The 121,896-nt window shown below is 38.9% G+C and overlaps 3 protein-coding genes across 6 annotated transcripts; 2 read left to right on the forward strand and 1 right to left on the reverse strand.

The window, feature by feature from the left end:
* Positions 1–13,899: 13,899 nt before the first annotated feature.
* On the forward strand, positions 13,900–21,084 carry LOC308498621 (uncharacterized protein C2orf72). 3 transcript variants are annotated; one of them, XM_081050952.1, is made up of 4 exons: positions 13,900–14,590; positions 17,190–17,303; positions 20,500–20,535; positions 20,684–21,084. In XM_081050952.1, the coding sequence occupies exons 1-3, from the start codon at positions 13,984–13,986 to the stop codon at positions 20,502–20,504; spliced, it is 726 nt and encodes a 241-aa protein (XP_080907078.1). In that variant the 5' UTR covers positions 13,900–13,983; the 3' UTR covers positions 20,505–20,535; positions 20,684–21,084. The 3 variants fall into 3 exon arrangements, with proteins under 3 accessions (XP_080907078.1, XP_080907076.1, XP_080907077.1); XM_081050950.1 differs by lacking the exon at positions 20,500–20,535; XM_081050951.1 differs by lacking the exons at positions 17,190–17,303; positions 20,500–20,535.
* A 6,239-nt stretch (positions 21,085–27,323) lies between these two features.
* Positions 27,324–119,446, forward strand: PSMD1 (proteasome 26S subunit, non-ATPase 1). Its single transcript, XM_081051253.1, has 25 exons — positions 27,324–27,493; positions 31,348–31,391; positions 32,046–32,119; positions 32,307–32,476; positions 35,501–35,706; positions 37,994–38,137; positions 40,077–40,303; positions 44,624–44,684; positions 45,710–45,838; positions 47,384–47,472; positions 47,945–48,023; positions 48,722–48,895; positions 50,634–50,745; positions 51,297–51,493; positions 52,462–52,557; positions 53,588–53,652; positions 91,579–91,693; positions 95,526–95,642; positions 102,275–102,377; positions 107,171–107,340; positions 109,930–110,022; positions 111,480–111,566; positions 112,087–112,233; positions 117,629–117,784; positions 119,229–119,446. The coding sequence occupies exons 1-24, from the start codon at positions 27,478–27,480 to the stop codon at positions 117,773–117,775; spliced, it is 2,862 nt and encodes a 953-aa protein (XP_080907379.1). The 5' UTR covers positions 27,324–27,477; the 3' UTR covers positions 117,776–117,784; positions 119,229–119,446.
* On the reverse strand, positions 60,136–77,048 carry HTR2B (5-hydroxytryptamine receptor 2B). 2 transcript variants are annotated; one of them, XM_081051255.1, is made up of 4 exons: positions 76,953–77,048; positions 75,364–75,423; positions 66,034–66,234; positions 60,136–62,398 (listed from the first exon to the last, which is right to left on the reverse strand). In XM_081051255.1, exons 2-4 carry the CDS (start codon positions 75,392–75,394, stop codon positions 61,506–61,508), a joined length of 1,125 nt encoding a protein of 374 aa, XP_080907381.1. In that variant the 5' UTR covers positions 75,395–75,423; positions 76,953–77,048; the 3' UTR covers positions 60,136–61,505. The 2 variants fall into 2 exon arrangements, with proteins under 2 accessions (XP_080907381.1, XP_080907380.1); XM_081051254.1 differs by lacking the exon at positions 76,953–77,048 and having other exon boundaries at positions 60,162–62,398; positions 75,364–75,724.
* Positions 119,447–121,896: the final 2,450 nt, after the last annotated feature.

Raw genomic sequence — 121,896 nt, forward strand, 5'->3', positions numbered from 1 at the left:
ATAACTTGATAAGAAACGGCCACACTGGTTTCCAAAGTGGCTGCACTCTCTGACCAACCTTCTTGCACTACAGTGAGAGAGTTCTGGTGGGCCACGTACTCTGACCGTTTCCAAAAGTAAATCAGAGCACATGTCTCCACTGCAAACCTCTTCGCCACACAATGGCCCAATGATTGAAAATGTGATTATGTTAGGGAAATGTGGTAAACTTTTAGGCGTGAAAGTGATATTGAGGTTAGGCATAAAAGCAGTCCTTATCATTCAGAGATACATACGGAAATACCTATGGATGAATCGATGTGATGACGGGGGGAGGGGGGGGAGGGGTTGGGATACAGGTGGGGCAACTTGGCCATGAGTTGGTCACTGTGGAAGCTGGTTGATTAATATGTTCTTCTCTCTACTTTTATATTGTCAAAGAACATCAGAGCCAGACAGGAGTGAAGCAGTGGAGGCAACTTTATTCAGGAACTGCTGCAATAGGGGAAGAGAGATCTCAGTATAGCACTGACCTCCATTCCAAATCCAAGGGCAAGCAGGGATTTATAGCCAAGGAGCAGGGTAGGGGCAGCGGATGGAAAATTACTAACAGGAAGCAGGGGGATAAAAGGGGATTCTGACTAAACCGACTCGATAGGACTCTTACCTAAGGCTGCAGGGTGAGAGGTGAGGAATTTAATCAGACATCAAGCATGGTCAGATACCAAGGATAGAAGATTCTGGCTAAACTGACCCAGAAGGATTCCCACTGAAACTGGACTAAACAGGCCAACGACAGAGACTAAAGTTGAGGCCCAGAGAAGCTTGACTAGAGTTAGGTCAAGGAGAGAATCTTTGTCATGGTGTTCTTAAAATTTGCCAGAAGAAAGAGTTTTTAAAAATCCTCCAGTGGCTTTCCATCTCAGAGCAAAAGCTGGGTCCTTGCAAGTCTCCCTTCCTCTCTAACTGCATTTCCTGTGATGCCGGCCTCCTGGACTCCAGCTACACAGACCTCCCTGCTGTTTCTCGCCAGTACCAGGTACACTCCCACACCAGGCCTCTGTGCTGGCTGTTCCCTGGCCTGGCACTCTCTTCCCCGGATAGCCCATGGCTACCTTCAGCTGAAGGAACTTGAGAAATGGCAGGTGCAGGAAGGAGTCTGTGACCTTCTCCTGAAGGAGGTCATAAGACCCTAATGTGAGAGGTGGCCCCCCCATACCCAGAGGAAGGAGCACCCTTATGTCCTATCACACTTTCCCACAACTTTCCAGTTGTCATCAAATGAGCATAAAAACACTCGGATTTAATACCTTCTTCAGATCTTCATTTCCATTTGAAGGTTCCTGTGTCACAAAAAGCTTATATTAAATAAGTTTGTATGCTTTTCTCTTACGAATCTTTCTTTTGTTATAGGGGCCCCAGCCGAGAATTTGGAAGGGTACGAGGAAAAGATGTTTTTCCTCCCCTACATTTGCTTTCATTTAACTCTTTGCTCAAATGTCCTTTTCTCAGTGAGGTCAACCCTGACAAACCCTCCCCTCCCCCACTCTTCTCTCCCCCATGGCCCTCGGAACCTTCTAATATGCTGTAAACTTTACTTATTGCTTATGGTGATTATTTATTGCCTGTCTCCCTCCTCTAGGCTGTAAGCTCTACTGGCCAGGGATGGCTTGATTGTGTTGTTCACTAAAATATCACCAGCTTCTAAAACAGTGCCTGGCAGATAGAAGGAGGTCAATAATCTTTTGTTTGGGCTGAAAGAAAGGAACAGAAGGAGAGAAGGAGTGAGGAAGGGAGGGAAGAAAAGACAGTGAGAGAGAGGGGGGGAGAAAGAGTGGGGTAGCGTGTAACATTTTTCAAGAGGAAGGAGGCCACATGTGGAGGCATTTTGTTCTACAATATTTTGTCCATTCTATTGCCTTGTTTGTTAGTTACTATCAGAAATAAATTCAAGGATAATTTCTTGGTCTAGTGTATAGGCTGTTCTTAGAATAAACTCACCTGAAATGATGTGCCATGCAGATCCGTGGCTTCCAGGGGACATCCTGAAGTCACACGTCTGGACCCCTCAGCCCTTTATTCCCAGGACCACATATAGGACCTGCAGCAAGAATTGGGACAGTGACCTCATAGCATCCAGGACTCCTCTGGTGGGGCTAAAGGGAGCATTAGCAATCCACACGGGTGAGGTCTCCTGACTGCTGTAGCCACCACAGGTCCCCACTGGAGCCAGTAGGGATGGAAAAGGAGCCTATCTGAGTGTGGGGCTGAATCCCATACAAACACCAAACAGCCAGGCTCTAGACCTCCCCAACACTGCCCATTGGGCTATGAAGGAGTTCAGATCAGACCTCCCCAAGCTGTGCCCCTTTGACATGTGAATTCTTCTGAGCTGAAGGCAACGAGACCCTATGGGACCATGAGAAACTTTTACCTCTTCCTTAAAGAATTTAACTTTGGGGCCTTGTCCATCATAATAGTTGTTACCAGAGATAACTCTTTATAACCTATCTATGGGATGGGACAGGGCAAACTTCTCATCACTAAAAGTCTGCAGTGACCCTCCTCCCCTCTGAAGCCCTAGGCATCTTGTCTCATCCTTAGCTCAGAATGTCGCATAGATCTCATTTCCCCTTTCTGTCTCTGAACCTCTCACATCTGTGGGGTTCCCATACATATGTATGTAACTAAATTTAGTCATTTTTCTCTGGTTACTTTATCTTGTGTCTATTTCTTAGACCAGCTGGAAGAACCTAAGAAGATGGAGGAAAGTTTCTTCCTCCCCCACAGCTACCCTGCCCCTCCCCACAAGGCAACAGGAGGCTGCAGAGCATGGAAGAGTGGCCCTTGGAATGGGGAATCAGGTTGCATGTTTACCTCATGCAAACCAGCTCCCTGGAAACCTGCAGGGGAGAGGTGACTCAACACACACCTCCCAGAATCCTCTCTGGCTCTTGGCAAACGAGTCTACCCCCACTTGCTCAGCTGTAGCGACCAGGGGAATGCAAAGTGCTTCCTTTCTCCTATGCCTCTTGTACTGTTCACAGGGAGCAGCAAACACAAAAAGACTTTATTCACAGCCTCCATCGCTTGGCCCGCTCTCGGAAGCTTTCTAAAAATGCAAATTCCTCAGAACTGGATTCTTTTCAGATGTTTTAAAAGTGCATATTCCCAATGAGCGCAGTTAAGCAGATCGAGACTTCCCTAGGCAGGAGGCTCCTTAAAAATAATGTTTACATTTAAAGGAAAAACTTCTGAACCAGGCCAGAAAGCAGAAAGTCCAGCTGTGATGTCAGGCAACACATGGTGGGAGCCCAGTTTCTCGGGCCTTACCTCATTGGGAGTGTGCCAGGTGAAGCCCCCATTTCTGCGGTCTGTGCCCCACCCGCACCTTGGCCTTGCCTCCTCCAGTCTTTCATTTCGACACTGCCCTGCCATGGTACCTACATTAGTCCTTGACAACCGGGGACTCAACAACAAGACAGAGCTGTGGTCCATCAGGAGCTCAAATCCCGGGACCTGAGTCAACTCTCCCCTCTCCAGGGGCCCTGGGACTCCCTGCTCCCTTCACGCCAAAGAACCAAGAGGTTCTGGTCTCAGGCCCTCCCCAGAGGAGCAGACCCCCACTGGGATGACTGTTGTGTCCATAAGCATTGGGCATTGTAATTCTTGTGTTTCTATGTCCCCACACTTCGGTACCCACATATCCCCCAGTGCCCACCTTGGCATTTCAAAGACTAGTTCCTTCCCCCCATACACCCTTACACACCCCTACACACCCCACCCCCTTCCCCATGTTTCTGCCTTAACCTCCAGCCATGTTTCCTGGGATGCACCTCCCTCCCCCAGAGGGTCTCCCTGGAGGAGGGGTTACCTTCTCTTACCTCAAGCATCAGATAAGATTCAAACTGAGATAACTGAAAAACGCAGGATTCCTTCTGTCCTCTCACTACCTTTGCCACCCCCAAGCAAGAGATTACTTGGTTAAAGTGGACATTTTTTTCCTGATTACATAGGATTTCATAACATATAATTGTTACCCGCTCTTTTCACTTCTCATGGAAATCTTTCCATGCAATACCTCATTGTTAACAGCTGCCTCACGACCAATCATCTGTTTCATAATCAATCAAATGAGACTCTGGGGGGCTCACCATAGTGCTGACTCACAAACTACTCAGTGAATACTGTCTATGATATTAGTCAGACTTATTTCCAGGGAAGGGGGAGCCTAGCTTCATCTGGCTTAGACAATAAGGAAAACAATGGCTCATGACCTACTTGTAGAGTCTACAGGTAAAGCAGGCTTTAGGGTGGGCTTACTCCAAAGATCTCATTTTTTTCTTTCTCCCCACTCTGCCTTCCATGAAGTCAGCTTCATACTGAGATTAATTCTCGTTGTTGTAAGAGGGCTGCCAGCAGTACCCAGGGCTATAAAGGGTGGCGTACTATGCCACCCCAAAATATGCCACTTTGGATTATTTTGATCTAAAAGCACTTGAACACAAAAAGATTACCCAGGTACAGCTGAAGTCATTGAACCAGCAGAAAGCTTGTGGGCGACTTGGGGTCAACGTTCTCTGTTGGTGCGTCTGAAGATGATTTAAGAGCATCTTGAAGTCGTAAGACCAGTGCACAGGTCTGTTATACGGGAGGTTGTGCACAGAAATGCTTTTTTTTTTTTTTTGCATCTATTGTGAGTACAAAAAAATCGAGTGAACACTACTTCCCCTACCTACTACATTCTATAATTACATTTCTGCAGATCATGGGTCACTTTTATTAAAAACATCATTACTATAGTTGGCAGCAATTTACATTTTATGAGAGATGCTTTTTATAATTGCATAAAAGCCCGCAACATTAGAGCACTAGTTAAAATAAAGTGTGGTTGGGCCGGCCTGGTGGCGCAGGCGGTTAGAGCTCCCTGCTCCTAACTCCGAAGGCTGCCGGTTCGATTCCCACATGGGCCAGTGGGCTCTCAACAAAAAATAAATAAAAAATAAAAAAAACAATAGTTTCTAAAAAAAATAAATAAATAAAAAAAAATAAAGTGTGGTTAAGCATATACATAATACTATTTGGTTTCTTGAAGTGACAATGTCCGTCTACAGGAGTTGACATGAAAGGATATCCAGAATATATGGTCCAGTGAGAAAAGCAGGTATCAGAACACAGAGTACTGTGTGATGTCATTTGTACAATTGTTTTGGACTGTGAGATCTATGGTAGGAACATAGAGGACGAACTGTGTCTAGTTTGTGTGGACAGAAGAATGTCCAAACCTGGAAAGATTTTTTATAAGATTGTATTCGAACCAAACAGGATTCGCCTGGAAGCAAGAGCTCAACAGACTGAGAAAAATACTTCACTGGAGTAACAGCTTGCAGCTTCTTTTATGCATTTGGAATTAAGGAGGGCATGTAAGGAAGATTACAGGGAGGTGGGAGAAAGCAAGGTGGGGGATAGATTACATGACAGTTAATAAGATTATGTGCTCTCTTGAGGGAGATTTCACTTGAAGGATCTAAAAAGAGGCATTTCAAAGGTGTGTTTACCTAGATGCACAGAAACAATGGACAGGCCTTGCTTAAGGCAAAGATAAGCCTTTTAACTAAAGAAGTTATATGCCTGGGACCTGACAACCCACAATGACCTGCCCACGTAGGAAAGTCTACCAGTGAGGTGACTTTCCAACAAACCCCTTTCTCGTCCACATTTGTAACACCACTAAACTCTAGGATATAAAACGGTGATTTACACATAGTAGACTCTCAATAAATATTTATTGAATAGGGGCTGGCCCGGTGGCTCAGGTGGTTGGAGCTCCGTGCTCCTAACTCTGAAGGCTGCCGGTTCGATTCCCATATGGGCCAGTGGGCTCTCAACCACAAGGTTGCCGGTTCGACTCCCGCAAGGGATGGTGGGCTGCGCCCCCTGCAACTAGCAACAGCTATTGGACCTGGAGCTGAGCTGTGCCCTCCACAACTAAGACTGAAAGGACAACAACTTGATTTGGAAAAAAGTTCTGGAAGTACACACTGTTCCCCAATAAAGTCCTGTTCCCCTTCCCCAATAAAATCTTTAAAAAAAAATTATTGAGTATATAACTAGCACTTTGTTCAACACCTGGAAATCTAACCCTCTAGTTGCTAATAATAAGAAGCCAGGCAATATTTTTTCTTTTTTATTATTTTGTTTTCTTTTTCTTCTACCAGAAACATGCTGAGAAGGGGATGGTGATGATCGCCTTCAGAATTGTACCATAATGAATACGTAAATTCTTCTGTGAGCAAACACTGAGTTTTCAGGCCCCGGTCAGTCGTATCTGCTGGTGGCCAGTGGAGACTTTACTGGACCTCACTGACTGCAGATTCGTCTTCTCAATCTTAGAGTACTTTATAATAAGTACTCTAAGACAGACTAGTGACTTTTTGATGTTGAGCTGTCCCAGATCCATGCCCAAAGAGAAAAAAAAGAAAGCTTAAAAATTTGAAATTCTTAGAATTCTTTGTAGAGCATTATAAAACTGCCTACAGACATGAGTCTCTGAATCCCCGTCCACTATCCAGAGAATAAAGATAAGTTTATAAATACCCTGTCAGGTATCAAGTAAACATCAGACTGTAGTAGAAAGAATTTTCATCTACTTGCATTCTTTCAAATATCATCTTCTTTCATCTGACAGCTCTGATGGCCATTCCAGAAAAAGAGTTCCAAAATTGCTTTGAGGAGTGGACTAGGCGCTGGTGTCGGTGCATAGCTTCCCAAGGGGAGCACTTTTAAGGTGACTGTAGTGATATTCAGTAATGAAGTATGTAGCACTTTTTCTAGGATGAGTTTGCCAACTTAATTGTCATAACTTGTATGCATATGTCAAATCATTATGTTGTAGACATGAAACTAATATAATGCTATATGTCAATTATGCATACCTCAATTGAAAGAAAATGAAAGGAAGGAAGGAAGGAAGGAAGGAAGGAAGGAAGGAAGGAAGGAAGGAAGGAAGGAAGGAAAGAAGAAAAGAAAGAAGGAAGGAACAAAGGAACGAAGGAAGGAAGGAAGGGGGAGGGGAGGGGAAGAACGGAAATACAACCACATAGATAAGCAAAAAAGTAAAGATATAAAAATCATCAACATTCTGGCTGTCCAGCATTTAAGGCAGGTGAAAGGCAAGGCTCGTACTTATTTCTCTCTGGAAGCCAAGAGGGAATCAAATATTCTTTCTTCCAGCTTTTTTATAATAAGTACTGCACATGGTCACATGACCTAAACTAAGCCAAGTAGGTGCTCCTGCCAAGGACTTTGAATGGTGAAGGGAGTGATGCAAAGGCCCTGTGGTCAACCTGAGAATATTCACAGTGGCTGCAGCACAGACAAGAGCCCAAGAGCATAATCCTGAGGGGCCGGCAGCAATGATGCCAGGGCCAATGTCCCAAGTAGACTGTTACTGGGGAGATACTGCCGTCAAAATGACCTCTCTGATTTCAACAGAAGATCCCAGAGGGGCAGGCTGACTTCTCTAATGTGTCCATTCACAGTCCCTTGAATTAACTCGAGACTGGGTCCCCTTAAGAAAAGACCGTGCAATAACATAAAGCATATATTCTACTATCTTATTCCTGCTTTTCCCGCAGAGGACCTGACCATGTATTACGGAAACTGTGCCTTGGGGAAAGGAATGAACCAGAATTTCCAGGAGATTTGGGACACTAGCTCTGAACTAACACTAATACCTGGGGGATGGGAACACCACCAGTTTGGGTGATAAATGGAGCTTTGATTGGAGTTCTGCTCATATTAGGACTAGCAGAATCCTGAACCCATTACTTCTCCAATGCCTGAGTGTAGAGTTGGAATAAATATACTAAACCTCAGCCAGAATTCCCACATTGGCTCTGTGACCCCAAAAGTAAGGGCTTTTATGGCAGGAAGGGCAAAGGGAAAGCCCCTGGGTCCCCGCCTCCCCAGCCAATAGCAAATCTAAAGGAGAATTGCACCTCAGGAGGGAACACAGCTGTTAGTATCACTTGAACAAGTTGAAGGCATGCATGGGGAGGGTGAGGGGGGGAATGATTCCTCTCACAACCCTAGGTAGCTCTCCCATCTGGCCAGTGCAGAAGGGTGAGGAGGGAGTGGACAGCAGAATGTTTCCTCCATTTTGCTTCTGAGTTCTGTGCTGGATGGACCTTGACACCCTGCCTGTCCTACAGGACATCATGCTGGTCTGTTGCCTTGATGATATTGTGCCTAGGCTTGGTGAGGTTCCTTGGATGCTCACGGGTCCACTGAGTTTTCCCAAGTATCAACAATTCATAGAAAAATATTGATTGTCTTGGCCTTTCTCTCATGATGACAAATGGCCGCCACAGCCCCAAATAGACGTTCACACAACTGTGTCCCAAGCAAGGCATAAGATGACGGGGCCAAAAGACTATTCTATTCACCTTCCATAGTCGAGAAAGAAACTCTTTCCCAGAAATCTTCCCAGGGCACCTCCTCTGGTGTTGGACTGGCTAGAATTGAGTCACGTGCCCACCCCAAGACCAATCAATCACGGTAAAGAGGAATAGGAGGGTCACAGGTGGCTTAGTCTATTTGTGGTTCAACCCCTGAGGTTGGGCCCATTACTTCTGTCATAAAATCAGGGCTCAGTGAGTGTGAGTAGCAGTGAGTAAGAAACCAGCAGCGTCTGCCACAGCTGGTACCCCTGTCCTGTCACTGTCTAATGTGGAAAACCAATTGAGGCCAAGTTGTCAATAAAGCCATGGAAACCAAACCTGCAAGAGAATGATGATATAGTAGAACTTGTAGACATGTGCTGCCCAGTGAGGCAGCTACTAGCAACATGAGGCCGTTTAAATTGAACTTAAAATTGATTAAATTTAAAAAAATGTTCCATACAGTTCCTTAGTTACACTAGCCACAGTTCAAGTGCTCAACAGCTATGTCGCTAGTAGCTACTGTACTGGACAGCACAGTACAAAACATTTCTATCACCACAGAAAGTTCTGTTGGTGAGCGCTGCTTCTCCAGCTGCCACTATTAGTGATAAGAGGCTGCTACTAAAGCTATGAGGTGAGGGTTTCGCTGTGCCCCCCCCCTCAGTGTCATGCCACCATCATGTGCCTTCATGCAGTGTAACCTGAGATTGACGAGCTGAACAGTGATCACAGAAGCCTCTGACCTGCCAGGGTCCATGGAATGCACAGATCTGGCCATGAAACTGGGCCCATTCAGACTGAATCCTTGATCCATTTTGATGGTCAGGAGAGGCACTGGCTGAGAGCTGGCCTGAGCCGGTAATGCTACAGAAGATTAATATTTAATATACCAGGCACCCTGTAAACTGTGATCGTGAAGTCACCCACTGCCCATATCCCTAAAACATGCACACTTCCTGTACCTCATCAACCAGGGTCGAAGGGGCTGCAGAAAGTGCACAGATGATACGTATAGGTTCGGGGGCAGGGAGGCCATGGTGAGAGCTGGCCCTCAGGTCCACACTAAGGACACAGCTGGCATTGTGTTTGATCATCTGTAAAGGGGTGCTTGCTCTGAGCCTTGGCTGAGGAATGGGGATGCTTCTGGTGATAACCGCCCTTTGATCCATTCTAACCTCGAGGGGCTTGACGGGTAAGAGTGCCTGGTTGGTTTATTCATGCCTGGGGAAGGTAAAGGCCCCATTCAGCTCTTTGACACCAGGGCCACTTCCTGGCCATGCTGGGCCGGCACCATTGTCCCATGAGGAAGGAGCTCGGGAGACTCATGGTCTGGCTCTAACTTGATCCGACCAGGAGGATTTTAAAGGACCAAGTTGAGCAGCTTTGAGATCACCACCATCTGTCCTTACAGCACAGGTCAGCTGCTGCTTTGCTCCTGCCAGAGACTCAGATGCTGCCAGATCCCCGTGAAGTCACCTTGAGGCCCTGGGTGGGTGACAGGTGTAGACACCCTCTCCAAGCTTGCTCGCTGAGGCTGAATTTTGCCAACATTGCCCAGAGCTAAAAATGCGCAAGTGCTGCTGCTGCTTAGGATGGTTTGTCACCTGCTCTGGGTTGCTAAGCAGAGCTGGCTGGTCCCCCACTTTACCCAGAGGCTCTTGCAGTTTTATTTCCCGGTCCTCTACTGTGTGCCCCTCAGGGGATAGGTGGAGAGGGGAGGAGTAGGATGGCTCAAGCATGATCTGAGCACAGGATTCTGCTGATGGAGGATTGCTCCTCTACCCCCTGACTCCCTCAGTCAGCATAAGTGTGCCCAGGGGGCACCCACCTCTCCTAACACGGCTGACCCATCCTGGGTACAGCAGGGGCTTAAGCCAGGGCCTGCGGCTCACAGCATTTCCTCCTGGCTTTCTTAGACCCGTAAAGCTCAGGTAAAACTGAACTGAGGTGCTCAGCCCCCATATGAACGCCAGCTGTCACGGAGATCTGCATTCCCAACTACCTTGATGGGAACCAGCCCTGGCCGGGTAGCTCATGAAAGGGAACAGACTATGCCACCCCAAAATGTGTCACTTTGGCATGTGGATGATTTTGAGCTGAAGGCCATCAAGACTCAGCAAAATCTATACCTCCCCCTTAACTGCCTAAGAAAATTTAGATAGGGGGAGTGTACCAGCAAGAGAGCTAATTTTCTTTTTGCATTTGAAAAAATTGCATGGCAGGGCAAACATCTGATTGCCAAACATCTGCTTTTCTCTTCTTCTTGTGATTAGCTCTCCTCCCCTGTGAAGCCCCAGGCCCCGACCCCTTTCCTTAGCTCAGGATGGCTTATAAGCCTCAATTGCCTGACTGCCTTTGAGCCTCATCTCTTTGTGGGGCTCCTGTACGTATGTAAATAAATTTGTTTTTCTCCTGTTAATCTGTTCTGTATTAATTGTTAGAACAGCCAAAGAAACTAGAAGGGAAGAAGGGGAAATTCTTCTGCCTCAACAAAGTGGAACTGAAGTGTTAGCACAGTGGGGCCCTGTTTGGTCATCCAGCAGCCAAGAAACAGCCCAGGGCTCCTGCACTGCACAGCTCACACCCCTTGTCAGACCCAGTCTTAGAACTTTCTGCCACACCTCCTCCCACTCCAGCTTCATTCCTCTGTGGGCCCTGGGGACTTCCTCAATTTCCTTCCCCTCCAGCGTCTTCCTCACATTTAAGATCTTTCTTCCTCTATCTGGCTCCCCAGAAAGCCCATAAAGTCTCCCCAAATCCCACACTCCTGGTAGCTCTCAAAACAATTGTCTTAGGGGAGAAGAGTGAATGTGGAGGGAGAAAACAGAGGAAGAAAAGAAGAGAATAAAGAGTGATGGAAAAGGAGAAAAGGCACAGGTGGGGACAGGGGAAGGGAAGGCAAAGAAAGGGGAGAGGAGGGGAACAGAGGAGAAGGGAAGAAGGAAAGGAGAATAGGATGAAAGAGAGGGAGAAAAGAGAAGAAAGGAGGTACCTGCAACCAGACCAAGATTATTCCTTCTTTTCCAAATCAGCACTTTTCTGTCCCTCTTCCTACCAAGTTCTGCTTGAAAGAACATGAAGAAGCAAATTATTTCAGAAATCCTAGTTTCACTTTATATCTCCATTGAAAACCAGGTAAGTAAGAAAAAGACTATTTGTTTTATGATATTTTCTAGGGCATGGACAGAGAGGAGGAAGAAATATTCTTGGCATACGGCCCTTTTTTTTTCTTTTAAAGGTCTTTGTAGTTTCCTGTTAATTTAATACCTGAACTTTTGCCATGTAAATAACACAGGTAAAGATAAACTTCACTGGCCCTGGACTCTGACCTTTGTTTAACACCCACCCCCTCTCTGATCCATGCTCCATCCCATCACTGGAAAGTTCAGAATTTTTACCTGGAAATTTAGAGTCAGAGAATAAAGAGGCAGAGCATGTTGGTTTTAGACGAGTCTTGTAAGAAAGCAAAAAATAGGAGCACATCTGAGAGTTCTTCCCTAGTCAGCGGTTATGTCTTCCTGTCTTCCTCAAAGAGGTGACTTCGGGGGGGTCAATTTCCTTTCCATTCACTCACCGGCTCTGCCACTGTCTCAGTTTATGGCCACCTAGGCTGTGCTTTGCTGGCACTGCACTGCACCATTTCCTTAGACAAGCATAACTTAAACAAGTGATTTAATCCTTACTCGCTATTGTTGAGCATGCCTGTTGTAAAATACTATAGTATATACTCTTCTTGTTGGAGTGCTTTCTCTAACAGCATTTGCAAAGAGGGTCTCTACGTGATAAATTTTCTGATCCTTTCATCAACTGATAATTTAGCCAGAAATCAAAACTTAGTTCAAAGTTCTTTCTCTCTGATACTTTAAAAATATTACTCAACTATCTTCTCAAAGCCAGTGTTGGTGTTAAGAAATCTCAAGCCAATCTGATTTTTGTTCCATCCTCAGCCGTCTGCTATCAGGGATGCCTGGAATACAGATGTAATACTCAATACGTACAGGTTGAGTGACTGAGTCACTGAGCTGGTGCTGGAACTCAACCCTGATTCCAGCCCAGGGCTCCCAGCTCCAAATCTTGGGCTTCTCCCACCCATGCCTCTGGATCTTCACCCTGGACAAAGACAGTCCACAGAGGCAAGAGGTCATAGTAACTGGAAACCCAACAAAGATATGGGGTCCTTCCCCCAAACATTGGCTGAACCAACTCCTGGATGATCAGACTTAGGACAAGGTTGCTATGCATCTTTGAATCCCCACGGTTTACACACAGGAGGTGCTCAAAAAGGTTTTGTTTTATTGAATGGACATACAGACTCTCCAGGAGGAGATGGCTCAGCATAATTACAGGGAGCAGGAAACAGGGTAACTAGAAGAACAGATTGCAGGGTAGGTGGCGGAGGAGAGAGCTGAGTATTAACATGTCCTCGACCCAGCGGGGCCTTTGGTTTCTACTGTGTAACAGAGAGGACGTACAGAGCCTTGCCTTGACCAGTGCTATCCAATGACATAACCACTAACCACATGCAGCTATTTACATTTAATTACAATTAAATAGTGTGAAAAATTCAAGTTCCTCAGTTGTACTAGCCAAGTGCTCAGTGATAGCCATGTGTGGCTAGTGGTTACTGAATTGGACAGTACAGGTAATATAAAACACTTCCGCCATCATGGAATGTTCTATTGGACAAACCTGACCTAGACCCTTAGAACTAAAGGAAACGCATTCCTGCTTCTGACCCCACCTACCGACAGCCTCCTGTCCCCCCACCCCACATAGATCAGTGCTCCACATTTGCGCCTCCCCCAGATGTTCTGCTCTATAGGGAGCAGTGCCATCTGCCTTCTTGATTTTCAGCTCCGCCCCAGTGTCAAGGGCAGTGCCCTGTAAGTAACAAGTATTTATTGAAATAAGGAGCCCTTACTTAGTTTTTGTTAAATGCTGAAGGCCCAAAAGTTAAGTGACAGAGATAACAGAAGAAACCACTGCCTCCCCTTTCTCGCCCCCTTACTCCTTTCTCTGCACCCCCTTCTCTGGTGCCCACCACCACTACTCCAAAGCAGCACAGTTAGGGGCAGGCCCTGACTCTACAAGTTCCTGTCCCCAAACCATGTGGACTCGTCAGACATAACTGCTCCAGGTTTCAAATCAATCTAACTTGTGAGGGTGTATTTGTTCACATAACAATTTTCTGTCTTCCTCCCCCTTAGGCTGCGCTGCACTTAGTAGGTGCTCAGTATTTACTGGGTGGGTGGACTGACGAATGAATGAATGAATGAATGCATGCATGAACGAGCGAGCACTCAGCTCCGTCTCCCCGAACCCCACCCCACCCGGGTCCGCCACAGAGACTGCGGGAGGCGCCACCCTTGGAGGGCTCAGGGAGAAAGCCCCTGCCCCCAGCCCAGCTCCTGGTTGGAGCGCGGAGAGCCCGGCCCGCGGGCCGGGGGTCGGGCCCCGCGCAGCCCTCGGGGGCGTGTCCTCCGGGCTCCGCGCGGCCGCCAGGAGAGGTCCGCAGCGGCGGCGAGGCTGCTGCGGTGGCGGAGGACTGGCGGCGGCCAGCATGGAGCGCGAGCTGGAGACGCTGGCGGCCCGGCCCGCGCGCCCAGCGGAGCCGCCCTTCCAGGCGCTCGTGGAGGCGGCGGGCGGGCGCGGGCAGGTGCTGCTGGTGGGCGAGCTGTGGGAGCGCGAGCAGAGCCGCGCGCAGCTGCGGGACTTCGCCCGGGCCGTGTTCCCGCCGGAGCCAGCCGCCGGAAAGCCGGGCGACGCGGCAGCCGAAGCCGACGGACCCGAGGCGCCCGGGGCGCAGTGGGCGCCCAGGACCGCAAGGGCCCGCGCCATCTACGCGCCGCTGGTCTTCGTGCTGTGCCGCGCCTTGTCACTGGCCTCCCGGGCGCCGCGGCGCCGCCTGCGGGAGATGCTGCGGGACGTGCGCGAGCGGCGGCCGCCTGGTGGGGCGCTGGTCGGGGTGCTGGTGGCGGAGGCCGGGCCCGAGGACGCGGTGGCGCCGGGATTGCGGCTCCTGGAGGCGCTGCTGCGCACCGTATTCGGCCGCCAGGCGGGGGGCCGTGTGCAGGCGGCCGCCTACTGCCCGGGCCACCCCGCCTCCAGCCTGGCTGTCCAGGCGGCCGCCTGCAGAGCCCTGCAAGCCGCCGGGCCCGCGCGACCAGGTGAGGGGGCGCAAGGGCCGGGAGGGCGCGGGCAGGAGGCGCCTGGGGGGGTGCCCCCAAGCTGGAACTCTTTAGGCCAGCCTCTCGCACGGTGCACCGAGGTAAACTGAGGCGCGGAAAAAGGAGGTGCCGAGCACTAGGCCTCCCACCTAGCGCGTAGCCGGCCTTGGGTAAGGGGTCGAGTCTATCCTGGCAGGATCCTGAATGCATGGGAAATACAGGAGGTTAGGAAAGCCGAGGGGACGAGCAGAAGGCAGAGGAGGCTGGTGGAGCGAGGGTTGGGCTGGGCTGGGCAAAAATCCGGGAGCTGGGGAGAGAGGGTCGAGGGGGAGGAGATAGGAAAGAGGTTGCGCAAGTTTCAAGGCAGGAGGAGGACGGAATTGGTACTGGGGGAGGGGATTGGCGGTGCCGGGAGCTCCCAGGACGCTCCGCAGCCGCGGACTGCACCGTGGAGGCTCAGTGTGGAAGCGCTGCGGGGTCCTAGGGAAAAGGCAAGGAATAGATGCCGGGACTTGGAGGTGTGGGGAAAGGGTGTGAGGGCCTGAGGGCCCAGACTTTTCTAGTCTCACCTTGGCTGTGCAGCCACTGCCGTGCCTCCCTCCCTTCCCTTCAAATTCTCCTGAAGCGTGGGGAGGGGAGTGAGGGTCTTTTTCTGCTGCCATCAGCAGAAGGGTCAGAAGCTCCTCCATCCTGGTACACCAGGTTTTACAGGAGGTTTCCAGTGTCCCAGAATTAAAATACAGACATTCAGTATGGCTGGATCTGGCAAAGCTGGGAGATGCAGGAGCGTTCTTTGCTCTGTCTGTCCTTCTCCTCCAGCACCTGCCCTTCTCCAAGCCCTCCAGCCTTCCCTCTAACCTCTGCCAACTTCTCGCTAAAGAGTTAATAGAGACAGGGCTGTGCTCTGCCTCCCTGGGCACTGGTATGTTAAGGAGCAAGAACAACCAGGAGATGCCAGATGTGCAGGGGTCCGTTTCCAGCAGGGAGACCTCTGGGTCACAAATGCCCCAGACCCACCGGCCAGCCGGCCTGCCTGCGCAAAGGCCATCCCTCAGCTGTATAGCTTGCCCTAACTGCTCTCACACCCACAACTCCTTTATGTTCAGTCTGTGAGGAAGCTGCCTAAACCTGAAACAACAAAACCATCATCCTGAAAGACAGGGCAAATCCCCTGAAGTGGGTTGTCATTCTGATTGTTGATGCCAGCCCCAGTGGCTGACCTAGCCCCATGGGGGGAAATTTTCGGCCCCCTAATGAGCTGGTGCCTAGAAAATTCTCTGAGCACTTAGTCTCTTAGTCCTCTCCCATTCCCAAGGAACAACTTTTAATCCCACAAAGCCAAGCTTGCTCCGGCCTCCTAAGCTTTTGTACACATTGCAGTTATCTCGCAATGAAAAGCCTTTCCTTTCATCCCTCCTCTTCACCTGACCAATCCCATCTCGTCATTCAGAACAGGATCTCCTCCTCCAGGAAGACTTCCTGGACCCTCCTTACTTGTTTGCATGTTTGAAAGTGAAATCCCAGAACCCGCTCTCCAATCTCTTACCACAGTTTTGTCACGTCCCCTTGTGAGTTTAATCACCACTGTATTCCCATTTCCCGACAACTGCCTGGCATGCAGAATCCTTGCCTCCTTTTCAACAATAACACTTAAGAATATTTTTACACTTTGCAAAGGAATCAATCTTTACTGCGTTAAATTCTTTTATACTTTTATAAAAACATACCGAATAACGTGAAACCTGTCATTAATGACTAAAGGTCATGAGTGTAATTTTAACGCATCGTCCACTCGTTTCTTCCAGGCTTTGCAGTGAGCTGCACCCTGCATGGGCATTGCTAAGGGTTTGCTGCCAATTGCGTCTGGCTTTCTCAAGTTTTCCAGTCTCTTTCCTCACTGTTTCCTGGCTATTCTTACACTTTTATTTCGATTGCCTGCCTCTTGGCATGCCCTTTTACCCAGTTTATTCCTAATCTCGCTGCCTTTGGGTTGAAAAACTAAGGATCCAGTCTTGTTAGAACTGGGTGCAAATTAAGAAGAAATAAGCCCCGAGTAAAGAATTAGGAAAAAGGCTTTTCTGTGTTTTGACTGCCTAGCGTCCTTTTTTAAAACTCTATGGCAGTTGCCTTACTCCAGATGGTTGGGGCTCTCAGATGACCTCCCGATAACTTAGGTGGTACTATATATAATAAGGAAACTAGAATCAACATGTAATTGTTTTGTGTGTGATTATCAAAAAAAGATTCAATCTGTTCCTATTAAGAAATAGTTTGAAATAAAAATTGGGGAAATTACTGCTCCTTTAGTATTTTCTTTGTTACTATGTGATTGTAATTCATTTCATGCCATTCTTGTCACTGTATTACTGTAGTTTCCCCACACCATAGGGTTTTTGTGAGGATGAAATGATACAATATATATAATCCTTTTTTTTTTAAGTACAAAAACCGTGGGGTCAGAATCTTTGTTTATTTTAATCAGACCGTTGAAACTGGGGCAGTTGACAGTTGAAGCTCTTTGGTTTGCTGAACAGAACATCTCTCAGTCAAGTCAAGCACCCTCTGACCTGCTGCCTCTGGGACTTTGTGTTCCTTCTAGCGGAAGGAGCCTGGGAGAGACAGGGCCTCCCCGCTCTGCTGGCGTGCTTTTCCTGGGGTCCTTGGAGCCGGGGGAAGGACTCGGATGCCACTTCCCCCAGTGGCCCAGCTCAGGGTGAGTGTGTCGCCTTCCTGGCCTTCTGGACCCTGAGGTCTGGGCGCTTGGGATTATGGGAGTGATCACATGCACACAGGGATCTTAGGGAGAGAGTGGACATGCATCCGTGCGGCACTTGCCGTGTGTGGATGTGGGGGTTAGCGAAGTGCTGTGTCCCCACCACCCGGTAGTGGTACACAGGCTGGGTCAGCAGGGCTCCAGCCTCAGGCGTCTCAGCCTCGTGAGGCCATGTGGCCAGGGTTGTATGCAGGTGGCGGCCACATGTGTGGTAGGGCCCGGGGAGCCAGATGCACAGTCTCACAGAACAAGTGACATTTGAGTGGGGGTCAGAGAATCTTCTTAGGCAGAAATGGGAAGATCTGAAGAGGGAGCACCATAAACAAAGGTGTGACAGCATGAGGTCATGCTCAGAGAAGGGACCCCTGTCAAGAGTGCCAGGCATGAGGTGCAGAAGGAGAGACTGGTGAGGACTGAGGCTGACGAGGAAAGTTGGGGCCACATCGGGGCCTAGCCCTGAGTCTCACAAGAATAGTGAGCCACTGGTGCTTTCTGAGCAAGGGTGTGGAGAGGAGGGGTGTGTTTAGAGACCATGCCTGGCCCGCAGGAGCAGGGAGCGACCAGAGGCAGAGCCCAGCCAGGAGGGAACTAACTGCGTAGTCCCAGGAGGGACGATAGACAGCCTGGACCCAAGGGGGCCAGTGTCAGAATGGAGCTCATCCATCCTGGAGCCATTTCTAGGGTAGAATCATCAGGCTGCTACATGGAGGTGAGGGAGAAGGTAAAGCGAAAGAACTTTGCAGGGTCAACAGGCCTACTCAATCAGGTAGGCGGAGTGTGCTGTGACTGAGAGAAAACGTCCGGTCATTCGCTACTTAACCTCGAGGAAACATGCTGAGAAATGCATCTTAGGTGATTCCGTTGTGGGAATATCACAGAATGCACTCGCACAAACCTAGATGGTACAGCCTACGACACACCTAGGCTCTGTGGGGTGGCCTACTCCTCCTGAGCTACAAGCCTGTACAGCCTCTTAACTGTACAAAACAACACAAGGTGAAAGCAAGCACAAGAGAAAATGGTGCAATTGAGAGATGCAGTCAATACGAGATGTATGAGGCTCCTGCCGGTGTAACACATCATAACTGTTTTACCGCAAACTTTTCTATTTTGTGAGTAGAAAGAGTCTAAAGTAACAATAAAAAGTATAGTATAGAATTATAAATACATAAGCCAGTAACATAGTCATTTCTTATCATTATCAAGTATTGTATACTGTACATACCTGTATGTGGTAGAATTTTACACAACTGACAGCACAGTAGGTCATTGTGGGGCATATGACTGTACTCAGGGGAGCGCGTTGTACCAGTTGACTGTACATGACCCACACCCCCAAAGTGTACTGAACAGTGAAGCTTTGTTACAGAAACAATGAGTAGTGCTTTAAAATGAAATTTTATTGTGTCCCTCAGAAAAAAAATCATTAATTGATTTATCAATCTTCTATTACTGAGCAGCAAATAACCACACATTTAGCAGCTTAAAACAACACCCATTTATTCTTTCACACTTTCCAAGGTCAGGAGTCTGGGCAGGGCTTAGCTGGGCCTTTTCTGTTCAGGGCCTCACAAAGCTGCCTCAAGGTGGGCCGGGCTGCATTCCTTTCTGGAGCCTGGTCCTCCTTCAAGTTCACGTGGTTGTTGGCAGAATTCATTTCTTTGCCACTGTAGTACTGAGGTCCCTGTGTTCTTGCTGGCTGTCAGCTACAAGAGGCCTAGCAGTTCTCTCACAGGCCCTCTCACAACACGGCAGCTGCTTCTTGGATCAGCAGGGGCTGTCCAGGCTCCTAGAATGTACCATAATCACCAGAGTGCCTCTCCATCACCTTTGTCATATACAGTGACCAAATCAAGGGAGTGAGTCTCCCACCATATTCCCAGATCCCAGCCACACTCCAAAGGAAGGGGAGTACACAGGATGAGTACACCAAGGGGTAGCATTCTTGGGGGCCATCTTAGAATTCTGGCTATCAGTTGAGAGCTCAAAAAATGCAAAAGAAGGAACACAAATGTTTAAAAAAATCATTCCCTTAATTCCATCACTCAAAGATAACTACCAGTCCATATTTTAAGGTAGACCATTCTGTCTGTCAGTCTATCTCTATCTCCTAGTACTATTTAAATTTTAATAAATTTACTTCTGTATAATATATAAATCATCTGCATCAGATATTTGAAATATTTAATCGCAAAAATGTTAACGTCAGCCTCTCTATCATCATTTTGAATGTATCTGGAAACTAAAGGAAAGAAAAAAATCGAAGGAATCAAACAATGTTACATAAATCTTCAATAACTATCCTCTGTAGCATATTTTGAATTGTTTAATCTCCTGTAGAAGTGAATGTACTAAAATGCAAATTGCATTAATAGACTATACATATGCATTTATAATATATATAATAATATGGAATTATGCATATATGCAGACATTTATACATACTGTTTCGGGATCTGCTTTCTTCATCAATAATATATTATGACTATGCAATATTCCATGGCAATAATTATATGTCAACATCTTTTCTTTTTTTTTTGAGGTAATTTTAGATTCACATGGAATTGTAAGAAATCATACAAAGAGATCCTGTGTACACTTCGCCCAATTTCCCCCAATGGTAACATCTTGCAAAACTGTAGGATAATATCACAACTGGGATATTGACACCGAAACAATCCACAGATCTTATTCAGATTTCCCCAGTTTTACTTGGACTTATTTGTGTGTGTGTGTGTGTGTGTGTGTGTGTGTGTGTGTGTGATTAGTTCTATGGAACTTTAGACATCATTTTTAATACCTGAATTCCATCATCTGGGTGAGCTACAGTTTATTCAACCAATCTCTTTCATTGGACCTTGAATCAATGGGGATGTAACTGATTTGTTGCAGGTAAAGAAACCATGACTCCAACTAGCACAAGAAGCAAGGGCATTCATTATCTCACCTAAAAGACAGTCTAGAGGTAGAGTCAGCTTCTGACTGACTCTGGTTGGTTCAGGGGCCCAGTGACCCCATCAAGGACCCAGATTTTTTTCCTTCTCTCTGCTGGGCCATCCTAAGTGTTGCTTCATCCTTAGGCTCGGAGCAAGGTGGCTGCAGCAGTTCCACTAATTATTCCTAATTATTTCCTTAGGATAAAATCCTAGAAGTGGAATTGCTGGGTCAAAGGGTATGTACATTTTTAAGGTTTTTGATACTCATTTTGCTGTATTTTTTAAGTAGATAGTCACTGGGGCCAATTTCCTCCCTTTCATTCTTAGCTTATCCACTCATAGACTTTATCTTCTGACTGAGTGATTCCATCTCTTGTGTTCCAGATAACTTCCAGGACCCTGAGGAGGAGGTGGCACTGACAGCCTTATTTCCCAACAGAGACTGTGAGGATCCTGGAAAAGCTTCGAGAGCCTGTGATGGAGTTGTTCACACTCCTGCTGAGCCCACTGGAGACTTGAGATGAAGTCTGGACCCCTGGGCTGCCCCAACTCCAACCTGCAGACTGGGGGGCTGGCTCCTTCTCATGGAGCCCAATGCCTCCAGGTAGACCTTGGGATGGCAGCAACTACGAAGGCCCCACCTGCTGGGGGCCTCACTGACAGTTACCAATAAGGCAGCAGGATTTACTAAGCTAAGCTGGGCCTAGGGAAACGTGTCATCAGGAACCTGGCCCCATCTTGCATCTGGTCACTCTCTGGTTACACTGAGTTTGTTTTTTCCTCTCTGTGCCTTGTTTTTTCTATGCCATTGAGACAGATGGCTGTCTACTTTGAGGCTCTGCGGTGCTGTGGCATGTTCGCATCCATCATTTTAAGTGCAGCTGGAAAGAACTCTGGACCAGAAGTCATCAGTTAAGGAGGGAGGGCCTTGGACCTGTCACTCAACCAGGGGCCAGGCTACCCCTCCAGGCAGCACTGGAACCGTGTGTGTGTGTGTGTGTGTGTGTGTGTGTGTGTGTGTGTGTGTGTGTGTTGGGAGGGTCACTGACTGTGGGGCGCCCCTGTCATTTAGTAGGCATCTCATATTGTGTAGGACAATCTCCAACAGCACAGAGATTGTTCCACTCAACATATCAATCACAGCACCTTTGAGAAACTCTGGATGAGCCAGTCTCTTCCCTGTCAAATTCTAGGGTGAATCCCCCAGAGCAGAGAGGGTTGGGCTTCCTGGGACCTTGGCTCCCAAGCCAGTCAGACTAAAGACTGCATTGCCACGTGGCGGGGCCTGTGGGGTCAGAGCCAAGATACTGCATTGCTGCAGGCCAAAGGCAGAAATAGCCATGCACATCTGTGAGAAAAAAGGGCCCTTTTTCTTCCTCATGTTGACATTGACTTTTAGTGCCAAGTCCTTTGAGAATAAAGATGCCAGGGACTGCTCACGGCACCAAACAGAAGGAAAGTTAGGGGTATAGATTAATACAAAGGCATAGGACTTGCTCTCAATCTCAGGTCCTAACCCAAGGTCAAAGTCGACCCAGCCGAAAGGTGCTGAGTTTCTGAATCCTTTTTTTCTATGTATGAGTCAGACAGGGTTGATGATGTTCCCTTAAAGGCCAGGAAGGCCATCTGTTCACTCAGAGAGGGAACTCTGCATTACCTCCTTTGTCTTCCTTGCCTGCCCCTGGAGAAATCCAGTCTTTGGAATGGCAAGGACAGCTCCTGATTTTCCCTGGTAAGAAGTACTATCTAAAGGGAAGTAGCTCAATTTATTCATTCATGCATGATTCACTCAGCAGACATGCAATTGTGCCTATTATTTACCTAGTGACCTGCCAAGTGCTGCATAACTTCCTTTAGTTATTTCAGCTCTCTCTCTGATGGTGCCAAAATATGGAATTGGAAAACTGTGGCTGAGGGGCTCTGGGATGTTAAGAGCAGCCTTCTCTGCTCTATGCCTCAAATTTATTCTCTGTAATAGGGAGCCTAACCCTATTAGTGTGAGGACAGGTAGATGGATATCTTATTTGGGGTGGGTTGGCAGCAGTTACTTTAATAATGCAAAGCTCTCTCACCAAGAGAAGGATCCAGCTGACTTCTACACAAGAATGAATTCAATGAATTACTGTTGATTTTGTTTTAGAATGGGGAATCTAAAACACACTGGTATCTTTGAAGCTGCTATATTTCCACATTTATCCATTAATTTCTTTGCAATGCTTTGGTCAGAATTTTTTTACTTGATGTGGGGAGGTAGCTAATTTTAAGTTAGGAAATTGTCTGAGGCCAAAGCTATTATACAAGGCAGCAGCCTCTGATGTGTTTAAAAACTTATGAGTTTATTGCCAATATTTGAAAGTTGGGAGACTGCACATAAAAAGCCAGTTTGGGGGGTGGAAGGTGAGGCATACCATCGTCTCCATTTTGCTATAATCCCACCCCCCAACACATGAGTCCCTCTCCCATCCACCCACCCCACCCCTCTACTGCACTTCACTCATATATGCTCCCTGCCTGGCCCTGGTCCTGGTGGGCATTTGAGTTTGCAAGCTTTTGATGTAAAGAGTGGGTTACACGTTTTTTCATTACCTTCAGTACTTCCTGTGAATAGTAGAAGACAGAGGTGTTTCTTTTATTGAGAGTTGGGTTCTGCCTCCCAATTGATAAAGATAGGGCTGAGATGCTTCTGGGCCCATCTTGGCTTTCTTGAGACATGGCTAAGCTAAGCGCCATCCATTAAGAACAATCTAGTTGCCCTTTTCTAACAGACAGAAGAGTTAGGTAGGTGCTAGAAGAGATGACCTTGGTGGTGAATCTCTTCTCCCAAGGTCTATTACAAGGCATGAAGGTTGGGATGGGCTTGCCTGAGTGGAGGCCTTGGATTAGGTCAGTGGTACCAGGAGCCTTTGGCAAGGAGCCTGCAGTCAGGGCACAGTCTGGGCTCTTGGGTACTAATCTGTCTAATATGGCAGTAGTTGTACTGCTTCTGAACTTGAATTGGTAATTCCTTTATCTAATAAAACCAAACAGTACCTCATTCTGTCTAGTCAAAACCAGAATGGTTCTTCCCCTTTATTTTCATAAGATGTCCCTTGCAGGAGCACTTGGGAACAGACCATCAGCAAATGGCAACCTCTGGAATAGTCTGGCCTGAAAGTCCCCCAGTTCTGCCCTGGGTGACCTCTCCACAGCCCTATTGGCTGCAGTTAGAAAGTAAATATTTTTAAAGCGATTTTTTGAAAGATGGCATTTATAAAGCTTGGTATTTAATGGTGTGTGTGAGTGTGTGTGTGTGTGTGTGTGTATGCACGCACACATGTTTAACGAGATAAAATGGCCTTAACTGAGTCTCAGAGAGCCCTTTAGAATATCTGTGTCACAGTTTCTTCTCAAAGTATTTGTCTCCAAGACTTACCACACGAGAAGAGTCCTTTGGTTGTCCAATCAAAAGCAAGCAAACCTGTAAAGGGGTGGAGGGCTGATGCGCCCCAAACCTTGACCTAAACAAGGCCTTACCCTAGACAGGGGAACCAGTCGATGATGGCCACAAGGAGCCCGAGATGACAGCCACATGACCCTGAAAGCAGTCTCCACCTCAAAACCGTGCGACAAGGCTGGTTCCCTGTGGCCAGGAGGCCTGCCCTTTGTCCTGTAGGGTAGTAAACACATCCAGCTTAGTGGAAGAAGCTGGTTGTTTTGTCCTGAAGGGCTGCATAAGCCCTTGTGACCTGGTTTTGTGTGTTAGTGAATCAAAGATTGAGACGGACATGGAGTTTGGCCTGGGCAACCTGCCACTTGTACTCATATAACCTTGGAGTTTAAGGGGAAATGGGGTACGAAGCAGGGTGGTACGAAGCAGGATCCTGCTGCATGAACCCCTCAGATGCCTTTGGCCCTTGAGCTGAGCCCTCTAGTTACATTAGGGCTGCCTAATTGGGAGCAGAGGTAAGCCTACCCCACGGGGCCATGCTGTGGGTCATGGGTACCAGAGTGTGGGAGAGCTCTGGTTCAAAGGTGGGCTGGGCATTGGGGCCACTCCCTGAGTATCCCATCCCCAGCTGGGGCTTCTGCTGCAAATGCAGACCCACGCCTGCCTGTCCCTTGACCTGAGATCCTCAGGTAGGAGTTCCAATTTTAAGCCTAAGTCAGGCTTGTTGCTGTCCTGCTCTGAACTTATTTGGAGTAATGAGGCGCTTGGCTTCGTTTTTGTGACCAAGCCCTCATTTTGAGTCCTGGTTGTAGAAATTGGGTCTCCATCTTGTCTCCCTGAGTGCCTTCTCTCGCTCACTGCTCATCGAGGTCTAATCAGAGCAGGTTGTTGCCTTGGATCAGCACCGTAAGCCCAGACTACTCTTACCCTGACCACCTACCATCCCAAGTATATTGCCTGCTCTAGAACTCCTGGCTGCCAGGGCAGCCACTCCCAGCCCCTTGATCCCTGACAGGAAAGGGTCTCACCTTCAGCGTCTACCACCTCGTCTGGTCTGGCCCGGCATGTGTCAGCACCAAAGAGCAGGCAAGCCTGAGAAGCAGGCCAAAAAGCCAGGCCTACATGGGAGGCCAGAGGGAATGAGACCTCGGGTGGGTCTAGACCAGCCCTGCCGAGGAGAAATCGAACACCAGGCACATCTGTAACTTGAGATTTTTCTGGTAGCCACATTGGAAGAACAAAAAGAAACAGGGGAAATTAATTTTAAAAATATATTTTATTTAGTCCAATATGTCCAAAATAGTATTTCAACTGCAAATATTAAAAGGTAATAAGACATTTTGCATCTTTGAAATCCTGTAAGAATTTTACAACCTGCAGCCCAATTCAGATACTAAATTTTTATCCAAAATAGTTGATCTGTATTTAGATTTTGTTAAATGTATAGTTGAAAAAAATAGATACACATCTTCAATTTGTTTCATATATGCTTAAAAGTTTTCCTATAACTGAATTGGGTATCAACCTTTAAATTTCAATGAAACAAAATTAAATTTAAAATCAGTTCCTGAGTTGCACCAGCCGCATTTCAAGTGCTTGGTAGCACCCGTGGCTAGTGGCTGGGATGGGACGGAGAGGGTTTGGAACACGGGAAATGGGCAGGAGACCTGTCCTGGGTGTTCACCGTGGCTCCTCCCACCCCTGGCCACTTGCCCAGAGCTGGCTGGTCATCCCAGACCCGCAGCAAAGGGACCACCGTGGTTGCCAGTACCAGCTCGTTCAGGGCAACCTTCCTTCTGGTTGCCCTCCTGGGCACCATCCTTAGAGGGAGGGTCGCGGATGGCTTCCCGGGCCCTTTTGCGCCTCAGTGCACCCAGGCCAGTTCCTTTCCTGGCCAGGCGTTTCCCTCCAACCAAATACCCACCCCCGGGACGCCCGTGTCACTGGATGCGTTTCACATTTCTGCTTCCATGAATAAATGTTTTTACTCCAAAAGCACGTGGCATGAATGATGTACGTGAAGCAACCACTAGCTTCCTGGCCAGTCCTGGTGACATAAGATCTGAGTTTACTGAGCACTGTTCTATGCCAGGCCCTTGATGAGAGAGCACGCCCCCTCACAGCAGCCTTGCCAGGTAGGTGGACCCGCCCCCTCTACGGCAGGGCTTCCGTGACCACAGCGCCACAGCGCTTCTAGGTGGCAGGAAAGAGAGATGATCTTGCGTCTCCTGGCTCCAATGCCTTGCTCTTTCCACCTCATCACGCTGCAGCTCAAAAAGCAATCAAGCCCGATTTTTGACAGTTGGGCCGAACCCACCTAAAACCCAGGGTTTAAATGGCAGGAGGCCAGGAGTTGGGGGCCGGGGTGGGTGGCCGCCCGGCGCACGCCGGTGCTGGAGCCCCGCCTTCTGCCGAGCGCTGGGACCACGAGAGGGCGCCGCGCGCTCCGGGAGACACCCGCTCCCCGCGAGTTGAGCACTGAGCGCTGTTCAAGGTGGGCACACCGGCGAAGAAAGCGCCGGTCACGGCTTCCTCCCTTCACGCTGAGAGGCCCCCGCCCTGCCCACACCCGTGTGAGCCCACAGCGGTCCCCGTTTGGGCTTTGAGACGTTTTGTGTCACTCCTGTCGTTGGAGGGAGACCGCTGTTTATGAACAGAGCACTCGGTGAGAATTGTTCCCGTGATGTTACTATGCCCTAAATGGTCCCTGAAAATACATGGAGCCCGTCTCAGAGTCTTGGAGAGGGCAGGGTACCAGAGACATAGTTATGAGACCTAGCCAAGAACCAACTGACCCTGTGTTCATCCATTTAGCCCACACACATTTATTGAGCACTTACTATGTGCCCGATACTGTGCTGGTTACTGTAGGGGACACAGATGAATAAGATGTGGCCGTGCCCTTGAGTCGTTCCTCGTTCACTTGGGAAATGGGCAAAGAGACGTGACTATAGCTGTCGTGGCTGGTGACCCTGTGGAACTGGCTTTCCCTTTCTGGGTCTCAGAGTCCATAATTTTCAGATTGTTCCCTGTAAGTAGGGCCATTTTAAAAGATCTTTAAGGGTCCCACGTATTAAAATATTCCCCATCCCACTTTAAATACAATTCATATATAACCTTAAGCATTTTGGTTTGCATTTGCTGGTTGACACAGTATCATGTTTTGTAGACAATTAAAGCTTTCTAAAATTTGCAAAAAAGGAGAACGGTATTTGCCCCATCCTCACCCTGCCTCCCAAAGGCTTGGCCGGGTGGGCGCTGCAGTGAGACCTCCCACGCAGCAGGTGGCGCTGCGGGCACCGCTCGTGCCTCCCTTCCACACACTGTAAGCAATGGCGGGTGATGGAGTGTGCGGAAGGGGGGTGGCGGGGGGGGGGTCCTCTCTCCAGGGGTGGCCATTCTGAAGCCTGACCCCAGGTGCAGAGGAGTGTTTCCACCCCGCGGGAGCTTTGACTTCGAAGAGGATCAGAGAAGACAATGGGGCTCTCTGCGCAGCCTTCCGCGAGGGACGGTGCGGCGCGGAAGACGCAGGCCGGGGGCGAAGGCGCGCCGGGCGGCAGGCGGGGCGGTGGGCAGCCCCCGGGCGGCCGGGGTCCTGGGCGAGAAGTGAGCCGGCGGCCTGAAGAGGCGACTGACTGAGCTGGGCACCGGGGCAGTGCAGAGGCGCGGCGGAGCCAGTGGCCCTGAGCTGACAGATCCACCGCGGGGCTGGGCGCGCGAGCGAGCGGGCGAGCGAGTGCAGGGCGCAGCCATGATCACCTCGGCCGGTGAGTGGCCCCGCGGGCGGCGCGGGCAGGGGAGAGCCGCCGCGCCGGCGTTTAGCTGAGTCAGGGCCGGTGACTGGGCACCTCCCGGCGGAGCGCCGGCCTGCGCGGCCGCTCGCTGCCCCAGGCCCGCTCCTGGCCGGGCATCTGTGCGGGCGCCGCGACCCCTGCCGCGCCGGGAGCTGCGCGCGTCGCCCGCCGTGGCCGCTCCCCGCGGTCACACCCCCGGGCCCGCGCCCGCGGGCTCCGCGAGCCCTTTATCGACCCGGAGGAGTTGCCGTCATTGTGTCCGCCCCGCGGCGGGCCGTGTGGGGCAGTGCGAGCCCGCGCTTCCCCGCGGAGGTCGGCACGGAGCGGTCCCGGTGCGGCCGCACACGGAGGCGGTGCGGCAGGCGCTCCGGCCCCGGAGCTCGGCCCCGCGCTGCTGGGGGCCCCGCGCTGCGGCCGGCGCGTCGCCTCGGGTGTCCTCGGGGTGTCCTCCGGGCGGGCGGTGGGCGCCGCGGGCGTGTGCGCGGCGGGGACGGCGCTGGGCGGGCGGCGGGGCCGGGGCGCGGGAAGTGCTGTGCGCGCCGCGCGGGTGGGACCCACGTCCAGTTCGGGGGTGCTGGCCACAGCCCGGGTGCTCGTCTCCCTGCGGCCTCCCGACCCCCGCCTGCCCCGCACGTTTTCTGGCGTGAACAGCCCGTGGTCGGAAGGCGGCGACTTGCGCTTGACAGGAGCTCAACACCGTGTTTTTATGAGAATTGCTCGTGGAAAGCGGCGGAGCTGCTGGGAGACGGAACAGCCCTTTTCACAGACGTGAGGAGGTGGCCGCGACGCTTGCAATTCGACGTCCGTCCCCACGAGTTGGGAGGCGCGGGGAGATGCGTGTTGGTGCGGCAGGGGGAGCCCGACCCGCGGCGCTGTCTGCGGACAGGACGGCGCGACGCTCGCCACCCGTGCATGAGGCCGGCGCGACGCTCGCCACCCGTGCATGAGGCCGGCGCTCCGCTGCGGGGCTCTCCCCTGACGCCGCTTCGCAGCCCGCAGCGTGCCTCCGTGTCTTGCCGGGGCTCCGGGGCAGCTGTCAGCCTGTTTTTCTACCGTTACTGCCGCACGGTGCATGCTGCTTGTAGCCGGAGTACTCCTCTTACACCTTCAGCCCCCAACACTTCTCTGCCGCCAGCCGTCCGGTGTTTTCCATGGTGTTTAGAGCAAAATCCGGACTCCTCACCAGAGACCTGTGCGCTGAGCCCTGCCGTTCGCTCGCTGCCCGCTCGCTGCGCCCGCGTACCGGCCTCTCCCTGCTTGGAAGGTCCCGTTTCGGCCCCACTCAGGGCCCCGCACGTGCTGCTCCTCCCCTCTGGACTCCCCAAGTTTGTCCTTAGCGTCTCCATCTTTAATCGCAGTTCCGATGTTAGTCTTTCCTGATCGTTTTGTTAAAACACGTTGCCTCGCTCCCCCTTTGCTGTCCCCCGCCTTCATCGCAGTCCCGTAATTCCTTGCTTTGTTTACTTGTCTGATGACTGTCTTTCTCCGGTAGAATAATTTTGGGCAGGAAACTTGGTGTCTTCATAACTCTTAGAACATTGCCTGGCAGGTGGCAGAAGTTCAGAAGTGTGTCTTGAATGAAGGGATCCGTCAACTAATCAAATCAATAAATCAGTCCCTAGAGTATTTTAAGCAGAGGCTGAAAAAGTATTTGGTGGGAATATAATAGAATTTAAATCTATCAAGTATGGCAGGAGTAATGACTGTTAAGTCCTGCCCTGAGACTCTGTGATGACACTATAGTGTGTATTTGTCACTCTCGTTTGTTAAACTTACTGAATTTCTGATCACCTTCTGCTCCAAACCTCGTGTCACCTTGTTTCCTATCCTTTGGGTCACATTGGCATAGGATCTGTCCCAGGTGCTAAACAAGATAGCGCCATGGTTCAGGTCTGGATTAGTCCGATTATTCATTCATTTATCTGCTAGGCACCAAGAACACAGTGGTGAATAAGAGATCATCACATACTGTTAAGTTTTTCATGAGGCTTGACATGGAAAGGGAGTTGAGAGATAGGGATAAGTGGTTGCTGGAGGGAGATGTGAAACTGAGTTTTGTTTTTGTTGTTTTGTTTTTAACAATACAGGCACATAAAGGAAAATTATGCGAAAAAGCTTTAAAACAATAGTTTCCCACTCACTCCTCTTTTCCCTTTCTCATCTCCAGAGGCAACCATTTTCAACTTTTAACTGTTTCTTCTGGAACATATCTCCATATTTATAAATAATATCCAAATATTATAAATTGATCCAACAATTTTAGATAATGTATATCTGCTGATTTCCTATTACAGCATAAGAGGTTTTTTAGCATCCTTAAATCTTTCCCATTCCCTGGCCCCCACCCGCATCAACACCCCATCTAAAGGAGAGTTCTGTTTTGTTTTTAAGATGGGAAATATTCGTGTATGGAATGAAAAATATTTGATTTAGTTGTGTTCCATGGACAATGGCTTTATTTCTAAGACAGGACCATGTAGCATATTAGTCTAAAGAGAAACCAAACAGGAGAGTATAAAAAAAAAAAAATCACCTCTTTTGGTAAAAGCAATTCAAAACACTATTTATTGATGTTAGGGAATGGGTAGCCTTTTTAGTATTTTGATGAAATGTTCTGCTATTTATGATCTGTTCCACATTTAAAGCATTCTTGTCTATCAGCTATTACACATCACTAGTTTACAGTGATGTAACCCCCCCCCCACACACACACACACACAATTGCATTCTTTAATTTGTCTTCTCTCCGTGCTGTCAGTTCGGTTCTTCTTTCTGGACTTGGCATACCGACCTAGAGTACCAAGAAGTTCTTCTTATCTGCTTTTATTATTTTAGAGTAGTAGTATGCCCTGGCGAGTACCATGGTGTAGTTTTGTTTGCTACATTTTGTATCCTTTTCTATATGGCTTTCCAAAGACTGCTGAGGCTCTTTGGCAAAACTACACTAACCAGTTAGAAATGGCTACATTCTTAAGTAAAGTTGCCTTGATACTTTTTAATCAAATCACAATCTCAACTCTGTTCCAGAATGATTTTAAGACCTACATGGAAAACGTGTATCTGAGAGACAGTTTGGTTTCCTTTACAAGGACAGTTACCCACATCTTTTTTCTAATAATTATTTTGACATAATGACTATATTTCAAGGTGCATTTTTTTTGGAGAGGACAGTTTACTTTCCCAGTGTTAGTGCTAACACCTCAAGGTCATATGGAAAACACTGTGCTTAGGAATTAAAGTCAAGAACAAGTAAGGTGGTTCATCATTTAGCAAAACCTAAGTTACTTGAGATGCAAAAGTGATGCCTTATTATAGGCATCTTGAAATAATTGAAGTATTTTACCCTGATGAGTTGATGACTGATTACTCCCTTTTTTGTAAAGGGAGTTGGTTTGTTTTGTGTGAACAATTTTATTCTAAAATTGTGTGGAAAAGTTTCCCATTTTGGTCAATAAATGAGGCCTTTGATTTTCACACTATAGTGAGCATCAGAATCACAAGAAAGGCTTGTGGCTCCGTCCCCACAACTTCTGATTCAGTCAGTCTGTGATGGGGGGAAAAACAAGGCATTTTTAACCTGTTCACCGGTAATGCTAATGCTGTTGGTCCAGGGATCACACTTTGAAAACTACTGAATTAGGCAAAGTATGACTGATACATGTGGTGTCATGAGGGTTTGAATACATAGTTAATTCTTAAACTTTGAAATATAAACCTTCATAGTTTTAAAGACAAATAATCGTTCCTCTAGTGAAGTAACCCTTCAAAAATACTTGTTTCTGCCTTAGCGTATGTTTCATAATCATGATGCACTTTTTGTCTTATAGCTGGAATTATTTCTCTTCTGGATGAAGAAGAACCACAGCTTAAGGTATGAGTTGAAGAAAAATTAACGGTTTACTATGAATACTGTGAAGCTCTTTGGATTTAACGATCTCTGTATATCTTCCATCATTTAAAACAGCCATCATACCCAGCCTGTACCCAGAAATTGTAATCTAGCCTCCGAGGACAGTGTTTTGACAACAGCCGTTGGTTTCCCCTAGAGTTTAACAAAGCTAAGGCATATAACCCTCAATATATCAATGTGGTACTTGAACACCTTCCACCCCTCAGTTTCTTTGTCAGTAGCACAAAAAATTGTTTCTTCTGTGTCACATATTTTAAAATTATTTTCATTTGACAAAAATGTGTCATATACTTCAAGTGGCTCTAGACACCTGACTTCGTTTACATTCAAACTAGCAACCGGAGGTCAACCTTGTATATTCAAAGAAGAAAAATGTTCATTATGATAAGCAATGACATTATATGACTAGTCTGACATTTGATGATTGAAAACAGAAAGTTAATGTGTCAGCCCAAGAGAAAATATAAATCAGTTGGTAAATTTTTATATTTGTCATAGATTAAAAGTTTTAGTAAATATGACAAAATTTGGCCTTTGGTTTGTTGGGAATTTTTTTTAAAGGAAGTATAATGGTGAGTCTGTCTCAAAATCGAATTTTGGTTTTATCTTCTACAGGAATTTGCACTACACAAATTGAATGCAGTTGTCAATGACTTCTGGGCAGAAATTTCTGAGTCTGTAGACAAAATGTAAGAGATTACTTTATTTCTATAAATGGGAATAAGATAGATCAACTTTGTGGATGTGGGTCTTAAAGTTTATAAATTCATTTAGAAATTTGCTGCTACTAAATTGTGGCTTGAATATTTAGATTTGGGATTTTTCAGGAACACCAGACCACAATTTGAATTAGGCCTATACTTCCTATTCTTTCAGAGAAGTTTTATATGAAGATGAAGGTTTCCGGAGTCGGCAATTTGCAGCCTTAGTGGCATCTAAAGTATTTTATCACCTGGGGGCTTTTGAGGAGTCTCTGAATTATGCACTTGGAGCAGGTGACCTCTTCAATGTCAATGATAACTCTGAATATGTGGAGACTATTATAGGTAATTATGTTCCATCTGCTAAAGCTTTATCTTGTCAGCCTCTTTCTTGCTTTGGTGCATATAGGCACTTTTTTTCCCCCTGAATTACTTTTTGCTGTTGCTAAATTTAATTTTAATTGGAAGTTCATAACCTTTCTACAATAATTTTATGTAGGCTGAGTGTTTAGATCTAATTTCCAATTCTGCGCTTTATTATTTTTGTCATAATGAACAGTAACATTAATAACAGTAATGATAAAGATACCTCACAAAACATTTTAAGAATGAATCTAAGAAATTATTCAGAAACAACTAACTTAACACAAAGATAGTTATCTCAGTGATCATGTTTATCTCTAGCCCAATGAGCATACTGTTATATGAAGAAATTAAATTTGATTATTATGAGAAACAGAAATTAAATGATAGCAGTTTGTATAGTTGTTTCTAGCACAGGAAACCATTATTGAGTATTTCCACAGTGCTAGGCACTGTACCAGTCAGGTTTCATACTATGGTTTATTCCAGAGCTGCTCTGTGAAGGAGGAGCAAGCCCTGTATTAACAATGAGAAAACTTGGATTTCAAGATGATAAACACACATGGCTATTAAATAGGAGGGTCCGAATTTAAAACCCAGGCTTACTCACTTCAGAATCCATGCTGTTTCTGCTAGTAGCCATTGTTTTCTCATTTGTTTATTTTTTGAAGTGAGGTTGTAGCACAGAGGCAGGGCTTCTGGTTCTCCATTTTGCAAGTTGAACCAACTGTGTAAGATTTTGTTCAAAGATTTTGTAGCTTTAAAAAGTGTTGGAAACTTCTGATCCAGTAGATGAAAGAAGGACTGCATACCCTTCAGACACGTCTTTATGAAATCAGGCTTTAGATCATAGTTACACAGAGCACAAAGGTATGTTCTCTGTTAGGAGTATACAGTATGGATATGTTTTGAATTTCTTATTAAGAGGAAAGCTACAATATTCACCTAAACCCTTAAAAGAAGAAAGTTGGTATTCTCTTTCAGAAATTGAGAAATGCTGCACAAGGTGGTCCACAGGGGTACTTTCAAATGCCCCTGAAGTTCTAAGTAGGATTCTGTGTTCACATTTTTGCTGCGATGGTGTGAAAGGCTTGCAAGAAACTTTATTGCTATTGGGGGCTCATTGAATTGGAGTTTCATCTGTGAATCCCATGGAAAGAATACATGGTTTTAAAGAATAGACCATATCGTTTGAAACCAGAACATTTCTTTACATTAAGTTAGAAATGGGGAGTTAAATACTCTTTTTTTCTTACTTAAAGGGTTGTTGATAATTTTCTCCAAAAGTGATCTGCAAGTGCTTGCAGTGCTATCATTTTACAAATCATGCTTTTAAACAGGGCTGCTGATCTATAAAGGGCTATGAAGTGGTAGACGCCTTCCCTGTTTCTAAACTACTCATCATCTTAGCTTGTAGAAAGTGATTGTTGATCCACACGCTCGTTCACTCTGCTTTTCTTTATGTGGAAGAAAACTTCTTCTAGTTTTATAGGGTCTGTTAGAATGGATTTCTTTTTTTTTAACATCAGTGAATTCATGAGAGGATATACAAAATAAAATTTGGGAAAGACTTCTTAGTATCTTAATATCATAAACAGTATATCCAGAAAATTCAAGAATAGTAACTCTTCTCCCAGTGATGATAAGACTTCCACTGGGAATGATTCTAAGTTATGACATAAACCTGCTAGGTGAGAGCACAGATTTACAACTATGGTACATTATTTTTCCTCTCAATTATAATCTAAGGAAAACTCCCTAAATTCTGTAATTCTGAGGGTCCTCTTTAATGGGATAGGGGTAATGTTTTCTCACTTAACTACGTTTGGTTCAAAAAGCTTCTATGAGGGCCTGGTGAAAATTTTCTGCAACCAGAATTGTTTAAGGGCTGCTTTGTGACTGCCACGTTGACTGACTAACTGAACCTGAGTGGTTCTGCCTGAATGGATCCAAAGTTTGGTACTTTCCAGTTAACACAAGTCCTCTGTTTTCCCCCCAAATATGGACCCACTTAACATAGCCACCTAGTGGGCTAGCAGTTCTTTGTGCTAGTCCAAATGTTTCCTTTTCCCGGGGCTATAGTTGCAGCCTTTCTTTTCTTTGAAGGGGAGAATAACTATTGTATAGGAGTATGTCATTCAAATTGCTTCCTTATGAAGGTGAAGAAGGCTTAGGGAAATTCCCTTTTTTGGTTTTTCCTAAAAAGTTTAAGGTGTGATGCCAAAGTAGTACAGGTTGTAAGCAGACTTAACTATTTCCTATCCAGTGCGCTATTGGCGCCCTTCAGCATGTCGCCCCATCCTCCCCATTCACCCAAATCATTGTGAACTATGAAAGCCAAATTGTGCACATACACCATTGCATGAATCTTCCCACTGGGGGTGGTGGGGGTGGGTTGTGAATAGCTTCTACCCACCTTCCATTGAGACAATGACTATTTCGGTACATGGGCTACGATTGCTGGAAAGGTTTTTGGAAATCTTTGGAATTGCCTTTAGAACCCGCGGCACATTTCAGGTCATTTCACCATTATTCAACGGAGATGACTTAGACGTGGTCCTTTCTCTGAGGTAGCTAATAGTTTCATTAATGTGAAGAAGTCTAATAATTTATTGTCATGTAGTAATTGCTACAATAGGTCTTTTTTAGTATTCTCAATAATGGCAAATGCTTGTTTTTTAGAAGTGAAACGGTAGCTATTTGTAGCCAACTGTTGAATAAGCAGCTTAGTCACATTGAGTAACATAATATTGATCAAAATAAAGTAACAAGATAGAAATGTTTTGAGAAATATCAGCCTTATTAGAATTAGTCTATAGCCTTCCGATGTAATTGTTGGGAAGGAAGCTATAATTTTTATAACTTTTAGCATTTAACAATTTTGAAATTTTCTTATTACTCTATAGTCGTCCCGTAAGTTTTTATGACTATAAGTATAGGCATTGTCCTTTCAAGTAGTTCAGCCCAATTTACAAGGTAATCAGAGCTATTTTATTTTCTCCATAGCAAAATGCATTGATCACTACACCAAACAATGTGTAGAAAATGCAGATTTGCCTGAAGGAGAAAGAAAACCAATTGACCAGAGACTGGAAGGCATTGTGAATAAAATGTTCCAGCGATGTCTAGATGATCACAAGTATAAGCAGGCTATCGGCATTGCTCTGGAGACACGAAGACTGGACATCTTTGAAAAGACTATACTGGAGTCGGTAGGTGGATGACGTGATATTAGAGATTGTTATTGATGGGGAATCAGCAAAGCAAATGGTCAGAACTGCGAATCATTGGTAGTGAAAAGAACCTAGTTTAGATATAGTAAGGTACTTTTTGCCTAATGTTTTATTTTTATACTTTATATATGAACTTTGGCTGTATTTTATGTTTATCGAAAGCTGCTTTTATCTTACTGCATTTATTTTTTTGAGGTTTTGCACGGGGAAGTTGTGTTAATTACCCTGCCTTTATAAAGAAGACTGTATTGGTAAACTACATTAATGTATTTATTATGGCTAAAATTACGAACTAGATTTCTGTCTCGGGATGTTTTGTAATAATTATGACAATTGTAAGTTGCCAACCAGTAGTTAAAACGGTGCAAGACTGAGTTCATTGGGCACTGATTCACATGCCCACTTTGCTGCCTCCCCACCTGTCCTCTATGAGTTGGCTCTCTGCACGCCAGCCATTTTGACCTCTTCTCAGCTGCTAGATGTACCCTGCTTTGTTCCCCTTGCCCAAAATATCGCTTGTGCCAAAAGTACTTCCTTTTTGTCCCTTCACCTGCTTTATTCCTGTTCAAGATTCAGAGGTCAGCTCAACTGTCACTTGTTTATAGATCCTTCCATCAATCCTCACCACCCATATCTTCCTCAACCCCTCCTGCCAAGACTAGGTCCAATTTTTTTTAATTAAATTTATTTAAGAATAGAATTACCATATGACCCAGCAATCTCTCTCCTGGGTACATACCCAAAAAATCTGAAAACATTTATCCGTAAAAGATAAATGTGCTCCCATGTTCATTGCAGCTTTATTTGTGGTGTCCAAAACATGGAAACAACCAAAGTGTCCTTCAAAAGATGATCGGATAAAGAAGATATAGCATATATACACATAAGAAAAGATGAAATAGTGCCAATTCTTTTGTTAATCTCTTGGAGCCTTGTGTTTTTTTCATAGTGTTACTACTGTAGTAATTAATTAATTGTATTATTGCGTAGTTAACATCTGTCTTTCCCACCAGATTATAACCTCCATAAGGACAGGTACTTTGTGCCTGGCTCACCACTATGGCCCCAAAGCCGAAGGCAATGTTTAGTCGCAGTGATGAGAATTGTTTAAATGAGTAAAGGAATGAAACACCCAATGTGATAGAATGGCCCTGTTTTACTCAGTGTCGTTTTTTGTGTAGTTGTAGCTTCTCCTTGTCTTCATGTGACTAGAATGAAAATACTTGTTTTCATTCATTCAACCCATAATTTTGAATGTGTACTATGTGCCAAACATTATTCTAGGCATTGGAGATACGGTGGCAAACACCACCAACATAGTCCCTGCCCAAATGGAACAATCCATTGGAGGAATAGGCAGCCAGGCAAATAATTATATAAGGTAAAAGGGTGGTAAATGTTAAAAAAAGAATAAAGTGGAGTAAAACTTTGCATCTTACTTTGCATCCCAGTGCACATATGCATATAGACATAACGAGTTTTATGAAACAGTTCCTACTTTTACTACTTGTAATGTAACGTTGATATTTTAAAATTGTATTTTTTTTTTTTAAATGCTAGTCCCAGTAAGTTGATTTCATTATACACTAATGGGGCACAACTCACTATTTGAAAAATACTCCTGTGGCTCTTCAGTATGTTTATTTATGTTGAAGGATTTTAGTAGGTTGATATCTCAAATACTGGGCATGCTTTGAAGAACTGTAACGTACAAGTCTGGAGTCGAAATTTCCATCAACCAGATGTGACAGCACTCAAAACTTGCGTCAGTTGTCACGTATGTTTCCGGCCAGAGAGTATAGTCAGTAAGTCATGAGGGAGTCTAGTCGTAGCAAGAATTGGAGGTGGAAAGACTTCAGCAGACACGACTGAAAAACATAGCCACTCAATATATGGGCAGTTATTTGTGTATATCTTTTTAGAATAATTAATAGCATCACTCTGTTAAAGCATACTGTGTTCATATAATGATGATCCTGGAGGAGCGCTATTTATTTGTGTTCATTTTTTCATGAAGATAAGGAAATATGTAATTTCCTTTTAATTTTTATATCTAAAATGGTTAAAAGTTTTGAAGTTTTTATTGTTTAATGGCTTTAAATCTTTGGCTGTCTAGAATGACTAAAGAATATAGATTAAATAATTTGATTTCTTTTTTTATTTAGCAATATCTAATCAATTTGTTTTGCAATATGAATAATTTGATTTCTAAATAAACATACTTCAATAATAAGATAATGATGTATCTTTAAATTATTTCTTTCAGAATGATGTCCCAGGAATGCTAGCTTATAGCCTCAAGTTGTGTATGTCTTTAATGCAGAATAAACAGTTTCGGAATAAAGTGCTAAGAGTTCTAGTTAAAATCTACATGAACTTGGAGAAACCTGATTTTATCAATGTTTGTCAGGTAATTACATTTCATTGTAGTCCTTCACACTACTGCTGGGCTGTGCCTCACTATGTTACATCATACTACATTTTATTGCATTGCATTGCTATAATGGTTTCATACATCTCTCTCAGTTGTCCTTCATAACAGCCCTGTGAAGATAAGGTATGTAGTTTATATTCCTTTTTACCTGTAAGAAATTGCATCTCACAAAACTAAAAGCTATTTTGTTATAATGCATTCTTCCTGTGTATTTTTTCATTTTGAAAATAAGCCAAGCATTTAAGTAAATTTTGGGAATGAAGGTTAGAAGAGGAAAAGAAGAAAAGATAAAAACAATACCTATGTTATATCATTCTTCAAAGAACTTCGAGTGTAAAAATCATCTTTGGTTTCATTACCCAAACACAACCAAAACATTTGGGTATATTTTCTTTCTCTCTTTTTGTGTATAAATTTGCTTGCACATTTTTAAAAAGTTCAGACAGTACAGAAGGTGTATAAAAGGTGTATCTTTTCCTTTCCTTCAGCCTTTTCTCAAGGGTAACACACAGATGTTTTTCCACCATATATTATTAGCACATGTCCGGCTACCTCATTCTTTTCAGTGGCTACACTGTATTTTTATTGACTGGAAGTACAAATAGGTTTTCTTTTTAATAATGTCATACTATATCAATTGTTGTATTCTGCTTAGAGCATAGCATTTTATCACACATTTTGTTTGTTAAATGTGTTCTCATTATGTTTTCATCCTCTATACCTTTTTAAAATTTAGGTTAATCCTTTTTTTTAATGCTTTTTAAAGCAAGTTTGAAACAGAAAAATCTGGAAGAAAAATTACCACATTTATATCACCCAAAGTCAACATTTTAGTGTATTTCCTTTCAGTTTGCTCATGTAGGTTTTTGGAGTTTTGTTTCTAAATAGTTTTTTTAGTAGTTTTTAAATTTTTATGTGAAAAACAGTAGTCCTCTGTTTTCTTCCTTTGTGTATTTCAGTTTTATTCCTTAGAGGCAATTTTATTTCTTTCAGCTGTTTTATTACTTATCCCTTAAAGATTTTTAAATTTATTTTAACATCTTTAAAATATATTTTTTGAACAGGTAATAATACATTTACATGATTCAAAATTCAAAAAGAACCAAAAGATATACAGTGAAAAATCTTCCCACCCCTTTCCTCTAGCTCTTAAGTTCCCTTCCCTGGAGGCAAATAGTGTCAATTACATATGTCCATCAACCTAACATTTCTTCATGTTCTAACTCTTTCTTGACTGTGTAGTAGTCATTCAGTGGATGTACTTTACCTTACTTAGCCATTTCCCTGTTATTGGTCATTTATTTTGTTTCCATTATTTTCTATTCTTAATTTGTAATAACTGATTATGTGTTCATTTTAAAATTGAGTTATTTGCTTCTGAAGCGAACAAGAAAATTTAAGTTTAAAGGAAAAATTGTAACATTATTGGATAATTTTGTTAAAACACATGGCAGATCATAAGAATAGTTAGAAAACTGCTTCAGAATGGTCATTTTATGCCTCTTGTCTGGGCCCAGCACAATACCATGAATGAATGACTCCTACAATTTATGGTAAAGCAGAAATTACAAGTTAAGGAGCTCTTAAATGTAAATTAAGGGTAAGATATAAAGAAGCCAAGATTCATTCACCAACCAGTTACTGAATACTGCTAGTTGCCAGGCATAATATTGGAGCTGTGACTATAATTTGTATGGCTTTTCTTACAGAAGGTAGATGCCATTTTTAGGAAAACTTTTATGTAGTGCCAGCATCAGAAATGGAGTGCTAGACTAGACGGTTAGTCTTCCCCAGTTTGCCTATGCCTCTGTTTTCAGGTTTCCAGTATATGATTAAATAATAATGACTGTCACGCTAAGTATCTTGTAGACAGAGTTTTCGATTGATATGTAATTGTTCTTTATCTGCATTTCAGTGCTTAATTTTCTTAGATGATCCGCAGGCTGTGAGTGATATCTTAGAAAAACTGGTAAAGGACGACAACCTCCTGATGGCTTATCAGATTTGTTTTGATTTGTATGAAAGTGCTAGCCAGCAGTTTTTGTCATCTGTAATCCAGAATCTTCGAACTGTTGGCACCCCTATTGCTTCTGTGCCTGGGTCCACCAATACGGGTACTGTTCCGGGATCAGAGAAAGACAGGTATAAGTATCTTTTTTCTGCATCAGAATTAATTGAACAATCTTGATTTCATTTTGGGAATAGGTAGAATGTTCATAGTCTGCATATTTTAAGAATAAATTTTAATATTAGCTTTCATAAATTGTAAAGTCTTATTAAGGGTATTGCTCTGTTTTACATTGGTCTGAGCACATTAAGGAAAACCAAAGAAATGGACCTCTTCTGGAAAGAAATGGAAAGGATTTTCTGATTGGTGTGCTATCTAATCACGTAAATGAAAAATCTCAGATGGAGTAGGTGGGCTAGATTTTAGATACTTGAGTTAGATATTTGGAAATAAGAAGCATTCTCAGCTTTTGGTGTTCTTACTAGAACTAAATATACATATATCTTAGGCTGATACGTAGTATTACATTTTATTTTCTTACACATTTAGGCCACTTATTAAAAATGTTCGACTTAAGTGTCTTTGTTGTGCCTGCCTGTTTTCCTTTTAAAGTTGTTCACATAGCAGTGAGAGTTCTCCTTCTGAAACCTAAACATATTTCATATAAAATTCTAAGTCTTGAAAGTGTCCTATAAGTCTGTATACTGATCTGTCTTCTCCATACCCCTCATCTCATTTCTTGCTACTTTCTTCTTTACTCACCACCTTCAGATCTCATTGACCTTACTGGTCTTCAAAAACAGTGAAAATTTTCCTGCCTCAATAAGGTTTTCTTGAATTTTAGTTTTTAGTACTTGTTTTCTTCCCTTAGTTTCCTTCTTTGTGGTCACTTGCTTTATGTAAGTTATATTTTCTTTGCCCATCTTCTATATTTGTCACTTTTTTCTGAATCCTTTTCAGCTCTTTAATTCTTTTAATTGAATAATAAGTTAAATATAGGAAAATACATATATCTTAATTATTCAGTTCAGTGAATTCTGGCAGTATAAACATTTATGTAACCATCACTTCTGCTATCATCACAGAAACTTCCCTTGTGTCCTTTGAGGTCAGTCACCTACCCCAAGGCAAATACTGTTTTGATTTCTGTCACCATAGATTAGTTTTGCCAGTTCTTGAACTTGAACTTTATGAACTTTATGAGAATGGGATCTTAGGATATGTATTCTTTTGTTCCTGCTTTTTTTACTTGGCATGTCTCTGATATACATCTGTGTTTTTGGGTGAATGAATAACTGATTTTTGTTGCTGAGCAGCATTTCGTTGAATGAATATACCACTGTTTGTTTATTCATTCTTATACTGATGGACATTTGGTTGTTTCTGGTTATTGGCTGTTAAGAACAAGGCTGCTATGAACATTCTTGTACAAGTCTTTTTGTGGACAGATGTTTTCATTTCTCCGGCGTCAATACCTAGGATTGGAATAACTGGATCCCAGGGCATATGTTTAACTTGGTAAGAATCTGCCAGGCTGTTTTCCAATGTGGTTGCCCATTTTATCCTCCCAACTGCAATGTATGAGCACTCCAGTTATTCCACATCTTTGCAACATTAGATGTTATCAGTCTTTTTAATATTACTTATTCTAGTGGTATAAAGTAGTGTTTTGTTGTGATCTTACTACAGTCATTTGTGAGATGTGTTGTTACGAATATTCTCCTTATCTTTGGCTTTTTTTTTCCATTTTATTAGTGGTATCTTGATAAACAGAAGTTTTTATTTTTGATAATCCAGTTTCCCATTTTGGGATCCCATCTAAAAAATTCTTTGCCAGCCTCATGGTTACAAAGATATTCTGCTGTGCTTTCTTCTAGAAACCATATAGTTTTAGGTTTTAGTTTTATGCCTATGGTAGAGCTCAGCTGAACTCTTTGTATACAGTATGAGTACAGAGGATGCCAAAAAAATGTATACACATTTTAAGAAAGGAAAACTTATTAAAATTGTAATATTCAATATATGCCAATAACAAAAGATGAATACAAGTCACGTTTGACTTCTGCAATTACAAGAGGTGCTCTAAGTGGTTACCATCAGCATCCAGACACTTCTGATCACAGCGAACTACTGCTTGAGCAACGTTGACCAAAGTGTCCACTTGTGTACATTTTTTTGGCTCCCCGGTATATGGATATCTAGTTATTCCATCACCATTTGTTTAAAAGACTGTCCTTTCCCTGTTGAATTCCCCTGGAGCCTTTGACAAAAATCATTTTACTGTGTATATGTGTTGATTTCTATATTTTCCATTATCTATTTGTCTTTCCTTATGTCAATACCACGGTATCTTTGTTACTAAAGCATGTGGTAAGTCTTAAAATTAAGTAATGGAAGACCTACAGTTACGACTCTTTTCCCCCAAGATTGTTTTGGCTATTATTAGCCTTTTGCATTTCTGCTATAAATCGGCAGAGATTCAGATTGGGATTGTGTTGAATCTCTTCAATTTAGAATAAATTGAACCCCCAACGATGGGTTTTATGGATCATATAATCCATAAACATGGTATTATTCTTCATTGATTTAGGTTTTCTTTAGTTTTTCTCAGCATTGTTTTGTAGGTTTCAGTTCAGAAATTTTGCCAATGTTTCTTTAAATTTATTCCTAAGTCTACTGTGTTTTTTGATGCTATTGTAAGTGGTATGTTTAAATTTCAACTTCCAGTTGTTGTTAATATGTAGAAATACAATTGATTTTTGTATATTAATGTTGAATCCCACAGCGTTGCTTAAATCATGTAGGAGGTCTAGTAAAAAAATTTTTCTAGATCTTTTCTACATGGGAATCATGTCATCTGTGACTAGAAAGAAACGATTTTACTTCTTCCTTTATAACTTTCATAGCTTTTCCCCCTTGTTTTTCTGCATTGGCTAGAATTTCCCATATATTTTTAGATGGATGTGATGAAAGTGAACCTCTTTATTTTGTTCTGATCTTAAAGTTTTTTTGTGTTTTTTTTTTGTTTTGTTTTTTTAATTTGGGGAAGGGGGAGGGAACAGGACTTTATTGGGGAACAGAGTGTACCTCCAGGACTTTTTCCAAGTCAAGTTGTCCCCTCAATCTTAGTTGTGGATGTTGCTGCTTAGCTCCAAGTCCAGTTGCCATTGTTAGTTGTAGGGAGGGCGCAGCCCACCATCCCTTGCGAGAGTCAAACCTGCAACCTTGTGGTTGAGAGCCCACACTCCAACCAAATGAGCCATCTGGTAGCTCAGCACTAGCTCAGCTCAAGGTGCTGTGTTCAATCTTAGTTGCAGGGGGCGCTGCCCACCATGCCTTGCGGGAGTTGAGGAGTCGAACTGGCAACCTTGTGGTTGAGAGCCTGTGCTTCAACCAACTGAGCCATCTGGCACTGGCCCATGTGGGAATCCAACTGGCAGCCTCTGGAGCTCCAACAGCCTGAGCCACCGGGCCGGCCCTATTTTGTTCTGATCTTAAAGGGGATAGCATTTAGTTTATTTCTTTTTAATTAAAAATTTTTCTCTTACCTTCTTTTCTTGTATTGTGTTTATTTGCTCTCGTGTTCTTTCCAAGTTAATCTTATTTCTGAAATGATAATTTTTCCTCTTTCATTTCTAATTGTCTCTAGTTCTGTTTCATTTCTGAATTTTTCTAATTCTGATATGTAATATTCTTTTATACCTTGCATAATTTTTTTAATGTCTTTTACTTCTTTTGAAATTTTTTTCTTATACTATTGTATGGGGTTTAACTTTATCCTTTTCTGTGGCTTTACTTCAATTAGTTATCCTAAATTTTTACAAAAGAGGCTTATTTAGGATAATTTTTCTAATTTCTCTTCCCTTTAGAACTTCCTCTTATGTTGTGTTTGCGAACTAGTAAACAAAATGGTGTTTTATGTTCTGAGATCTCCTGGCTCTATTTCCTTTCCCACTTTTATTTGTGCCTTCCTTTTCCCTTCTTAATTTGGATTCTATGCTTAGCATTTTCTCCTCAATATAGTGCTTTGACCAAGAAGTGAGTGTTGGCTGGTTAGTTTTAAGAGTTATTGGGGCCCCCAGCTGCTTCACTTCAAATTGGTCTTGTAGCTGTTGGTGTATCTCCACCAGACCATTTGGAGAATTCGGGGGATACTTTGTCACCTGGTTTTGTTGTATTTGTTGTTTATGCATTTTGCTAACCTAGTTAGTTGCTTCGTGTGTTTTTGTTAATTTATTTATAAGGAGGAAATTCAGTAACTGGGCTGCCTCCATCCTAATTAGAATCCTTTCTGATTCTTAACAGCAATACTTACGAAGTAATTGAACATTTTTTTCCTTGCAAAATATTTAATTTGGACATGTTTCAGATCTGCAATTTGATAACAGCTCACCCATACATACTATTCAGAAAAGATTTATCAAAACAGTAACTGTTGGTTCTCTTCATTTTAGTGACTCAATGGAAACAGAAGAAAAGACAGGTAGTGTGCTTGTAGGAAAGACACCAGAAGCGGTAAGTTGAGATTTTGATGGGCTGTTTAACATATATTCCCATGGTATATTGTAAATTACTTTAATGTTACAGACTTATTTTTATGGAGGTTTATTATTAGGTTTGATACCAAAGTCATTTTATAAAAAACATATTTTCTGTAAAAAGTACGGTTTTAAAGACTAATCCCAGAAAGAACTTAATTTAGAAGAAATGAAATCCTTAGATCTTTGCCAAAGAATGAACTCTGTCATGAATAACACTGAATTACCTGTCACAGGGAGAGAAAAAAGTATGGTCTCTATATAAATGACAACTTATAGAGGGGGGCATTTTAGTTGTCTTTGTTGTCTTTTAATATTCATGGTGTGTGGAAGAGTTGGGTAAGTATTAGAGCAGTGCTCTGTTGGACATAAATGTTTCTTCCATCAGTACTTTCATGCTTGGGTATATAAACTTCAGCTGTTGTTCACTTGGTTAGATAGCTGTGTTGATGGCTTGGTAGTTCATAAGACCATATATGTATATGTGTTGATTAAAAGTGCTTTTGATTTTCTCAGTTTGGATTAGGGAGTTCCTCACCTAAAGTATAAGGTGGCTCTGTATAAAATAGTTTTCCTTGCATATCAGTAATTAGTTATTCTTTTACAGCTTGGGTTTTTGTTATTTTTTTAATATTAAAATATTTTACATTGGAAGCTAGTTCAGAATGAATTGCTTTCCTTCATCAAGCTGGTATCATATCTCAGTGGCATCAAATAAATAAATAATGCTTTCTCTCACATTATACATAAGGTTTTTGGTTTTTTTTAAATTAAAGTTCATAGGGGTAACAATTGTTAGGTTTCAGGTATACAATTCTGTAATACATCATATATGTATCACTGTGTGTTCACCATCCAGAGTCATATACATATTTTCTAGATCCTACTGTTAAAATATGAGTATGGTTGTGTGTATAGACTGAGCTTCAGGGCTACTAAAATAAAGTTGGCTTAGTAGATTCCAGTAATATATGAATATTTTTTCTGTGTTTATTTTGGTAGAGTCCAGAGCCCAAGGACCAGACTTTGAAAATGATTAAAATTTTAAGTGGTGAAATGGCTATTGAGTTACATCTGCAGTTTTTAATACGAAACAATAACACAGATCTCATGATTCTAAAAAACACAAAGGTAGGAAATTCATCTATAATGGAAGCCTTTTTCTTATATTTATTTCTTTGTTGAATATAAGTACTGATATATATTTCTAATTGAACACTTGGTTGCATTTTCCTCTTCACCAAGGAAATAAGTAAGTTTTTGTAAAAGTAACAATGGGAGAAACTCTTAAACTTGTCGAAAAAGAAAGGGAATTAATATTGCTTGAGCTCCTGTTTTTGTGCTAGTCTCTCATTGGGAAGTTTAGTGGATTTTTTTCTTTCATTTTCTTTAGCTAACTTTTTATTTTAATGTATACTTGTAGTATTTGGACAAATACAGAATAATCAACATTAATGTAATGTGTCTGTTTTCCCACGAACTACAAACTTGAGAGCAAATGTTCTTATTATTGTAACCTCTGTTGAGGTACTGATCACAGTTGTTCATATTAATTTTAATTTTTGAACAGGTAATATATTCATCTGCTTCAAAAAATGTTTTAATATGAAAAGATACAGAGCATGAAAAATCTTCCTTTCCTGTCTCGTTTACCCAGTACTTTTTCCCAAAGTCATTTATTCTTTTTTAAAATCCATATATTATTTCATTACTGAACAGTTGTTTGAAGCATATGTAATAATGCTTCTCCAAACTTTTAAGACAATTTTTACAAATGGCAAAAAGACACAGAATTACATAATTTGCATTTATGACAACTATTTGTAACTAATCTTTATAATATAGTCTCATTAAAAATAAACAAAATGACTTTGATGACTGCCAAAGGCGCAGTTCCAGAAGAGGTGTAGCGTTACTCTTTGGGTTACCCCAACACCTTGGAGACCTTGGGCAAAATGCTGAAGAGAAATGGCAAGTTAAACTTTTCAGAAACCAAAAACTAGAACACCTACTACCTAAATCTACTACTGACCTCAAGTTGAGACCACAAATAAAGCTCAATTTGACTTGCTTATTTTTATAAACTAGCTATTTAATCTTGATAAAGAAATATCCAAGATCCATATTTTAAATACCAGTTCAGGAGAGGCCGGGTGGCTCAGTTGGTTAGAGTGCGAGCTCTGGGCAACGGGGCTGCTGGTTCGATTCCCACATGGGCCAGCGAGCTGCGCCCTCCGCAACTAGAATAAAGTCAATGAGCTGCCACTCAGCTCCTGGATGGCCAGATGGCTCAGTTGGTTGGAGCGTGGGCTCTCAACCACAAGGTTGCCTGTTTGACTCCACGACTCCCGCAAGAGATGGTGGGCTATGCCCCTGCAACTAACAACGGCAACTGGAACTGGAGCTGAGCTGCGTCCTCCACAACTAAGATTGAAAGGACAACAATCTTAGTTGTCTTTTACCAACTTAACTTGGAAAAAGTCCCAGAAGTATACACTGTTCCCCAATAAAGTCCTATTCCCCTTCCCCAATAAAATCTTTAAAAAAAAAATTAAATACCATTTCAGTGTATTCATATTTCACTAAAAAACAGGGCCTCTGGTTGTGTGTTCGTGTGCGAACTTGTATATGTATGAATACTTTGCCAGTGATAAAAATCTGTATTTGTTTTTGTAGGATGCAGTACGGAATTCTGTATGTCACACAGCAACCGTTATAGCAAACTCTTTTATGCACTGTGGGACTACCAGTGACCAGTTTCTTAGGTAAATATGCTTGAAGGTTCCCACTTTGTTTTAAATCATCTTTAACAGAGACTCTGTTGACATTGTTACAAAATGTGGAGAGCTTCCCCTGCCTGCCAGTCCTGAATTTTAAAATTCTATTTTTGCTATTAAAAAACATTTTTATTGATACGCCTACTTGTTTTAAGATAGAATTAATACTCTTTATTTTATTTGTTGGCTTGAGTATCAACTTTTGAATGAAATATATTAAGCTTAGAAATTTAACATAATTTTGCTTTTGTTCATAATGGAATTACATATCATGCATTAAAAAAAAATTCTCAAAATATTAAGAACAACTTAGGAGGTAAAATAGAATCAGTAGTAATTTGAGATCCATAAAGTGAAACGATTTGTAATAGTTCAAGTTAAATTTTTAAAGCTTTGACTTTAGTGTTATAAAAATCTTGGAGTTTATTTCAATCATGTTGCTAAATTTTCTTTCTTACAGAGATAATTTGGAATGGTTGGCCAGAGCCACTAACTGGGCAAAATTTACAGCTACAGCCAGTTTGGGTGTAATTCATAAGGTAATATATACTGATCAGTGTGAACAGGCATCAGAGCAGAGCAATTTTTCTGAAGTTAAGAAAAAATAAAAGTTTACTATAATTCATTGAAGTACATTTTGTTAGATCAGTCCTCTTACAGGGAAGGATAAAGTAAGATACTACTAAAATACATATGTATGTGTTTGTTTTTATTAAAAGGTAGAAATCCTTTTCCTATGAAGACTAAGCCATTTCTCAGAGGACTGATTGAAATAAGTTATTTGCATAGTCTAAGATGAATTTGGAAAATGTTATAAAACAAGGGAAAAAATGGAAGCATTTGTCTTTGTTTTTTTTTTAATTTATTGGGGTGACAATTGTTAGTGAAATTACATAGATTTCAGGTGTACAATTCTGTATGACATCATCTATAAATCCCATTGTGTGTTCACCACCCAGAGGCAGTTCTCCTTCCATCACCATATATTTGATCCCCCTTACCCTCATCTCCCTCCCCCCACCCCCCGGAAGCATTTGTTTCTAAGCAGGATGTGACTGGATCTCTTAAAGGCTCTTCTCTTATTTGAGTGATAAAGTTGTATAAGAGAGAGTCCCACTTCCTCCTTCTCTTTCAGCAAGGGAACATTCTAGAGAAAAACAGTAATCAGAAAATGTTTGGTCTTTTTTTTCCTCTTACTTTTTCTTACTGACACCTTTGTTGTGGCCCAAATTTATAGGGTCATGAGAAGGAAGCATTACAGTTAATGGCAACATACCTTCCCAAGGACACCTCTCCAGGATCAGCCTATCAGGAAGGTGGAGGTCTCTATGCATTGGGTCTCATTCATGCCAATCATGGTGGTGATATAATTGACTATCTGCTTAACCAGCTTAAGAATGCCAGCAATGATGTAAGTATTAGAATGGAAAACTAATTCTATTACTTAAGTGTCCAGGAAAACATTATATTTGCCAAATTGTTATAGTGAGTAGAAATTTTGTGGAATTTGTGAATTCCCAAATCAGTAATGTTCTCATAGAATATTTTTTTAATTTATTGGGGTGACAATTGTTAGTAAAATTACATAGATTTCAGGTGTACAATTCTGTATTACATCATCTATAAATCCCATTGTGTGTCACCACCCAGAGTTCTTCAATCACCATATATTTGGATTTTTTTTTTTAAGTAATTTTCTTTTCTTTAAGCTAAAATTGTGCTTCTCAGCCCTTTAAACCTGTGAGAAGCAAAATAAAGTACCAGGTGTTTGTAAAACACAATGTTATATCCCCACACTTTAGAATCTTGTAATGTTACATAACTAGAAGTGACCTTAGTGATCATTTAGTCTGATCCCACCATTTTATAGGAAACTGAGGCCCCCCCAAAATTGCATATATTCTCTTAGGAATCAGAATTCTTGCTTGTTATGATCTTTGATAATTTTTTAAATGCAAAAGTTTTGAAAAAACTTATTAAGTAGCCGCATGTTATCTTAAGTAATCTTGAAATAGATTTCAGACTTTTTTTATGTTAGCGTAAACTCAGAAAGCTGTCAGGAAGAGTTGCTGAGCGAGCCAGAAAACTTGTCTTCCTACTTCATTGAAAAGATTCAGGCCAGTAGGACGATCTGTCTCAGCTAATAAGGCCCCTGTCCGTAGGTCTTATGTATATTTACTACCTTTACCTCGTGTTCTCTGGTCTCAGGTAGAAATATTCTTATACAAGCTTTTTTGGTTGCCAGCATAAACAGGAGTTTTTTGGAAGTATCTTATATAATTAAAAGAGAATCTGATGAACTAGTTCTCACAAAGGTTAAGAGCCAGGGCAATTCTTGGGACCTAGATAACAGGAATAATGGAATTGTCTCTTTCGATTCCTACTGTCAGGATGAGTGAACTTGAAATGTGTTTGGTCCCTGGGTCATTCCACTTAAGAAAGTGATCATTCCACTTAAAATTCCAGGGAAGGAGCATGCGATTGGCCTGTCTTGGGTCATAGGTCTGCACTTTGGCTAGAGGAAGGTGGGAGCTTCTTAAAGGACAGTCCCACCAAGACTAACAGATGGGAGAGGAGTATTCCCCAAGCAAGACTGAGGTGCTATCACCAATAAAAAGATACTGTTCATTCAAAAAATGACATGACCACTAGTGTCCCACTTCAAGTAAAGACCAACTTTTGCTCTTGACCTCATCATTTTCTCCTACTTGATTCACAACCATGTTTTATTAGATACCCTTTTTCTCCTCTTCAGCCTCCCTCTATGCTTCCTCCTTCCCCTTAGCCCATAAGCATATTCAAGTCTCACCTATCCTAAAAACAAACTTTCCTTGACACTTACTTCTTCCTCTTGGTTGTTATCTTTCTCCTCCTCTTCTCGTGTAAACTTATTGAAAAAGAGTTGTGGTTTCCACTTAGTTTTCTTTTATTCACTTCTCAACTCACTGTTTTGCATTAATAAGCACCATTCTTTTGAAATGGAAATTGCTGAGGTTACCACTGGTCTTCTGATTATCAAGTCCTTTGATCATTCTTACTAGGCCAACTGCTCTATATGTTTACTGTCAAAATATATTTTGAAATTAGTATAAAAGCTCGGATTTTAAGTACAGTGTACCAAATCAATGCAGCCCATGCCTTTTCCCTAGATTGTTCGACACGGTGGCAGTCTGGGCCTTGGTTTGGCTGCCATGGGGACCGCACGCCAGGATGTGTATGATTTGCTAAAAACGAACCTTTATCAGGATGATGCTGTGACAGGTAAACAATTCTTTCTAAAGACAACAAATTTTAGGAATAATTAACATAACTAATATTTATTTTCTACCTATATTTTCTAACCTCTTAAAAATCGAATGGATTTCTCTACTTGAAGGGGATTTTTCTCCATTTGTCAGACTCATCTTATAAAAATATGTTTTGTAATATATAGGATTTTATAAATGGTATATCTTGTGCTTTTCTTGGTATAACTGACTTTTGCAAATAGAAATTTATTAGAATAATCTATTTGTATCATAGGGCTATCTATACTGCATGGTGATAATGTAGAAAAATGTCACCTTGGAAATCACTGTAGGATTTGATGGTGCATTCAGTCAAGATTTAAAAGGAAAAGAGCTACAAATATATGGATGTACTCCATGTAAAATACCCTCCTTTTTGTCAGATGTTTGAAAAAAAATGCTATAGGAAGCTAATGGTTGTTTTGATAATTGATGCTAATCGGTGCCACTTCCATACATAGGATAGGTTTTATTGACTTTACGTGTATAGTCCCATTCTTTAATGTTTTACTTTTTACTCACTAGGGGAAGCAGCTGGCCTGGCCCTGGGTTTGGTTATGTTGGGGTCTAAAAACGCCCAGGCTATTGAGGACATGGTCGGCTATGCACAAGAAACTCAGCATGAGAAGATTCTGCGTGGGCTTGCAGTGGGCATTGCGTTAGTCATGTATGGGAGAATGGAAGAAGCTGATGCTCTCATTGAGTCTCTCTGCCGTGATAAGGTGACAGCACACAGTTATCCTCTTCTCCCCGCACTTCCTCACCTTCCAGCTATCTCCACCATTTACAGAAACACTCACTTTCACTGGAAATTATCAGTGTTCCCCTCAGAGCACCTAGCTACATTTGTTGATAAAACTTCTTGCAAGATATAAAGCCTAATAGAATTCAGGAAAAAAAACAACTGATTGGAAGAGATGGACAGAAGTAAGTTGAGGATTTTAAATTTAACGAAGGCTTTAGATCAGTGATTTTCCGATAAGCAGATCTACAAAAGTTCTTCAGAAATTTACAAGTTGATTTCTTTTAGAAATAGTGTTTTTAGAATGATTTCATAATCTCTTAAAAGGATAAAAAGTTTACTTCTTTGTTTTTTCGTTAAAAAATGGTGCCAAATGAATACGTATTTATTTGGGTGAGGTTTTTTTCCCATTGCCTTTTGTTTTTACACTAGTATTGGTTATAGTAGTCAGTGGTAATATTGTCCTCTATAATCTGGTAAAAATAGCTACTGATATAGTTTATTGATAAACCTACTAATTGTTTTACTCAACTATCAGACTTCATATTTCTGCCACTCAGCGATCAGTGCCCAATAATTGAACTACTAAGGTAAAATAGCAAGTTAAAATGTACAGTTAGAAGTGGGCTTCTTTGTTGTTCGTTTGATAAATGGAAACTGAGTGTCACAGGGCAGTATTGTTGGTATTGGATGCGAGTTTATACTTCCTAGAAAGTGTGAGGCAGGACAGGCATGTTACACAGAATATTGGGAATTACAAGCAGTTAATTCCTCCCATATTAGAGTCTCTTACTTCCCCATTTATTTAGAAAACACCATCCACAAAAGAGTTCATTGTTTCCTACCTGTAACGAACTCTCCTGATGCATGCAACTATGCCTGTTAGACTGTAGAAGTTACTATTTGAAATGATAAGCTGATGATTGATGTTGAATTATTCTTTCTTAGGATCCAATTCTTCGACGGTCTGGAATGTATACCGTAGCCATGGCTTATTGTGGCTCAGGTAACAACAAAGCTATTCGACGCCTGCTACATGTTGCTGTAAGTACTCTGACCTTTCTGGGGGTAGGGGTGGAAGGGAAAGTTTGCAGATGGATCCTAAGTGTCTAGGTAAGTGTATCACCCACACCACGTGACAACCACCAGTGGTCACAGGTTCAGATTCTCATTCACAGGGCACCATCTGCCATAACCTAGCTCCAGGGTCACTTAGCTTTTCAGAAGGGTAGAGAACAGGATAACAGTATGTCAGTATGAATGAAACCCCTTCAGGTGCACCTTTTGAAACCCTATTCTAAGGAGCACACTCTTTGTAAGGAACAGGACCACATGAGTGTGTGCAGTCACCCTAGGATCAGGAAATCTAATGAATAATAAGAACCACTTCTTTTTATAGCCCATGAAATTAGCTTTCAGGTACCCCCAAGGGACATGCTGTATTCCAAGAGACACATTGCACAGGAAAGCCAATGCCCATGTTTTCCAGCAGGCTTTTCCCAGTTATAGTCCTCCTAATCCAGATATATAGCCTATCAACAACAAATAATGTTGCCTGGTAACACAGCGGGCATTCTACATATCTCAACTCAGTAGGTTTCCACTATCATGGTGCTGGGAGAAGGTAAGCCCAAGGTCATCTTCCTGGGCAGAATGGGTTTAAACTATTATTAACCCCTTCCCAGAGCTATTCACATCCCACAGTATTTATTAGTAATTTATCCTTTATCAGTGCAGAATGTGGTAATGTTTGTGTTTTGCTTGAACTTAGGACATAACATTTTTAAAAATAACATTGAAGGAATGGTTAGATTTTTAGTGTAGCCCATAAAAGCTATAATGCAGCTGAAATAATCTTTAGAAGTAGCCTTGAATCTTAAACATCACCAAGTTTTAAAGGCTTCTCACCCCTGAAATGAAATTCTCGGATGAGTTTTTCTAAATTGCGGGAAAACATTCTAATAAAGGAAAAACATTTTAACCAGGTCCGGTTTACATTGGAATGATGTGGGCCTCTCGGAGCAGTTCAGTAATAGAGTGCATGGTTAATGTAATCCTTTACGTTGTTTCCTAGGTGAGTGATGTTAATGACGATGTCAGGAGGGCAGCTGTAGAATCACTTGGATTCATTCTGTTCAGGTAATAATTTCTAACTCCTGGTTCTATTTATGTTCTATTTCTTTTTATAGTCAGTATCTAAACTAAAATACCCGAGGAATATATCTAGGTTCAGAGTAAGGACCTTAACAATTAGATGAGTGCTATGCACTTGAAAAAAAAAAAGAAGAAGTATTTCTTGGGATTCTGAGAGCCTATATGAGAAGTAGAAAAATAACTTAATTATTTATCTTTATTTTTTCATAACATTTCTACTATTTACTTAATTTTTAAAATCCAAGTAACACCTTCAGTACTCCTCTTTCCATGTATATTGGTAATTCAAATGGGATGCTATCGCTTACATAGGTTTGTAGAGTTCTTGAAGCTCCTCCATGAGAGGAAAAGGTTTGTTTAAATGCATAGCGAAGATATTGTTTAAATGCAAAAGGGTGAAAATTTTGCAGATTTAAAAAACATATTTTGGACTTGAAGGTTTGGATAGTTGTGATTAAGAGGTACACACTCTAAAACCAATCTGCATGTATTGAATCCTGGATCCACCCTTGCTAGCTGAGTCTTTGGGCTTGTTACTTTGCCTCCTTGAGCCTCAGATTCTCATCTGTAAAATGGGTATAATAATAGTACCTATTTGAGGAGAGTGTTTTTTGACAATTTAAGTGAATTAATATCTAAAACCTTTAGAACAGTGTCTGGTAATAGTAAGTGCTATTTAACTGTGTGTTAGTAATGGTAATTGCCATAGTTAGTGGTAGATGCAGTAGTTCTTCCAGGAGTTCTTACTGTCTGCTTAGCTCCGATCTCAAATTCCACTGGGTTTTTTTGTTTGTTTTTTAGTTATTTTATCTTAAAATAAACAAAAATTAAAAGTACTTATTTTACCTGTGTTTGGACACTGCTTGTTACAGCTTATTTGTGATGAAATTACACAATAAAATTAGTTCCCAAGGTACATGTTAGATGAATCAAGTGTCTCATGCCCTTTTCATCTCTGGTATAGATTTTCTACCCCAAGTTCTTGGAAGTGAGCCTTTGTTACAAAGATTGTAATATAATTCAACAAATATTTATTGGACATCCACTATGATTTGGTTATAGGATCTTCTCCATAACATCCCAGATAGGAAGTTATCTATTTACTGCAGGCTGTGAAATATTTTCTTCTTATTGTGGATAAAAATGTTGACTAAAACCAAGCAAAGCACAGACCCACATGGCATGCTAATTGGTTTCTCCTTATACCAGTCAGTTTTGTTGAATGAGGTTGTTCATCCAAGTACAAATGTTCACTGTATCATCTTCTAACCCTCAGTTGTCTAACTTGTTGATAAAGACACCTGAGAGCCTTCACAAAACCCTAAAGACTTAGTATTTATTTATACAGATTTGCTTGTCTGGTACCTCCAGAACAAGATTAGTTGGTTATTGTTTCTTGGTAAATCCATAGACATGTCAAGTGTTTATTGATTCCTTTTCTAAGATCTGACAAAACCTATGTATATTAAGCATTTTTTCCCCCAAAAGATCTGTGGTAGACACCACACTTTGAATTTCTTAAACCCTATTTCTTAAAAAGATTCTTTCTGAGTATCAGAATATTTAACCACTTATAGTTCTTTTGTACTTTTGTCATTTTCTGTTTTTCCTCAAATTTGTCAACAGTGGTTCCATAATGACATTGACAAGTTCTTTTTCAGGGACGTGATTCAGTTAGCTTAGAGACTTGAACTCATTTAAGGCAGTCATTCTCTTCACCTGTTTTGCATTTCGTCTTCACAACATTGCTTTTTAGTCTTTTCTGTTCTAAAAATCATTCTCCTAGGAGAAAAGATGGAAGTAAAATACAAGCTGAATAATTCTGTTTCCTTCCTGTCATCTTTGGCGTACCATTCTAGCCAAAAGTGTGACTGTCGCCTTTCATATTTTTGCTCTAGAGTTGAGACACAATTGGAGGGAAAAAAAAGATTTTACTATTGTCATCCAGAGAGGTTTGGTTTTTTTCTTTAATTCTTATTGGGGAACTAGATAATTTTAGTATGGAAAGTATATCTTCTAAGTATACTCTTAGCAACTTGGCTTGTGTAAAAAATCCTACTCCTGATAGGCTGTCTTTTTTCATTGTCAGCTCTTAATTCTCCTTATTAGTGACTTTACATGTCATATCATATAAATCAGTGGCCTAGTGAGCATATTTTGCTGCATAGGAAGTTGATGGGCTAATTAAAAACTTTTTCTTTTTAACCAGAGAGGGCTTTGCTGTCTAATTAACAAAATTCATTTCTGCGCTTGTGTTATCTGTAGCTCACACATATGCTAAACCCCCAGTGTCAGCAGCAGATGTCTCCCATGAGTTGCTTTTAGGCTTTGTTAAGATCTCTACCTAGGATAGTCAGATCCCAGCAATGAGTTGTTTATGTGCTCGTTCTTTCTAAGGGACCATTCTTATAAGAAGTAGAATCTGGGAAAGACTTTAGAGATGGTTTTAAAACTTACTTCACAAGTGAAGAAAATTAAATGTAATCAACTTGTCTAAGGAGCTGCAATTAAAACCAAGTCTCTAAATTTTAAATTAGTACTATTTCCCAGAAGTGAGAATTTTAAAAAGTGAAAGAAACTTAGAAATTAACCGATATTCTCATTTTTTAAAAAGAGAAAGAAATTGAATTTCAAGCTAGTTAATAAAATTTCCCAATGTCATAGAGCTAAATGGTAGAACTGAAATTTGAAACAGGTCTCATGATAGATCGCTGCTTTCTCCACTGTTTCTCTCCATCATAGCACTATTTTCCCAAGTGGCTCCGGTAGAACAGTTTTAGTCTCAAATTTCCTCGTTAACTTTAATATTTGGAAAGTTTCTGTGCTGTTTCCTAAGAATAGTAAATGTTTTCTGATGTGTCATCATTTACTTTCTTAATGTGTGTTCCATTTTATCATTTCTTCCCTTTTAGATGTTGCTTTTAAAATAACTACAGATGTTTGGCCTTCCTGAACCATGTTTTAAAGATTTATTTCTTCATAATTTTTAAAATTTCTTTTTAAGTGTACCTGTTGGATATGAATACTGCAAACATCAGTAAACATGTATTTGCATTTCAGCAACTAATATGAAATTGTCTTTGTGGGAAATTAAAAATTATCATGTATATTTTATTCTTTATTCTCAGGATAGTTCAGGGAGTTGTAGCATTTTCTTTCATTTTTTTCCTCCTGGTATTTGTGGATGATTTGTTCATGTGTATGATAAAAATAAGTTGAAAAGCATTCTTGCCAGGTTGAAATGAACGTAGTACTTTTTTTTTTTTAATTTAGTGATTTTTTTTTCTGTTTTTAATTGGGGAAGGGGAACAGGACTTTATTGGGGAACAGAGTGTACTTCCAGCACTTTTTTTTCCAAGTCAAGTTGTTGTCCTTTCAATCTTAATTGTTAGTTGTGGAGGGTGCCGTTCAACTTCAAGTTGTTGTCCTTTCAGTCTTAGTTGTGGAGGGCGCAGCTCAGCTCCAGTTCCGGTTGCCATTGCTAGTTGCAGTGGGCACTGCCCACCATCTCTTGCGGGACTCAAGGAATCAAACTGGCAACCTTGTGGTTGAGAGCCTGCACTCCAACCAACTGAGCCATCTAGGAGCTCAGTGGCGGCTCAGCTCAAGGTGCTGTGTTCAATCTTAGTTGCAGGGGGCGCTGTCCACCATCCCTTGTGGGACTCAAGGAATTGAACCGGCAACCTTGTGGTTGGTTGAGAGCCCACTGGCCCATGTGGTAATCAAACCGGCAGCTTTCGGAGTTAGGAGCATGGAGCTCCCACTGCCTGAGCCACCGGGCCAGCCGAACCTAGTACATTTTTGATCTAATAAATAGGTTGATTGTTGGGTCCATTGTTACCAGTCTAGTCAGCAGATTTTATTTTACTTATTTTTTTTTTTTATTAGTTTCAGGTGCACAAAACAATGTAATAGTTAGACATTTATCATTTATATCCCTCACACTGTGTCCCCCCTCCTCCTATCCACTACTCCTCTGACATCGCACACAGCCATTACATTTCCACTGTCTCTATTCCTAATCCTGTACTCAGCAGATTTTATTATAACAACTCTTTGTACTGTACTGTGCTTGGCATTAACTGAAACTCAATTGGAATTAAACAGAATCTGAATTATTTTAATTTGACATTGGAAAGGAAAATGAAAAAGTCAAAAGAAGCATTGGTCTTACATACTTGTTTAAATAAAATTGCTATAATGGTGAACAAGTTGATGATCTGATATGGACCTTTCTTAAAATTAATCAATCTTGGAGGTTCTTGGTCATCTTTGCTATGACTTACACTGTCACAGTATAAAACTAAATAATTTTCAATGTATACATTAATATGCTTTCGGATATGGATGGATCTTGCTAGATGAGAGGAAGATTCTTGGTGCAGATATTTTTTAGGCCACAAAAACTGCTTCCTTGAATGTAAAAATGTTGCATCATTATAGAGCCTTAGAATTTGAAGGAAATCTAGCAATCAACTAGTTACCACCAAATGCATGAATTATCTTTACAGTATCTCCATTTACAATTATATATCAATTTAATGCATATTCTCTGTATGTTGTTTTCTGTTTCTGCCTCACTATCGTTGTGTTTATGTTCTGGGTGCTGTAACTTCCTTTATTTTTGTCTTTTTCATTCTTTTTTCTACATCTTTGTTTTCTCCTCTCCATTAATTAACAGTAAACATGGAATAGAGTGAAAGTTGGGGCTTATTTTGCAAAGTGTATTCTTCTAAAGAGTTACAATCTATTTTCTCTGGCGGTAAGACTATTAAATAGAGTTTCTGTGTTACCATGGGATAGTTAACTTCTGATAATTTTGCTTTAAAATTACAGATTTTTTAAAAAGTTCTGAAATAGAAATATCAGTTATGTAACAAAGTAGTAAAAATTTTGTTCCATGTACTTTTTAGAAATAGTTTATGTTGGAGTTGTATTTCATTTTCTAGAATCTTCTAGAAATTCTAAAATGCTCCTTCATTAACTATAGAAAGATTTCTCAGCTAACTATAAACAAAGAAGTCTTTTTCAGAAATTAAAGCTAAATAATTTGAAGGTCTTGTAGTTAATTTTGTAGTTGTACATGTGTTTAAGCATATCCACCAATTTGGAGGCAGTTTAGAGGATATGGGAAGATAGTCCTTCTAGATTGTCTGGAGGTAGAGCTTTGGCAGTGTGATTGCCATCTGTAGTATTTAGATTTCCTGAAAACAATAATATATACCTTCATATACATAAGATGCAGTTTGGAATACTGTTAAAGTGATATCTGAAAGCTTAATCTCACATGATTTGGCAACAATATAAATATTCACATATGCCAAACCCATCATATTAGAGACAGGAACCAAAATAGAGAAGAATTTTTTGTTTTTTTAAGAACGTAAATTATTTATCCTCTTATTTGAGATAGCCCACCTCAGTGCTGCTGGAAAATCTTAGACTAGTGGGGAAAAGTGCCTGGATGATTTAAGGATTAAATTATAAAATATGCTCTCTCTGACAGATGACATAGAGCCTGTTTTGTGTATTAGAACCATGTTCTAGGAAAGGATTCTACTATTTGGCAAATATATACCTGGTTCACTTAGGTTGAGTTTCTCCGTACCCAACACATTTCTTGAAGTAATTTTCTTAAACTGAGTTGTGTGGAGAGGGACAGCAATATAGCAGTAGGTTGATGCATAAGAATGGGTAAACCCGAAAAGGAAAAACTAAGACACTGGCTGTCTTCTCTGTAGACCCTCTCAGGCTGAATTTGTTCACCATTTATGGGAGTAGAATACAAATAAAATATCAGAAGTAAATAGAATTGTCTGTTTACGAGAGTGCCCACATATATTCACCCTCATAAGAACCCTGTGAAATGTAGATAAGGAAACTGAAGCTCAGGGAAATTCAGTATCTTTTGCAAATTCAGTTAGCTAGTACCATATTTCGCCATGTATAATGCGCACCCACGTTTTTAGGCCAAACTTTCAGAGACAAACTCTTTCGTTGTTTTTTGTTTTTGTTTTTTTTTCCTCATTCTTCTTCCTCCCTCCACTCCCACTGTGGCTCAAGCCATTGTTTCTCAGTCTGATTGTATAGGATGCAGCTCCCTGGCCCACGCTGGTATTATGAGCCTTGCACTCCCCCCGCCAGGCAACTTTGGTCAACTTTGGTCAGCTCTCGCCTGCTGTCAGCTGCTCATGGCAGCACACAGTACCCCACGCCAGCATACAGCAGCCCACGGCAGCACAGGGCCGCTCACAATGGCTGCTGGCCACTCATGCTGGCCACCAGCCGCTCCTGGCAGCACACGGCAGCTCATGCCAACTTCTGGATGCTCACGGCAGCCCAGCTCCAGGGAGAGCCATTGTTCACGATCTTAGCTGTAGAGGGCGCAGCTCACTGGCCCATGTGGGAATCGAACAGGCGACCTCGGCGTTAGGAACATGGCATTCCAACCACCTGAGCCACCGGGCTGGCCCTCATTTTAATTTTTTAATTCAAATTTTTATTTGTTTACATTTAGGGATTTGTTTTTTTTTTATAAAGGCATTTTAGCATTTATTTTTTAACCATATAGTGCAAGACATTTAATGTAACAGTAATTATAAAACACAAGGACAGATACAAAGTACAAGAAATTTTATATACCAGTAACAAATTTACGCTATTTATGCATCATAAAAGGCCAAGAACTCTTCGTTGTTGCAAGTTCTTCATAAGTTCAATAAAACCTGTTATACTCCAGGATATTATTTTGCATACAGATATTGTTATTGATTTCTAGAGTTACACTTTTAAGTCATAAGCATAAGTAAAAGAATTAAAAACACTTATAGATATGGAATTAGTACTACGCATATATAATGCTCCTTATTTTTCCCTCATAAATTTGGGCAAAAAGTGCGCATTATACACGGCCAAATATAGTAAATGACACAGATTGGATTTATTCCCAGATCTCGCAATGCAAAATAAAATAATGAAAGAGTGAATTAGAAATTTTGTGCCCAAGGTTCAAACAAGTCTTTGGGCAAGCTTGGGCAGCCATGATCTGAGTTTATAAGATCATTAAAGTTTAGGTTCCTGGATTGAGGTCCCATGCCTCCAGTTTATTTGTATATGTTCCTCAAGGAACTTAATGAGGTTTAGGTACCCAAGAGTGATTTCATTTGCTTTCTCCTCTACTGAGTCGATGCCTGGTACCAGCCATTTAACAAACAGCTCTAGTTCTAAGATCCCATAATTTTGTATGATATCCAATTACTCTCCTCCCTATCCCTCCATCAAGACAGTTTCCTGATCAAAGCAAAGTCATGACTACATTTAACTAAGCCAGTCTGTAAATGGTGTTCTTATCTCTAGATGTTATCATTATTTTATGTACTTATTTTTAGTCCTCTGTTCCTGTCACTGTTCTGTGTTATGCCTTACACTTTTAAGGTGTCGAAGACAAGATTAATGCTTGTTTTATTTCATTTTCAGCATAGCTTTGCATATTATTAGGAACTAAATAAATTATATAGGATAACTGGGGTTTTTTTAAGCCCGAAATGTATTGATTTAGTTAATTTTACTTCATTTGACTACTTCATTTAACATTCATGTCAAGGGCTCTTTAATTACCACAAAAAGTTTGTGCAGATAATGTTTTAATTTGCAGCTGTACAAAATGATTTTTTTCATGGAGTAATTTTGTCCAAATAAACGAAATTGGATAATCTTAACATATAACTCTTACTAGTTTAAAGAGATGATGTGATACATGACATAGTTCTTTATGTAATTCTTGGTACGTTTATATCTGCTTCATCATCTTATTATATTAGTTAAAGAAAACTGCCATTCTATACATAACTGACTTGCTCTTCAGTTTTGTCACCTTCATTTTCAGTGAGAAGAAGTGTATCTAGTAGAATGATTGAAGAAGACTGAATGGTTGAACTTCGGAGCCTCACTGGGCTCTCGTACATGGCAGAATTAATCCCATTTCTCATTCCATGTTTTATGAAAAACTTTGAGTTCTCTGCCATTGGATTCTGGAAGTAGATATTACTGGAACATTTTCGAAGAGTCTTTACTGTTTTTGTGGCCCGGTAATTGCAGGTGATGAATCGGCCAAATGCATCCCTAAATGTCTTGTTGAAGAGGGTGTAGACCAAAGGATTCACCCCTGAGGTAACGTAGCCTATCCACACAAATATCTCCAGCAGCATTTTGAGAGTAGTCTGGTTGCAGGAATCACATAAAACTAAAGTTATATTTGTAATAAAAAAGGGGCACCACATAAGCAAAAAGAGGAAAAACACAATCCCCAGAACCTTTGAGGCTCTCTGTTCATTGGAAATGTTCTGCAGTGACTTTTTTCCAGCTGTGGACATTCTTCGCATAAGTATGTCGTCACTTGAGTTGGGCAGAGTTTTGTCCTTGTGAGAACCATCCAGCATTGCCACCTTTTCAGGTGATGAGCAACGTGTTTCATCCCTTTGGAAAACTGTGGACACAGTCAGCCATGTTAGACGTCGAGGTGGCTTGTTTTTGACCAAGTAAGCTTTCTGCTGTAAAGCACGGATAGTGAGAAAGTAGGTAACAATCATGATCGCCAGAGGTATAAAGAAGGAAGCCAGTGAGCCAAAGAGCATGAAGTTGCCAAAACGATCCTTTGTCAGCCCACAAGTGATGTTATTTGGGTTACCCACATCAGCTTCTATCCCTTTAATAGGGACCGGAACAGCAATGCCTAAGGAAGAGGAAACAAGATAAACTGAGTTAATTTTATTTCAACTCTAAGATAGGTCATTTTAGAGTGTTTAATTTCGTAATTTTACGCGGTTAGTATATTGTAATTCCTAGTACCCACAATGCAGCAGAATCTGTCAAAGCACTTCATGGAAGATTTCACAAATAGAACCTCAGTAGGCAAACCTGCTGTTTTTAAACAGAGGTTGGTTAGTGATTTCAGGTTTATAATTAAGGCTTCTCTAAAGCTGTATAGTATGTTCATGAAATAGAGAATGTATTCATTTATTCTCCATTTCTTATAATCTTTTTGTTTGTTGTTCTGTACCAGGTTAAGGAAAAGGAATTCAGAAGAGAAGCTGTTTTTAGCTTAATATCCAACTTTTATCTTAATATCCAGTGTAGTTGATCTAAGACTTCAGAGTACATTCATGCAATGTCTTAATTCTGAATAGATACCTATTCTTTGAGGTTACACGGTTTCATTTAAGTTTTATTGTTTGATGTTTATGAATGTCTTTTAATCTTTTCCTCCTTCTTAGGGAAAACTAAGGGGTTCATTGCTGTTTTTTAAATGCTACTTCAAATTTTGAGAGCATGTGAAACGTGAAATTTATTTTCAAGATTTAGTTCCTCTAATAGATGTGAAAGAAATGTATATCATGATCATTTTCTAATACTTCAAACACCATGAAGTAAATATTTAAATATGATCTTGCTTAGAAAAGTGACTTATTGGGAAGACAAATAACAGAAGGGTTTTAACCCTTTGAAACAGCAGATATTTAAAAATAAGTCTGAATTGTTAGAAATCTCTAGAATCCATATGTTGTTTTAGGAATCTAAAAGTACTCCATTATCTGCACAGCCTTTTTATAGTAGCTAAAGAGCCCTTGACAAGAATGTTTTCCTCAAACTCTTTCTAATGGAGGCCACTGCTTGTCCTGCTTTGCCCCAGGAGGGCTCTGTATACTTACTACTCTACACTAGGGGTCAGCAAACTACAGCTTGAGGGCTAAATCTGGCCTGCCTTGTGTTTTTATAAATAGCATTTTATTGGAACACAGCCATACCCAATTGTTAGCCTATTATCTGTGGCTGCTCTTGTTCTGCTGCAGAGTTGAGTAGTTGTGACAGAAACCATATAGAGCCTGCAAAATATGTACTATCTTGCCCTTTACAGAAAAAGTTGATTGACCCCTGCTCTACCCTCTTACTTCCAGGTAATCTTTCCACTGTTCTTTCCCCCCAAAACACTTCCCCTTTTAAAGTCTATTTAATCTACTTACAGCACTCTATTCTCCATCCACCTACCGACCTCCAGGACATTTGTGCATCTGGCTCAGCTGCACCTTGCTATTTAGTCTTAACTGTTCCATTGCTCTCACCTTCCATGACTTCATCCCATTGATAACCTTTCTAATACCTTAATTTTGTATTTCTTGAGCTCAACTCTAATTATTATTATTATTATTATTAGCACTCCTGAAGCCATCCATAAAGCCCACTTAAAACTATTCTATCCCATCAAGATCTCTTCTTATATTTCCCTTTTTTGTGCTGCTACCACTCTTCATTACTGAAGAACTTCTTATTACGGTTATCTTGATCTCTAGTCCATCTTTCCCTATTGTCACATTCCGTTAACTTCATCAAGGCTTACCTTCTTAACCAGCTTGTTGGCCAATAACATTTAAGTTTTCACTGGTATTTTTTATACCCTTACTCTCTTAGTCTCCTTTCACACCTTACTGTTGCCAGGTGTTATCTAGGATAACCGTAAATCCAGAAGAAGAAAGTGGGCTCATTTTAGCACTTTGCAGAATTTAAGAACTGAACTAACCCCACCCATCATCTGCTTTCTTTTACAAAGTTACTAAATTGTCACTGGTTCTACAAGACAAAGTGTGATGAAATGAAAAGAGCATTGATCTTGGCCTTGGTTCTGAAAAGCTGTGAGAGTCTTTAACCCTACTATTTAAAAAACCTCTAGGGTTTTTTGTTTGTCTGTTTGTTTTCTCTCCTTTTATAAAGGTAAAAAGTAGATTTGTAAGATCCCTTTCCAAAGCAATAAATCTGGGGTATTCTTTTTGTTCTTTTATTCCCGTATACTTACAGCTTTGTATTAGTCTAATTTATTTATATATCTGCCTTCCTTGAGTGTAAAGATTCTTTTTCTTGTTCATCTTTATATTACTACCTAACACATCATAGATACTCAATAAAAATTTGATCAATTTATAAATTCATGTTATCCAGCCTTAATTGAAGTACTACATCTTCCAACAGACTATTTATTGGGCTTGATCATATTTCACAGTTTCAAATGTTTTAATTCTTAAGGAACCATTTCTCCCTGCCTTTGCCTATTCCCCCCACCCTGCCCCAACACACACACTTTACACTGTCTCCCTTTTCCTCTTCCTCATTGCAGTGAACTTATCAAAAAGATCTGGGTTGTTTGACATGAACTGCTTTAGGGTTTCCTCCTTTCTGCTTTAAATTTTGGTAATTGTCACCCATTATTTCCCATGCCTTTTCTCTAGCTTCTTTTGGGGGCAGGCTTAGCCTCTGCCCCCCCAAACTATCCTTTTCTCAGGGTTTGCAAATCACTCCATTCTGAATAGACTTTTCCTTGCCCCTACTTTCTTCCCAAGCCAGAGTAGTAACACTCCTTACTTTTTTTACCTATAGACTTTTCAAGAGATTTAGCCCTGGTATCGTAATTTCAGGAATATAAAAGTCAATTTCAGTGTGTTGTTTTTTTGCCCCCGTGTTCTTATTCTGATTAGAGAAGTCACATCTTTTTCTTGCTTTCCTTATTTAGCATTCTAGTTCTCTCTTGATTTTTTTTCCTCTTTGAATTTTTTTTTACTGTGAAGAAGTGTATCTGCTGGTCAGACTGAATGATTGTCGTAATTGTTATGAATCTGTTTGTTTTTCTGATTTTAACTTATTAGAGGTTTGAATTACTTATGCTATACTTCATGCTAAGCTAATTATAGCAGCTATCTTTGCACGTTAAAGATGGGCACAGGGGCATAAAACAGGTTAGAAGAAATATGATTTTCTATAAATCATTTCTGAACGTCACTTACATCTCTCTTAAAACATGTAATTAAACATTCAAGACACTTAAGTAGACACTACCTTTCATATGCACACATATTTGCTTCCAAGATAAATTTGTGATCTTTGATACCTGCATACAAAATTTCTTTTTTTCTCTTTTCCTATTTATCTTCTTAGACATGATTCAAGATACGTTTCTTGTTTGTTGTTTTAATATATTATAGAATTCAGTATGCTACCTAGACCTTAATGATCTGTTGACAAATGTGAAAACTGTTTTCAGACTTAGACTTCCTGCATGTCAGAATCAAAGCAGGATGATATCTCAGTACACATTGTGAAGATGGTTCTTTCTGAGGACATGAACTTTTTGCTTTTTACACTTTTTGTTGACAGTATGGTTTAGAAGCTATGTGGTGAATGTAGTGGTATAAAGAGCTTGTGTTGGTGTGTCAGGCTGACCTCTCAGGCTGAGCTTCATGGCCCATCTGGCCTAGAATTCTCCTAGTCCAATGGAACCAAAGGCCGGATACACCACACCACACCCCGCCATTCCCCACATACCTATTGAAATGAACCACACCACTGTAATCTTGATGAACGCTGTAGCTCGTGAGTTATATTGATTGGCCTGGATTGGCTTTTTGATGGCTATATAGCGATCCACTGAAATGGCACAGAGATGCATAATAGATGCAGTAGAAAAAAGAACATCAAGAAATAACCAGGCAGGGCATAGAACAAGTGGGAGGGGCCACATAGCTTCTGAAAGAAAGAAAAACACAACAAAAACATTTCTTCTGCAAAATGGCAACCTTCAATCTGCAGTTTCTCTTTAAAGTGATAAATATTTTTTTACCTTTTTGTTATTCATCTGAAATTTTGTGACTTAACCTCCACAGATAACGTTTAACTTCAGGTAATGGAATCAGTAATATTAAATATATTTCTGTAGATGGTATGTACCTTTTAAATGTATTTTCTGTTTTGTATAATAATTACAACGCTTTTTCGAAATCAGCAGCAGTTTAGCATTATTTTGACCTCTGCTCTTTTGTCTATTCTTTTTGTGATCTTTTAAAAATTTATACATTGTTGCACCTGGAATTTAGCCTTGCTAGTCAAATAAAATTTATTTTTAAGCTGCTATTGTATAATAAGGAAACATTTTACCATGTGGAGGAAGCAATGTAATGTGGCAAAAGGAGTATTAGAATGGGAGTCTCAGTGAAGCCAGGGAATTGGGCTGGGCTCACTTGTAGCAATATCTATTAGCATAAACCTTGTTTATAGCAAACTGTCACTTAGCAAAATAATTAAGTGGAATGATTTGAGTTTTCTTTCTGACAGAAATAGTTCTTGAATAAAGTTTGCGAAAGGAATAACTTCAGGTTATCCTGAGGAAAAGTCAGTTGTTACCCTTTCATATTCCATCATTCACTCCAATCTCTGGAGGTGCAATAAGTGATAATTTTGTTTAAAAAGAAAATCTCAGGTTTAGACATAGTACTTAATTTATTTAACAAACTCTTATTTTAACACAAGCACTTACTGTATACTTCAGACAATCTTAAGCAGTTTAGAAGTATTAACTTTTTTAAAATCTCAGGCTTTTGGATATGATACTGAATATTCTACATAGTTTTCCCATAAATTTACTTGGACAAGTATCCATACATACATGGATTTGATACAGTATGTGTTATACATATACCCACTACATACAGGTTTGCAGTTTCAGAACAACTAAAATTTACATTAGGGTTCGCCCTAGAATATTTCAGTTAGAATCCATTTTACCAACATACACATTTTAGAACTTGCTATAAAAGCAAATTACTCCAGTATACAACAAATGTCATAGATATGAGATTATCTGAATCCTTATTACAGTTTAATTGTTGTATGTCCACTGACAAAATATAAACTGCTTTTTCTGCTTTTTGGAAGTGTATCTGACCTTGATAAGCAAAATGATTGGGATAAGTGAAGATGGGCCAAGATAACCATCTCAGGATTTCAGAGCACCAACAAACTGTTTAATTGTAAGCCTGGGGGTGGAGAAAGGTTAGCATCCAGACGGAAAAATAACGACCATAATTTAGAGAAAGAAGTTTGTTATAGACTTGAATGTATTTTTTTTTCAAGAGTCAACTAGGATTTCAGTGAAAAATAGTTGGATACTTTACAAAAAAGGTAGCAAGGCTGACCCATCTGCTTTTTGGTGCCTTCTGTTTCCAGAGTTGCTATGTGGCATTCTTAATAGGAATACTAAAATATTTCTTCTTCGGAACAGAATAACAAAATCAGTATGAATTTTTATTCAAAAAGGATAAATTATTGCTTAGTACTTGGTTCCATGCTCAGCAGCTTCTTAAAGGATTAAAGCATCAGATGGAAAGAGTAATTCATAGTTTGAAATAAATTGCTATAGTCATACTTTCCCTACATAACTAATCAAGGGTGGGGATAAGGGATTGTGGAGACAATAAATTAGAGTCATTGAGCTGGAAGGGGATTTAGAGATTATATCACTGGTTTTGCAGATGAGTGGATTCAGGTATAATTAAGTCTGAATATGAAAGGGAGCATTTGTTTATCAAAACTTACATATTAGTGGAAAGTGTTCTTTTGAACCTTGTTACTCAAAATGCTCTTCAAATCTGCAAGGACCAACATAAGCTGGGGACTTGTTAGAATGGCAGGTTCTTGGGCCTCATCCCGGACGTACTGAATCACTTGCAATTAAACAAGATACCCAGGTGATTTGTATGAAAATCAGTGTTTGAGAAACACTGCGTTAGAAGACTTTCTGGGAAAGGTTGTGTCTTAATTCTTAAAAGATGTACCTACCGTGTTTCCCCGAAAATAAGACCTATCCTGAAACTAAGCCCCAGTCAAGATCGTGAGCCAGATGGACGCATTTTAGTACGTTATGATGATGTTCCAGAAGATGACATGACTATATTTGAATAAATGTAGATTGTTGTACATGAAAAAAATGAGACATCCCCTGAAAATACGCCCTAATGCGTCTTTTGGAGCAAAAATTGATATAAGATCCAGTCTTATTTTTGGGGAAACATGGTATGTTAGCTAATGTAGGCCCTCAGAATACCTCATAGAAAAGAATTTATGGGAAACCTCTCAAAATAAAGAAATAAAGTGTGATTGAGAAACCCGTGTATAGAAAGAAAACAACTAAATTTTCTTCTTTTTAGCTGTCCTGTTCAGATTTTCTGTTCATCAGTGGGAGAGCACGTTGGATAGTCAAAGGCAGCAATGTTTGACCTGAGCTTAAGCAAACCAATAGTCTGTAGAGTGAACAGAAGCAGTACGTATGATTGAGAGAGTTTTGCAGTGGAAATTTCTTAACGTGAAGCTACATTCTGAACTGTCCAGGAGTTCTAGATTTAGGATTGAGTGGGAGGTAGAAAACTATTCAAGTCTAGAGCTGCGTCCAGAGGTATTGATTATAGTTAAGGATTATGAAAGGCAGATAATTAATGTCATATCTTAGGCTTTCTTTTAAATGCATGCGCTCTGTATCATCTTTTAAAACGGATTGTTAATTTAAACTTGCCTATTTAGCTATTCTAATTATGGATTATATTTTTAAAAATTAAGATCTGGAAAATTCTGGTCATAAATCTAGTAGCCATGAGCAGGAAGCCACAACAGCTCTCATATAAAAAATACATGTCTTTGGAATTAGACTATCTGACCCACATATTTCTAATTGTGAGCTAAGAGGGAAAGCTCTTTCATGCTGATTTAATTAAGCCTATGAAGCCTTGTTAGCCTCACTTTCCAACAAAATGAATTTATTTTTTAAGCGCCAATTTTGGAATAGAAAATGGGTGTTAAAATCCGTGCAGATCACTAAAATTTTGTTGAGTCAGTACTTTCTTGTTACCAACAATAGAAATATTGAGCCATGGTATAGAATTTTCTTTAAAAAAGGAAGAGACTGAGCTTTAGGAATAAGAGATGATTTTTATGATTCTTTGTCATTCCAAGTTTCATGAAGTACTAGTGAATAGATTTAATGACACATGAAAGGAGGAGCTGACTGCATTAAATTAATACGAGTAGATATCTTTTATACAAAGAGAAAAGGATTGTCTAATTGCCTAAATAGATTCAGGTAATCTAAGAATTTATAAAAAATGAAAACAGTTCTAGACATTCTCAATTTATAAAGGGACTTTCCCTAGTCCAGATACTTTCATTATAAAATTATGTGTTCAGTTAGTATTGATTTGATAGGCTCAAAGTCAGAAAAGTTTCTTACTATCTAGAAAAGTGTAAAAGGTCATGATGGTATGGTGAAATAGGTTAACTATTCCAAAACTTTATATGTTGTTTTTATTGGGAATTTTAATTTGTTTTAAGGATTTATAATTTTTTTGTAATGTATTTTGTCCAGCTTATTTCCATAAGAACTTAATGTATTATTTAAAATGGAATAGTTAACAGATTTATATAAAAAGAGAAATGTGTATGTAAGAGTCAGTCTAAGGGAAATAAGTTATTAAATACTTGAACTAAATTAATTACTGCTTTTCTGGGGCTCTAAATTTGACTTTTTCATAAAAGCTAAAACAAGGGGGAAAACATTAAAATTTTGTATATTTGTTATCTACAAAAAGAAGGCACACAAAATTGCTCTGAAAAACAAATCCTATTTTCCACCTCTCTCCATCGCCCACTTCCAAATTCAATTCAAAGAAGAATTTAATTTCAATAAGGTTTAAATAATGACATTTCTGTGGATGCCTGAGATAATTACAGATTGATAATTATAGAAGCAAAACAAGTCTTAACTGAGTCTTGAATTATACATGATTCATTATTTATCTAAAAAATATTAGTAGCATGAATATTTTGTTGTTTAAAATGAAAACTTGTGTGTTTTAAATACAGCCATACATAAGGAGTGGTAGAATTGCCCTTCAGTCATGTAAGATTCTATTTGTCTCCCAGAGAAGGTTCAGCAACCTCATGCATGGGCCTAAGTCTAATATCTTCCTCAGAAAAGAGGTTTGACAATCATCTCAAGAATTCATACACATATTGGTTAAGATCTAATTATTATGTATTATTTAATATGAAATACAACTTTAAAAATTATTGAGTTCTGCCTTTGTCCCTAGAGAAAACTTTATGGCCCTCTTGTTAGAGTGATTTAAGATACAAATGTTGGCTGTTTGTCAAATATGACATTTTTTGATTGAAATAATTTCTCATTTCATTTGAGAAAGCAGAGTAATAGAGATTAAGAGTATGAATTTTAGAGTCAGTTCTCCTGGGTTCAAATCATGTCTCTGCCATTTATGATTTATCAAATTATGTCTCTTTTGTAAAATGGGGATGGCAATAATAACATTTTTATAGGATTGCTTTGAGCATTAAATGCAATAATATATGTGAAGTGTTTAAAACAATGTCTGGCATAGAGAAAGCATGCAATAAATATACTATTATTGTTTGACAGAAACTAGCCCAGCCATTAAAACACTTCTACTTAGAAACGATAAGCCACATCATCAGTATAAAACCAGCATGTTTATCTTCCTACCTGCTGTAGCAAGATTTCATGCATCCAGTTGAACTTAAAGCCATGCTTTAAAAAAAGGCATGAAAACATGTTTAACTGTTTAACTCTTTAATTTGTCATAAAAGTATGCCTTTTACTAAAGTTGAATTTTAACTATTTATACATATATGTATATAAACAACACAAAGAAACTCAAATAATCTATATGCATTGCCATGTCTGGTTTTTGTTAATTTTGGGGGGTTTTGCTTTGTAACTGGTGTAAAAACCTAAATTTTTAAACCAAAAACTGGTTTTTAACAAGAAGCCAAAATCTTTTCTTGATGAGATAGACTAATTTTATCTGAAACCTGTCTACCCTTTGGGCAAGTTTTTGTTTGGAAAGCTGAGTTATGTATTGAGTTCAGAAACTAAATGACATTAATCTATAAATCTGGGGCATAAGATAGTTCCCTTTTGACGACTTAAAACATTATTTTCAAAGCCATTCCTAGAGAGCTATGCCTATAGGGTTTACCAAGGTAAACAGCTCATGAATAGGTCAGAGCAGCACAAACCCTAAAGTCCTGATATCCAAAATGGACATAGTTTTCAAGTACACATTTTGTCATCTCAAAAATTTTTGTTTCTATCTTTACTTTCCAGAAAAGAGAGACATAGACCAGTGCTTAAATTTTTATTATGAAGCTTCTATTTTGTTTTTGTTCTTTTCCCACTACATTTGAGCATAGGAAATATTCGGGGGTTAGATTTCTGATGTGATAATGTTTTAAATGTTTCAAATGATTTAATGCTTATGAAAATTTTTCCTGTTTAAAATTTCCACTTTCCAAAAAGAAGTGCCTCTAATTGCTTTGCTCCCTCATTTAAGAATTGGACAGAACAGCATTTCATTGCACAAATGAATGATTTATTTTACTACTATACATCTGTTTCATCTCTGGTCAGACTCAACATCTAAATTAAATCACATATTTAAGTATATAAACCCTTTGCATACTGTACTAATACTTGCCAATTGGTGGTGCTTATGATGTTCTGGGCCCTACTTGACAATTTCACAAAATACCTGCAATGTAAGATTTAGCAAACCCATTTCACAGACAAGGTGATTGAACTCTGACATGTTAAGTGACTTGCCTAAGCCAACACAGGAGAGCCAGGATTCAGTCTGTGTGTCTTTTTTCATACTCTCATCTTTCAGCCTTTATATGTACCTTCTTTCAACTATATCAGATACTGTTTCAACTTACAGATCATGAGAGATGAATTACAATTTAAGTTATAAATAAGCCAGTAATAACCAATGGATGGCCAAATGCTGTATTTTCTCCCTTTACATTTTTAATCATTTAATGAGGGAAGGAAAAGTTTAGAACTATAGTTTCTAAACTGTGAACATCCTGTCTTTTTTATATTGGCATGTGGTAATTCCACTTTTCTGTGTGTCCTACTCAAGTATTTCTGATGTAGGAATTTTTAAGACTTATGTTATAAGCTACTAATTTGTGGTCATGGGTTTTAGGGATTATAGGCAAGATAGTAAAAAACTAGAACTGTAAAGTGGGTTAAATCCTAGTGTTCCCGGAGAGGAAGAAGTGGCAGAAAAGTTGACATAGCACAACTCATTTGAAAGACCATGTTATATCAGGAGTCATAATCTTGGTAAAATAGAAATTCAAACAATAGATAATATTATATAAATCATTGGTGGAATAAAATATTCCTCAGTATAAGAGCCACTTTTTAAAATGTACTGCTCTCCTTTTTTAAAACTTAGTTTTATTAGTATATTAGCTGATATAAAGTTTCTGTGTTATTTTCGTTCAATTTTCTTGAGATAACTAAAATCACTCCTCAAATCATAGTGGTAGTTAACTTTTTATATTTACAGAACTAGGGACAATTTTGATTATGTAGACTTCAGAAGTTCTGAAGATTATCTCTATAATGAGAGAAAAACACACAAAATCTCTTGCCTTTTAAAGTTATCAGAAATTCTTATAAATACATTAATTTAGAAAGTCTTCGTATTTGTTAACATGTGAAAGGCTATCAAAAAAATCTTAGTAAAGTCAGGTCCGCATTTATAATATGTGCAATTTTCAATTTATGAATGAGTCCTTTCGGAGCTTTTTAGAGGACAACATGCCTTTTTTTTTTCATGGACTTTCTCATAGAAATATAATAATATTTTCAATAATGAACTAATGCAATAATGTTTTAAATAGTGGTTAAGTTCCCAAAATCTAACCCCACTATACAGCTTAATTACTGATAATAAAAGTGTTTGGGGCTATGAAAGATTTTATTTTGTAATTAAAAATTAAACATTTGGAAGAGTGAAATGTAGTTTAAAATACATAATTATTTAGGACAGAAATAAAAAGACATTCCACATATTTTATGTGAAAATATGCGTTGGGTTTCTTGGTAACTTTTATTGCTAAGAATATCTTGGGCCCCAAAACTTTAAATAACATAAACTGAGTTTTCAGTTCCTGGATACCTACCTATTCCTGCTATTTTCCTGTGGAATACATGGAATTATCTCTCTTAAACCTGTTTTTGTGTTTCGTTACTCAACTCACTTTAATATTATGGAACTTTGCCTTTTAAGATTCCTTAACTGTTTAGCTGACAATTTAATTACTACAGTATTTTACATACAGTATATGTTTGATATTTGTGGACTAGTGAAATTCACTTCTACATTTCTCATTCAGTCTCATTTATTTAACATAACATATCAATTAAATTTTGTGGTAATATGAGACAAGCATTTTAACATATTCTGTATGCCTAGTAAAACACAGTTAAAGGAGTATGATTTTACACAGTAAGCTACTATTATGTGTGTGGAGATAAAAGCTTAAATCAAATGCCTGTACAGTCTTTACTAACTATGCATAAATGTTCCTACATAATCTTCACTTTATTTCTTTTACACTTTATTCAGAATTAAGATTGTTTAGGTTCTTCCTTAGAGTAAGATTTCTTATTTTCCATAGTTACGTGTAGCATTAGATTATTCAAAATATTATAAGTTTATGAAAGGGGGGAAGATAGTCAGAAAGACAGTATTAATAACTAGAGAGTCTATTAAGTCAGTAGAACCATATTCATTGCTGCTTGCTCTGCCACAGAATTTAAAGCCTGGATAAATGTTGATTTAGAATGGGAAGTTTCAACCTATCACCATCTGATTATATTCGGGAGATGAAGTGCTTAATTTTAGATATCTTTCTGTAATTTACGTATAAAAATGTAACATTTCAACCTGACTAAAATGGTTTGAAATGCCCGTTTTTCTTCACCTCCTAATATGCATTCTACTAACTATAATATTTTTATGTTTACCATATAAACATAATTCCAAGAAGCCCTATCTGGTATAAATAATCATTTTTCTTAAGCATTTAATGAATGTAATATCAATTTACACAAGCATTGAATAAGTTAAATATCCTCTTAATGCTGATTCTTAGGAGCCCTCATAATTCATCAACAGAATTATTTGTGTCTATTCAAATTCTATAACAAAGATAATATGCATGAATCAGAAAAAACTTACATCATTTTAATATCTTTTTTAATATAGCAAATAAGATTTCAGTTTCAAACTGTATTTTTTATTATTGTAATAACTCAGGTATTGGTCACTTTTACTAAGCTAGAGGTCTGATACCTCTTACATATATCAAGAACATGGATGGTCAGAAATCATAAAAATTAATCAAATGGATCATCTCCTGGGACACTCGTAGCCAGACCATTTCCTTCAGCAACTAAACATAATTTTTTTCTTAACGTGACACATGTGTAAGAATTGTGTTTAAGTCTAAAGTGCACAAACTATAAAGAACGGTAACAAGAATTTTTAGAACAATTCCAATTTAAAATTAGGGTTTAGTGATATAAATCGGAATTCAGTGATTCAAAGACCTTATTAATAACTAACCCAGTACGTAGGTGTTACAAAAGTGTTCTAGTTATTGCTTTGTCAAGAAAAAAGGTATTAATGCAGTTAAAGCATAACTCTTTTCTTCACTGTAATTTTTACGTAATGTGTACAGAGTCTATGAATATTGCTAACTTGGATGACTTTTTAAATGATTTTATTAGATGACTAAAGAGGGAATAACATTGTTTCTGCGAAATTATTTTTCGCTCTTTAAAACTATCAACCATAGAAAATGATGAAAAATGAACTGTTTACTCACTGTATATGTAAATAGTCCAGGTCCATCTTTAAAGATTAAATGAGTATTCATTTATCTAATAGTATATCATAGTTCTGTGATTTGATGGCAGGAACAAAGTGAAATACTTACCAAACATTATTGTCAAGAGGGCAATCGGCATCACAAACAATCCAACCAGCAAATCAGCCACTGCCAGGGACATTAGAAAATAATTGGTAGCATACTGCAGTTTTTTCTCCAGTGAAACAGCCAGAATAACAAGGATATTTCCACCAATTGTGGGTATTATCACCATGAGTATCAGAAGAGCTGCCCAGCGAGGTTTATTTCCCTGTTCCTCACCAATCTGTTTCATTTCCTCTGGTATCGATTCTGGTAATCCAGACCAGTTAGAAGAGATAAAGTGATCAAATGAGCTCTGCAAAATGTGCTCAGGAATTGTGCTTTGTTTAGATATTCTATAAGAGAAAGCCATTGGTAGTTTTTCTGTGATTTGATCCGATTCTGGACAGTGGTCAGCATGGTCAGTAGCTAAGCTGGTCATCTGCTTTTTTAAGGCATTGTACCCATGCCAAATACTCGAAGCCAAAGTTGACTCCTTCCTTTAAAAAAAATTTCAAGTTCTCTAAAATGAGAGCATACATGCATCTGTCCATGTCTGTAGATAAGGACCAAGTGTTTAGTATATTCTGCAGAGGCTCGGATTTCGGAAGGTTTAGTGAAAGAATCCGATAGCTGTGAAAAAAGACTATTTATTAGTTTCTTATTTTTTTTTCTATAGTGGTAGATTGTGTTTGAATTTAAATACCAGAGAATTCCCCTAGATATAAACTATGTGGATTACCTTATTTTAATTCTTTATTTTCAAAAAACAGTTAAAAAACACACACACACACAACTTAGTAGCCTCCCTCTCCCTTCTCAATAGGTCTCTTGTGCATTTGTCACAGTGCAGCCAGTTCCCACAAACATATTCCTTATATGCCTCAATTAACGAAACAGGAAACACATTAATTTTTTCAATGGTTAGAGGTATTTCCTGACCCTTGAATGTCTTTTTTCCCCTTTACTTTGGAAATACGTATGGAAGAATAGAAACATCAAAGCACTAAATAGTTCTGAATAGAACTTTTTGGTACACAGACTGGCCACACACGTAGAAACACTCCCAGTCCGCCTAAGGTCTAAATAAATGATTTACCAGCCAGGAATCCGTATTTGTAGTTGGGTTTTGTCTGACCAGGTTTATTTTAATACTGATATAAATGCTATTTTCATAAAGCATTTTAGGATACCTTTGGTTTGACATAAGGAAAAAAAAAGCAGGTATTACTAGGATCTAAATAATTGTTTTTAGTAATTTCATCTTTCAAAGAAAGCAGGTTTCTACAACAGATATTTTCCAAGTTCATCACTTTATGCCAAATTTGAACCAGTTTTTTGTTTAAGTAGTAATTTTTTTCCTTAATTCTCCCAGTTTCCTTGGGAAGGAAGGGACGCTAAGAGGAAGATTAAACCACTTATTCATAAAAATCTACAAATCCTATATTAAAAATCTCCCCTTTAACATTGATGAATTTTTCATTTGGTTTTTAAAACTCCGAATAGAAATGAAAGATTATGGTAGCAGAGTTTTTGAAGAAAGGAAAAAAAAAACCTTTAGATTAACTCTATATTTATTTGTTAAATACTTACCTCTTTATTTATTAAATACTTACCTCTTATTTGCTTGTTTCCCTTATCTGCTCAGCAGACCTGCTTGCTCCTGTGACTGAAGTCCTCCTCCCAAAGGCTTATTCTGAGCCTCCAGCACTGACATTTGAAAGTAATGAAACTAATGTGTTGTATAGCTGTAAGCATGCCAGGGAGGTTATTTCCTCTTTGATACATTCCTTTCTAGAGACTAGCAGCATTCATTATAATTCATAAAACCCCCAGTGAAGTATGTTAAACCAGTTCATGATCCTCATTCAAGTTATATTTTTAAGAGCTCTCTTTAATATTTGGGGGATTGTAATGAACTCTATCATTTTAGCATAAGATAGTTTTGTTTTGGATTAATCCTGGGCTGTTTTTCCCACTTGAGAAAAAAATAAGATACATCTAGAGATTCTAGAGCTTTCATTCTATGATGATTCTGCCCTGTGAGCCTTATAGTGGTTTCCAGAGCTCTAATTTTTAGCAGTGAAACAAGATTCTTATCCAGCTTTTATATTCCTTTGCTGTGGAACATAATTAGTTTGCTATGGTTGCAACCTTATATAGAAGAGCACAGAAAAGTCTGCATTCTATATGTATTCTTAGGTTTTAGCCGAAACTTTCATTGCTCATTTTTAAACAGGTAGCCTCTGAATATAGGAGTTGATTTATTGGCAGTTTTTTTTTCACAGATATATTGGGGAAAGTACATGATATATAATAAAAAGATGTTTCTGCCTTATTTCAAAAATTGATATAAAAATCATAATAGCTGTGTTATCTAAGTTTTCTCTAAACTATAAGACTAGCTTAGTATTGGAACTTAAGCATTCTTCTTTTTAAAAAGATCATCGTAGATCACTCATATTTTAAATGTTTTTGATTACTTCTAGATCAGCAGTAACATTTGTATCCTGTTTCTGTTTCAAGTTTATATTCTTTAGCTTGTGTGAAAGTTATTGGAAAATACTTGGTTCATTTCAGTTCTGCTGAGTACTTAGAATATTTGCTGGGTTTTTTAACTTAATATTCAATATTTTAGAAAAAATATTTGCTAAGAATTTGGGGTGAAAATAAATCAAATAATACTCAAGAACAATCAGATGGATTTTAATGTGCCAGAATTTCTTTGGGAATATAGAAGTATTTTAAAATACTGCTTTATAATGAAATCATAATTTGGCATCTGTACTTATGCGGGCAGATAGGCGTCTGCAAAACAAATAACATATTGAAAATAGCAGCACCATTATATTCAGTGGAAAGACTTGTATGGAACAAACCTTCATTGATTTATGTTTATAGGTAACATTTAAAAAAAAAATTCAGTGAGTATATTATAAAAATACTAACTATTATTATAATAATATTTTGCCAATACTAATTAACCCTTCTCCCTTTTTTTTAATCTTAGCTAAAAGTAGTTAAAATTGGTACTTGGGTTATTTTTATTTTTATATTTTTAAATTAGCTTAATGGCTGTGGAATATAACTAGTTAGAACAACTGCTTATTTGGCAACTTTGAGTTATTAGAAGTATAGCTGAAAATCAGAATGAAAGCAAAATAATAATAAAGAAATAAATAAAAGGGTAGCCAGATATCTCAGTTGGCAAGTAACTAAACCTGTGTTCTAAAACCTCGTGCATATTAGATAGAGGCAGCCTGTAAATCCCCATTCCAAATCTTTTTGCTCTACACACACATTCCAAAAGCCATCTCTTCCTCTCTGTAATAAAAATAACATTTGCACATGGTGGTGAATCTAAATAGTACAAAAGAATGTTCAGTGGTAAATTCACTCTTGAGACAATTTTTAACACATTTCCTTGCCTACTCCAGAGCAGAATAACAAATTAAAAGGTGGACACACACTTTGATAATAGCAAACAGGGCAACTGAAGCAACAGGAATTAAAAAGTATAGGTGTGTAGGGCTGCTCAGAATAGAGGCTTATAGCTCTCATGTAACTCAGCCCTCTCCAACTATATGTGGTATAATTGATGTCACAGTGGTGACTCCACATTTTTAAGAAAAGGTTAAATCATCTTTATTCAGCTATGTTTTGGATGGTAGGAATATGTGACATGCATTTTTAAAAAGATTTTCTTCCAAAATGATACAAATATAAAAGTATAATTCTTAATGGTAGAATGACATTTCAAATATCTGGAAACTTCATTTGTGTAGAATATCTCTTTTACCAAAAACTCCAGATAAATTAATTCTTGTTAAAGTAGCTTAAGGGTCAGATTCAGACTCTAATCGGACCATAACCAAAAAACCTGATTGGTGCATTTTTCTAAAACAATGAATTTTTATTCCTGATGCCTTTTTAATTTATTGAACAGATTCTATCTTTGACTTAAAAGGGCAGTATAATATCTTTTATAGGCCTAGGAAGACACCTTCAATATCAGCCAAGGACATTTTTAATCTATCAGCCATATTTATCAAACACCCACCATTAAGGAATTTTTAATGATATCTGGATAGTGTCCATTACACATTCATTCATTTGTGAAGTATTCTTGAATTCCATTTGCTTGTGGAGATGAACAAGATAAACATTTTCTGCCCTTATGTAATTTATAACCTTATGGAGATATAAACAAGTATATTGATAATTTTAACACAGATATGGTAGAGCTAAGACTAGCTCACTTCAACAGGGCCCGCAGTACAGCTCAAATATTTTTTGGCTTTCTGTTTTTTTTTAATACCTTTATTGTTCATTCTCTTTGACAAGATCAGTGAAAGAGCTAAAACTGAAAGAATAACTATTCCAAACTTAACCTGTTCTCCTAAGGCTCCTTTGCTCACTTCCAGCTGATGACTGAATTTACTTCTTATTTTAATGAAAGAGTTAGACCAATCTGAAAGCTCTATCGCATTCACCTTCTCTTCTCAGAATATCTTGGTTTTCATTCAACCTATTCTTCTTTGGGGTTATATTGTCATTTCCCTTTTCCAAAACTAACTTCCGCTTAAGTTCTCAATTTTAACTCTTCAATTTGCAGTCTTACTGAATAAGTTATCTTCTTTTTCGCATATAGAATCTATGCCTTGCATATTCAATTCCTCAGCTCTCACTTCTTTCTCATAGACCTGCTCAGGTTTCCAATTAATGAAAAATAAAACCTTTCCTTATCTCTTAAGTCTCTTTCCTTCATCATCAAACTTCATTAAAGAATTGCCTACCTTTCTTTTCCAACATTCTACTAAAACAATTCTTAAAAATCACTGATTAACACCAGTTACTGATTTTGTTCAATATTCAGCACTGTTGACTAAGCCTTTCTCCTTAAAACTTGTATCATTTCTTGGCTTTAAAGACCATCCCCCACCCCCACCCCATCCTAGTTCTTTGTCTTTTCTTATAGAATCTGTACTAACTTTATTTAAAAATGTTTTTTAAAAATTTATTAGTTTCAGATGTACAAAGCAACATGATAGTTAGACATTTAAACCCCTCATAAAGTGATAACCCACCCCACAAGCTACTACCCCTCTGACATATAGCTGTTACAATACTATTGACTATATTCCCTATGCTATACTCCACATCCTGTGACTATGTAGACCTATATATTTAGTTATAGTTGGCATTCAGTATTATTCTATTTCAGCTCTTCAGGTGCACAGCGCAGTGGTCAGGCATCTACACCGTCTATGACGTGATCCCCCTGATAAGGCCAGTGCCCATCTGGCACCTTACATGATCTTTACAACATTATTGATTATATTCCCCACACTGTATTAATTATCAATTTGTATTTCTTTTTTTAAAGATTTTTATTTGGAAAGAGGAATAGGACTTTATTAGGGAACAGTGTGTACTTCAAGGACTTTTCCAAGTTGAGTTGTTGTCCTTTCAGTCTTAGTTGTGGAGGGCACAGCTCCGCTCCAGTTGTCATTGTTAGTTGCAGGGGGCTCAGCCCACCATCCCTTGCGGAAGTCAAATTGGCAACCTTGTGGTTGAGAACCCTCGCTCCAACCAACTGAGCCATCTGACCATTCAGGAGCAGAGTGGCAGCTCATTGACTTCATTCTAATTGTGGAGGGCACAGCTCGCTGGCCCATGTGGGAATCGAACCGGCAGCCCTTTTGCCCAGAGCTTGCACTCTAACCAACTGAGCCACCTGTTTGCCCCTCAATTTGTATTTCTTAATCCCTTCACCTTTTTCACCATCCCCAACCCCATTGCCATCTCTCACCCTGATAGATTTAGTACCCATCTGGCACCATACCTAGTTATTACAATATTATTGACTATATTCCTTATGCTATCCCCTATATCCCCATGACCACTGTATAACAACCAATATGTTCTTCTTAATCCCTTCCCTGTTCTCCCATCCTTAACCCCCTCCCATCTTAAAGAAGTCCTTGTAAGACTCCTTATAATACTGGTTTGGTGTTGATGAATTCCTTCAGCTTTTTCTTGTCTGGAAAGCTCCTTATCTGTTCACATGCCGGGAAGGGGGAGGACTCAACAAAGGAACAGTGGCCCCTGCCAGCTCCTCCATCCAGGAGAAAGCCACCTCTCCAGCCCCCGTCCCAAGCCACACAACTCAATTCCCCACCATTTGTCCCTGCCGCCTTTCCAGCTGCTGCCCCAGCGCTGGCGCTCAGAGTGAGTGGTTCCGTTGGTGGGTAAGTCCACGCGCAGTCCCTCTTAGAGGAGTGCCCACGAGTGTAAGTGTAACGCACTCAGTCTCACTCAGTCACAATCTCTGCTGGTTTTCATAGCCCAAAATTATGGGTACTTCTCCCCCCAGCACTGGAACCCTGGACTGGAATCTCTCACTCCTCTAGGGGATGGGGAGGGGAACCCCACAGGCAAAATAGCCCTCCTGATCTTTGGGACCAGCCCGTTCTGCGTCTCTGACCTTCTTACCAGTCTGGAGGTGGCTTCTTCTGCAAGTCCTTAGTTGAAAGGCTTCAGTTCAGCTTGATGGTAGGTGATTCTCAATAATGGTTGTTTTGTAGATTAGTTGTAATTTTGATGTGGTTGTGAGAGAAAGTAAACACAGCGTTTTACCTACTGCGCCATCTTAGTTGTCTGGCCTAATACTAACTGTTATTCTACCCTCTTAATATGCAGATCTTCCCGCCACCCCTTTCCTGTCCTCTCTTGATTTCATCCTCCTCTTCATTTCCTTTCTCTATTCACTCTTATGTTATGGTTTCCATCAACTTGTAGAAGAAAGCTCCTGAAACACTTTTCCAGCCTAGTGGCTATGATTCTGTGGTTATGAAATGAGACAAGTAACATACATAAGCGTTAGGAGATTGCAGACAAACCAATTTCTCTGAGTTTAAAACTCAGAGAAATTGGTTTGTCTGCATTTATAAATGCAGTTCTCTGCATTTATAAAAAGAAATGTGACATATTCTGCTCTGCCTATGTCACAGCACCATTTGATCTAGTTGATCATTTCCCTTTCCCTAAAATAGTTTTTCAACTTGGCTTCCACTAGCCCACAATTTACTGGATTTTCTCCTTCACTGACTGTTCCTTCTTAGTTTCCTTTACTTGTTCTGTTTCATCTCCACAACCTCTTAATATTGGGGCTCCTCTGAAACTCATTGGTGGACCTCCTCTCCCTTCTGTCTGCACTTGGTGATCTCATACGTATTTATGGTTCTAAATACTATCTATATACTTTAGCTCCCAAATTTATATCTCTAGTTTAGATCTTTCCTTCAAACTCCACTCTTACTGTTCAATTACCTACTCAGTATTTCCCTTTGATGTCTAAAAAAAAGTCTCGAAATGTCCAAAACTGAACTTCTGTTCTTTCCCTCCAAATCTGCTCTCTAGGTTTCTTTATTTCAGTTAAAGGCATATAGATCCTTCTAGTCTCCTTCTCTTACAGCCTACATTTTATCCATCATGAAATCTTGTTGGTGCCAAAACAATGTATACACATTTTAAGGAAGTAAAAAACTATTAAAATTGTAATACTCAATATATACTCATAACAAAAGATGAATACAAGTCATGTGTATACATTTTTTTGGCACCCCAATATATAAATATAAATACTCATGCACACACACACACACACACGCCCCAAACTCAAACTTTTTCTGCCCCATATCCACTACTTCCATTTTACCCAGGTCACCATCATATCTTGACCAGATTTCTGCCTCTTACCTTTGCCCTCTATTCTCAATATAATAGCCAAAAGGACCCTTTTTAAACAAGTCAGATGATGTCATTCCTTTGCTCAGAATCCTCTGATGGCCTTCACTTACAGTAAATCCCAAAGTTCCTATAATGTCCTGTGTGACCTGGCCCTGTTTCCAAGTAGTCTTCGTCTTCTTCACTACACTCAAACTGCAGGCTTCCTTGCTGTTCCTCAAACACACCAAGCCCTGTCCCACCATAAGGACTTTGCAGGAGCTGTTTCCTCCACTAATACACTCCTCCCAATAGCCACTTGGCTCACTCCCTCACTGCCTTCCTTTCTTTGCTTAAATATCACCTCATTGTTGAAGCGTACCCTAATTAATCCTGCAGTGTGCCCTCCTGGCTCTTCCATTATCCCTTACTTAATGGCCTTTTTTGTTCTCCTTTGTACTTCACCTTTTAACTTACTTTACCATTTACTATTTATTGTCTGTCTCCTGCTAGAATGTAGTCTTTGTCGTTTTTGTTCACTGATCTCTTTGAGTTTATCCCACTTGGAGTTTGATAAATTTCTACTCTTTCATCAAAATTTGGAACGTTTTTTGGCCATTGTTTCTTTGAAGGTTCTTTCTGTCCCTCTCTCCCACTCTCCTCCCTCTGGAACTCCCATTATGCATATGTTGGTGATGATGCTTGATGGTGTCCCACAGGTCTCAGGCTTTCTTGTTCATTTTTCTTCATTCTTTTTTTCTTTTTGCTCCTCAGTCCGGATCATATCAATTAACCTAACTTCAGTTCTCAATTAACCTGACTTGATTCTTTTTCTGCCTGCTCACTTCTGCTGCTGAATTCCCTCTAGTGAATTTTTTTCAATTTTTTTTATTGGGGAGTATTGGGGAACAGTGATTTCTCCAGGGCCCATCAGCTCCAAGTCATTGTCCTTCATTCTAGTTGTGGAGGGCACAGCTCAGCTCCAAGTCCAGTTGCCATTTTCAATCTTTAGTTGCAGGAGGCACAGCCCACCATCCCATGCGGGAATTGAACCGGCAACCTTGTTGTTGAGAGCTCGCACTCTAACCAATTGAGCCATCCAGCCGCCCCCTCTAGTGAATTTTTAATTTCACTTATTGTACTTTTCAGTTCCACAATTTCTATTTGGTTTCTTTTTATAATTTCTACCTCTTTATTGATGTTTTCAGTTTGGTGAAGTATTGTTCTATTTCCTTTAGTTATTTGCCCATGGTTTCCATTAGCTCTTTGAGTATATTTATGATAGTTCACTTAAGTCCAATACTTGGGCTTCCTCAGGGACCAAGTCTGTTAATTTATTTTATTCCTGTGAATGGGCTGTACTTTCATCTTTGCATGCCTCATAATTTTTTGTTGAAAACTGAACATTTTGAATATTATAATTTGGCAACTCATGAAATCAGATTCCCCTTCCAAGGGCTTGTTATTGCTATTTGTTGTGGATTGTAGGTTGTTCAGTGACTTTTCTAAAGTTGTTTTGTAAAGTCTGTATTTCTCATGTATACATGAGACTGAAGTCTGTTCCATTAGCTTAGTGGTCAGCTAATGTTTTGACAGTTTCCTTAAATACTTGGAGCCAAGAAAAGAAAAAAGAAAGGAAAGGAAAAAGAAAAAAAACTCTCCCAATCTTTGCACATTGGCTCTGTGTTGGGGCACTCTCAGTTGTTAAATTAGCCAGTCATTTACCCCTCTGCTTTACCCTCACTTCCTGCTTGTACAGAGCTTGAGGTGAATGTTCAGGGTCTTCTCACACCTTTCCTGAGTATGCGTCCAACCCTGAGCATGCAGGGGGTCTTCTCAACTCCCCTGGTATACTCGGGAGGCTCCATTGCCCTTTCCCAGCCTCTTCTTTTCTAGGCTTTTCAGTCTGTTTATAGCCTATCCTGACTATTAGGCCTTGCCCCAGGCTGCTGTGGCCAGCACTTTAGCCTTTAAATATTTTCGGACAAATGTCGCCTGGGGAGTTGATTCAGCCCTGGGAGCACTTTAAGTTGAGAGAAACAAAAGCAAGCTATTGCACTGTTCTTTGAGGGAGCCACCAGACAGGTTAAAAAGCACACCCACAATTCTCTGAGAAGGAGGTCTGTATTGCTTCCTCTCATTAGCATTTTGCACCAGGAGCACAGGTTGCCATCTTCATTGCCACGCCAGTCTAGGGAGTGTAGGTGGTATGTGGACAATCTAAAATGTCGTAGCACTCTTACAACAGTGCAGCAGCATGCTTCTTCATTAAGCTTTCCGCTGGTTGTTGTAAGTATTCGACTAGACTATAAAAAATTATTCTGACAGTTATTCCTAGGTGGTTGTTGTTGCCTAGTTATTGCCAGAGAGCTGCTCATACTGTATCTGCTTTTGTCAAGAACAAAAGAAAATAAGATTTCTTTTTAAAGATCAGTGGAACGATATAGTACAATTTAATGAAACGATGATGTCTTTAATCAAAAGAATTCTTATACTTGGAATTGAATTATAATTTATTGTAAATATCTATGGTGTAAATTTGCTCGATGCTGCAGGTCTTCAGTAATCACTGAAATTAGCTATTAGAAGTGGACTTTTATCATCAGAACACTTATTTAAATGTCAGAAATAAATTAAATTTTTTGAGAATCGAAGTATATTTGTGTTCATTTTTATAAAATCAAGGAAATACCAACAAAGTCTTTTAATGATCTCTAAGTTGGTGGCAACCCACTCATATTGAAAGACTTGTTTGCTGCTTTAAAGGGGGCGGGAGGGTTGTTTGTGCTAATAATGCTATAACTTCTTGAATATTACAGATTTCTCTAGATCCAGGAATACAGTCTGAGATTTTTAAGAGCCATGTTTCTTATTATGGTTAAGTAGCAATTTCTTTGTATTAATATAAATCTTATGAATCTACTTTCTTCTCACCTCTTTGAGATATCATGCTCCCCACCCACCCCCCATTTTGGCAGCACCTGAAAGAAATTAATCTATTTGCAAATATACCAAAAGCTTGTTTAAAACTATACTAGTTTTTAGTTTTCTAAAGTCCATTTTAAAAGGAAATGTTAAAGGTGGACTAAATTTGTAAAGTTTAGAGCAGGATCTGTGTGGTTTTGTATTTTACATGTAGTAGATATTCAGTAAATACTAAACTGATAAAGTAAAAACTACAAATAATATTAGCTTAGGATATAGTTTCATGGGACAAAAGTATATTTGGGAAGCAAAACTGTTTTCTTCTTTCTGTTATTTTCTTGATAATGAATATTTTATGCATCTCTTTTATATTGTGATGAAAACAAAATCCAGAAAAGTATATCTCCCCTGGCCTTTTTTAACCTCTAATGATAGTCACTGTTTTTATATATAAACTAGTCAAAAATATAAAAGAGATCAGGGAAAGTTGCTAGAATTCCCACAACATGTAGCTCCATTGTTAAAACAAATGCAGCAGCAAATCTGTAATTGAATAAATATACTTTTAAATTCTCAATGTATCAAAACATAAATATTTAAAAAGGCTAAGTCATAGATAACGCATTATGTTAATAAAATGGTTTCCCAAGTATTTAATTCCTTGCTTTCTGCCTTTCCCCACCCTACAAAACAAAATCCACTATTTTTCTTGTGACTTGGCCATTTCTAGACATTTATTTTTCAAAATAGGTTCATGGAGACATAGAGATGAGCTTTTATTGCTGATTGAGAATTAGTCATTTTAACATTTGTTAGAAATGCTAATCCCAGGGTATTATAACAAACTATATGAATTATTTTGTGATATTATCTCAGAGATAAATGTTTATATAGAAAAGCTAAGATTTAAGGAGTGTCAGAATTATCTAAAATGACTGAAAGAAGGCCTAATGGAATTTAAAATTGGGGGTATTTTCTTTTAATTTGTAGGTTTCTCTCCACCTCTTGCCTTGCCTCACCTCTCTTTTTTTCCCCTCCTTGCAGTTTATTTGTTGAATTGAAACCAGGTTATTATTACTGTCAAGTTTCCAACAGTATGGATTTTGCTGAGTGCATCCCTATGTGTAATATAATGTGTTTTTTGGTCTTCTATATTTTCTGTAAATTGATAGTTGGATCCAGAGGCTTGGTCACGTTCAGATTCAAATTTTCTCTTCTCTCTCTGGAGGGGCAGGACTGGCAGTGTATGTAAGGTCTAGTTATTTCTTTTTTCATGATGTTAACAGTCATTGATAATTATGCTAAAGTCCATTAATTCATTCCACGTTGCAAAATGGTGATTATATAATTTTTATCATTTATTCATTTATTAACTGTTACTTAACATTTTTCATATAGACGTACACTATATGTTTATATACTATGTCTGGATAAAGATTAATATGCAGAAGTTTTGCTTTCAGTGAATGTTTGCATTCCGATCATTGCTTAGGAAGATTCTTTTGTCCTTTTAGCACTGCCTGCTGAAAAGTTGAAGTAAACAAAGAATATTATGGTTTTATTGTACTCTTGAAGAGATTGAATGTCTAAGCTAATTTATTAAAGAATTTGTCATTCCTTGTCTTAACACTTTCCTGAAGAATGTGTCAGAGTTGGAACTGTTATTGGACTGAGAAACTATAAGAATTTTTTTTATGTGCTTTTGAATTTATGGCCCTCACAACCTATTTCAGTCTTTAGGTAAAGCTCTGCAATAAGCTCCCAGTGTTTATGTTCCCAGGCAAAAATTTTTCTAAATTTCATGAAATTGTTAATGCCCTATTCTGAGTATACTACTTTTTTAACAACTGAGGATCATATCAATAAAATAAATGAAGTTTTAAGGTACATTTAGGATAAGCTTTTCTATGAGTCAGTTTTTCCCGGAATATCCTGCCCTTACTACAGCTGAGGGCAAGTGGGTAAGTGTCCTGTGTGCCATTAGCTCCCTAAAAAGTTGGGAGAAGCCTGGAGGTCAGAACCTTTAATGTAACCAGTTTTATTGGTTTAATATCCAACTTGCTTTATATTGTTTTGAATGAACTTTTGGGCATAAGTTACCTTACCTTTTTTAAAAATAAGAGCCCAAACTATAGCATTTGAGTAGCCAAATTTCTGGTTCTGGTTCAAAGGCAATTTCTGGTTATGATCTAGGTTTCGGTGGTTATAGTATAGTATTCTATATCACCACCAACTCTGCTCAGCATGAATAAGGTAGACCAGATATTGTTTTATGGATAAAGCAATTAAGGCTCAGAGATTATTGATTGCCACTCTGTAAATGTCTGCACTAGAGTTGGAATCTAGGTCTTTCTGATTCTAAGTCCATGTTCTGTCCACTACAGCAACCTGAAGACGAGAGAGAGGAGGCAGAGAGCTCATTTAAGGAATCACTGTATTATTTCCAATAAGAGATGATGAGGGCCTAAAACAGGCAATGGAAACAAACCAGGTTGAAGGGTTTCACTTGACTTAGTAGCAGATTAGATGTGGGGAGTGGGGGAATAAAATGATTGAAGGATGTGAGTGTCCACCATGGTCATGGTGGAAGAAGCAGTTTAGTTGAGGCATGTCCTTTATTCCTCTTTCTGTATGGAATTCTGTGTTGATTTAAGTGTTTGTGGTGTATTTGGTTATGCCATTCAGTGGATACTTCAAAATTTAGGATGCTGCTCAAATTATTTGGAATCCGTTGGTAGGGAGTTCAACGAGAGGGGGGTGCACAGGTATATATTCTTAATTCCTGTGTCATTATGTTAATCCTGTGGCACTTACCTAATGAGAATTATATATTCATAATTCTACCAAGGGACTACCCTGAGGTTTATGGCCTCACCAAATTCCCACTGTGGTAGACCCCATATGCTTAGAACAGTGTTTCTGCCCATATATATATATTGCTGTATTTTTCCTCCTCTAGTGAGTGTAGATTAGAAAAAAGACGTCATATTCTTGAAAGCATCTTGATTTATTAATATGATTTAATGTTGAGGTTACAGAAAATATTCAATAAAGAAACAATGATTAATAGCCAATATGTTGAAAGAAAGGAATTCATATGTGCAGTTTATAGTCGGGTGACGTGGCAATGACTTGTGCTTATGCCCTTGCACAGTTCCTGCTCTGTGGAAAGCTTGTACAAATAGTAATGTTGGCAAGATGACTGTTAGCTACAAGCCAAGAAATTTGATTGAAACTACAAATCAGAATTTAGTTACCTATTTCAGTGTGTTTCATTTTTTTAAAGCAGGTCTTCTCTCGACCTATTTGTGGTCTCCCTACTGGGAACAAAAGCACCTAAAATTTAAAGACATTCAGTTAGCCATTATGAAGTAACACTCTTAGGTACTTGTTAACTCTCCCTTTTTTTATTATCTAGATGAATTATAAACTTAAAGGGGAAGGGAAACCATGATGGGCTTGATATTTTTCCCAGTGGTTAACCATTAGGCCTTGAGCCTGGTAGAAAATACTCGGTTAAGTCTCTAAATATAAATTTAGTTTGGCTCCCTTTGTCTTTTACTAAGTGATAAAAATTATCTTTAGTACCTAGCACTGTGCTAATATTTATGGGAAATAAAAAATATAGAAGACAGTCTCAGCCCTTGGCCCTTGAGACGTGCAGTCTTTTTTTTTTTAATTAAAGTTTATTGGGGTGACAATTGTTAGTAAAGTTACATATATTTCAGGTGTACAGTTCTGTAATACATCATCTATATATCACATTGTGTGTAAGACATCTGCAATCTTGACTGGTATTATTTGTAATTAATTAGGTCACAAAATCTTGAGTTTGTCAGAGGATTTGGGCATCAAATTATGGACAGAGTGTTAAGTTCTTAGCCTGACAGGAGTAAAAAATGAACGTTAAATGATGGTGCTGTCAACTACAAGTTGCAGAATAATTCTCCAGTCTCTTTGGTGTAATATCACTTTAAATTTCATAGGAATATTTTTCATTGAGGAAATGTCTACTGGTAATGAACATTGATTTAAAATCTGATGATTGGTTCATTTTTCAAAAGCCATAGAATCGTAAAGTGGAGTACACCTTATGGAATTGCTAGTCCCATTCCTTCTTTTATCAGATGTGGAAAGGGACCCCAGAGTGTTTGATTAATTGAACCTTGTCTCAATTATCCTAGCTATTTACAGATAAAACAAGAACTTGAATGTGGGTTTTTTGACTCCATGGCTTCTTCTTATACAACTTATTATTTATCTCATTATGCATTAACTCAAAGCATATGTGTTCTTACCATATTTTCAGTTATTTGCTCATTTGGTTTTTGTATTCCTGCAAAAAGTTATCTCTAATTACAGAAAAGAAAATGGGACTTGCTTACTGTCATGTACTAAAAAATTGGCAAAACTAGGACTAACACCCACATCTTTCATTTGGTAGTATGTTGCTTTTGTCCCAGCACCGAATTTTTTTTCCGTATTGTTGTCATTAGTATTATTTCCAAATTATTCATATTAGGAAACCTAGTCAAACTGAGAACATTTTTAAGAAAGAGTATGGACCCTGGTGTGGGGGAAATAATCCAACTTTCTCTCATAGCTGAATTCTACTTTCATTAACTTGGCTCTACTCCATCTCAAATGTGAAATTACCACTCACTGGAGTTTGAGCTAGGGGACAATTCCAGCATTGAATTATAGATTTGAATTGGTCTGTAGGTAATAACTGCTTTCAGGATAGTCTTTCTTAAAAAAAAAGATTTTATTGAAGTATAATATACATCCAAAAACATGCTCATAGTCATAAGCCTACAGCTTGATGAATTTTCACAGCTGAACATACCTGTGTGTAACCAGCACCCAGTTCACGATCATTACCAGCCTCCCATAAACTCTCCCTACACTCTCTTCTAGTTACTACCCTCTGCCTGCTGCCTGGTGAATGTAATCACCATGACTGGATAGTCTTTTAGAGTCAGATACTTCATTAGTCAAGGATGCCCTGTGTTTTTGTCTTTGTCACAAATGTAAGAAAATGAGAAAAGAACAATTTCTCTGTTCTCATTAACACAAAAATAATTGCTAAAGACAAAAAAAATCAGAGTGCCCTCATTTACCGGTTTAATATTCAACCAAAGTAATGCTGGCAGATTTCAGTCTTTCTTGCAGCTTTGGAAACATCCTGGAATCTCTATAAAATGACTTTTGTCTTCTGAAACAAAACACAGAGTAAATAAGAAGTATAAGATTGGCTGTAAAGCAGCGTGTGTCCCCCGTGCCCCCATGGTTGTGCCCCACTATGGAGGAAGCACGAAAGGGTGACTGATTAACGCTGTAATGCAGAGTTGTGGTCGAGGAGTCACGGGTACATTCCTCTTTCTTTGCATATATTCTCTGAATGTTGAAGATAGATTTCTATTGATAATATCAATAATTAGAATTCTGTAGATTTTTAATTCTGCAATTTCTGTGTTAAATATAACTGTTGTTTCTTATAACTTTTAGAAAATGGGTTAAAATTCTTCCATCTGGATTTGAAATATGTTAACATATAACACTGTCTTCACTTCCTCTGTTTCTTATCAGGACCCCTGAACAGTGTCCCAGCGTGGTTTCGCTGTTGTCAGAGAGTTACAATCCTCACGTGCGTTATGGAGCTGCCATGGCCCTGGGCATTTGCTGTGCTGGTACAGGAAATAAGGTAAAGCCCCCCCCCCACCACGCCAGTGGGGTCAGTTCTTGCCTGGCGCCAGACTGTTTTCGCTCATAGAAAAGTTTATGTAACAGCTGTAAAAACACAAGTGCGATGTGATCTGTAAGACTTAACTTGCCTCACAGAACTTCCCAGAACTTCCTTACTTTACGATACTAGATGGCTCAGGGCCCTTAAGAACAAACCAGCGTATTACATGGGTGGCTATATGGACACAATGCTGTTGACTTCCCCTTTGAAAGCATAGATGTCTTTAAAAAAGAAAGAAGAAATTGTTTTCTTTAAAGAACTACTCTGGTCATTTTACACAGTTATTTTACATGTTTAATTTGCATAATTAGTATTGTAGAAATCAAGGTTTTTATCCGAGGCCACCAAAATCAACTCAGTTTGATTCCTTTTGTTTTGTTTTGTTTTGTTTTGTTTTGTTAGCAAATCACTTAACTGTTGTTTGCCTGTTTTCTCTTCACAAATTTAATAGGTAACCTGATATTTGTTAAGCCCTCTTAAAAGTGAGAGAGTTGGGCTAGGCAAGTTGATGGTTTGAAAATACAATTCGTCATAAGATTCATTAAGAAACACTATTGCTTAAATACCAAGTATTTTTTATTCACAGCAGTGACATATACATCATATTTTACCTTTTATAGCTCACATGCACACATCTTGGTGAGCTTTTCTTTTAACAGGGTGGGCATTGTGTTTATGTTGGGGGGTAGGGAGGAGGGAGGGAGGGCAGAATAGATGGACGAGAGAACGAGAACATGATTATGTTCCCAGTGTCTTCACAGCAGAGGGAAGGAGTTGCTTTTTTATCTTCTCTGTTCAAACTAAAATAAAATAAAGCATAGTTATTAGTTTATTGAGTGATTCCAGGATTAAATTTTAATTTGCTTGACTTTTTCTCTAAAAAGCGTTATTAGTATTGGATACAAATAACTTTCTAATCATATAAAACATAATTGAAGCTAGGAATTACAATAGGCATTTTTACTACATGTGGCAAGAATTGTGTAAAAATTTATGGAGACTTCCCTTTCTAGTACTCTCATTCTGTCTCCTTACCCTGCTTTATTTTTCTTCACAGTACTTACCACCACCTGGCATATTTTTATACCTATTTTGTTTATTGTCTGTCTGCTCTCCACTGAAATGTGAAGTCCCTGAGAAGGGTGTGTTCACTACTAGAATCTAAAGTCAGACCTGGCACGTAGAATTTCAGTAAATATTTGTCAGATGAATGATGGAGGGATGATCATTTAAGGATATGATGGTGAAAAAGTTGGACATGGTCTCTGCCCTCACAGAGTTTTGTTTTTAAAATGGTTTCATTTCTTTTGGGTGAAAATTCTTACATGAGAATATATCTTCAGTTTTATTAGAAATGTCATTGGGTATATAAAATGCAGTTTATAGAAATTGGCCTTCATTTTTTTCTGGGACACATATGTTCTATAAATAAAGGAAAGTGTAGTTGAATATTTTACTAAGTATCTCCTCTGTCAGCTCTTTAGTAGACATTTATGTCAGGCCTCATAAGTTAAATGTAAATTAGATTTTTTTCTTTCCAGATTATTCTAAACTTAATATGATATCTCGGAGCAAATGTTCTTTGAGACACAGCATCTGACAAGTTAATTCAATGAATATTTTTATTACTCATACTAAACAAGTCTGCTTTATTTCTAGATACTTTTTATGATTTACGTATCAATACCTATCTGACTAAAGTTTGGTGCTTTGATTATTTTTGTTTCTTAAAAACCTAGAACATCCTTTTATTCTAAAATATATCTTTGATGTTATATCATATACCTCAAAGGCAAAGTTAGTGTCTTTTAACTTATAAGTTGGAAATTTGGTTATATTTTTATCATGACTTTTTCATAAACAATATTGACAATATGTGAGTAACGTTTGAAAACCTACTCTGCACACGTCACTACATTTTTTGTAAAAGTGGGGAGAAAGAAAACATTTATCTAGTACATAAATTATCTGTTAATAGCTCTGATTTTTGAAAACAAATATAGTCATGTGCTGAATAATGGTGTTTAGGTCCCATAAGATTATAATGGAGCTGAAAAATTCCTATAACCTAGCGATGTAACCATGGTAACATCGGGTTAGTGCAAAACATTGCTCACGTGTTTGTGGTGATTCTGGTGTAAACAAAGCGACTGCACTGCCAAACATATAAAAGTATAGCTCATCAAATTACAGTAGCAGGATATACTATCTAGGTTTGTGTAAGTGCATTCTATGACGTTTGCCCAACAGCAAAGTCACCTAACTACGCATTTCTCAGAACGTGTCCCCATCATTACGCAGTGCATGACTAAATCCACATGGAAAGAAATCTAAAGTCATTTTCCCAAAAAGAGAATTCAATTTATTCTTCCTTTCCTTGGCTTTGGAACAAAGGATATTTGAGAAATGACACTGTATTAAGAAATAAGTTTGAAAATCATGTAAACCCATTGCTCTGTTCCTTCATATTTATACCTAAGGATCTTATAAGAGATGTTATAAAGTGGCACTTAACAAAGGTTCTGAAGGTTGTTAACAGACGTTTTATGGGCTAAAAGAGTTCTTGGTCAAATACAACGTACAAATGCTGGGATAAACAAAAGTTGTAGGGTTTCTTTAATGAGGCTTCCTGGAGCTTTTGTTAGGATATGTACATTCCTAGAGACTTTGATATGCTACATACATTTGAATCTTCAAGAGGAGGTGATTTATGTGTATACTGGAGGTGCCAAAAAATGTATACAAATGAACACTTTGGTCAGCATTTCTCAAGCAATAGTTCACCATAATCAGAAGTGTCTGGATCCTGATGGTAACCACTTTGAGCACCTCTTGTAATTGCACAAGTCAAACGTGACTTGTATTCTTCTTTTGTTATTGGTATATATTGAGTATTACAATTTTAATACAGTTTTCCTTTCTTAAAATGTGTATACATTGTTTGGCACTGTGTGTGTATGTGTATGTGTGTGTGTGTGTGTGTGTGTGTGTGTATGCAGGAGCTCCCAAACTGATTTAATCAAGGAATCCTCCTCCCTCCCCCTACCCCCGAACTGATATTCTGAAGGAAATGGTATTGGGAAATCCCAGTAAACATTTTGGAAAATCTTGTCAAGTAAAATCAATTCTAGTCCTGTTTGATTTAATTTGTTTTACCATTCTACTAGCAAATAAAATCTTTCTTTTTGTTTTGGGAGTTTATCTTTGTTTCTTGTTTTTCAAAAATTTAATTTTTAAAATTAGGTTTCTTGTAAAATCATCTAAGACATTACCATACCCTAGTATTTGAAAGAAGTTGGATGTCTAATACAGGTTTTCTAGTCAGACTGACCTAAGTTAGCTGTTTATGTGGTTTTGGGCAAATTACTTAACCTTTCTTACTCTGTTTCTTTGTTTATAAAGATTATTTTGTGTTGCTGTTGTTGTTTTGTTTTTGTTTTATTTTTAGGATTGAGAGGCGTATATGGGATAACATAAAATACCTTGCACTGTGCCTGGAAAATAATGGGTGCTTATCAAACATTAACTTCATTTCCCCTTTCTTTTTGACCTCTTTTTACCTCAAGACGGGAGCACTCTTGTTCTACAAGTTTCCTTTTCATGGACCATCATTATATTGATATTTAAAGCATACTCAGATCTGAACTATTGCATCCAGTTAGTCTTAAATTAACTTGTTACTACAATGTTAGATAAAAATACTGACTTAGAATGACATAACTAATTTGAAAATCCAGCTGTGCAACTTTATTTAAGGTTTTTGTTTTGTTTTTTGTTTTAATATTTTCAGGAAGCAATTAATTTGCTAGAACCAATGACAAATGACCCTGTGAACTATGTGAGGCAAGGAGCACTCATAGCTTCAGCTCTCATCATGATCCAGCAGACCGAAATCACTTGTCCAAAGGTGAGCCAACAGAAACATTCTCTGGAATAGAGCTGCTTTGGGCTTTTCTTTTGAGGACATTTTTACCTCAAATGTGGTAAACACTGAACTCACAGGAAGTAAAGAGGTAGGAGTATGGGAAAATTTAAATAAATAATACTCTTTAAATGCATTTTTTATAGATTTATGGTCACTTTCTTAATTCAACTATATAGCCATACTTGAAAATTTAAAACTCGTGGGTTGATGAAATCATAAAAATCAACTTTAATTTTTGCCTCCTACTGTCCTGTTAAAATTTATTCAATGGGATAACTTGTTCCTCTGATACAGGATGCAAACTCAGGCAGTCCATAACTTCTTTGATCCATTCTTCTGAGGCAGTAAACAGCCCTACAGTCACTTTATATGGCACATACAATCTCAGTTTAGAAATGAGTACATCCAGATTCCATGATAGAATGTCATTTCCCTCTGGACCAACATTTTCAAAGAAACACTCCTGCATATTTTGCCCTTGTGGGTAGAAGTATAATAGGCTCTCAGTGCAGCTTTGCCTGCCCCTCTCCCTCTCTGTCTCTTTCCCGCCTTCTCTCTCCCTCCGTTCTCTCTGGGAGTGCCTCTGTCAATAGCTAAATGCCTCTTACTTCATGTGCTAGGTGTCAGTGCACGGTGACCACTGACCATATTAAGCTCTCCAAGTGGTTCCTCTGAAGCGCATCTCTAGGCTTGGACTGAGGGGAAGACTCACAGCCCAGCTTTTCCCGTAGAAATCCTCATCACATGTTCTGCTACAATCCAAGACTTCCTACACCCTGCGGATGACTCTGTTAACAGATTTTGAGACATTTCTTTTAAAATGTCCTCACGACAACCTCTCAGACCTCATGTTAGAGTTTGATGTCTAATGTATCTTGGCACCTGAGCCAAAACTTCTCATTTCGTTGAGAAAATGCATAGATCATATTTATATGTACTAAAAATTACCATGTTGATATATTAAATAGATGTGATAGTTTATGCAACAGTTTCAAATTTTTTTAATTCTTAAGTTAAAATTGGGGCAATTAACAGCCTTGTACTAATTCTACTCCTATATGAGCAGCAGTCAAAAAGTTGACAACAGAAAAAAACACGTTGGCATACTGTTTTCTGCCTCGTCAAGCAGATATAGAACATCCTCATTTTCGGCAAAGTAGGTTGATGGGAAGGGAGAAAAATTTCCAGAACTCATCAATTATTCATTCTCATTTTATGGAATTTTATTTAATAGATTTCAGTTTTTAAGCAGGTGGTACCGTTTAAGCAGGTGGTTCCTTTATTCAGTGCTTCTCTGTGTAAAAATCATTTTTAAGACTATAAAAATTGGATTGGTACAAAGATAGAATCAGACTTCTGATTCTGCATTAATATTATTTGGTCTTCTAGAACATAAACAATTTTTCAGAGACCATTTTCTTTTTGCTTTTTTAAAAAATATATATATAGCAATTATAATATGAATAGCTTTTGCATCTTTTATTTTTGATTTTGATCCTCTGCTGATCTTTATCAGTTGGAGGTTATTCAACTGAGTTATGTCATTAAAGAAGGAAATTTAAGCTATGGAAAGCACTTCCCCTAATATATACACGTAGATTTTTATTCACTTTGATCTCACATGTCAGTTTCATGTTGTTTGCATTGTGAACAAGATAAATGTTTTAGCATCTTCCTGTCCTCTGCTGTAGGATTTCATTGATTTTTACAATCATAAGCTCTGCACCAACAATGACAGAGTCCTTTGGAATGGGAGTAGGATAGGGTAGGCTGTACAGTTTGAGAAGCATTTAACTACTTATTCTAATAAGAACACTTTTTCATATTTAGAAAAAGTAAAAAACAAAAAAAAGAAAACATTTTAAATAATTGGTATTTTTAAATCATTCCATAAAATATTGTTGAACCAATGCTTAGCTAATGTGAATACGTGGGGCACACTTCCCTCTTTAGGTTGTATCAGAATCTAGGGTATTGATTAAGAATGTTGAGATGCAGTTATAGCTTATAGTCTTTGCCATTAATATAAACCTGGTGGGAAAGTCAAGTGTGTACCCCCGTTGCCTACAAAAGCAAAACTATTTATGTTCTTTCAGGAAACACTATCCCAGAGAATGACATTCTTACTCATCTTATGAATTCTTAAGAGTTTTAAGTTCTATTTCGTTGTTTTCTGCTATCAACACATGATAAAGAGCTTTGTGGATTATAGTTTCTGTCCTCTCTCTTTTATCCGATAATTGCTAATAAGACAACACTGATATTCGTTTGGCTGGGATGTGACATTTTGCTGAAAAGAAAAAGCTGTTAACATGCTTGAAGAGAAGTAAGAGTCCTAGTCACAAGGTTGTAAATTAGTCCATGAAATAAAATGAAGCACCTCGAAATCAAAGATCGAGTGTTAATTTCATCAAGACTATAGTTCCTCAAAGGACTCCAAAAGGGACTTTTTTCGGATATTTTATGAGATTTACAATGGACATTTCCAAAGGAAATAATTTTATGTAATCATGATATATGTCACAACCTTTTACAGAATGTGGTCTTAACACTTGGCTCTACACATTCTGGTCTTAGTTTAAGTAACTCCAGTACATCTTTGCTTTTCTTCTGCCAGTTTTTTGCTCACTCACTCTCACAAACATAGACCCAGGAACATGCATCCCCCTTTGGGTGCTTACAAACCCCATTTAGAAAGCCCTTAGACCAGAGATTCAGAGCCCTTTAACTAGAATAATGTCCTTTGTACATTAACGGTCCTTGGAGCTATTTTCTTCCAAGAACCCAGCTCTGATCTTTAGGAAGGATCCATCTTTTGTTTTTCTTGTTAAGTGAAATCTACCTTTAGGAGTTATTTGGACATGTACATAGTAAATATCATACATAGAATCAGATAAAAATATCACAGTGTAAGAATAGGATCTGGCTCCTCCTCACTTAATATCACCTGGCCTGAAGTCTGCTACAGGGGAACTTCTCCCACCACTGACAGGGTACCCTTTTTGAAAATAGGATCATATTTGGCCAAGCTTGATAAGCTTTTGTGGTTCTAAAGTAAATCACAGTTTTTGTAGATTAGGCTTTTGTGAGCCATCATGGAAACCTAGAAATATTTCTGTAGTGAAATGTGTGAACTTTTTATAAGATGAAATTATAAGCATGAAATTTTATATTTTATGGTGGTATTTTACACCATAAAACATTCGTAAATAGTAATCTATATTACTGTATTATTACCGTAAGATATAGTAATAATCACTTTAAAAGTGTCGGTGGTAATATAAAGAAAAGGCTGCAAGCAACTACCATGAACAAAATAGTACTGATAAAATTGAGAAGAGAGCTGAAAACATTACTTGGGATATTGATAATGGGAAAGTCATGATAGCATTGACCGGAATACCATGAAAGAAGAATAAAGAATTTTCGTTTTAGGCATGTTGAGTTTGGGATGACATGATAGCAAGTCAGTTGGACATAAGATGAGAGCATAGGAAAAGAATCAGAACTGAAGAAAGAGATTTGGGAACTAGCCACAAAGAAATCATATTAAGTGCATAGCTCTGTATCTGCAACTTCAAAATCCAGAAAGCGCTGAAAACTAAAAGAGATGTTTGTTTTTAAGGACTTGTTCAGCAACAAAACCTAAACTCATTGATAACCTTTATCCCATTTAGTGTTAATTTAAATCAGTTTGCTGCTTCAGAAATATTACCTTGTTTGATTATGGGATATTGCCCCCACACTACACTGAGAGTATTGCATAATATATGGCGTATGCGCCCTGTTAGCTTTCTAAATTCTGATTTCCAAAGTTCATCTGGCCTCAAGGATTTCATGGAAGGGATTAGAGACCTATAGTTCAATCATAAGAGCAGATAAAATGTCATAGAAAGAGAAAAGACAAAAAAAAAACCTCAAACTGATCCCTCATGTGCAGCTACAGTTCTATGTTCAGAAAAAAATAGAAAAGACGAGACATAACCAGGTACCAACAGAAATGACTCCAAGAAAGTTTACTTACTTCTCCCCATCCTTAACTTTTCTCTCTGACATTTCAGAGTGCCCCCCCCAAAAGTACACGGTATAGAGTTAAAAACATGAAATGTTAAAAATGCATGAGTTGTCTACGGCCATACCACCCTGAACGCGCCCGATCTCGTCTAAAAATGCATGAGTTTGGAGAAGGTAGATTTTAGATGATCATGCAGAACAGAAAACTTTCTCTCATCTGTGGGATTATCATACTATAAAATGGAAAATTAATGTGATTTTCTCCTACAAATTCTACTTGGTCTTATGTGGGGGGCATACTATTCATAACAATGAAATTGAGTCAGAAAATCATGATCCTAGCCATGACTGCAGTTAGTTGTTTGTGATCACAAGAAAGCCAGTCGTTTCACCTATTTTACGTCAGTTTTCACATTTGTAAAATAGAAATGTGAAATACTCCCTCTGGTATAGAGGGAGTATACCAGATGATCTCAAAGTTGACTTCCAAATTTAAGATACTATCCTAACGTACTAAAATAATAATTCTTCACAAAGAATAGTGACAGTTGAGTTACTGCTACATAAGTAATAAAATGTGAAGAAAATTTTTTTAATTATTAAAAACTAGCTTTTTAAAATAGTATACTTAATATTAATTAGATAAGCCCATAGGGAATACAGTCAGTAATACTGTAATAACTATGCATTACGTAGTTATTGTATGTACCAGGTGAGTACTAGACTTATTGGGGAGGGGACAGTCCCTTTATAAATTATGTAAATGTCTAACCACTATGCTGTATACCTGGCACTAATATAAAATAATATTGAATGTCAACTGGAATTGAAAAATAAAATATTAAAACTATGCTAAAAAAATTTAGATAAGCCCATTATATGCATTTGCATTGATTTTTTTTTTTTTAATCCATCTTTCAGTTTCATGAATGTTGGCCTATTGTTTTGGGTGCAATTTTATATTTAAATTCTTCCTTCTAATATACGTACAGTGCTTTGTCCAATGTTTCTTTTTATAAGTTCTTGAACTATTTCATAAATCTTTAGCACATAAAATTTCCATCCTATATAAGGTAACGTAAGTGTTCTTCTAAAATAAGTTCAGAATCAAAGGAATTTGGCCTGTTGAACCAGAATAAAAGCATCAAACCTTTGGATTTTTAAAACTTGATAGAAATTTTGTGATGATCTAATCATGCTGGGGTTTATAGTTAGAAAACGTCAGACCTAGAGAAGTAAGTAGCTTACTAATGCTTATGTGCTGTGTGGTGGCAGAGTTGGTTCATTGTTTTTCCATCACATACTGTTGCTGCCTGTGAATAAAAACGAGAACCATGTTTTAAGGAGTATAATTTTACTGGCAGTATTTAGATTGCAGAGATAATAGGACTGGTAGGATTCTGACTTGGTAAGGTAAGACAAGCCAGGCTTATTGAACTATAAACTGCCTTTTACATATTACATTATATGAATATTATCTCACATAATCCTTACAACAGCCATGTTAGGTAGGTACTATGATCCCTGTAGAGATGAAGAAACAGACCCAGAGAAGCTAAGTAACTTATCCAAACAGCTTATTAGAGCAGAAGTATTTATAAGCCAGGGTTGTCTGATTCTGTATGACTCTGCCCTACATCACAGTGTGGCCCGGCAGACCACGATGAATGAAGAGGGAAGATTCTGAAAGAATATTTAATGAATATAAAGTCATCTCATTAGGAAATTCAAATTCATATTTTTTGCTTTGGGCAGATTTGGGGAGCTCCTGATCATGTGCTTCTTTGACAAGCAGACTTCTTCCTGGGTGCCTACCATTTGAAAAGCACTGGTGGGAAAACAGAAGTGGAAGATGTGGAGGAAGCATAAAATAGTTCCCTGATTGTCATCCATACACTTTTAAAGGAATCACAAATATATTAATAACATGTTCTATAAATATTTTCTAATTGTAAAAGTAATATATATTAATTCTAAAAAATGTAAAAGAGAATAAAGCAAACAAAAATTACCAGTAATCCCATCCTAAGTGAGTCAGCATGTTTCATTTTGGTTTTTTCCTTTTAATAAGAGTAATTATTGTGACATGTCCTCAAAAAATTAATGTGTGTGCATAATGAAAATCTTTATGTGTGAATACACTTAATCCAAAATATACCTCACACAATTTCACTGAAGGGTAGTTTACTTTAAGGTAGACCCAAAGGACCGTGCCTGTTAAGAAATCTGTAAGGTTGATGGTAAGCAGAAAGCTGTAATTCACAGTTCAATAAAAGCTTGACTGTTCCTTTGAACTGTTTAAGCCTGCTGACTAACAGTGGTGCCATATGAACTCGAATTCAACATTCCCTTGAGTCTGAATCATCCACTGTGGCATGAGGATTGAAAACAGAACTGCTGCTCCCACACCAGAAAAGTAACACCATGATTTCAACCATGGAACTGTGTTGCCCTCAACTCTGCTCCATACCCTCTCTTTTGGAATGTTGTGAAATTCAGAATTCAAATTTCATTACCAATTGAGCAAGTTATTTCCTGCTTTAAAATGACACAGCGTATGAATAGAATCAGACTATATAATTCTTTTCTTGTTCCTTCAGGTGAATCAGTTCAGACAGCTGTATTCCAAAGTCATCAATGATAAACACGATGATGTCATGGCCAAGTTTGGCGCTATTCTGGCCCAGGGAATATTGGATGCAGGTAAATGATTTTAAGTCTTCCAGATTTATTTATCTATTTAAACTAAATTTAATGAAATAACTATATGACATAGTGGAAATTGAGTCTGGAGTAAATTATTCCTGGAGAAAATTTAGAGACTCCAGTTTATAAGAATTAGTAGAGTTGTTGAGTGCAGACTGTTAGAGTTTGAATCCCAGTCTCTTTACAGTATACTAGCTATATAACCTGATAAGTTATTTCCCCCTCTATGTGTCTGTTTTTTTGTTTTATGAAGTCTACGTCATAGTGTTGGGAGGATTGAAAATACATGTAAAGCAATTAGAACAGTGCTTACCGTGTTTCCCTGAAAATAAGACCTAGTTGGACCATCAGCTCTAATGCGTCTTTTGGAGCAAACATTAATATAAGAAAGACCCAGTCTTATTTTAATATAAGACTGGGTATAATAATAATATGATATAATATGATTTAATATAAGACCACGTATGGTGTGATGCGATGCGAGATTGGGTCTTATATTAATTTTTGCTCCAAAAGATGCATTAGAGCTGATGGTCCGGCTAGGTCTTATTTTCGGGGAAACATAGTACCTGTTACCTAGTAAAGTGCTCAATGAGTGTTGGCTGGGTTTTTTTTCTTTAATTTTATTAATATATATCAGTTTTAAATGGTTGACATTGGAAATATTTTGAGGAAACATTAGGTTTTAGACAAATTCTAGCAACCAAATCATCCTAAAATAAGATACATGGAATATTTGCCTGATAAATGCTTACATAGCACTCTGCTGTCTGGCTCCTAAATTCACACTCTTCACCTCTACGGTGTGGTTCATTTCAAAAGAGACAGACTGCCCTTCCACAGTAGAATGGTGTGCTTAAGTACCTTGGACTTGGGGTTCATTCGACATGGTCCTTAACTGTTGTTATTGGTGACGTTTCAACAGGGTAGAAGAGAACAAGCATACCTATTTCATTGTACCAGTATGTGATTCCTTTTCTTACTATACCTTAGCCATGTAGAATATAATCTTTTCTATTAATCTTTGCTAATTTGAAAGGTGAAAAATAGTATCTCATGGTTTTCATAGTAGTTCTGTTATTAGATGAACATTTTCTCAAATTTATTAGCCATCTGCATTTCTTTCACTAAAAACACTGTTAGCCATATTTATGGCAGTCATTCTTTGCTTAGTCAACTAGAAATGTGTGTATATTTATAGGGAAGGAGATAAAGAAAATATATATTTTTTTAAGTTTTGTTTTTATTAAATCTCTTTAGGTTTTATACATGCTGAGTGTTTTTTAATCATTATCAAGGTTTTCAGTGTCCTTGTTTTATACTTTTAGATAATCTCCCTTATATGGCTTTTTAAAAATCTCTGTTTCCTTTCTAATTTTTTTTTTCTTTCTCTTTTTCTCCATTAGATTTGCTAGAGATTTCGCTTTTTGTTCGTTTATATTCTGACGCTACTCTCCTTTTTCTAATTTCTTTATTTCTGCTGGGACCTTTTATTTGTTTTTTCTTTTCTTAGGACATTGGTGCACTTTTCTAAGTTTTTGAGGCAAATAATTCTCTTTTAATCCATTTGTCTGTTTTTTGTTTTGTTTTAATTTTCCAAGAGAGTGAGACTGAAATTTTTAGTGTTGGGTACAATTTTTTTTTCCTCTTTTAATTGAAAGACAATTTCTTGCAGCTGTGTATAAATATGGAAAATATGCCATAGATACTTTAGATAAAGTATAAACATTTCAATTCTCGATGCATCTAAACTGCACAGATATGCCATAGTTTCTTCCTCATTCCTTACCACCCTCCAATATTTTTATGTTTCCATTGCTATGGTTTATAACATTTACATTCTCTTGTGAAATCCTAGCTCTCTCAGTTTAGTCTTAGTTGTATCTTGAGATGGATTCAGTGTTCACCACCATTTCTGTTATTGCTGCTGCTTTTTCCTGGGTACTGTACTAAGACTTATCACTTAATTGGCTGGATTTTATCAGTCCGTAGTTTATTCCTAGTTTACATTTGGCTTGAGTCTCTTTGGGTTTTGACAAATGCATGATGAAATACGTCTACCATTACAGTATTATACAGAATAGTTTCACTGACCAAAAAATTCTTTGTTCCACCTTTTCTTCCCTCCCTCTCTCCCCACAATCCCCTGGCAACCACTGATCTTTTTACTGTCTCTATAGCTTTAGTTTTTCCTTTCCCAGAATATTATATAGTTGGAATCATATACTATGTAGCCTTTACAGATTGGCTACTTTTGATAATTAGTTTTAATGTAAGATTTAGGAGTGACATTTTTCTACTCCACAATTTTTTTTTTCCTTCTAGCTGCCACTTTTTGAAGTTTGTGGGTGTAGACTACAACCCTTTACTTGTTGATTTAATAAACTATAGTTTTTTTGCCATTTTTTACTATAATAGAGTTTTTGTTAGAATTAGGGGAAGATAATTCTCTGTTTCAGCTTTAGAAGTTCAGTCTGTTTTCCCCTCCTTCCTTCCTTCTTGCAGCTCCTCTTTCCTTCTACCTCTTTTTTTGCAAGTGTCTATTTGATTTGTCATGGACCAATCAAGTTTGATATTTCTGTTCATTTCTCTATTTATAATGGCTTTTGCGTTTGGTATTCTAGTATTTAGCACATAGAAGTCTGTACTGTCATGTTCACTATTATGAGCATAAAAGCATTCTCTTAACCCCATGTTCCTTTACTATCCTATCCTCCTATAAAACTATGCTAACTACCTTAGAAAAATTTGTAATCCTGCAATCTGTCTCTCAGAAGTTAGTGGTAACAAAAAAATGTGGAGAGGGCAACTTCAGAGGAATGAGCGAAGTTATGGGAACTGACTCAATGATTTGGTCTTTTCAGGGAAAAAAGCTGAAGATTAAGATTTATGACTGAAGTTTGTAAAACTGTGTAAACACTATCAACAGGATAAACTCTCCCTTTTATCGGAAACTCGGACTATTAGAGCAAGAGGCTAGTTTAGTTTCTAAGTTTGAAGAAGATAGGTTTCATTGAAATAAAAGGAAATTTAGCTTCAAAACTTAGATCAAATATCACATTCTTGGCTGTATGGTTCCCACTAGTACCCAGGTTTATAACTATCAGAGTACTTTTATGCCTTATTTTAATTATTTAATTATGTGTCTTCTGTACCAGACTGGAGGCTCCTTGGGATCTTTTTCAGTATTTTGTTCAAAATTATCAACATGTAGTAAGCATTCAGTGAATGTGGGGTTAGAGTAGAGAAGAGTACAAGCAGACAATAAGTGTATGTAACTCATTCCTATTGGAAAAAACAAAATTAAAGTATGCCTGATTTTTTTTTCCAGATAAAATCTTAAATATCTGTAGTGGAGTATTCACAAAATCTAGATTATTTGGTTGGGCAGTAGAACCCTGATTTTTATAAAAACTTTAAATGCTTTTTGGTTTAGTAAAGTTCATACTCACTTCCTGACTCCAAGCAAAACATGAACATGGCCTCTGTTAGATACTGAGATTAGAGAAGTGAAATGTGAGCAACAAGGATCGAGAATTGGAAATCAAATTATGATGGTGGCTAGGCACAGACTGCCCCATTTGTATAGGCTATGTTGTATAAACTAAAAGATCTGCGTGCGTCTCAGAGTTCTGAAGTTTGGCCCTGACACTGTTACCATATAGACCAGAGGCTGCAACACAGCAGCCCCTGGACCAAATCTGACTTAAACATGTGTTTTGTTTTGTCTACCTAGAAAAATTTGCAAACTTTTGTTCAAAATCCAGATTCAAGTGTTCAAGTCTGCTTTGTAAAACAAAATTACCTAGTGACCCTAGACCTACGCTCCTAGTAACATGTCCTCTTTAAATAGGACATGAGCTTTCCAATTTGCTTCAATCCCCATTGTTCCAGCCCAAGTTTTCTCATACGTTTACCTGACTGCTTCCTAAAAGTATTCAAGTTTACAACCCCAAATAGCCTCCAAGAACCTCAGCTTAAAAAGGCCCAATCAAGATCCAGCCGTCTAACTAATACTTGGATCTCAGCTCGTGTTCAAACTGTTTCTCTGCACTTCCTGAAGGGGTAGCCTAGGGGATGTGCCAAGAGGTAGCTGAACAGGTCAGGTTCCAAGCCATATAGCCTCTCAACAGTCCAAATTTCTGATGAACTAGAATTAGCTCTGATTTCATTGTTTTATATTTTGTGCTTTCTCAGAATAATTTCAGTTGTATCAAAGATTGGAGATTAACGTTTTCCTTGTTAGTGGTAGTGCTCTAGTTCAAGTACTCAAGTTCAAGCCCTCATTTTACCAATGGGGAAAAATACTTTTTTTAGAGGTAAAGTGATTTGTCCAGGGTCACAAGGCTAGTTAATGTTGGAGCTGCCTGCAGTTAGACATGACTAAAGCATAAAGAGTAAAACTAAGCAAACAGTGTCTGCCTTTTGCCTCTTGGCTATTTTTTGCAAATATAAAATTTTACTTTTTATTAGTACATTAAAACCCTATGTATAATAATAGACTAATATTTAATTTAACATACAGTTTTGGCATCCTTCAGGCTTATTTTTTGAAAACTGCCTTCCTGTATAGAAAGCAGACCTAGATTTACCCTGAGTCCAGTTAAAATACAGTACTTCCGGTTTTGGAGACTCAAGATTGCTCACTGGCTGACTAATTACAGCAACACCATATTAGATTCTATGAACTGTACTCTTACAATAATCACAAATGTTTCCCTAGTGCAGTACTTAAAAATCCTTATTATTGATTTCCTGGATTCATGTTCATGGTTTCTCTTCTTCTACAGGTGGTCATAATGTCACAATTTCCTTGCAGTCCAGGACTGGGCACACTCATATGCCTTCTGTGGTTGGTGTCCTCGTCTTTACCCAGTTCTGGTTCTGGTTTCCTCTTTCACACTTCCTGTCATTGGCTTATACCCCGACCTGTGTCATTGGCCTTAACAAGGACTTAAAGGTATGTTTGTGAGACCTCCGTTTTATAGTGTATGTTCTTCACCGTAATCTATTCACCACCCACTCATGAAGATTTTCATGAAATTTTAAAGATGAGGTGGCATCTCATCAATAAAGTATTTCCCCTTTAAATTAAGTCATCACCATGTTGAGTGGAATGTGTTGAAATTGTTGAGAATCAAGCCTCCTTACTAACTTTGTAACCTTGGGTAAATCAATTGAGAGGGAATGGTGAGAGAGGGGACAAAACACAAAAATATGGAAAAGTGGGCCAGCCCGGTGGCTCAGGTGGTTGGAGCACCATGCTCCTAATGCGTAGGTCTCTGGTTCGATTCTCACGTGAGCCAGTGAGCTGCGCCCTCTACGGTTAAGATTGTGAACAACAGCTCTCCCTGGAGCTGCGCTGCCGTGAGCAGCCGTGGGCTGCTGTGAGCAGCCGTGGGCTACCATGTGCTGCCATGAGCGGCCAGTGGCCAGTGTGAGTGGCTGACAGCCAGCGTTAGCTGCCGCGGGCTACCATGTGCCGCTGTGAGCGGCTGGCGTGAGCTGCTGTGAGCGGCTGACCGACGACTGGCCGACCGACTGCCTCAGGCGGGGGTGGGGAGCGCAAGGCTCAAAACACCAGCGTGGGCCAGGGAGCTGCATCCTACACAACTAGACTGAGAAACAAAGGCTTGAACGGGAGTGGGCGAGGGGCAGAGGCGGAAGGGGGGGCGGAAATTCAGTGTACCAAAACATTAGGAAATGGGTCATATAACTAAACGATAAACCATTTTAAAATATATATATGTATTATATATATACATATATACATATATGTGTGTATACATATATGTATGTGTATGTGTGTATATATATATATATGAAAAAGCTTTATAGATCACCCTGATGAACTTTATTAACACTAAAAATCTGTGGGAGCTGTGGACAAATTTCATGCAGATAAATAACACTAAAGTTTGCATTCTAGAAACATCATTCTGGTATCAATGGAAATCCATTACAATGGCATTGCAATAATCTGGGCAAGGAAGAAAGAGGACCTAAACGAAATCTTAAAACTAAGGAATGAAGGTTTGAGACAGGGACATGTTTCAGAGTTATTTGGTGCTAGAATATTTGATGGAAGAAGGATTATTACTAAAGGGAAAAATGAGGATGTCCCTTTGGTAGTGGCAGAAAACAAGACCAACAGCAAGGAGCCAGGGAATCTGACAGGAGGAAACTAGTCACTTAAGTCAAGGACTTAAGGTGATACATCCCCTCTCATCACTCCATCCTTTTTTGATGGGGTTTGTGCTTAGGTCTTTCTCAGTTCTGTGGCCCAATGATTCACTCACCTTGCTCTTCCATCTTCTCAGAGGCCTTTCTAACCTTAAGTAACTCCTACATCTGGTCATCACTGTTGTTAAAATGTTCTAAGCTCTCAGAGTGGAAAAATTTTAGGCCGAAAAAAATGGTTGATAAAGATTGAGTATTTCATTAAATTGATTCTTTTCAGTATAGCAGTACAGCAAATTATCCTGTCAGTCTTTCAGTATTAAACTACTCACATGTGAAAATATTGAGCAGTTTTATCTCTCAAAACAAGAATTTTTGGTTTCCCAACCCATAACCCTTTTTTTATTTTATTTTATTGGGGAATATTGGGAAACAGTGTGTTTCTCCAGGGCCCATCAGCTCCAAGTTGTTGTCCTTCAATCTAGTTGTGGAGGGCGCCGCTCAGCTCCAAGTCTAGTTGCCATTTTCAATCTTAGTTACAGGTGGCACAGCCCACCATCCCATGTGGGAATTGAACCAGCAACTTTGTTGTTGAGAGCTCGCACTCTAACCAACTGAGCCATCCGGCCGCCCCCCCAACCCCTAACTTTTGATATTGTGGCTAAACATCCCGTATAATCTTTAGGGACATACTCCTCTGGCACACAATTTTATGACCTCTGTTTCTGTTCTTCACAATGAAAGGGATGGAAAGTCAAGATTTCTTGTACTAGTATATATGATGCTTATTACCACTCTTTACCAATGCAAACTAGGTAAACAGAAAAATTCAGACTGGAGTACTTTAAACCTGGTCAATAAGTGAGGTGAAGCTGACTTTTCTTTCCATTAGGCTCATGTTAGAATCTTGTACAGTATGATTATATGGCATAGAAACTGTATACAAACTTATACAGGTTGTTAGTGTGGTACAAGGAAGGAATGTGGACACTAGTTGTGCAGCCTAGATAATCATGTAACACTTTAAAAGGAGGTACAGTTGATCTGATAAGTACCATGAGTGGGACTTAACCCACTGAAGCAGATGCATGGTCAGTAAAGATGAGATAAAGGGATGTCTGTTCAAAGGCACAGAGCTTCAGGAAAGTATAGGGAACTCCAGGTAGTTCTGCAAAGCTCCACAAAACTAACTCACTGAAAGAAGACAGATGCCTTTAAGGGAGGAATGATAACATAAATTGCATAGCACTGTAATTGAACATTTTGCCTGGATTGAAACTTTGCATTTGTATGTTTGTTATTAGTATATCATACTTAAATCTTGATTTTGATTGTTTTAATGGAGGGGGTAATTCTTTTATGTCTTCAGATGCCGAAAGTTCAGTATAAATCGAACTGTAAACCATCTACATTTGCATATCCTGCCCCTCTGGAAGTACCAAAAGAAAAAGAGAAGGAAAAGGTAGGTTCTTTGTTTCTTTGAGCACTATTTGTACTTAAATATAGGAATTGCTTCGTGTTTCACTTGAGTTTGTTTTACATATTTTTATATTTTAAATTAGACACTTTTAAAGTAATACTTGTTATGGTACAATCTAACATTATACAAAAATGTGAAGTAAGAGCCCTCTTTCTCTCCTGGTCATTCAAGTCCCATGTTGCAGGAATCACAATTTGTGAATCCCTTCAAATGTTTTCTCTGCACCTATCAATACTTTTTATACCACAAATAGAATTATTCTCTACATACTATTCTGCATCTTATTGTTTTCATTTAAATAATTTGTCTTTAAATCTTTCAGTGTATATGGATCTTGTTTTTTTCCAAAGCTGCAAGGCAGTCCCTTTACGTATATATCATTTTTCTTACCAGTTCCTTATCTGACAGATATTTAAAGTTATTTCTGATTTGTCACTGTTACAAATGAAACTTGAATTAGAGTCTTTATACACATGTATTTGTGCACTAGTACAAATATATCTATAGGTTAGTATCTTAGATGTGGAATTGCTTGATCAAAAGCAATGCACATTATTTCTTTTCATAGGTATTAACTAAATTTCCCTTCAAAATGGATATAACCCATTTATACTCCTACCAACAGTGTGTGAGGACACTCATTGATATGTGTTAAATCAGACTATGGTGGATTAGAGAGCTGAATTTATCCCTAAAGTTTTTTTAGTAAAATTACCTTTCATGATACCTTATATTTAGGAAAGTGGTTCTTTTTCTCAAGATAATGTTGCATATTAGCCAGTTGTTGATTATTTGCTGTAAATTTGTGTGTAAGTAGGGATAATTGTATAATTGACCTAATTTGAGGGTGATGGGTAATGAATATCCTTTGATGACAACATCTTGTTTCATCAGCTGTGTTTCACACTCTCCCCTTTTGGGTCTGAAACAAAGTCAGTTTATACCAATACTGCTCAGCTTTTCAGAGTCCCGGTTTCATCTTTGGTTTCAATGAAGCCCATCAAGGAGGATAATTCCAGACTAATCATTCACCCACTGTGTATTTCCTGGGCATCTAGTCCAGTGAGAGTATCTTTACGACCAGGTGTAGAAAAAAATTTTTATGTTTTCTAGTGTTTTCCCTGTAAAATATAAAAGGGTACAGCACCCAGCTCTCCATCTCAGAAGCTCATGATAGCAAACCACATCCAACGTAAGCTTCAGGTAAAAAAATAAATAAAAAATAAGAGTTATATTGGACACAAGCTTCACCTGATGACCATAGTAATTATATGAATAAATGTCCTTCTTGCTTTTCCATTTATTCCTCGATTACTTTGTTTTTTATGATACTTACTTCCAGGAAATAGAATAGTAATGTGGGACTGAGTTCTCTTTGGGCTAGTACATTTTTATATAGATGAGGGATTACAATGATTTACACTGTTCATTTCCTTTAGGTTTCCACAGCTGTGTTATCTATTACTGCCAAGGCGAAAAAGAAAGAAAAAGAAAAAGAAAAGAAAGAGGAGGAAAAAATGGAAGTGGTGGGTATAACTTGGTGGTTATGTGGGTTGATTTATCTATCTCTGTCATGGTCTACATTCTTCCTTAGCTGAACATTATTATACCTTGCTCTTGGCTCCCTTTAAATAATTATTCTGTTCCAATCATAGAGACTCATCACATTTTAATTGGAAGAGACTTAAGAAATTATATTCATTCAGGGGAAGAAAAGAACATTTCATCGTACAAATCAGGAAAGAGTTCTTGGAGGAAATGACAACTGAAATGGGTCATTTGCTTTAATAGATCCCTTTTTCCCTGATCTCTGCTGGTGTGAAAACCTTCTCTTCCTATTAAACCAAGTTAAATATCCATTCTCACCCCCAAGCAGAGTAATACTCTCCCTCCTCTGATTCTCATATTACTTTAATTGTCCCTCCATTGTATCTAATCCTAAGTACCTTTTCTACCTAATAGTTGCTCGGTAAACTTATCAAACATTATTCAGTGATGTGGAATAGAAGTGAACATTTTTTGGGCAATTTTTTAAATATTTTCTAGGATGAGGCAGAGAAAAAGGAAGAAAAAGAGAAGAAAAAAGAACCTGAGCCAAACTTCCAGTTATTGGATAACCCAGCCCGAGTTATGCCTGCCCAGCTTAAGGTTCTGACCATGCCAGAGACCTGTAGATACCAGCCTTTCAAACCAGTAAGTGACCTATGGCCCTTACCTATATACCCAAGGGATATTAACCCCGTAGAACAATGGAATATTGGTAGAAAAGGATAAATCTCCAAAGCATTGGAGAAAGCTCTTTCATACTAATAAATCTCTTAGCAAAAGAGAGAACATTTCCTTCCATTCCATATAGATATGGGGGAGCTTCTCTTTTCTTTATGTAGTGCTTCAAATATCCTTCATCTGCCAGAGGCTTATGCCATAGAAGTTCATAATACAGCATAGTTATGACATAGAGAAATAGGAAAACAGAGAAAATCAAGAAAGCCAAAAGTTAGTTCCTTAAAAAATTAACAAAATTGACAAACTTTTACCTAGATTGAGCAAGAACAAAGGAGAGAAGATAGAGTCAGGACGGGATGAATAGGTGGAGCACAGGATTTTTAGGGAAGTGAAACTACTCTTTATGATACTATAATAATAGATAAAGTCATTATACATTTGTCCAAACTCATAGAATATATAGCACCAAGAGTAAACCATAATGTAAACTATGGACTTCGAGTGATAATGCTGTGTCAATGTAGGTTCATCGATTATAGCAAATAAGTGCACACTCTGATAGGGGGTGCTATACATGAGTGGGGCCAGGGCTAGATGGGAAATCTCTATACTTTCCACTCCGTTTTGCTGTGAATCTAAAATGGCTCTAAAAAATAAAGTCTATTTATTAAAAGAAATGAAAGATTTAAAAAATTGTATTAGTCTTAGATTGCTGGCAAATTCATTTCTCCATGCTTTTATTTCTTCATCTATAAAATGAGTTAATGATAATCATTGTTATTATTATATCTATATCTTTATTATAGATACTGTCTTTATCAGGCTTATAAAGATAAAATTAGTAATTCATACAAGCATCTAGAGCCATGTCTGGCACACAACATACAATAAATGTTGGTCATTGTTATAGTTATTCTTACTATATATGGCAAATAAATACGAGTAAGCCTTTCTGTTTAATCAAAAAGGGGGGGACTTAAATTATTAAAATCAGGAAGCAAAGAGGGTCATTACTACCAACCTTACAGAAATAAAAAGGATTATAAGAGAACACTATGAATTACTGTATGTCAACAAATTAAGTAATTTAGATGAAATGGACAAATTCCTGGAAAAAACACAAACTACTATAACTAACTCGAAGAAATAGAAAATCTGAATAGACCTATAGTAAGTAAAGAGATTGAATTAATAATCAGAAAACTACCCAAAAAGCCCAGAACCAGATGATTTCACTGGTTAATTCTTTAAAACATTTTTAAAAAATTAATACCAATCCTTTGCAAACTTCTGAAAAATGGAAGAGGAGGGAACACTGCCTGATTCATTCTGTGAGGCCAGTATTACCCTGATAGTAAAACCAGACAAAGACCTACAAGAAAAGAAAACTACAGACCAATAATCAATGTTCATGGATTGGAAGACTTAATATTATTACGATAGCAGTACTCTCCAGTTTGATCTACAGATTCAACACAATCCTTATCAAAATCCCAGCTGACTTTACAGAAATTGGCAGGCTGATCTTCAAATTCATATGGAAATGCCGGGTACCCAGAATAACCAAAACAGTCTTAAAAAAGAATAAAATTGGAAGAATCACACTTCCCAATTTCAAAACTTACTACAGAGCTACAATAATCAAGACTGTGTGGTATTGGGATAAGTTTACACATATAGATCAGTGGAATTAAGTTGAGAGTCCAGAAATAAACCCATACATTTATAGTCAGTTGATTTTTGACAAGGATGCTAAGACCATTCAATGAGGAAAGAATAAGTCTTTTCAAGAAATAGTACTGGATATTCACCTGCAAGAGAATTAAGTTGAACCCCTACCTCATATCATTTATAAAAATTAACTGAAGGGCAGCCGGATGGCTCAGTTGGTTAGAGCATGAGCTCTGAACAACAGGGTTGTGGGTTCGATTCCCACCTGGGCCAGTGTGCTGCACCCTCCACAACTAGAGTAAAGACAAAGAGCTGCCGCCAAGCTTCCGGAGGGGCAGCTGGATGGCTCAGTTGGTTAGAGCGTGAGCTCTCAACAAGTTTGCTGGTTCAATTCCTGCATGGGATGGTGGACTGCACCCCCTGCAACTAAAAATTGAAAACAGCAACTAGACTTGGAGCTGAGCTGCGCCCTTCACAACTAGATTGAAGGAAAACGACTTGGAGCTGGTGGGTCCTGGAGAAATACACTGTTCCTCAATATTCTCCAATAAAATTAAAAAAAAAAATTAACTGAAAATGATCAAAGACTTAAATATAAGAACTAAAACTATAAAATCCATAGATGAAAACATACATGTAAATTTTTATGACCTTGGATTAGGTGATGTTTTCTTATATATGACATCTAAGGCACAAGCAACCAAAAAAACAATAAATTCGACTTTATTTAAAAAAAAAAACTTTTGTGTTGCAAAAGACACATACTAGCAAGAAAGTTAAAAAGATAATCCACAGAATAGGAGAAAATATTTTCAAATCATATATCTGATAAGAGACTTGTATCCTGAATACATTTAAAAATCTCTTCCAACTCAACAATAAGAAGACAACCTATTTTTAAAATGGACAACGAATTTTAATAGACATTTCTCCAAAGAATGAATATATACAAGTAGCCAGTAATCCATAAAAAGATGTGCCACATCAGTAGTCAGTAGGGAAATGTAAATCAAAACCACAAGGAGATACCACATCATACCCACTAGAATGGTTATAATAAAAAAGAAGGGCAATAGATTTGTAGGTTAAAGTTAGCAAGTATGTGGAGAAATTGGAATCTTCATAAAGCACTGGTGGGAATATAAACTATTTCAGATTCTGTGGAAGCCAGTTGGCAATTCTTCAAAAAGTTAAATGTAGACTTACCATATAACCCAGCAGTTCCACTCCCAAGAGAATGAAAACTGTGTCCACACAAATACATGCACACTAACGTTCATACCAGCTTTCTAAATAATAGCCAAAAAGTAGAAATAACTCAAAAGTCCATCAAGAAGTGAATGGATAAACAAGATGTGATATAAGCCAGACACAAAAGTCCACATATTGCATGATTCCATTTACATGAAATGTCCAGGAAAAGGCACATCCGTAGAAACAGAAGTTACATTAGTGGTTTCCAGGGGCTGGGAGTAGGGAGAAATAGAGAGTGACTACTAATGGTACAGGGTTTCTTTTAGATTAATGAATGTGTTCTTGAATTAGATAGTGGAAGTGGTTGACAGCTTTGTGAATATAGTAAAAACTACTGAATTGTATACTTTAAAAGAATTTGTTATGTGAATTATATCTCAAAGAAAGAAAAGGAAAAGACAAGACTGCCTCTGTGTATATACAACGAAGAAAGAGGTGCCCTCTCACTCACTCCCATACCTTCAATGGCAGGGTCTTGAGACCCTTCCTCAGACACTGCATTTGAAAAAGGCAACCAGTTTTGAAAATGGATAGCATTCCTACTGTGCTTCCTGTACATCTTAAAAGATGTCTTAGAGTGTGGAGTGCTTGGCAACAGGAAAGGTTCTATTGCCTGTGTCTTCAGTTGTCACTAGCCTTCTCGGAAAACAATGTCATATATGCGTATCTTATCCTCTGTTTAGAGAATATGAACTTTTTCACTAACATGTAAAGCATTAATAAGCCTAAACCATGCAGCTATAAAAAGCTCTTTCCATATGTTGATTATATTGTAGGACTTGAGTTGGATTATTTCATTCCATTTACACATGATATTGTAGTTATAATCTGGAGCCATGTGTTTCCAAAAAGTAAGAACTCCTTTTGTAAACATGGGTAATTTCTTCTATTTAGTAGAAACCAAATTTGCATTTGGTCCTTTACAAGATTCGAGTAAACTTCTAGGCCATGGAGGATTAGGACAGTGGCCATGTACTCTGATTGTTGTTGGGTGAATGTTGGTAGTAAAGGCAGGGTCCATTCATAAAATGGCCCCACTTCAAGAAGAGCAAACTTTTTAAGGAAAAGAGTTCTAGAGTAATGAGTACAGAAATGTGGCTGTTGAGAGAAGGGAAATCGTTTAGAAATTCATGAAGGTGCACCAGTTTTATAGCGTGGCAGGGCAGAGTTCTGATGCATAAAAAATCAGATTAGATTGAACTGCAGAGATGCTTACACATATGTAAATCATTTAACTAATGTTCTTGTGCTTCTTTTCCTTCCCAGTAATGTGCTTTGGTAGAAATACATTTTTTCCAGATGTGCCCTGCCACTGTTGACTGATTTAATTACAGAGAGCAGCTTTCCATTTCCTTTGACACAGGCAAGCAAACAGAATAAGATTAGCACACCAGAGATGGGTGAACAGTTTGCTGTTTGAATTTACCTTCTTCTAATAAGTTTGGGAGAGGGCTTAATAGAATTGCTATTTCTTCATTGTCTTTCATCACAAGGATTTGTAGATTAAAGTGGAAGACAGGTATCTGTTGTATTTATGTTATTCTGTCATTCTGAAATTGCTGGAGAAAAATTGGCTTTTCATTTGTAGATTGTCTTTTTTAATTAAAGTTTATTGGGGTGTCAGTTGTTAGTAAAATTACATAGATTTTAGGTGTACAATTCTATATTACATCATCTATAAATCCCATTGTGTGTTCACCACCCAGAGTCAGTTCTCCTTCCATCACCATATATTTGTTTGTAGATTGTCTTTTGTGTCAAAAATGATGGTTTTCTCACAAATAATAAGGTGTCTATTAGACTAGTGTACTTCTCAAACTTCAGTGTGCTCACAAGTCACCTGGATGGAGATCTTGTTAAAATGCAGATTCTGTAGATCTAAGGTAGGGCCAAGTTTTCTGCATTCTAACAAGCTCCCAGGTGATAATGATGTTATTGAGTAGCAAGGTGCGGTACTAGAATGTGGTATTAGAATACCATATTTGGACAGTAAACATTCTCCTTGCACTCAGACTGAGGCTAGTACTGGGAAATACTCTTCTTAAATGGGATGTGTCATCCAGACAGAGCGCCTGGGTTAAGCTTGCAGATACTCCTTATAGATTACAGTTTTCTCTGTCCCGTGTAGTACACACGGCCATTGCTTTCCTCATTCAGGCCTCAGACAACCTGAAGGAATAGAACAGGAAGATCTCAGCCCCTTCTTCCAGTTGAACAGTCTGGTTAAGTCACCAGTGTAGCATCACACAAGCATGAATGCCCAGGTTTCCTGGCTCGCACTTAGTAAAGTGTAGTTTTAGCCCAGTTCTTTGCCTCCAAAACATTCAGGTGGTCTTGAAGTACCATTTACTCATTTAACAAATTCACTCTGGATTCTGGAGCAGTCTGGAATGTGAGTGCAGCTTGTGCCTTTTTATTCCCTGCTCTGTGTTGACAGCTGTCCATTGGAGGCATCATCATTCTGAAGGATACCAGTGAAGACATGGAAGAGCTCGTGGAACCTGTGGCAGCCCATGGCCCGAAAATCGAGGAAGAAGAACAAGAGCCAGAACCCCCAGAACCGTTTGAGTACATTGATGATTAAGGCCCAGAGGTGTGTGTGCAAACATTTTACACGGTGGTTTTGTGCAAGCGCATTGTCCCACTTCTTCCCTTTCTTCTGTGCTTAATCCCTCTTTACCTACACAATATAAAACTTCCCCCCTTTTTGACCTCTTCTTCCAACTCCTTTTCTTTCTTCATTGGCTCACTACCTATAGTGTACGAACAGTGCAATTCAAAGCGGCTGCTCTGCAGAGTGTTTCCGTAGATCCATGAGGAAGGAGAGAGCTTGCTTCAGAATATGAATTTGCTCAATACTTCTTTTACTGAGAAAGTCTCAAAAGAAGTCGGCTGAACTGCCAATAGTTGGCTCAACAATGGAGTTGATTTACATTTTGATGTAAGCTCCTAGTTGTGGGTCAGCTACAGTTTGTGGGCCAGCACTGGTCCGTAGATTACAGTTTGAGAAGCAGAGGTCTGTACTTCTCACTGATTCTTCTCTCTCTCCCTTTTCTTTGCCAGTACGTTTGGCACTAAAAGCCACAACATTTATTTAGTCAGTGAAGCTATTGAACATCTAATGTATTTTGGGGTCAGTTAGACTATAACACAAAGCTTTATCCAGTTGAAAAAGATTATTATTATGCTACTATTCTAACAATGTTGAAAGGGGGTCTTTAAATGCAAAAGATTGGAATAATCTAATTTCATGAAATTCTCATTCTTATTTCCCCCATTTTTTTTGAACAGCCATCACATATTTGAAGATGCATGTAAAATGTGTAATCAAGATTGTCTAATTCCACCATAATATAAATAACATTGTCAGACAAATATGAACTTATTCAACTCTCAAGAAAATAAGAACAGTACCGTTTATTACATTATGACAAAAGAAAATACATGTCAGGTTGCAAATGTCGGGTTCCAAATCTAGCACTATGGGTATTATACACTGACTAGCAATTAATGAAAGCTTTTACAGAAATGTCAGGTATGTATTATGGCAGAAACTCTGCCGTTAGTAGGAAAATACTATATTCAAGCCTCTAAGAGACAGTTTGAACCTTGGAGAGGGAGATTTATACTACCTTCACTGCTGTCTAGACTTGCCCTTGAACATTCTCTTTCAGCCCTTGATGGTTTCCTAAGCTTTATCCAGACAGCACCCAGCGGTCAGTATTCCTACCATGAGCACTACCCTGCAGAGCTGCCTCACGTCAGCCAGTCAGCCTTTCACAGCACCCTCCTGAAAACCCCCAATGAGGTCTTTAAAGGTGGCTTAGAAGTTTTCAGAAGGCAATTGGATCCGTGTTGGTTTTCAAAAGGATAAAATATTCAGAACAACAGAAGTTTGAAAACTGTAATGTAGGCACAAACTGGCATATTAGGACGTATAGGCAGGGTTAGGGGCTACTTTTAGACTTCAACAGCTAGTAGTCTAAAAGATAACATAAAACTGTTTTGAAAATAAAGAGTGACCCTATCTTCCCCAGGGCCTCATCGCCCAGCTGAAGAAGACTGCCCAGGCTCCTTGGAAATGCCTGGGAGGAAGCTCGCGCTGACACCTGCTCGTCACTGCATGTATCGCTGCCTTTGCGCTGGCCTGAAGAACCCTGTCCTCACGTCTGGTTGGAGAGAAGATGTATGACTCTTGGTGCGCTCTTTCACAGAACCTGGTTTTCAAATAAATATACTGAAATCTCCAGAGGGACAAGAACTTTTTGTTGGTTTATTTTTCAGCCTGGATTTTAAATAAATGGATCTGGTACCCTTTCCCCCCACCATGAAATGCCTAAAACCCAAAGAGCTAAATTCTTGCTTGCTATGATGAGTGGGCAGTACTTTCACATTGATGATAAAGTTAAACTGTTTTATAGATTATTTGAAAAATAATGGAAAAAAATTAAGAAAAGACAAAAAAAAAATAGCCCTAGTTCATCACTCCAAGAATTCTCAATTTTCTTAATGGTATCAAGCATGTGGGATGCCGTTACTTATTGAAGAAGTCCCTCCCTTTAATGATCCGAGGGAAATGGAGTCTGTTCAGTTAGTTCAGCATTTTTAAAATAAGTTTGCTTATTGTTTCCTGCTTTTGACCTTGTTAAGGACAACAGATATAAATTATTTAGTTTTATTTCGCCACAGAACCTGATAATGTACTTTTTATTTCCTTTCTCTTTTTCTTCCTTTTTTTATAGTATTTTTTTATTGAGGTATAATTTAAATGTAGTAAAATGCAGAAATTTGAAGTTATACAATTTGATGAGTTTTGACAACTACAAGTTTGATTTCTATATTGGATGCTAGGCTTTTGAAATAAGGAGGCTGGGTCATTATTCTGGCAACTACCCCTTCTTGCATTCTTGACACATGAAATGGGTCTCTCTGATTTACTAGGATGTGGCAATAAGAGCTAGATTTAGGGATTTGTGGGGTTTCTGTGTCTTCAGTCATGTAACATAAAAGTAGATAGTTTCTAACATACGTGAATGGTGGCTCCAACCTTGACTGTTTCACTTCATAATTTAGGATATAGCATTCTGAGTCTGGGAGAAAGAAAACCAAAACCTATTCTTAGAAGAAAACAAACTCCTGGATAGATCAGCCTTAATGCTTGCATCTACCACAGCTTTGTTGTTAGGTCCAGGTCTAAAGGTTACTGATCCCAAAGGATGGCTCCACTCATTGGTTAATTTCATTGCATCCCCTCCTTTGTAAATTCCTTGTTTCCTCAATATCAGATGATTCTATAAAAGAGATTATCTCATTTCCTAGACTCTCATTAGCTATGTCCTTCCTGTTCAAGCTCTTAGCATTGCTTGCGTTTCAGACAGAGTTATCTCTAACATTTCCCTTAATATATGAAATGTTTAAAAAACAGAAGTCTCTCAATGATGTCACTGTCCAAAATTGAGTAGTCTGAGAGAGATGGCACATTCACTGGCCTGGGGCCAAAGTTACTAAATTCCTTCCAAAATCATAGACTGAACTTCAGGGAGGACTCAGCACTCGTTCCTGGTAGGCAGTGCAACTTAAAGTTTATATCTTGGTCTTAAATCTTGAGGTTCTAGCTTTAAACAACACAAGCTATAAAATAAAATGCCACTTAGATCAAATATGATGAGACTTTACCTATTTTTCTGATGTTTGTTTTTTTTTCTAGGAGATTTCCTAGGATATGCATAGCACTGAGAGATAACCAGGGAGCACAGAAATCAGTAGAACAGAGTGAACTAAAGTCATGTATAAAGAAAGGTTAGGAGCTAGAATTGATACATTCCGTAGAAGAACAGAGGGAGAATGACAGCAGTTACTTCCAGATGATGTCATTTTGGGATGCACACGGAAGGAAATTGATTGATTTCTTGGACTGGGCTTAATCCTGGAATCCAGTCTTTCTCCGGCCCATCTGCAGATAAGTAACCGCTGCTGTGCCTGTAAAAGGCACTCTTTCCTTCACATCCATGGCAAGGCTTTCCTCCTGTCTCTGACCTCCCCTTCATTTAACAGAGGGAATAAATATTTATCTTTATTTGAACGTTTCTTTGTGGAGGGATCGTTGGCCTCTTTGGCAGGTCCCACTCCCACTGACTGCTTTTTAACTCTCGCCTCAGAATTTGGTCTTTAGTTGTATCAGTCTGCCCACTCTGCAAGCAGTTTCATCCAGCCCACACCTGCAGTCTTGGTGCTGATGATTCCCAATCCGTATCCTTCCCATACCTTTCCCCTGAGCTCCTGCCATGCACATCGAGCCATTTGCACTGCCTCATGGGTTCTCATAAGTATATCCAAAGCACATCCAGCCTCTTCTACTTTCCCTCCTTGGGACTAATGATACCTGCTCCATCAGGTGGTCACACCGGAAACCCAGGCTTTCCCCTGGACTCAACGTTTAGCCTCTCAAATGCCTCGCCGCTTCATCGTCCACCTTCCCCCACTGTTCACTGCCCCTAGTTCAATCACTTAATTGTCCTGCCTCTAGACTTGGCCCACTTTAATCCACTCGCCAAAATTGATCTTTTAAAACTGCAAATCCTATTAGTCTCCTTAAAATCTCCCAGTGGTTCTTTGTTGAATAATGCCCAAAAACTTTAATACGTGTACAAAGCTCTTCCAAGGCTTTAGCTGCTGCTCACCTCTAGCTTCCCGTCTCTTCATCTG

Source organism: Rhinolophus hipposideros (genome assembly GCF_964194185.1).
Source record: "Rhinolophus hipposideros genome assembly, chromosome: 6".
Taxonomy (NCBI): Eukaryota; Metazoa; Chordata; class Mammalia; order Chiroptera; family Rhinolophidae; genus Rhinolophus; species Rhinolophus hipposideros.

Bases quoted from the DNA above. Each gene is read 5' to 3' on its own strand.
- LOC308498621 (XM_081050950.1), top strand. From the start codon at position 13,984: ATGGAGCGCGAGCTGGAGACGCTGGCGGCCCGGCCCGCGCGCCCAGCG. The intron at 14,591-17,189 runs GTGAGGGGGCGC...TGTTCCTTCTAG, and splicing joins CGCCGGGCCCGCGCGACCAG to CGGAAGGAGCCTGGGAGAGA. The intron at 17,304-20,683 runs GTGAGTGTGTCG...CTTGTGTTCCAG, and splicing joins CCCCAGTGGCCCAGCTCAGG to ATAACTTCCAGGACCCTGAG.
- PSMD1 (XM_081051253.1), top strand. The intron at 31,392-32,045 runs GTATGAGTTGAA...TATCTTCTACAG, and splicing joins AAGAAGAACCACAGCTTAAG to GAATTTGCACTACACAAATT. The intron at 102,378-107,170 runs GTAAATGATTTT...CTTCTTCTACAG, and splicing joins CCAGGGAATATTGGATGCAG to GTGGTCATAATGTCACAATT.
- HTR2B (XM_081051254.1), bottom strand. From the start codon at position 75,709: ATGGCTTTCTCTTATAGAATATCTAAACAAAGCACAATTCCTGAGCAC. The intron at 66,235-75,363 runs GTAAGTATTTCA...TCTTTCTTTCAG, and splicing joins CCTCTTGACAATAATGTTTG to AAGCTATGTGGCCCCTCCCA. The intron at 62,399-66,033 runs GTATGTGGGGAA...CCTCTTCCTTAG, and splicing joins GGTGTGGTTCATTTCAATAG to GCATTGCTGTTCCGGTCCCT.